The 144,179-nt window shown below is 31.4% G+C and overlaps 4 protein-coding genes and 1 long non-coding RNA gene across 6 annotated transcripts in view; 1 reads left to right on the top strand and 4 right to left on the bottom strand.

Annotated features, from left to right (window-relative positions):
- LOC133188529 (uncharacterized) overlaps positions 1-2,189 on the bottom strand; it is a 20,237-nt gene extending 18,048 nt beyond the window's left edge. Inside the window, exon 1 of one of the 2 annotated variants that reach the window (XR_009721301.1) lies at positions 2,071-2,189. This is a non-coding gene — a long non-coding RNA (uncharacterized LOC133188529). The remainder of the gene's footprint in view (positions 1-2,070) is intronic. The other variant, XR_009721300.1, reaches the window with a different exon arrangement.
- LOC133188200 (mycocerosic acid synthase-like) overlaps positions 1-11,607 on the bottom strand; it is a 53,929-nt gene extending 42,322 nt beyond the window's left edge. The window contains exon 1 of the mRNA XM_061323580.1: positions 11,399-11,607. Coding sequence (XP_061179564.1) covers positions 11,399-11,607 — 209 coding nt within the window. The remainder of the gene's footprint in view (positions 1-11,398) is intronic.
- A 45,497-nt stretch (positions 11,608-57,104) lies between these two features.
- Positions 57,105-116,091, top strand: LOC133188199 (patched domain-containing protein 3-like). The gene is made up of 3 exons (XM_061323579.1): positions 57,105-58,083; positions 114,224-114,430; positions 114,539-116,091. The coding sequence occupies exons 1-3, from the start codon at positions 57,183-57,185 to the stop codon at positions 116,089-116,091; spliced, it is 2,661 nt and encodes an 886-aa protein (XP_061179563.1). The 5' UTR covers positions 57,105-57,182.
- Positions 81,137-92,047, bottom strand: LOC133188688 (probable polyketide synthase 1). The gene is made up of 5 exons (XM_061324191.1): positions 91,877-92,047; positions 90,332-90,506; positions 81,639-88,199; positions 81,390-81,542; positions 81,137-81,282 (listed from the first exon to the last, which is right to left on the bottom strand). Exons 1-5 carry the CDS (start codon positions 92,045-92,047, stop codon positions 81,137-81,139), a joined length of 7,206 nt encoding a protein of 2,401 aa, XP_061180175.1.
- Positions 92,401-99,154, bottom strand: LOC133188687 (putative inactive phenolphthiocerol synthesis polyketide synthase type I Pks15). Its single transcript, XM_061324190.1, has 3 exons — positions 98,946-99,154; positions 93,507-93,667; positions 92,401-92,639 (listed from the first exon to the last, which is right to left on the bottom strand). The coding sequence occupies exons 1-3, from the start codon at positions 99,152-99,154 to the stop codon at positions 92,401-92,403; spliced, it is 609 nt and encodes a 202-aa protein (XP_061180174.1).
- Positions 116,092-144,179: the final 28,088 nt, after the last annotated feature.

Below are 144,179 nucleotides of genomic sequence, written 5' to 3'. Positions count from 1 at the left end.
GGTAAAGTCAATATTTTTCTCAAAAATTCGAATTCTAAGTCATATTTGGCCTAACACTCTTTTGGAAAATTCATTTAGCCACCCTTGAGTTTAGATTCATAAACTGATTTATACCAAACTAATACATGTATGTACTTAGTACTAACAAAAGGCGTTTAAGGGTAGATCAAAAATGCAAATTCAACGAATAAAGACGAAGCAAGGAAAACAGAGACGAAAGCTAAGAACAGTGCGTAACTGAAAGGCAACACACAGAAAACTAAGAGTAAATTACTGTGAATTCAGCAATTATTGCGATGCTTTTATATTGCGAATAATGCCACGTAAGAATCGCAATAATTAAATCTGGCATTTTATTTTGGTTACAATAGAGATTTGTAATTCAGAGGTTTTTTAAAACTTATACCATATTTTCGAACAGGTGACGATCATACACATTTCAGTAATTATGAGAAATGTCAAAAACATTCAAAACAATACACTCATTTTTAAAGTTACATATTCTAAAATGACACAAATGATAGCCAAAAATCAGAATTGTGTGCCTGCCACTTCAAATATTTTGATTTATTGAAGATTTCTGTTGTTTCTTTACATTTTTCCTAACCTATGACAACCTTTGTTTCCGATAACAAAAACCGAATTTTCTGATAACAAAGTGAACCATTCAACCGTATTTCCGATAACAACCTGAAAGTGAAAAAACGGAAATTTTTACCCTTTAATTACATCTTTGCGAGATTCCGACGATGCCATATTGTGGACAATAATTAATGTAAGGTAAATATACGAATTTTGAAGAAAGAGGCTATATGCAGCAATGACAATCAAACAAAAACTTGCAAAATATAACAAATTTGACTTTTAAAGTCTTCCCAAGACTCACAGATACTATAATAAGATATATTGGGGCTTTACTTCGTATCTGTATTCATTCCTGTTCAAAAAAAGCACAAACAACATTCTCTGTTTCTATTGTTACAGTGTTTATTTGCCACAATTTACTAATCTGTCAAAAGTTGTTATCCACCGAATGCCCGATAACAACCGAATAGCTGATAACGCGTTGAGCAGTGTGAATACTGGTAAATGTAAGAATTTTGAGTAGGACATGTACAAATTTGAATGGCCTTGGAAAAAATGATAGGTCTACATGCCCAAAGGGCATGTGCTGAAAAAGAATTGTTGTGAAGACTGTAACTAAAGCGACAGTGCCGGGTGATCATATAAAGTCCCCTTTATTACATAATAATTTGGCAAATTATCAACACATCAAGCTCAAATTTCCAACATATCTTAACGGTGAGAATTTTTATTTTTTAAGTTGAAACCTCGTGACCTGTGAAAAAAAATGAAATTTGTATCCAATCTAAAGTCTTAAAATGTATCAAGGTAATTTTTCAATACAAATTTGTGGTTGGGGTTATAAATGAAGGATAAAACCAGAGACCTAGGAATGGAATACTCGGAAGTCTCTGGTATTATTCTACCCCCAACTGGAAGTTGTATCCCATCTCGAGGAATAAATGAGTGGTTTACAATAAAGAGGCTCGACCAGAGATGTCTGAAACGATTTATTTGACAAGAAAAAAGTCTCTCGAAGCGAACGATGTCATTTAAAAGTAGGTTAATGATTGATAAGATACATGAACAAAATACGAGCTTGAAGCGGGGGTGCCTGAAATTGAGTTAGATATCTTGTGGTAAAAATAAGTAGGGATGCACCGTATATGAAACAAGTGCCTGTGATTGATAGTCTGAAATTTCTCTTCACCTAAATATTAAAAGCTTGCAGTGATCGCTATAAATCTATACAACAGTCAAGTTACATACGGTAAACTAACATAAAAACAAGATTACAACAGTCATGATTACAGAAGGTATATTTTGAAGACTTTAGGTCAGTAGGTGAATGTAAACAGGTAAACACACGTGGGACAGTCACCGCAAATAAATGAACCACAAAACGACTTAATTAACATTAAAATGTAAATATTCATCTACACACAGATTTTTGCATAATAATAATAATTTTTAAAAAGTGTAAATTAAAATATAAAATAAACAAACCTCAAACCTTGTAACATTGAGGCTTGTTTCCCTGCAATCTTATTCTGGTTCTCTGTCACTGAAAATGCAGGGAACCAGGCTGCGTTATTAACTCGTACACAGATTTGTTGATACGAACAAACCAAAACGAAATAAAATATTATCATAAAAAATGAAGAATTTCAAATTGCTTGAAAAATTATCTTTATGTAATTTATAATAAATGGTTGTAATTGTATATTAATTTCTATCCATCCATTAAAATTTGATACGTATATCAGCTTATGTATCCATCTGAACAATTATTGATATTACACTCCATGTCACATCTTCATAGTTAAGCCTGTAAGCATGGTAAGTAGGAATCAATTTCAGTTGAAGGGGACCAAAACCAAACATTTTTCAGTTTCATTTGGTGGGGAAGGGGGGGGGGTATAAACCTCAAATGATCATTTTATCTCTGTCACTGAACTGCTGAAAATAATGAAGGGAACTAGGCTGCGACAATGATTTGTTGACTGAATTAAAATACGAAATAAATTATCATACATACGAAATAAAGTAATTTCATGGAAAATTGAAGAATTTCCAATTGCTTGGGGAAAAAAAGAAGCTTTTCATGTATGTGCTTTACAATAAATGGTTGTACTTGTATATTTTCTATATATCCATTAAAATTTCATAGTATCAGTAGTTCACTATTTGTAAACATTAACAATAATATTAAATAAATGTTACACTCACCGTGGCTTTGACTGAGTTACTGCCACATCTTCATAATTAAACGAGAATATTCCCTTCCGTAAATATTGCTATATATATCTGAACTGTTACCAATTAATCTTTCTTTGGTGAAAGAAAACCTCAGGGATGGAGAATAGGCCCGTACGTAATTTAGTTGGAGGGGGTGGGGGGGGGGGGTGAGCACAACCAAACAACACTTCTCAGTTTCAGGTTGGGGGTGGCTACAAACCAAAAATTTTTAATAAGCAAAAGAAAAATACATTATCAGAGGTCAAAATTTTGATTGGGCCCAAAAGCAAAAGAAAAATAGATCATCAGAGGTTATTATTGAGGGGGCCCAAGCATAAAAGAGCAATGTTTTCTATAGTATACCTAAATTTCAGCAAAATTACAGGGGGCCTGCTCCCCCCCCCCCCCCCCCGTTCCTTCAGCCATGTATTGTATCAAATCTGCTTCACCCTGATTCAGATTTTTTTTTACAGCATATATATTCTATTAGCAGAGGATCACATTATATTAATAAACAATTATTAAATTACAGCTATTTTTTTTTCTTACAGGGTCTGTTTCATTTATACTATATCATGATGATCATGTCCTGCATGTTGTTTACAGAAAGTTTAATTTAAATTCTTAAGCTCGAAATAGCTGCGTCAACTTGCGAGACCATTTTTTTCTACGTTCGGCCTAATCTTTAAATATTTAATTTGTTTGTGGACTTGCATAAAAGAATTAAAAAATATAGGGGCCTATCATTTAACTTTATTTCGAATTTCCTTCAGGATTTTATATACCGAACTATAGTCTAACGATTATTTAAAATCATACTTTTTCTCTTGAAAGCTAAATTACTAGATCTAGGCCAAAAAAAAAAAAAAAAAACATAAAAAAAAACAACGAATGTTTGTCTTGTGTATTCTTAATTACAACTTATTACTGTATCATTTTAGTTACTTACCCAAATTTCTCAACATCCATGTGTTCAGAGGTCATTTTCTGAAAACTGAAGGGGCATTCCGATGGCATTCGGAACAAGTGACGGAAAGCACTTGCTAAGAATTCAAAACATGGTTCATAAATTTACAATATTTTTCCTTTTTAGGTTTTTAACATAAAACCTGAAAAACTAAGTTAAAGAAACACTCATTTGAAAAAATCAAAAGCGGAAAAAATATATATGCTAGATTTTTTGTTTAATTGCATGTTTTTCATGGTCTCCAAAATGCAGAAAAATTATCCTTTGAAATTATACGTAGGTTATAATTTCTTTTCTTTTTTAGGGAAGATGATAGAAATTAGACAACTTTTGAATGTTAAATAACAGAGTTAAAGATTAATAATATTTAATGGCAGACTGTTTATTTATCTAAAAAAAGACATTTGCAATACTGATGAGGTCAAAATAATAGGGAGACCGAAAAAGGTCGCCTTAATCCAGTGGTCTCCCCAAGCCAGAAAATATATCCTCCATGGTCTCCTAAAGCCATATGTCATATATATATATATATATATATATATATATATATATATTGTATTGTGTAAAATGTAAACATAGACTCTTAAAAATGTTCCCAGAAGCTTTCCAGTAACAAACTGAATACCGGTAATATTTCTAAAACGTTTCAAGAACATATTGATCTGTACAGTTACATTCTTCCGATTTTTACCAAATATAGTGGCTTGGACAAGCCTGAAGTTGTTTAACCAAGCAGATATCAAGACACCACTTCTTTAGTGAGAGAGACACCTATTTAAGCAAAGATAGTCGAATTTGGGAATAAAAAATATTGTGTTTTTTTATCCTAAAAACCAGAGAGGCCTACTTTAAAAGAACAAAAAACACTGAAACACAATTTGATTTCTTTTATGGAAGTTATTCAATTAGTTCGGGAACGTTTTGATCACCCTTCATATATACGAAAAAGAAACGTCCAACCACTACTATATGTAAGTCAGAAACGTACTGACATTTCCATTTTTTACTGACAAACTTAGACAATTACTGACAATATGCTGTCTTTACTGCAAAACTTAGACAATTACTGACCGTTTTACTGCCGGTGCTGATAAACTTAGAAAAGTGCTGACAATCTTAGTCGGTGCTGATAAACTTAAACAATTACTGACCCCTTTTCTGAGAATAAGCTTTTGGTGTTTTGGTGTAGTTTTCTTATGTAATTTTTAACGTGGATGCTGCCCCCCCCCCCCCCCCCATTTGTGTGCTGTACAGTCAAACATACCCAAATTCCAGAATTTGAAAGAAAATAAAAAATATACTAAAAAGTAGGTTCCGCCTCCCAAAATAGGATTTTTAGTTTTTCAAGTTTGGACAGTTAACTTTTTTTGCCATGGGTCTGTATTGATATTCTTTGATCATTGATATTCATTGATTTAGTTACTGCCCATTTTATTCTTTTGAATAAAATGCATCTTTTAATTGATTTCCATATCTGGAACTTGAGAATGTTATTTATTTAGTGTTAATTTACTGTAATGATTTGTAATGCACAGCAACTCATTTGGTATTAAGTGATGAAAAATTAAATAAATAAGCTATTTTAAACATACATGCCAACTTTTGAAAATTCCCATGGGGGATTTTGCGCGTGACGACAATTTTCAAAGCTTTAATTTCGCGGCATTTTGTCGTGAAAATAAATGTTTATCCCATTTTTTTTTTTAAATTTATAATATCAATATCACTTGTTAATACAATTTAAGAATAAATAATACAAACAATTTTTCTCCTTCCAAAATTCAATATCTTTTGCTTAAATAGAAACCTCTCTCACTAAAGAAGAGATATCTGTTTAGTTTAACAACACTATGTTTGAACAAGACACATAATTTGGTGAAAAATGTGAAAATGTACAACTTTCAGTTCAATAAATTTTTTTGCAAAGTTTTAGAAATATATGAAGTTTTGTTACTGTACAATTTCTTGGGAAACATTTGTTAAATTCTATATTTACATTTTACACAATTAGAATTTCCTAATTAGACATTAGATTGAAAGAAATATTGAAAAATTGCAATGCACTGTGTGTCTGAGAGAGAGAGAGAGAGAGAGAGAGAGAGAGAGAGAGATAAGAAAATTTGTTTGTGGTATGTACTTTAAACAGAAGTGTCAATTTATTCCCTTTTAATAAGTAGACATCATGATGATTAATTTAATCACACACACAAAACAATTTGAAGAAATAAATTTACTCTTGAGATCATCAATTATTTAAAACAAAAATTAAAATTGTTATAAACATGATGAACTTTAATTTGCATAATATTGGCAGTGTCGTGTGGGTATTCCGTTGTCATATTACATTGGGGGGGGGGGGATTCAGTGTACTTGAGGTATAAGACTTTGTTGTTTCATCTAAATTATTTTCATGAATCTTCTTTTAACCGGTAAACTTTATAATATTTTAAAATCAGCAGCTATGCTTTGTTGTTTTGTACTTTCGTTTTTAAAAAACGATCAATATGGATTAATTCCGATTTTGTTGTTAGTTTATCATATTACTGTATTCAATTTTTGTTTTTAATAAAATGATATTTAATTATACCCTAAATCTATGTGTTTCACTATATGCATACCCCTTCTGACTGAAAAGTTTAATCCTCTAACTGCTCCAGGCTATGTTACCTGTACCTGGACAGTTGTGTGCGTTCAAGCGAGAAGTGATTTCCTGTGGCTAATTAACACCTCTACATGCGTTAAATAAACAAAGAGACTAATCTGTGTGCATTGAATAAACAAGTCTGATATTCTAATCCCGATTGACAAAATATTGCGGTAGGGAAACTCAGAAAATCGGAAATTTTAGGTTGAATTTTTTCAAATCGGGATTTTTGGGCAATTTTGCTTTCCCGATCGGGAGAGCGGGATCAAAGGGTAAAATCGGGAGGATCCCGCCTAAATCGGGAAAGTTGGCATGTATGTTTAAAAAAAAAAAATCAGCGGTTTGACACGAAATATAGTTCACATGTATATTTTTAACTTAATTTGGATTGAAAATGATACATATATATTGGCTGACTTAAAGCAATTCATGCTTTTCAAGTAGAGTAAAATACTCTTTGAATTGCTAGTTTTACATTTTCAAACGTTTAGTTGTTGATGCGACATCTTGAAATAGAATGTTGATAGAATTCATAGCCATTTTCTTATCAAATAGAATGTTGGTAGAAAGTCATATCCATTTTCTTATCAAATTTAAAGAGGTCGAAGGGGGGGGTTGGTACGACACGCGTTCGATCTTAGATAAAGATGTATTATCAATAATTGTTTTCCTAAGATAGAGCACACATGCTTGTTAAAACAATGAGGTCTTGTTTAATTAGTACTTATGTTTTATCTGTTTATGTCTCAATAATATCCTATTGGTGGTAGAATTTGCTGTTTCTAACACAGAAAGCGAGAAACAATTGACATAAACCTTGTAATGTTTAATTCATGAAATATATGGACGAGGGAGTATTCTGATTATATCTTTTGCAAGGTGTTTTGGGTGAGAATTTTCGAGATCCGTGAAAATTTTAAGCCAGGAACAATCATATCGATTTTTTTATTTTGTGTGAGCGATTGATTTATCAATAAAATCGATAGCATAATTTGGATAGTTTCTCGCTTGATTGAATGGTAAGGCTTTGATGTCGTGCTGAGGTGTGCACATTTTGTTAGTTTACACAAAGATGGTGCATTAGATTATGCATGCAGACATACAAATATTTATGTCTCTAATTTGATAGTGATTAAATGTTTAAAACAAATCGTATTTACGTGTGAAACAGATGATCTTCATACCCTATATCTGTATGTTTTTTTTTTAAACTCTTCGCATAAAAAAATCAAACTTTTATTTACTGTGGTTATTTAAACTGTTAAACTTTAATTGTCCGTAGATTTATTTTAAGAATTACCAGCAAAGATTTAAACAACCTCAATGCCAATTCCTAAAACAAAAAAAAAAAAAAAAAAAAAAAAATTAATCGACGTTTCATAGCGTGGTCGGGAACTTTGTTCAGTTAATAAACTAGTTGATTTTACAGTAATACTCTGCTTATTATTTGTCCAAAATGATTCAAGTCTATTAGCTGATAACCAACATTGAACACACAATCGGAAACTCTGTGAAGCACCTGAGTGTAGAAGAAATCCCTTGAGGCGATCCGAGTGTGTACGGTAGCGAGAAAATAAGACAATAGGTGTCACTGCTGCAATACACTGAAGGGCGCTCGCAGGATATCACAGGAAGTTAGTTACGCAACATTACGGCGACTGATAGACCTCTCTGTACTTCAACACAATTTTGAGCAATTCAACACATACAATTTAATAATCATGCAAACTACAATCTGTCTCCCTCTTTTTAAATAAATAAGTTATTCTAAAAAAAAATATATACTAGATTTATTTTAGATAAATTAAATGAATGATTAATTAAAATTGAAATGTGAAAATCCAATTCGGGAAAGAACAAACTTTTAAGATTTAGCTGCAATTTCTAACATACAAAAATAAATAAATGAAAAAGGAGAAACAAAGGTGTATCCAGCGCCGGGAATCCCCCCCCCCCCCAAGCACACACACACATTTTGATTTTTTTTTTTAGAACTTATATGTCCATTATCCTAAAATCAAGGGAACAACACCTCTTATTTGTAAGACTTCGTCAGCTTACGGGGGCTTTGCCCCCGGACCCCCACCAGGGCTTTGTCCTGGACCCAATTGGGGCTTCAATGCAGCCCCAAGACCTCCTGCCTTCTACCCCCCCTTATGAAATTCCTGGATCCGCCACTGGGAAATCACTACTAAAGTGTTGCAAAAATACGTTTTTAGGGTTTCTTCCTAAATTTTTTTTCTGTTAAGTCGGATTAGTGTGCGATGTACATTTCAAGGGACGGTAAAGTGAGAGAACAATAATGAATGTGTTGTCGCTTGCATGCATGTGAAGTTTGTTTATCAATTTAAAAAAAAAACATGAAAATAATTCCAGGTATATTTTCGAAACTTTTTATAAATAATTTAAGAATAATTATTTGAAAACAATTTACATGCAACCAGATCGTAACAATTAAACTTTATTTTCAGTCGGATGTTATACTATATCTTAAACTATCTACATTCACTTCGCCTGGGTCAATATTTATTTTTTTTTGGAGAGAGAGAGAGAGAGAGAGAGAGAGAGAGAGAGAGAGAGAGATGAACGGCAACTCGGCACGGGATATGGTGGGGACTTATTGTAAATAATCTTAATACTATAAAAAAGAAAGTGAAAAATATTAATCAAAACTGACGCAAATGAACAAATAAATAAAGGAGATGGGTGAACATGACGAGCAATAATCCTATAGTGTGACAAACATGAAGATGAAAATTAAATTTCAATTATATCAAAATTTTCCTTGATATTTCGTCTAACATAAAAATATACTTTATGTAAAATCTCTACAATTTGCAAAAATCCCGCAAAGATTGAAATTATTTGCCTGTGAAATACCAGACACACACAAAAGCGGGCTAAAAGAGTCATTTTCTCATACTATAATACTATTTTTCGATATGAGTGGGTCTTTGCTCCACCTTTTTGAAAGTTAATCCTCAAAGTTTGCATAAAAATATACATTTTTTGGTTACCAAAAATATGGAGCAATGACCCACTATACATTAAAAATATACTTTTATGACATAACATTCGCAGCTTTTCGAGAAATACTTGGAGTCCATTAAGTCAAGGGTCATATCACAAACATGATTTAAATGCCACACTTCATCAGGACTTGTGTAGTCTAGTGGTTAGCGTGCTAGTCTCGAAAGAAAATGATACTCAGGATTTTTATTGCTAGGGTTCGAACCACACGAATACCACATTAATTTTTTTAATAAAAGAATAAATTTTACCGAGAAAATTTTCCTCAGAAAAGTTTTGTTTATCATAATATCATAAATTTCAATAATGAGAACTTTACTCTAAATACTAAATTCACAAACTGAACATGATTTTTATATATCTGAAGCTATAGGCTTTCTGCACGCTATGTTCGCCCATCTCCTTAATACTGATAATGATTACGATTGTACATTGTACCACGTGGTCACAGAAATTTGCACCTTTAAAATCCTTTGCATGTATACTAGATATTGGGGTTTTCGTGTAACTTGGAGAATATACATGTGTGCTAATATTTTATGCGAGAAACCGTTTTCTTAGATATAATATTTTAGTGACAAAATTAACAAGGCACAGTTTATAATTTGAAGCTCTAGAAATTTACCACACTTCTCTCGTTCACAAGGGAACTCAGTTATGATCGATTGAAACCGGATATCCCAAACAGCGGTATATATGACTTGTACAGATGTCCAAGAAATGAAATTACCGATCAATAACTATTCAAGTCCTAGGTCTTAGTATATTTAGATTTTTCCGTCCTGTTGATAAAAAAATTACAAACATGTATTTCCGATCAATGAAAAAAGGAAACAATTCAAACTACTAGCATACATTTAAAGGCGGGTATATTTAGCATCCGTCTGCAAAGGAATAAATTGATGAAAACTAATTTGTTGATATTTTATTTCTTTAGATTGAACAGTGATAGGGATAAAGTACAATTATTCAACACATTTATTTAAACTTGATTCAAACGGTCAGTAATTGTCTAAGTTTTGCAGTAAAGGCAGCACATTGTCAGTAATTGTCTAAGTTTGTCAGTAAAAGATGGGAATGTAAGTACGTTTCTGACTTAGTAAGGAACATTTCACCAATCGGTCCAGCATCAAATGACTGCCGACCTCTCATTTAAAAATGATCGACTGTTAGATTTTTGAAGTATTTTTTAAAAATAGGAAATACATATAAATTAAAAAAACACCAATTCAAAGAAAATAAGCTTCATTTAGATATCACTTAGGTATTCAAAAGTTTCTCATAAAGCGTGCGTTTCTTTCTTTTATGTATTCTTATAATCTGTTTTTATTTCTTATCTCTCTTTCTTTTTTTTTTTTAATTGCATTTCGTTTGACTTTATGTTTTCATATTTTCAATCAGGTTTTGATTCTATCACACTTGTCATTTTTTTTAAACCGTTAAATATAATTTTTAAGTTATAATTATACAGAACCTTTGATTTGGATAACCGAAAAGTGTTAAAATAATGTTACAAGGGAAATAATTCAATTGATTTTCTTAGTAAACGTTATAAACACAAAATCTGACGAACGATCAAATTTGTAATTATAAAAAGTATACAACAGAGAAATACTTTATGTGCATTTTTGTTTTGCGTCGTTTACTTGAATAAATGACATTTTTTCACTTTCAATACTGCTGTTTTTTTCTCTTAATCCATCAAAAAACTAGCTCAGTTGACTTGGCTTCGGACTTGTAGGAATAACAAAGGAACATAAAATACTTTTGTAAAAAAAACACAAACATGGCAACTATTATCAGACTATTATCCCCGTACGTTTTGTTCCCTGTGCGTAAATCATACTTGATTTTTTTTTTTCAAGTACAGTTTCAAGCTTTAGAGGTAGCAGCACGGTCGAAATAAAATGAGAGAGATAGAGAGAAAGAATTTTTGATAGATTTATCTTTCCTACCCTGAAACGATTCCGGCTTTCCTTATATATGTTGTACCAGGTGCATCAGGATCAATGTCAAAAAAGGCGTCAACATTAAACCTTTCTTTTGGTATATCCTGGACATGATCTTCGCCATTTTTAAGAACTCGCCAAAATTCCTCCAAACCATCAGCTCCAGGAAACTTGCAACCGACCCCCACTATTGCAATGGCTTCCTGTCCGTTCATTTTTTCAAATTAAAAAAAAAAAACATTTTTGATAACATTTTCAGATTATCAATTTGCTTTCAGTAGGAAGGGTGAAGATTATGAAGTATATTCGATATTTTTTTTTATTTTATCTTTTACTTATTACGTCAGGTCCGATAGAAATTATTATTGGATGAAGTTTTGATTGACACTGGGTCGCCTTAACCAAACCGGATGGTTAAAATTTACACTCCGTAGAACTAATTAACATAAAACTCATTTAGCATAAATTTACCACGTGTACTATTTAGAAAATTATTATGACATTGATGAATAAGAACAATTAGTCTTCTCAATCCTAAGAAATTCATCGAAGTAAAACAATTGTCCGCCTCTTCGGCAATCTACGCCAATCAAATAGTTCTATTACTCGTATGTATATCAGTTTTAAAACACGGCACAGTAAGACAAAATGTAATATAAGACTAGGTTTGAAAGTCATATTCTCAGAAACATGGATTGTTATACAAAATTAATTTTTTTTTTTCTGAGCAAACGTTATTTCCAACTTGAAATAAAATTTCTATCACCGTGCATATTGTTCCTAACATTTTTAAAGCCTAGTGTTAGTCGAAAATTTATTTTAAAGAATCAGAAAGAAAAAAAAAAGTTAATTCAGGAAGGATAGACATTTTCTTTTGCTATAAAGAAAAAAGTAATTGTTCTTCATGTAGTAGCTACATGTGTAACATATTATCCGTTATACTAAAAAATAAATAATCCTTACAAACAAATTGTTTCATACATTTAATTATATATGACCTGACGAAAGAAGATTAAAATTAGATGAAATTTAATGTATGATGCGTAAATGATTTTATTTATACATATATGATTGCGCCCATGACAAAAGGGCCTTATGGCAATTTTGCTAAAACAGAGAAATAACGTCATAAAGATATGACGTTGGAGACGGTGAGCGTCGACGCAGATTTTTTTATCCACGTGTTTTACGTTTTGACACGTCTAGCTCACTTTCGTCGTTGTTCTCAACATTGAAATAATTATTTATGTTCATTCATATCTTTAATTCAGTTTTTTTATCTTCTAGTCCACTGATATTAATTAAAATATTTAGAATTTTATTCGAAACCCGTTTCTTTACTACATATTATTACATAGCTTTATAATACGTCTCTGATCTGTGCTATGCATTTCCTATCAGGGGCGTAGCTTGACTTTAAATTCTAGTGAGGCAAAACCATACATGTAGCAGCGAGAGGTCTGGGGCCACCTTGAACCCCCAGCAGTTTCCGGATGGTGTCATTGGGGGGGGGGGCACTCCAACAGAAAATGGAGTTTTGGGTTTTAAAATGCAATGTAATTTCATTTGCTGTAATAGTTTCTTTATTTAAGACTTCAGCATGATACTGCATACTATAAAAGAATGTAAAAGAGTTAATAAATATGTTTACTAAAACTTTTGAAACATTTAAAGGTGAAAGCGCATCTTATTAAACTTTTCTTCTTTCTTTAAAACTTCAATTCAACATTATAGAACTGCTTAAAATGTTAAAAGAAATGCCATTACTTTTTACGAATTATCTGCAATGTATTGTTGATAATGGGAAGGGGTGGTGGTGGTGAAAAATCTAGTGAGGCAGTTGCCTCATTGCCACAATGGAAGCTACGCCCCTGCCTATACATGCATAGAAGCTTCAGACAAGGTGATTTTCTGGATATTTGAATATGGATGAACGAATGCGATTTTGATATATAGACAAATTGAAGTTATTTGTTAGACACGGATATATTATCAAAATATTGCAGAGGAAATCGTTTTTCTTACAGTATAAAATCCGCCTCCATCATTCTCAACACATCGATCATGTAAACATTGAAGCATTGGTACATCGCGCATAAATTTTTGTTGTAAAATGCTTTAATTGCCAAAAATTTGAAACTGATCACACTTCTTCCAACAGAAAAGAAAAGTATTCTTGTAAGTTTTCACAAATCTAGCAAAAGTACGAACGAATGACAGACGTGATATTATTTTTAAGAACTATAAATAAAAACAAGAGAGGTAACTCTGACAAGCGAGATACTAGAGAGGTACCATGGAGGGACTTTCTCTTCTTCTTTTTTTTAAACCATTATCAACATACTCATACAAATTTGTTCCCGTAGTATAAAAAATATTTTTAAAAATCTTACTTATCATCAGTAAAAAAAACGTTTTAATTGTAAGTATTATATTTATATTTTCTTTAAAAGTATTTTTGAAAGCTTATGGAACTAGCAGCTGTCAAAGTGAAAGAGAAAAAAAAAATATAGAATAAGAAATATATACTACATTGAACCAGACTTTCATTTATTATTTTTTAAATCTGTTACATGTGCATGTATTTATTTTAACATGAAATTATTTTTTTAAAATAACTTGAATTTTAATTTTTTTTCAGTAATAATGATCATAAATTTAAATAAAATCAAATGAAATTAAAAAAAAAATTGTTTCGTCTTATTTTTGTTGTTGCCACTTCCGATGTAAGTACTTGAAAACAAACAAAAACTACCGAATGAAATAAAATTGTTCTAATTGTTCTAGCTTAAAAAAAGTTTACATGTATGTATACCTGATGTGTGTGTGTGTGTGTGTGTCTTAGAGAGAGAGAGAGAGATGTTACATTAAATCGAGTTTATTAATACAATGTGAAATGTGAAACTTTAATGAAAAGGCGAATTTTCAAAAACACAACAATATCGTATTATGAAAAGAAATCTCTATCTCTTTTTTTTTCTTTTGCTGTTTATTTATTTTCAGTAACTCGAAAATATAACATTTTGGTACTCGTGTTGTGCATAAAAAAGTTCAAAGATTTTAGCTTTATCTGCAGTTTTTAGTCACTTAGAAGTCAAATATATGTAATCCTTGTCATTCATAGAATCTCAGCATTGCATGTCATTACATTTCTATTATCAATCTAAAACTCGTTTTTTTATTGAAATAATAATCTCAGTTATCGATTTAGTATGATATTGCTTAACTTGCCGTTGAATTATGTAAACGGGCTGATTTTGTTACTTGGATTTATTGAAATAAATCTTGTTAAGATCAAATTGTATTTAAACATGCATTGTACAAATTAAATTAAATGCTAAAAATATACTGCACACAAGACTAAGAATATGTTTGCAAGTTTTAATTTTTGTGGCAGTGCAGGAGACCGGGGAAGAGGGCCAGGGTCATTTTATATTACTGGGACCTAACTACTTTACAGTGTATCTGTAAAGCTTTACAAGAATAAGCATATCCAAGTCTCTGGCATGGGGCAAGAATGGATTTTTTATATTGTAAAACTTCATATACAATAACATTTGAAAACAATAACATTCATACGATAAAGAAGCCGCGAGAAATGGGGGGGGGGGATTCTACACACACCATAACATAACAATATTTACATGTATCTAAATGTGTGCCACATCGTAAAAATTTGTCATTTAAAAACTCAGCCAGTCAAGGAATATTATGAACCAGTCGCATTTAACTTACTGGATATATAAAACTTTCAATTAATTTTTACCCCCCCCCCCAGCAGAAAAAAAATTCTATTAATTAATCTGCATGTCATTGATTCATAACGACAACATATATATAATTATTTATGATTTATTTCTTAGAAAAATCTATTTGATATTAATTTAAAAAAATGACATATTGATTTCATTCAAAGTTCGGATAAAATTTGTTGAAATGACAATAAAATACCAGATATCTATTAATTCCCATGTTCTTCTAAAACCATTTAATTTTACAAAGTCAAACAAAATCGTTATTCTAGGACGCAATTTTTCTCATGATTAACTAGATTTGATAGCAATTAAGTTTCCAGTTCCAGGCATGTGGAGCTCATGATCGCTGTTTGTTTTGAAAATGACCCTGCTCATATACATGTACGTAAGGAGAGAGTTCAAGGTGCAAAAATAAATTGAGGAATTATGTCAATATTATTTCAAACCTAACCAAATGACGTATCTGGAGGTTATGGGGTTGGTGGTGGGAAGGCATCCCCCCTGCACACCTTAAATGTAGGAAGATTTTAAAAATACAACAACCCTCGTATGCTATTAAACTCATGTTAACTACATGTACAAGTATTGCATGTTTCTGTCATTTTACTTTTAACCCCACCACCCCACACACACACACACAATCCCACCACTGGTCATCCTGGATCTGTTCCTTTCATTTTAAATGCATGTGAATTATAATTCATCCATTTGTTTATAATTTATCAACCTGCTTACTTAAAATTAATTATTCAAAAATGTTCCTTGCTGTGACTGAAAAAATGTGCATGTATCATTTCAATTAAAAAGAGAAGAAGTTTTGTTACCACATGCGGGCAGAAGTCCTTCTAATTTTTTGTTTGGACATTTTTTTTATCGAATATTGCTTAACATGCAGTGTATCAACTTAATGTCCTTAAATTGTTGTACAGCGTATACGGTAACTTACTACATTTCACAAATTTTCTGTCTAATTATATTTAGAAAAAAAAAAAAAAAAAAAAATTTTTCTCTACCCAGCAGCATCCATTTTATTGTTGTTCCCGAGAATTTTTTTGAAATATTTTTTAACTTCACATTTTGAAAGAGATATCGTTTATACCGGATTCAACCCCCCCCCCCCCCCCCCCGTCCTATCGAGAGCCATGCTTAAAATGAGATGATTTTCGAATGAATTCTACAGGTTTCTCAAACGATTATTACACGAGATAAATACTTTGGTTTTGAGAGAATAAATTGATATTGAACAGAAGCCGCTTGCTTCTCGGATTTTCCTGACATTCCAGCACAGTGAAATGTAAAACAATCAAACTAACAAACACCCATAATTCTATACACAACTGCATGATGGATAATAGTTAATACAACTATTTATTATCATATTATACAATTATTAAAAGAGACAATGACTCAAAAATGTCTCTGGAAATGCTCAATAACATACATTTATTACCGTAGTAACATTACAATGCAAATTAAAGTCATGTTCACTCTGAAAACTTTTGACGTTGGTGCGAAAGTAACATGACGTCACTGTTTACCTGTCAAAGTATCATTGATATAAATGAAGAAAAAACCTACTTAGAGTTGACGTAGGGTCATAAAAATTCAGATTTGGCAACTTCTTACCTTGCTCTATTAATATCCATGAAAAACTTAAAATGTGTAAAAATTGCCATAAGGGCCCTTTTCCCATGGGTGCAATCATATGTAATAGAAAATTTAGTAATAGATCTCTATGAGAAAGAAGCAAAAATTTAACACGCATTCTCTGTAAGCACCAAAAAATCTATAAACGACATGTCTCGGATTTTGATGAAATTTACACCACAGGTGTGTCTTGGTATAAAACTAGCAAATATGGTGTCGGAAGTTCCATACGTGCACTCGGTTGCCATGGAGACGGATCCATTGAATTTGGCCATTTTTGGCCCTTTTTGACCAAGCGAAAACATGAAAATTGAGGAAATGTAAACGAATATTTTTCGGTATCTAATACATTCTAACAAAAATCATTGGATCATATGATAACATGAAGTTTTAAGGTACACAGGGCATATAATCATTTAATCTAAAAATATTCCCACTCTAAGAAAAAGGTCATGCAAACTGACATGGTTTCTGAAAATTTAAAAAATGAGGAATTTAGTATTTTTTGGGGATCTTTAAGTCTAAATAAGAAAAATTGTGCGTGGAAAATTTCCAAAACTTATGTGTGTTTTTATACTTGACAATTAGTAGTGTCATCTTATGAAAAAATATGGGTGGGCTTTTAATCCTATTTTTAGTAACATGTATCTATAAATAGATAGATTTTAGAAAAATGTAAAAAATCAAATTTTGGCAAAGTTTTAGATGTCATTGCTGGATAAATAGGACGTATATTGTAAAATTTAAGATATTATTGACAGCAGCTGGATACCCCTAGCTGGAGTGGACAATGGTTGAGGGGTATTCCCATTTCTATTTATAGTATCAAGCACCTAAATATAGATATGTCTCTGAATATTAGGAAAAATGACAGTTTTATGCTAACTGGAAGCTTCATAGAAAAAGTATTAACAAATATAAAGCTCTCTACAATATGCCTTCATAAAGAACAAGTGTTTGTACAATAATTGATACAATATTGAGGGTCGACTCTTATTTCCTATTATAGCAACAATGGTCTAAAAATAGATTCCTCGAATAATCGAGAAAATGTAGATTCTTGCACTTTCTCAGGTAATGTCGGATGGAAAAAATGCAGACTAATTGTTATTAACATAGTGTGACTGACAAGTACTGGAAACCATTTACTGAAATACACACTATCTGAAGGGGGTTCCCTTTTCTATTTATAGCACCAAACACCCAGAAATAGAAACATCTCAGCATATGAGGAAAAATGACAATTTTCCACCAATTGTAAGCTTCATTGAAAAAGATATTTACAAAATATACTGCTGTCTACAAGATTTCATGAACAAGAACATTTGAGCAATTAATAATTGACACAATATAGAAGATGGACTATCTTTTCTTTTTATAGCAACAGTTGTCTAAAAATAGATGCAGTGAGTTATTAAGAATATATACATTCTTGCACTATTTTAGATATTATGGATTGAAAATTTGAATACTCTCTATCATAAACATAATGTGACTAACAAGTACTAGAAACCAATGACTGAAATGCAAAATGTTTCAAGGGGATTCCCATTTCTATTTATAGCACAAAAAATAAAAACTATGATATGTCTTAGTATATGAGGTAAAATAAAAAATGTCCACATACATACATGTATTATTGAAGGTAGGCTCACAATTCTTTTTTTTTTTTTTTTTTTTTAGCAAGAATTGTCTAAAAATAGATGTTGTAAATCTGCACTATTTGAGATATCATGGATGGAAAATTTGCAGACTAACTGAATGTTGAAAACATAATGTGACTGACAAGTACATGTACTAGTTACCATTTACTGACAAGCACAAAAACAATGAGGATTTCCAGTTCTATTTTTAATTGAAATACACAAAATCAATGAGGATTTCCATTTCTATTTAAGCAACAAAATTATACAAGAGACCAGAGGTCTTTAACAGTCATCTGAGAATAATCCTGTAACGGATCAATGAAACGGCAATTTAACAAGAGACCCAAAGGCAGAATCGCTCTCCTGATAAATTTTACAACCATATCACTTCTATTCTAAGCTTCTTAGTACATTGTATCATATATATTTAGGTAAAGCCTTGAAATCCCAAAAGTAGCTCTGTGACCTACTTTTGGATAACAACTCTGTGAAGTTAATGATTGTAAGCCTTTTATAATTTGAAATATTTAGATATTGCCTTAAAAGTCTAAAGCTGGGTCACTGTGACCCATTTTTTGTTCACACATTTTGAGGACCCAAGATCCTTTAACTGACAAAGTTTGATGACTCTAAGCCTCTTATTATCAGAAATATTTAGATTTAGCTGTGAAATTCCAAAATTGTGTGACTTACTTTTGGGTTAACATCGTCCGTGATCCCAAAATGCATAAAATGAGAAAATTGATGATTATTAGCCTTTTACTATTTCAAATATTTAGATATTGCCTTAAAACTAAGAGTGACCTCCTTTTGTTTTACTCATCCTGAGGACTAAAGATGCATAACCTGACAAAGTTTGAAGAATCTAAGCCAATTGGTCTTTGAAATATTTAAATATCGTCAAGAAATTCTAAAAGTAGGTCAAGGTGATCTACCTTTCAGCTGATACTTTCCGAGGACTCAGGATGCATCAACTGACAATGTTTGATGATTTAAGTTTCATGGTGTCCAAAATATGCCTCTAAAATGGTTTGAAAATAAATACCAGCAAAATTCAAATGCATCAACTTACAAGGTTTAATGAGTCTAAACCTCTCAGTATCTAAAATGATGACAGTAATTTTTTTTTTTTTGAAAATGACTAGCCATAAAAGTCAGAAAGTAGGTCATGGTGACTTAATTTTCTACTCTTTCGTTGACACATCTTAAAGCCACCTGGTGCATCGACTGGTAGGTTTTGATGATTAGAGGCTTCAAAGTGCCCGAGATAAGCATCATGACCTACTTTTGAGTCAACTTGTCTGTCGTCCGTCCGTTTGTCCATCCGTCTGTTTATCTGTTTGTCCGTCCCTCTGAAACCTTTTCACATTTTCAACTTCTACACTGTATATGTAGTTCTACCGGTATATACTTATAACAAAGGAAGAGGCAAGAAGCACCTTGACATGAAAACTTGGAACAGCATTCTGTAGAATAATGATCCTTGGTTTAGTCTCTTTTTGTGGCAAGAATTATTGCAATCAGACTACAAACCTTTAGGAGGAGTAGCCTTTAGAAAAATATACAGAATTTTTTTATGTTTAGTAAACATAGCAACATCAAAGTCAAAAAAAAAGGATAAAGACAATTTGTATTTATGTGTAGTCTGCTTGCATGTTATATGATTGATTGATTGTATGTTGTTTTACGTCCCATTCGAGAATATTTCACTCATATAGAGACGTCACCATATACCAGTGAAGGGCTTCAAATTTTGACCTTTACTCGGCACTCAGGGCCATTGATCAGGGAGGGATCTTTATCGTGCAAACGCCTGCCGTGACACGGGGCCTCGGTTTTTTAGGTCTCATCCGAAGGACCCGCAACTTTCACTTCGAAGTGCCGAGCGCTTGGCGAGGGAACAGTTGCTACCCATTTTTTATCGACTTAGGTCAGTCGCGGCCGAGATTCGAACTCACGACCTCCCGATCACGAAGCGAGCGCTCTACCGACTGAGCTACCGTGAACGGTGCATGTTATATGAAAATCAGACCAAAACTGTAGGAGGGGAAGCATTTTGAAAGTATTTAACAGAAATTTTTATTTTTATTAAACATGGCAGCACTGTTCATCAAAATCAAAAACCAATTAATAGAATTGTATATATCTTTGTGTAATTTACCTGTGTGCTAGGTTATAATGACATCAAACCAAAACAGTAGGAGGAGCAGCGTTTTGAAAGTGTTTTAAAGAAAATTTCTAATTTTAGTAACCATGGCAACACCGTTCATCGAATTCAAAAACTGATAAATAGAATTATGTATCTAAAAGTAGTCTACTTGTGTGTCAAGTTATACAAGATAGAACATGTTGGTACCCAAAGAAAGGTCTTGTCTCGAGGAATATACCTGTGAAATTTGAAAGCCGTAGCTGTAACTGTTCAAAAGTTATGGCAAAGGTTAACGTTTTTTAAAAGTAAGTAAAACGTCAAGGTCAAAGTTGTTATTATCCAAATGAAGGTCTTGTCGCAAGGATGTGAAGTATGAAAGCCCTAGCCCAACCATTCAAAAGTTATAACCAAGGTTAAAGTTTTTCGAAAGTAGCTCAAACTCCTATGTCCCTATGTCAAGGTCAAAGGGTCAAAGGGTTTGGTATCCAAAGGAAGGTCACAAGGAATACACATGTGAAGTTTGAAATCCCAAGCACCAACTGTTCAAAAGTTATGGCCAAGGTTAAAGTTTTTCAAAAGTAGGTCAAACTCCTATGTCAAGGTCAAAGTGTTAAAGTGGTTGGTATCCGAAGGAAGGTGTTGTCACAAGGATTACATATGTGAAGTATGAAAGCCTTAGCTCCAACTGTTCAAAAGTTATGGCCAAGGTTAAAGTTTTTCAAAAGTAGGTCAAACTCCTAGGTAAAGGTCAAAGGGTCAAAGAGGATGATATCCAGAGGAAGGTCTTGTCACAAGGAATACACATGTGAAGGTTGAAATCCCAAGCACCAACTGTTCAAAAGTTATGGCCAAGGTTAAAGTTTTTCGAAAGTAGGTCAAATTCCAAGGTCAAGGTCAAAAGGTCAAAGTTGTTGGTATCCAAAGAAAGGTCTTGTCACAAGGAATACACATGTGAACTTTGAAACCCCAAGCTCCAACTGTTCAGAAGTTATGGCCAAGGTTAAAGTCTCATAAAATTTTGCAAAAATGGGACAAACTCCAAGGTCAAGGTCAAAAGGTCAAATATGATGAAACCCAAAGAAAGGTCTTGTCACAAGGAATACACATGTGAAATATGAAAGTCATAGCTCCAACCAATCAAAAGTTATGGGCAAGGTTAAAGTTGACAACATACAGACAGACAAACAGACAGACAGGACAAAAACAATATACCCCCGGGATCTTTTGATCCGGGGGCATAAAAATTGTTCACTGATAGATTGACAGACATATGGACAGACAACGGACACCTTACTATCGCATAAGCTTTTTCTGGTCTCTGACCAGTTGACCTAAAAACTGTATGTCATTGATCTTTCTGCATGAGAATTTAAAAAATATGGCTAAATTTGTATTTAAACTGTACCTTCTTGTTTGCCCTTAACAATATCTTATATATAGTGCAAGAATCTATATTTCTTCTGTAATTTACAGCATCTCTTTTCAGACAAATATAGCTATAAAAAGAATTGAGAACCTACCTTCAATAATATACAAAGTGTTGTCTAACCACATGCTCTTGATGTTAACAGATTGTAGAGATCAGTTTATTTGTAAATACGTTTTCTATGAAGTTTCTGATTGGTGGAAAATTATCTTTAATGTCTGAAATAGTGCAAGAATCTACATCTTCTTGATAATTCAGGGTTTCTAATTTTAGAAAATTGTTGCCATAAAAACAAACGAAAGTAAATGTTTTTGTTCATGACAGATTGTATACAGTTGTATTATTTTGTAAATACCTTTTAAGATGAAGATTATTATTGGTGGAACTTTGTCATTTTTTCTCATATGCTAAGACAGATTTTTTTTTTTAGGTGTTTGGTGCTATAAATAGAAAAAGATACCTCATTCAAATAGTGTACATTTCAGTAAATTGTCACTAGTGCTTGTCAATCACATAATGGTTATACTAGTAACTGTTAGGATGCAAAGTTTTCATCTGTTATGTGTGAAATAATCCAATAATTTACATATTCTGAATAACTTACAACATTTTGATATTTTTTGACAATTTTTGCTATTATAAAAAAGATAGTTCACCCCTAAAATAGTGTCAAAATAAATAGTTTTAAAATATTAATTGACTATCTGCTAATGACATATTGTAGAGAGCAGTTTATTTTGTTAATATTTTTTCTGTGAAGGTTCGTACTGGGAACTTGTTATCTATTCTCATATATTGAGATATGTAAATTTTAAGGTGTTTGATTCTATAAATAGAAATAGGAACCCCCTTCAAATACAGGGCATTACAGTGAATGGTCACTAGTACTTGTCAGCTCCTGTTGTTAAAATATTGTAGATAGCAATGTTTGTAAATACTTTTTATGAATCTTCCAGTATGTGGACATTTTTTATTTTACCTCATATACTAAGACGTATCATAGTTTTTATTTTTTTGTGCTATAAATAGAAATGGGAATCCCCTTGAAACATTTTGCATTTCAGTCATTGGTTTCTAGTACTTGTTAGTCACATTGTGTTTATGATAGAGAGTATTCAAATTTTCAATCCATAATATCTAAAATAGTGCAAGAATGTATATTTTCTTAATAACTCACTGCATCTATTTTTAGACAACTGTTGCTATAAAAAGAAAAGATAGTCCATCTTCTATATTGTGTCAATTATTAATTGCTCAAATGTTCTTGTTCATGAAATCTTGAAGACAGCAGTATATTTTGTAAATACCTTTTTCAATGAAGCTTACAACTGGTGGAAAATTGTCATTTTTCCTCATATGCTGAGATGTTTCTATTTCTGGGTGTTTGGTGCTATAAATAGAAAAGGGAACCCCCTTCAGATAGTGTGTATTTCAGTAAATGGTTTCCAGTACTTGTCAGTCACACTATGTTAATAACAATTAGTCTGCATTTTTTCCATCCGACATTACCTGAGGAAGTGCAAGAATCTACATTTTCTCGATTATTCGAGGAATCTATTTTTAGACCATTGTTGCTATAATAGGAAATAAGAGTCGACCCTCAATATTGTATCAATTATTGTACAAACACTTGTTCTTTATGAAGGCATATTGTGGAGAGCTTTATATTTGTTAATACTTTTTCTATGAAGCTTCCAGTTAGCATAAAACTGTCATTTTTCCTAATATTCAGAGACATATCTATATTTAGGTGCTTGATACTATAAATAGAAATGGGAATACCCCTCAACCATTGTCCACTCCAGCTAGGGGTATCCAGCTGCTGTCATTAATATCTTAAATTTTACAATATACGTCCTATTTATCCAGCAATGACATCTAAAACTTTGCCAAAATTTGATTTTTTACATTTTTCTAAAATCTATCTATTTATAGATACATGTTACTAAAAATAGGATTAAAAGCCCACCCATATTTTTTCATGAGATGACACTACTAATTGTCAAGTATAAAAACACACATAAGTTTTGGAAATTTTCCACGCACAATTTTTCTTATTTAGACTTAAAGATCCCCAAAAATACTAAATTTCTCATTTTTCAAATTTTCAGAAACCATGTCAGTTTGCATGACCTTTTTCTTAGAGTGGGAATATTTTTAGATTAAATGATTATATGCCCTGTGTACCTTAAAACTTCATGTTATCATATGATCCAATGATTTTTGTTAGAGTGTATTAGATACCGAAAAATATTCGTTTACATTTCCTCAATTTTCATGTTTTCGCTTGGTCAAAAAGGGTAAAAAATGGCCAAATTCAATGGATCCGTCTCCATGGCAACCGAGTGCACGTATGGAACTTCCGACAACATATTTGCTAGTTTTGTACCAAGACACACCTGTGGTGCAAATTTCATCAAAATCCGAGACATGTCAATTCCAAGCCCTATAGTAAATTTGTTGGTGCTTACAGAGAATGCATGTTAAAACTCTTGATTCATAAAATCGATGGAAATTACTGAAGCTCAAAGAGTTTCTTTTATATATATATATATATATATATATATATATATATATATATATATATATATATATATATATATATATATATATATATATATATATATATATATATATATATATATATATATATATATTCTTATATATAATCATGTAGTATAACTGCACTACTTGAGACGAACCTTTCTGTCGGTTACAATATTATTACTGACGTTCATTCACTATTCGTGTAGAATCGTACCAGATCGTTCATGCAACGTGCTGAATCGTGCATGCATCAAGATAAAATGTTTGGGCTTTTAATGGTGCATAATAGTCCAATATGCGAATTTCAATTATCAGTTTATTTTATCGGAAAGTTAATTGCAATACACATTAATATATTTAAAAGTAAATGTACTTTTGATAACTTGTTCGTTAACAGAGTTCTAAAAAAATCAAACCATCAACTGAATTATAAAACGGAAGTACTCTGTAGCAATAATCTCATGTTACGTATTTATTTTATAAAATTTAATTATTTATGTAAGTAAATTTGTATATAAAAGAAGTCAGTCATATACTTTAACCGACGACTCATTGTTCATTGTTCAAAACAGATCTGGGCCCAAGACCATAAACTTACCGGTAGAACAGATTTAAGTCAAAATTTCAAACTAATATAACTTTTGAAATAATTTTGATAATGAAACGAAATGTACCTCATATGTTTGAATTTAAAATATTATGCAAAATTTTTTAACCAAATACATTAAATAAAATTCAAGATATTCAAAATCAATTTTTTAATTTAAGTCTTGGGGCCTGAAATAATTTTAATACTTTTCATCAAAATATCTAAAATATTTTTTCGTCCCCCCTTCCTTCTATCACGGTTCTATGTTTAAACTTTTTGAAAACCGTATTAAATCATTAAAAATCATTCGCTACAGTGAAGAAAACCCGGACGAAAGCTGAGAGGACGATCGGGAGTTTTGATTGGATGGAGGCACACAGTTTTGCTATTGTTGTAAAGAGGTTACTTTATCTGATTTTTTTTTTTGTAACCGATTATAAGGTTTTTTTTTAAAGTAGGTCAAAAACGCTAACATCAAGCATGATCTTTATTTCAGATATCGTATTTAACAAAGGGACAGTGTACTAAAAATTTAAATACCCGATTTCAAAATGTCCTGACTTATTAACACAAATACTGCACTTTGACACCGCTGACAATACCTTTATGGGTGTATATTGTGCATTGGTACAGGTGGAACCACAAAAGCATAAAAGACAAGTACCTCATGACAAAAAATTACACCATGTACCTGAAACACGAATACCTGGAAAAAGCTCTCAGAATAGTTTCTTGGGATTTCTATAATCAATGTTTCTTAAAATTAAGAATTTCGATGTATGATGGTTTCTTTTCACTCTAGTAGGAAGGAATTTTCCCGAGGGAAGCAAAATTACTGAGGAGACAAAAAACGTAAATAAAAATTAGTTTGCAATTGTAAAGTGTATGATGGTGAAATTTTTGGGAATAACCCCCCCCCCCCTTTTACTAAGGCCCGACTTAACGTTGTTAATCTTCTGAAGCTGAAATAAACGTTAATATTGTAATTTTCCCCTAAGGAAACTATATAGAAAGTCTTAAATTTTTCCGTTTGGGGAATTTTCTGATTCTGTGTGCTTTACAAAAATTATGGAAATGTATGATTTTTATTTGTGTGTATTTTTTTTTTTTTTTAGCATTTTCATATCTTATCAAAACGAAAACTTTAGCCACAGATCTTTGGTATTTGGTTGGGTTAAATATGACACTGTAAACTTTTCAAATTGTCATGAGGTAGTTCCATTTAGGAATGACTATTTCATCCTCATGATTCATAAGCACCATATGCTACTGAATTGACGGTATTTTTTTTTTCACCTTACCATATTTTAAAAGTTAGTTCAATGATGACAGTAACTACAAAATTTACCACATGACAACTAGAATTTTGCACAGCTGCCAACAAGCAAATGCAAATTTTACAAATAAACTTATGGATTTTACAACGCATTCTGAAATTTATACTTATTTTGTCAAAATGAGTCATTAAGTCTACATGTACACTGTAATATGTATGATTAAAAGCTCCATGCCTTTTAGAAGTATCCAAATCTTCTCTTTCATTGATGCATAACAATTTACCGAACTGTTATATTACGTCCCCACTAAATATTAGGGCAATAATTTTAACTTCATTTAAAGTAAATTTAAACTAAACTTAAAGTTAAGTAATTTAGTATTGAAGTTTTTTTTTTTTTATTAGAATTCATAGTGAAAGGTGTAACAATTTTTATGCCCCAGTAATCGAAGATTCGGGGGTATATAGTTTTTGCCCTGTCCATCTGTCTGTCTGTCTGTTTGTCCGCAAAAACTTTAACCTTGCCCATAACTTTTGATTGGTGGGAGCTATGGCTTTCATATTTCACATGTGTATACCTTGTGACAAGACCTTTCTTTGGGTACCATCATATTTGACCTTTTGACCTTGACCTTGGAGTTTGGCCCACTTTTGCAAAATTTTATGAGACTTTAACCTTGGCCATAACTTTTGAACACTTAGAGCTTAAACTTTTAAACTTCACAAGTGTATTTCTTGTGAAAAGGCCTTTCTTTGGATACCAACGTTTGTGACCCTTTGACCTTGACCTTGGAATTTGACCTACTGTTGAAAAAACTTTAACCTTGGCTATAACTTTTGAACAGTATGAACTAGGTCTTTCATTCTTCGCATGTGTACTCCTTGTGACAAGACCCTTCTTGCATACAAACAGCTTTGACCTTTTGATCTTGACCTTGGAGTTTGACCTACTTCAATTTTGAAAAAAAATTAATCTTGGCCATAACTTTTGAAAATTTAGTGCTAGGGTTTTCATACTTCAAATATGCATTAGTTGTGAGAAGACCTTCCTTTAGATACCAACAACTTTGAGCCTTTGAACTTGACTTCACGTATGCATTCCTTGTGACAAAACCTTCCTTGAATTATCAACAACTCTGACCCTTTGACCTTGAGTTTGAGGTTTGACCTACTTTTGAAAAACATTAACCTTGGCCATGACTTTTGAACAGTTGGTGTTAGGGCTTTCATACTTCACATGTATATTCCTTGTGACAAGACCTTCTTATAAATACCAATAATTTTGGCATTCACCTTGACCTTGGAGTTCGACCTACTTTAAAAAGAATTTTAACATTGTCCATAACATTTGAACTTTTGGTTCTAGGGCTTTCACGTTTCACGATCATGTGTTTCACTTGTGACAAGAACTTCCCTTGGGCACCATTTGACCTTGACCTTGCCGTTTTACTTACTTTAAAAAAGCTTTAACCTTCGACATAACTTTTCAACTGTTTGTACCAGGGCTTTCCTATTCCACAGGTATATTCCTCGAGACAAGAGGTTTCTCTGGGTACCAACATTTTTGATTTCTTGACCTGGAGTTGCATTTAAGAAACTCAAACCAATGTCTTTCTCTAGTTAAACATTCAAGTATGAACTAATGTGTCAGATACTTTGGGGTGTTTTATTTCGTGTTCAGTGGGAAGTAGGTGGGGGAGGTGGCACATCTACATTAAAATTTAAATGCTGTCAAATTGATCCTAGATAACTCCGTAAAGTGTTCCCGGAAAATTATTTTTAAAACCATTACCAATATAGACGATATTAACTGTTAAATTGATTTATTGTATTATCCAGAGACTGAACATATACAGTGTTCTGTATTCATTCATGAAGAATCTAAATTTGCCAAAATACAATTAATTTTGCAAAGTAATTGTGATTTAGTTAATTACATTCCAGAAAGTCCCATAATTTATTTGAAGAAAAAGACGTAGAAATTTTAATTTAATCATTTTTAAATGCAATAGACCCTAACCCTTATTGTCTAAGAGGCAATCAAGCATATTTTTAATCTGCCTTTGAGAACTTTCATGTAGAATCAGAATGGTATGGAGTAGATTATAGATGACGGGAAAAGGTTTCTATTCTGTAATAACCAATATTTGCCTCCAAAATCAAACTTTGACTGAGAAATCTATAATTATGTTCTAAGCTAGGGGGGTATCTGAAGACTTCAATGCATTAAATATTTTCACCAGCCATGACGTCATATGTTAGTTATGACGTCAGGAAAATAACCTAAATTAAAAATTTCCATGATTTATATATAGAGAAAAAGGTATACATTACATCGACATTTTGAGTAAATGTCACCGAGCGCAGGTCTGCTCCAACTCAATGTTTTGATGTAATGTGTAGAATGAAAATATCAATGAAACATGTGAATATTGTTATGGAGCAGGTTTGCGCTTTATAAATTATATAGTAAAAATTGAAAAAATCTTGTCCATTTTATCCGCTTTCTGAAAAATAACACAAAATCCAAATAGTTGGTGAGGTCAAAAACATAGAAACAATACTTGCAAATAAACTACTTCGAAACTATATTATTTTTTGTTAATTCAGATTTTTCATACAATTTATAAAATTCAGCACATTTCAAGAAATTTTCAAAATCTGACATATATGGGGGCGAAAATATGCATATACCGCATACTACTCTTTGCGAGTTCCGTTTTTATTGAAGCAGCAATTGTATGCATATATCCCATAAAGCCTGTAAACTCAGGGCAACTACTTTCCCACAAAACATAATACCCCACATTTTTAATACATTTATTTCACATATAATTTTGACTGAAAAAGATAAATCTTTTCATACACTTCCTTCTTTGGAAAAGAGAAAAATGTTCATGTAAATGATTTTCCTGTAGCACCTTTAAAAGATAATAAATATAATTGCCATCTCCCTCTTTTACGGCAAATAAAATAGTACTTAAGAAAAGCATTTAAGGGTTATTCAAATCTTTTTTGTTCAAATTTGCATATTTGTGATCATTTTATCTTTTTCGTAAGAGAGATCACATTTTTTTAATTTCTGAGCACGTTTTCTGTAATTAAAATCAATGATGCCAGCCGCCCATCATAATATCCGAGTAATTTTCTACCAGTGCATTTCAAGCTTGATCCATAGCAAAGAACTCATTATATATTGAAACATTTCAATGTATGCTTAAGTTTGTTGACCAGGTAAAATACACATCAGATAAGAATCCTCATAAATTCTTTCCATGACAAAATTAAAGCAACTTATTGAAAGCATAATTACCCATAAAGGTTTAAAAAATATTAAAATGTAATTTTTATAATAAAAGTAAAAACACCTTAATTAGAAAGTTTAACTTTCAGCATTAGGATTGAAAATGAAGGTTTAATCTTATGATCTTATGAACCATATATAGATGATTATTTTAAGTTATAAATAAACAAAAATTTGTTCATAGTAATGGCTTGTGATTAAACAATTATCTAATTATTTACAGACATAATCGTATTTCTGAGTACCTTGACATTTTCAAAAATTTTGTTCCTTTTTGTGAATATACTAAAAAAAAAAAAAACCAAGTCATCGACTTTTGCGAGTGGATAATATAATTATCTGGCTTTTCCAATGTTAATGTCATGTCATTTTCATGGTTTAACTGACCCAAAGAGACCTTGAACGATTTTAATTGTATTCCTTTAATTGTGTCTGTTGAGTGGAGATGTTCGAGTTTAAAGACCCTTGGTTATCAAATCGCAAGGTATATGCTGAATGAAAATGTTAAAGCTTGATTGATTCCAAAACGTGAAAAAAGTTAACAGGGATGAAAACAAAATAAAAAAAATCTATATATATTGACAAGTTGTACTACTGTAAAATTTACAGCATATATTTTAAATAGTTTTATCAACAATTCCAATCACAAGTAGAGATAAATTATAAATACATGTACTACAATATTCCAAAATCTGACAATTGTATGCAAATAAGAATAATAATTTTTGTTTTGTTAACAGGAGTTTTTAAAAAAAAAAAAAAAAAAAAAAAAAAAAATCTTTATTTTACATATTTTGAAATCGTTGATAGGATACAGAACAATGGTATACTTTCCTCTTGTAAATTTATTTTCAATAGATATATGTCTCATATTCTTATTATCATGATTATTAAAATGCAAGCCAAACAAGACACTATCTTTGAGTTGCTTTCACATAACATCCAAAATGTAAGCATTTTCAACATCAATACAAAAAAATTATTTTTCTTAAAAAAGTGGTGAAGAATGTAACTGTAATTTTATTTTGAATATTGTGTTGGCCATTTGTAAAGCAAATTTGATGCATGTGAAAAATATGCTAGCATACGATTAATTACAGTATGTTATTATAAATCTTGATATCATTAAATATACTAGATGTGTTTTTCTCATAAATTTTAGGAAAATATTTCCAAATGATCACTCATGATAATTAAAAATAATCAGTTGAAAAGTATTGGGAAAATTTAATACTAGAAGTTATTGTCGACTTATATATGCAACATTTAATTTGATTCTATAAAAAATAATATTGAACCCCCCCCCCCCCCCCAAAAAAAAGTAAAAATGGAAAATGGTTGCAAACGCTCTGATGCTATTCCTATGTCCATATAAGTTTATTTCGAATTGCAAATGACTAAGTAAATGCAGTGTAGCTTGGAGTTCTTTTCCACGAGTCTCTTTCAGTAAGTAAATTCTACATACTGTGAAATCACTAATTTTCGTGGGGGTTTAATTTTTGTTGATTTCGTGGTATGAAAAGATCAATGCATTTATGCACCCAACGAAATATTAAAATTCTATGCATCAGTATAAAGTCTACATCAATCCACGAAATTAAATCCCCTTGAACCATTTTTTCCCTCAAACCACTAAAATTTGACCCCATGAAAATAAGTGATTTTACAGTATTGTACACATTGCTAGAAAGCTGAATGAGATCTTAGAATCGTATATTCTAAATAAGTATTTCTGTTTTATCCTAATACAATTCAAAGATAATTAAGGAGAACAAATTCTATTTCCCTTATGAGATGTACACGGTATAGTTTTTTCCACAGAAGAATGTTTTACTTTATGTACTTTAGGGACGAGTCATCCTCAAAAGATTGCTATAGGTTTTTTTGTATCTGATTTTTAACGCACGCAATCAAGTTAAACAATATAAAACAAGAAAAGCAATTTTTAGCCAGGCCTATGAAATCATTTTGATTTAAACTAATTCAAATTTACATCTGCTTTAAATAAGTATTCCAAGGTGTTGAATTTCATGTATAAAGACCATAAGAAAGATCCATAAATTTTCCAAAATTGCTTTTTGACTTTCACAATTAAACTGACAGTACGGAATCATACGGTATTTTTTATACATCGACTAAAACGTAAAAAAAGTGCAGCAATTGGGATAGCTATCTCATTTTCGCTCAATAGCTTTAATAACTTATTTGAAATTTAGAAGGTTACTTGGAAAATAAATATTTTTAACTCCTCAGAAGTTGAAAGAAAACTAAATTTAAATGCACAATATGCTTATGTACATTTTATTTTGATCATTTTGTGCAAATTCTTTCACTTTCAATTTAAGATAAAATGTCCATTATAAACTTTTTTGTCTTCAGTTTTATATTTGTTTCCAAATCTTGTGTTTTTGAAATTTAGGAATATTAAAACAAAGGGATTGACAACATTTGTTTCAAGATTTTGATTTAAATTCCCTATAGACATTGTGGCTTCTGTTGACGAATTGAATATGACACTAACAAAGTGACAAAAGCTATATAGCAACAAGGCCAATGTCCTTTCTGGGTGGAAAGAATTTCTGGCGCAGTTGTTTTGTTCAGTAGATTCATTTTGATGTTTAGGATAATCTACTTATACTTACGTATTGGTTGATTTTCATAGTCCTAGTTTGTGTTCTTTAAACATGATCAAAGTCTCGTGTTTCATGAAAAGCAGGTCATTTCTTGACAAAGTCATATAAAAGTTTAGAAAGGACGTTTTTATAAAAACGTATATAACTTTAGCATTTTTACGAATTTCAGCGAAACAAATATGTACTTGAAACGCAATGAAAGAGACAAATGCATGCAGAAATCAATAATTATAATTTGCATTTGAATTTAAAATTGATTCAATGGATATCTTTTTGAAAAATTCGAAAGACTGATAAAACCTTTTTATTTGTCAAATGAATATGTACTTGAAAATCAAAATACAGATGTCAATGTACAAAAAAGTCTATTGATTCAATGCTTGCAAAGCTCATAATAAACTTAAGTACTAGTAGTCAAATGTAAATCTCTCTTGGTGATTCTTTATGATCAGAAAGGACGAATTTTCCACCCTACAAACTGTCATTAAACATTAACATACGGATATAGTCTTTAAATAAGGACAACAGATAAATTGAGATTGCAAGTTTTCAACAAAATTACAATTTGAATTTTTATTATAACAGTTGGCAATAAAAAAAAAATTTTGATAGAATGGGCCGAATCCAACTTTTTATATGTCCATGAGGGACGAAACTTTGATTTCTGATTTATTTTGCTTGTGTTGTCAATGTCCAATTTCAGGAGTGCACAAATTAGTTTAAAGAGGAAATATTTCATAACTTTACGACCTCATACTACTAAAAGTTAATGCTTTTTAAATATAAGACTGAGTGTCAAACCGACAAAACTTCAGCGAATATTTACTAGTTCATTAATTTTATAGAGGTAAATTATTGAAGATATTAAATTATGTCTATCATAGCATTTAGAAAGAAAGTATTTTGACTGACACAAGCATTTTTTATCGTTTACTTGTGATTAAAAAGATATTTAATCGTCATTTATATTACAAACATTCTCACATAAACAAAACATGTTGCAATCTGCTAATCAGAGAGTAAATAAATAATTCTATGGAGCATTAATGTATTTTGAATACACAAGCATTACGAGGAATTTTGCAGGAAAGAAAACGTGTTTCATGGAAATTTGAAGTGTTTCGTTTAATTTTGCAGGAAAGAAAATGATGTGTTTCATGGAATTTTGCAGTGTTTCGTTTAATTTTGCAGGAAAGAAAATGATGTGTAGATATAAATAGCTATACCTGAGTTAGTATTTCCAATTGAATATTAGCTGTTCTGTAAATTGAGCGTCTTTATTTATAGCATTTTGCCTTTTATATAGTTTAAAAGTGCTTAAATGTATGAGTGAGTTTACTTATTAAAGTAATTTAAAAAAAAGAAAGAAAGACCGAAGAAATTAACATTTGACAAACTAATATTGACAAACCATTAGAAAAAGATTGGGATGTTATGAATTCGTTCAGATTGCACATAATTATTGATATAAGGTTAGAGTGCATGTGGTTGTTCCAACAAGTATCAAATAAATCAATTTTTTAAAAACATATTTTACATGGTTAGTTTCTAGTTAAATATAATCAAATATCTGCAATCTCGGTATATATCAAAATATATAACCCCATTTACAGATTAGATGAATAAGAATAAAAATCATTCTTTAAAAGTGAAACAAGACATATTAAAACATTGTTAAATAACATGATGTTAGTATACAATCAAATTACAAATTCTAAATGGAACTCAATATATAAATCTTGCACGTCTTTGATAAATTTAGGTCTATCTTGAAACAGGGAGGTATAGTATTTCAAATTCAGTGGAGGAAGAAGGAAGTTTAAATAACAAAAGCCTCCTTAAAAGAGTCGGTTTTCGTTAAAAAAAGTATAAGCTGAATAGTGTAGACTTTTATAAAATGACTTATACTGTTTTATACAGTAACTTAGGTCTAAGACTTCAAATTTTATAATTTTACAATTAAGTCAACTGAAAAAAAAAACTGAATAAAAATACTTATGCTATATATTATTCCCATTTAAATGTCAATCAGAGTAAAGAAAGAAATATAATGCAGAAGTAAATTTTGATCCTAGTCGTAAATTCTTTTGTAAACCTCAATTCTTGAACATTCAATTTTCTGAAAAAAGTGGCATGGATATTTCCCTTGTATACACTATCTTGACGGTCTTCTCCTTAACATATTAATGCTTTTTCTTTACTTTTGGAGACAATCTACAAGCACAAGTGTCTAATTTGTTTTATTTTGGTAGGACATTTTAAATTATATCCTTACCATTTTCCTTACAAATGTAATTCGTGTTAAGCTTATACTTATCTTGTTTTGAAATATTGCCCTGTATCTTTATCGACCTGTCTATTGTTATACCAGAGACCCCAATGACAATGATAATCACTCATCTATTATTTGTGTCTTTTAAATCCAAAGACAGCCTTTTTGTGTTCACCGATCTGATCAACCCTCGCCCCTGCCATGACCAGAGACCTATACAAGAGTTAAAATACTCCATTCTGTATGATGCAATGAATATCAACTATTATTTATTTAGCGAGAGAAAATTGAAGCTAGCATCAAAAAATAATGCGATTACTGTAAAAAGTACTTTTTCCCACGGGGTCATAAATCCGCGGAATCACAATTTCTGTTCCACTGGTAGAAAAAAAATAGGCGGATTTCTTAGATAGTCACTTTATGCCTCTAACGTACCTCAGGTACGCTGGGACAAAATTTCGCGGAAATTTTTTTTACCGCGTATATAGCGTAAATTTATACATGTACCACTTGGAAAAAAATACTTTTACAGTATTCATAAGTAAGGACAGCTCTTGAGATGAAACAGCTGATGATAAGGAACACGGATCGATCTTAAAACCTAACAAGCACAATTTTACCTTCCTATAAAGATAGAAGTTGTGCATATAAGAGTTTTTGATTTTGGAATAAAATAATAAAGTTGGAATGTCTTTGAAGTAATCTGATTGCACAATAGGAAAACAATGCGGATACATGTAGAATATTTTTGATACTACCCGAGCCCCGCCCTCTCCATATTTTACCCCCCCCCCCCACCCCAAGTTAGAATTTTGAAACTTACTCATGAATATAGAAACTTATATATTTATTCACAGTAATTAACAAGGTTATTTGAATTTTCAAAGCAAAGGCAATGTGTAGAGTTTGAATAGTAATGGATCTAATTTACATTTACTACTAAAATAATACAGAAACCTTGGTCTAAATTATAGAGAAAAATGCAAACGTATCCTTATGTTTCAGTAGCATGTATATATATATATATATATATATATATATATATATATATATATATATATATATATATATATATATATATATATATATATATATATATATATGTAGTACAAAAGTGAAACTAAAATTCCGATTTATAAAAGAAAAGTTGTTTGAATGTTTTAGAACAATCTCGAACAAAGATCCATACACTAGGTATTAGTCATTTTATCCTGATCTTTGTTGATTGTTTTGTAATTGTTTTGTATTGGTGTGTTTAATTATGATACGTGTATTGTACGTATTACTATCTGTTTAACAAATGGCTTTCTTTACAAAAAAATTCTTCTGCACATTAAATGTCTATTAACCATTTAAACGGATATACAAGAAATGACCCGTAAGGTACTATTCTTAGGTTGAGATGTGACCATACTCATACCTTTCAAACTGTGTTGTCTATCCTCTTAAAAGTAAAAAAAAGAAATATTTTTATGATATTGATAACTTGATCTTACTAGAATTTCATTTTGAAGACAGGTCATCACAAATGTTCTCTCAGCTTTAATAAAGAGTAATGAAAGAACTATGACTACAATGTTATAGATCACAAATTTGAGTAGGATACTGATATGAATTTCTACGTGTTTATTTTCTTCTTCACCCTACAACTATAGGCTTGTGGACACGTCATTACTGTTATAAACGAGGAAATCACTTATTTTAAAAGCGCAAAATTTTCGGAAATCCCAATCTTTCACCTGGCATCAAAATTTCATAAATATTGGGAAATCTGTTGAAGATTATGCAAGAAGTTGGGCCAAAAATGAAAAAACGAAAATCATAACACTTTGTCAGAAGTATTAAAAAATATTGGATAGATGTTGATATCTCGCTTAAAACAGTGAAGGGTCAATATGAAAAACCATCTATCTTCTGTCTTCAATAATTCAGAAGTGAAAAAAGAATTAGATTACACGATCAATATGCACTGGTCCCTGCTGACAAAGCTTGTAACAACATCTTCTTTGTTTGTAAGGCTCATTATTTTAATTGTGTTTTAGAGGAACTTCGTTTTAATTTTGTAGGAAACCAAACTTATACACATAATTCTCCTTGAAGGAGAAAATTTTTCAAACTCATAACCTGCACTGGATTCTTTAACTACAAAAATCTTTACAAACAAAGATACAAAGCGGGCTCCACTAAATTTTATACCAAGCCTCTTTCTTTACTCCTCACCAAAATATTAACAGCGGTGAAGGAGAAACTTCAAGAGAACTGAACAACATATCCGAGAAGTTTTGTTAATCAGATGTGGATACTTAAAACCAAAGGAACATTAATAACATTTTAAATCACAAAAAAAAATTACCAAAATCAATTGCATCAAAACGTTTGACTTTTTAAAACATTACACAACCATCGTCCACGATAAATTAATGTCCAGGCTTTTTGACATCATAGACACCTGCTTTTTCAATAAAAATGTTATTCGTAAAATTACATATCTTGTCATTGGTCATCAACAAAATTCTGGTTGTGACCAGTCGACAGGGGATGCTTACTCCTCTATGTCACCTGATCCAAACTCTGATGTTTTTAGAGGATTGCTCTGTTCCCAATTTGTAATGTTCCATTGGGTTTTGAGCTTGATTACTGTACGCTATCTTCATATTTCATTGACGAGTTAAATATTTTTTTCATAATTTTTATTAAAATGGTTCAAATGCAAAACATCTACTTTCAAGTCATACAGAACACTTAAAATTAGATGCTATAACATTTCAATGCTGTTAAAAAACTTTCAACTTCAATAATACAAAATGTTGCAGTGATTTCTTAAATGAAAATTATAATGCATATTATTATATTTAAAAAAAATATATATATAGGGTGGCCATTTGTAAAGCAAGTTTTATATTAAGAAATGCATTCATACAGTATTGTACATCGTATAATTATAAACCGGTATAACAGAAAATGATAGGGTATGATTTTTCCAAAAATTTCAAGAAATATTACTAAATAATCACTCATGGTAAATAAAATAACATTTGAAAAATATTAGAAAATATAATAATAGATTTTATTCTTGACTCTTTTTTTTTAATCAAATCTCATTTAATTCTATTTTTTTTTTTTTTTCATTTTTACAACTATTGTAAAAAGATTGAAAAAATATCATTTCAAATAGTGACTTCAACTCTCTCATTTTATTTCTATTTCTGCATCGGTTTATCATTCTGATTTGCAAATATATAATTATGGGACTTCGGGGTTATTTCCACTGAAGTTTCTTTCAGTACGTAAACTTTACACATTCTACATATTGTTAGAGAGTTAAACGCAAATCTGAAAATAAACATTCTTTTATATTTTCTTCTCTTTTGTAATTGTTTTTTTTTTCATTAACTTTAGGATGTTTTTTTTAATATCAGTACAGTCAAGGTAAGTGTAATGAAACCTCATCCCCTTGGTAGATCAAGTTCTCTATACAAAACCCGATTCGGTATTTTTCACAGAAAAATGTCCTACTTTTTTCTTATTACTTCTGGAAATGGGACACCAACAAAAGATTGCTTTACTTTTTTATATCTTCTGTGTCATTGCACGAAATCAAATTAAATAGAGAAATCAAAAGGAAGTTTCCCCAAAAAAACTATTTAAAATATATTAACCAAATGAATTAAATTTACTAGCTGCTGCAAATAAAGATCTCTGAGGTGTTGAAATCTGGCATTAATGACATGACCATAAATAGATTCATTACATTTTCTAGGTTTTTTTTTTTTTTTGTTGTTGACTTTTCAAATAAATTGACAGGATTTTTCCTTTTACATTAACTAGGGCAGTTATTTAGGAATAATGAAGCAAAGATAATTTTTTTTAAGATAATGATTTAAATTCCATATTCACCAATTGACTCCCATTGAAAATATTGACATCCATAAAATATCGATGGCCTGTAGTGCCAAAATTTTGAAGCAGCAAGGACAATGATCTTTTTCGGAAGGAAAGAAGTTTTGGCTCAATTGTTTTGTTCATTCATCTTTCTGTATAGAATAGCCTACATCTTGGCTGGTTAGCTCTACTGGTCATAGACCAGAAGAGCTAATGCGATAGTATGGTGTCCGTCGTCCGTTCGTCTGTCTGTCTGTCTGTCCATCTGTCTGTAAACAATTTTTTTAAAACGCTACTCCACCTACAGTTTTGGTCCGATTTCAATATAACTTGGCACATAAGTAGACTACACTAAGAAACATAATTTAGATCATCAGTTTTTGTTTTCGATGGACGGTGTTGCTATGGTTACTAAAAATAGAAATTTCTGTTAAATTCCTTTAAAACGCTACTCCTCCTACAGTTTTAGTATGATTTCAATATAACTTGGCATACAAGTAGACTACACTAAGATACATAATTTACTTCATCGGTTTTTGATTTCGATGAACGGTGTTGCCATGGTTACTAAAAATAGACGTTTCTGTTAAATTACTTTAAAACGCTACTCCTGCTGCAGTTTTAGTCTGCTTATAATATAATTTGGCATACAAGAAGACTATACTAAGATACATTATTTAATGCATCAGATTTGAATTCGATGAACAGTGTTGCAATGGTTACTAAAAATAGAAATTTTCGTGAAATTCCCATAAAACGTTACTCCTCCTACAGTTTTGGTCTGATTTTAATCTAATTTGGCACACAAATAGAATACACTACGATACATAATATTTATTTCGATGAATGGTGTTGTCATGATTACTAAAAATAGGAATTTCTGTGAAATAATTTCAAAATGCTACTTCTCCTACAGTTTTCGTTTGATTTCAATATAACTTGGCACAGAAATAGACTACATTAAGATACATAATTCTATTTATTGTTGCATGTTGCAAAGTTTCACATCCAAGTGCTACTTTTCCTTTGTTATACGTACAGACCAGTAGAGCTACAGTCTCATAAGAGACTTCTGGTTTTTTGTTTGTCCTAGTCTCTGGACATTTTTCATGTCCTAACTTCTCGTGTATTATGAAAAGCAGGTCATTTCTTAACATTACAAAAGGTTGAAAGAGGACAATAAAAAATGTATATCATTTTAGAATTTGTATGAATATAGCCAAATAGACACGTACTTAAAACTTAATAAATGAGACAATTAGTAATAATCATACCGCCTTTAAAATTCATGATCGCATAAAAAAAATTAATGCGGCCTTTTATTAGCCCACCTGAACCTAAGGCTCAAGTGAGCTTTTCTGACCAAAAAGTGTCCGGCGTCCGTTTGTCCTCTGTAAACTTTTCATATTTTCGACTTCTTCTCAAGAACCACTGAGCCAAGTTCAACCAAACGTGCCACAAAGCAACCTTGAGTAAAGGGAATTTAAATTTGTTCACAGGATGTGCCATGCCCTCTTTCGATGGGAGATAATTACGAATTCGTAAAAATTTGGTGGCATCTTTTAAAAATCTTTTTCTCAAGAACCACCTGGTAAGAAAAGATGAAACTTCTGTGAAAGCTTTATAACAAACTCTGCATATCAAAACCCCCAATTGTAGAGCGGAACCACAAGAGGGGTCGAAGTTTTATAAAGTAAATGTCTTTAAAAATCTTCTTTTCAAGAACAAGTAAACCATGATAAGTCATATTATTACAGATATATCATCAGGTAGTGTAGATTCAAGTTTGTTTGAATAACCCGGGGGGGGGGGGGGAGAGAGGGCGGGGCCGCAACAGGGGCTCAAAGTTTACCATAGGAATATATAGGAAATGTCTTAAATATTTTCTTCTCATAACAGCTAACCCATTATTAGTCATATTGATACAGAAGTATCCTCAGGTAGTGTAGATTCAAGTTTGTTCAAATCATGACCCCCCCCCCCCCCCCCCCCCGGGGTTCAAAGTTTACCATAGGAATATATAAGTAATGTATTTTAATATTCTTCTCAAGAACAGCTAAGCCATGATTATTCATAATCATTGATGCAGAAGTATCCTCAGGTAGTGTAGATTCAAGTTTGTTCAAATCATGATCCCCGATGGGAGGACGAAAAGTTTTACACAGGAATATATAGTGTAATTGTTAAGGGGCATTTTCGTAACACGCATCGAAGACTTCAAATAGTGGAATGACCTGACAGCCCTTAATTGGAATGGATTATCCAAATGGTATATAAGGCAAAGCTTTGGGAAAGTCAGGCATTCAGAAGATAGCTGAAGAAGTAGAATCAGCAAAAAAGAAATTAAGGGTAAGAGCAAAATAAAAGTATCAAAGTTAGAAGCACCAGTGGCATGTATCATATGGAATTGATGTTAAGTTCTGGGTAAAAATCTGAAGAAGATTGAGACACCCGTTTCTTATCTATCAGCAGGAACCTAGGGGAGAAACACGGTGCAAGTAGTACTTTACCCAGTCCCTGTCTCTAGATAAGAGAAAAAATAGTACCGTGTGATTTACCATCAGACAGAGCGGTCTTAATAACTATTCCAGTCCTTAACTCAGGCAGAGTAAAAGGAAAACCTATATATCCCTTGTAAGAACCTGATCATACATGTTACGTAGGGAATATATTTTAAAATCTTCTTCTCTAGAACAACTAAGCAACTATTAATCATATTTATACAAAAGCAACCTTAGGTATTGTAGAATCAAGTTTGTTCAATAATGACCCCAGGGGTTGGGGGAGCACAGCAGAGGGTACATGTTTTACATAAGAATCATCTTGAAAAATGCTTCTGCTCAAGAACAGTAAAACATTCTCAGGTGATGTAGATTCAAATTTGTTCAAATTTAGGGTGGGTAGGATGGGGCCACAATGAGCGATCAGAGTTTTAAATAGGAATACATAGGGAAAGAATTCTTCTGCAATGATTAGTGTTAAAACTCTTCTGCTCAAGAATAGAAAAAGCCATGATTAGTAATATTGATATGAAAGCATCCTGCGGTAGTGTAAAATTAAGTTGGTCCTTAGATTTTCAGATCATTGCCCTCAAGGCTAGAATGGGTTGCATTAAGAGAGGGATATAGTTTTGTATGGAATATAGTGACTAAGAAATCATTAAAAATATAATGCACATGTGTTACGCTAATTCATGATTACGCCAACAACTCCATACCCAGCGCTAAATTTTGGGAACTGGACAGAAGAATCTGGCGTCTTAATTGCAATTGATACCGTCAGTAAATTAAAATACTGATAGTTCGTATTCATCATTGACTAGCCATTACTTTCAAAATTAATTCGGTATAAAGGTATTAAAGTTAATTTGATATTGTGTAATGTGAAATTTTTTATTTCAATTTTTATATCTCATCAGCAAATTGCAGAGTGACATGTCTCACTAAAATGGCAATTTTACAGTCCAAGAATAAAAATGATGATTTTTGTCTTGATGTTTATTAGGCTGTAGCATTGTTCATTATTCATAAAAAATACAATGAACAAACTGCAGATGGGCATTGCAAAACAACCAGTTGAGAAATATCTGATGTATTATTTACTACACCATAGGAGAGGCACAGCAATTATTTGGAATGAAAAAAAATCATTGAAATCTTTGTACGAAGGTTGACATGATTTACTTCCTTGCACTCTAATCTGTTAATGACATTTGAACAATATTTGACTGGCGTATCTTGTGCTGTGGTGGTGCATTTAATTGTACCAAAGCAACGCGTTTCTCGGAATAGCAAAGTATGATAAAGTGATAAAGTCAGGCTTTTAAGTGTACTTGGTGTAAAGAGCAAAAGAATTGAAACAGGAAGTTGACAGACTTAAATTTTAAAGGACTTTTGGTGCAAGAACAAACATGTAAGATGTTCTGGCACCAAATTTATACCAGAGGGTGTCTGTCTGTTATTTATGTCTGTAGCTTAGTACCATAAATTTTTTTGAGCTTACAGCTAGGGTGTCTTTTTGTATCCGTCAAAAAGTACAAATTCACCTTGTTTTATACGTATATGAATGTGATGCATTGCTACAGAGTGCTGTTTTATCAGTGTGCATTATTTTGCAAGAGTCATTTTATCAATGTACAACATTTTTTCATGTTATCTTGTGTTATTTCAAGCCATAATAAAAATATTTTTGTTTGATATACTCCGATCCACATTTTTTAAGATGGGTAGGTAGGTAAGTATTTTTATGCAGTATCTAACAAACTGATAATTGTCATAAAAACAGAGTTAGAAATTTATTGACGTTTTAAAAATATACTAGACAGCTAGACAGCTTTAATATTAATTACTGTAAAAACTTCTTAGGAAATTATAAATCTCAATCTTAGTTAAATCTTAACTTTTCTTAAAAACAAAACAATCCGTATTTCCCTGGAACCCCCCCCCCCCCAAAAAAAAAAAAAAAAAAAAAAAAATTAAGTACTAAAAAAATGATTGGTTAGGGGCAATTTTGATGGGTCGGTCTGAGTACATCAAACAAATCATTTTTTGTTGTTGGCCTTTTAACTAGAAATCATTTATTCATATGCATGCGTGCCTGTGATCCATGTAACATATGCAATTGCGGAATCTTTATCTTAGGTTTTTAGCTCAAGTGATCACGTCTGTTCAGTTGTCTGTCTGTCTACATGTAGCTGTCCGTCTGTAAAATTTTCACATTTTTGACTTCTTCTCTAGTACAACTGGGCCAATTTCAAACAAACTTGCCAAAAGCATCCTCTGAAGGAGATTCAAGTTTGTTCGAATGAAGAGCCACACACTCTTTCAAGGAGAGATAATTAAAGATTAGTGAATATTTGATGGCAATTTTTAAAAATCTTCTACTTAAGAACAACTGAGCCAAAAAAGTTTAAACTTATGTGAAACCGTCATTACATAGTGTAGATTCAAATCATGACCCCAGGGGCTTTGTTAGGGCTGTAATGAAGGATCAAATTTTTACATAGGAGTATATAGGGAAAAAGTCTACAAAAAAATTCTCAGAAACAGCAATGCCATGATTAGTCATATTGATTTAGAAACATCCTCAGGTATTGTATTTGTTCAAATCATGACTCCTGGGAGCAGAGCGGGGCTACAATGGGGGATCAAGTTTTACATAGGAATATATATAGGAAAAATCTTCTTAAGGACAGCAAAGCCATGATTAGTTATGTTGATATGTAAGCATCTTCAAGTTGTGTAGATGCAAGATTGTTCAAGTCATGACCCCCTGGGGTAGGGTGGGACACAATGGGGGATCAAACATTTACAAAGGAATATATTGTTTAAAAATCTTCTTCTCAAGAACAGAAAAGCCTTAATTAGTCATATTGATATGTAAGCATATTCAAGTAATGTAGATGCAAGTTTGTTCAAAGCATGACCCCCTGGATTATGCTGGGCCACATTGGGGGATGAAAGTTTTACATAGGAATATAAAGAAAAAAAATCTTTAAAAATCTTCTCAAGAATAGCAAAGTCATGATTAATCATATTGATATGGAAGTAACCTCGGGTAGAGTAGATTCAAGTTTGTGAAATTCAGACCCCTAAGAATAGGATGGGCCCACAATTGGGGATCACAGTGTTACACAGGAATATATAGTTTTAAGGACATACGCAACGTAGTTTGTACTTTATTGTCTTTTCCCCTGGAGTTGAAGAGTTCCAATACTTAAAGGAACTGCGTGCTACATTTTAATGTCTATATATGCTGTTGTACACTTCTTCTAAAACAAGTTTGGATAAACAAAACATCTAGAATATATGTTTAGTAATTTTTGTATATTTTTCTTTGAATTATACAAGAATTTTTATCAATTGATATCTTTTGAAAACCCCTGGTAATGCATGCTGATTTTTTTTCTACGAACATCTGATGGCATTATTATCTTAAATTAAAAATATCTTGAAAAATTATCAGTAGGTAAGGTACCTTGCGTATGTCCTTAAAATCTTCTCAAAAACAGCAAAGCAATAATTATTAATCATATTGATATGGAAGCTTCCTTAGGAAGTGTAGAGTCAAGTTTGTTCGAATCTTGACCCCCAGGGTTAGGGTGGGGTCACAATGGGGATCAACGTTTTACATAGAAATGTATGGGGAAAAAATCTTTTAAAATATTCTCAAGAGCAGCACGGCCATTATTAGATATATTGATATTAAAGCATCCGCAGGTAGTGTACATTCAAGTTTGTTCAACTCTTGACCCCTGGGGGAAGATTGGGGCCACAATGGAGGATCAGTTTTTTTCATAGGAATATATAGTTTATATATTGACTTAAGTGAGCACTACTGCCCATGGACCTCTTGTACGGTATAAAAACGTGAAATTAAAATTTAGGTGTCATAGTCAGGGTTAATTATTATTACACATAATCAATTTATTTTTGGAAAATTATCATATCTCGAATATATTTTCAAGAAACGCGAATTAAAGCACCAACTACGCATTTTGTAATTAAAATTTGGTCAACAAATATATTTTTGGATTAAAAAAAACTATAGATATTCAATCATTGAAAGAAAATTGCATGCTTTTATAGAATATTGTAGTTTTAATATACAGTGTGAAAAGCTCCTGGTATCATAACAAGATATCACAGATCACTTCTAATTTCGTATTATGCTAATAGGCTTGGTGCATGTATCTCAGGCTACATCAAAGGAAAAGTAATCTTTTTAAAAATTATATTTTTCAAATACTTCTATGAGGATTAAAATGTCAAATTTTTTTCAGGAACATTTCCAGGATTTTAAAGAACTTGGTTCACATTGAGATGCATAAAATGAAAATTGTTGCACTAAAAGATGTCAATTTCAAGCTTTCATTTGAGACCTTTTCAATTAAATAATAAAGTTAATTGTTACCGTTCCTTGCTGAGGAGCGAATATCATTAGGTAGACAAATATCATTTTTACTGAAATACAAAAAAGTCTTAGTATATATAATGTTTAAAGAATTAAAAAAATATATAGGTATATATAAGTGTAAAGAGCAAAAGCCACTTAGGGCCTTTTTTGGCCCTGTGAATTTCTGAAAAATCGGAACTGCTCAGTTTTGGTTGACAATGCAGTATTTATCACTTGGACCCTTGGTGACCGTGTATCTATTGAAAATGACGTAATTTTCTATCTAGTTAATGCATTATGACGTCATGAAATGCGTCATATTTACCATATCCTGTAAATTCCATTAAAAATAGCCAAAAGTTGAAGTATTTTTTCAGTATTTCACGTAGAGCACAACCTCTGATCCAAAATGTGCAATTACATAATGAAAGATCTGTTTCTGGAGATCATAAAACATGTTTTAATTTTTGGATCGAGGGTTGTGCTCATATTTTAATTCTTTGCTGAAGGTAGTCAAATACCCATGTTTTCTACGAAATTCAAAAACATTGCATTTTCAGAAGGCCTGTTTTCCAATACCTGAATTCTCAAAAAGAAATTTTTTATAGCAAATAAGAGCACTAAGACTCTACTTTATTTTGATATATGAAATTGGATAGAGGGTGATAGTGTATTAATTGAAATATGGACAGGGCCATTTTATGCATAAAGTGAACCTAGCTCTTTGATATTACGTCATAATGGTCCTGGAACCAAAAGGCTGTCTTGAATCAATTGGCAGATCTTCATCTTTTTTTTAATATCTATGGAGACAAATCTACAAGCAAAAGTTTTATTCTTTATATTTCTTGCTATATATTTTAGCTTGTCTACCTAATGCTCCTCTCTCTCATTCTTAGACCCACAACCTGCACCAAACTTGAGCACGGAAACCTTATTTTAATTATATAATTAATTGAATCACTCTATAAAGGAAGTCCCTTATTAAAATCAGTAAAAATAGCACAAACTTTTAAATATTTTCGGTAATTTTCTGCACAGATTGCATCAAATTGTTTTCTTTCCCTTCAGAAAAATATCTGGCCTAATGTTATTAAATTTCATGAAATCTTTACACCTTCCAATATATGTGTATTATAGATTTATTCTGGATGTTATTGACTGCTTTCACTCATTATCTTTTTTAGTGGCTGCTTCACAAATGTATTTTACCTGCCTTCCAAAATTTTCTTCTACTTATAGCTTTGGTGCATTTTTTCACTGGTTAATTAAAAGGAGACACTATAAATGATAAAGTTAGATTGCAATCGAAGGTCGAGATGTACCCATACTCAGACGTCTCAATTTATAATGTCTCTCCATTAGAAAAGTAGAGATCATTTTAAATTTTTGATAACTCGATGTTAAAGGATCTTGCATACAGATTATTACTGGTGTAAACTCAATTTACGACAGCAGTAAAGAAAGCACATTGTCTACAACTAATCAAATCGAACAAATCGTGTAGAGCAATGATACATATTCCTATTTGGAATCTATTTACAATAGCTGCATGACCATCACGATAGCTCAGTCGTTAGAGCGCTCGCTTTGTGATCGGCCTAAGTCGATAAAAAAATAGGTAGCAACTGTTCCTTCACCAAGCGCTCGGCACTTTGAAGTGAAAGTTGCGGGTCATTCGGATGAGACCTTAAAAACCGAGGCCCGTATCACGACAGGCGTTGGCACTATAAAGAACCCTCACTGCACAATGGCCCTGAGTGCCGAGTAAAGGTCTAAATTTGAAGCCCTTCACCGGTATATGGTGACGTCTCTATATGACGCAGTACAGTTAAGGTGCCAAATGGAAATATCGGCGAATTTTTTACATAGAAAATACATTCTTTACAAGGATGGGCGATTCTTTTTAGGACTTTACTTTTATCGGACAAATGCAATGTGGTTGAAAACTACATGTTGAGTGACGATTAGATTTCTTAATTAGACTGTCACGTGATGATGCAGTCACGTGATTTTAGCAAATATACCTGAAGTATTGAGGTCATCTATAAATTCCAATATTGCAAGGGCATAACCAAGTTAAAAATCTAAGTTTAATATATAATTATTTTCAACACTCTCTGTAGTTTGTGAAAAGTGCTGCGAACCTATATAGATTCTCCTATTAATTGCTAAAATTACATTTGTTCGACCGTATGTTGAATATTTTGCTGGTCAAGCACATTAAATATAGATATATTTAATTCATTTGCAAGATTTCAACAGGTTCGCAGCACTTTTCAAATATCTTCATACTTCTTGAGTTTATGTGTAAAAGCTTGTCATAATTCATTGAGGGTATGCCCTTGCAATGTATCGATTTATTACGACCCTTCTATTGCCCTTTATTGAATCTGCATACAAATATACGGCAGTATCGCTTGTCTAGGGAATGTACGGGAAATATATGAATAAAATCATAAAATAGACATCGCATCCAAGTTAATGGCCTGTTATATATCTGCAAATAGTATTTAATTTAATTACAAATACATTTTTCATTGCATAAAATATAACTTGATCCGCCTCTCACTGCATACAAACTGCGTCAAATTTTACGATATGACGTCACATTGACAAAAGCATTGCGATCAGTGAATGGTTTATATATTGCTGTGTGGAATTTAACCAACGACAAAAATTTATGCACTAGTTAGTATTGATGTAGTTTAAAGCTATCCAACAGTTTAAAATAGCAAACCATTTCATTTTGTGGTAATTTGAAGAACTTACATTTTTGTGTGATGTCATAGTAAGCATATCCCGTATAAATTAGGCCCCGCCTACTTATTGCAGCCTTAACTGTGCTGCGGAGTGAAAAACTCTCGAATGTGACGTAGAACAACATACAATCGATCAATCAAAACAGATTCATATTTTTACCAAAATTGATTTTTGAATGCCGATGTTCAAGACTATCTGGATATTCATCTAACTTTCCATTTACTCAAATAATACATGTAATTACATGACATATATGAAGTTTATTCTGAAAGTAATTATCTCCAATTTTAGGAAACTGGGAGAAAACAAAACCAGAATGCACAATAAACCAAATTCATAATTATATTCATTTAATTTTAACGAATTTGAATAAATTAGTTCATTTCATGTATTCAGTGTGTAGTTTAATCGATTAGAATTGTATATTGTAAGCATTATTAATAGAAATTTACGGAGGGATATTTCTGATGTAACACTGTGTATACAGTTACATATATTTAATATAAGCCCATAATATAATGATTTGAAATAAAAGAGGAAAATTCCTCAAATACAATTTTTGTGAATAGAACAAAAGAGCTCGGGACATCAAGGGAGATTATAGAAGAGGAATACTGATCTTATATCGGAACTAATCTCAAGAAGCTACCTCTGATAGGCACAATTATTGACATTTAGACCATTTAGGATTTCAGGTTTGAAAAAGGTTAAAAAAGAATTTTGATTTTCCCTTTTTGATTTGGATTGTGTTAAATATTCATTTTCATTTAACGAATTCGAACAAAAAAATCATTTAATTAACCGTAAGATAAAGTGATCATTAACAACTTTTTTTGTCTTCGACCTCGTATTTTTGTTTCTAAATGTTTTAGAATTTAGGATAAAATGAAACAAAGAGATTGGTGAATTGTGTTAAAGATTTTGATTTAAATCGCTAAATGACGTACTGGCTCCGACTGAAAAATTTGACACCCCCAAAATATCGATGGCCTGTACACGTGACAATAGTTATGTAGCACAAATGACAATGACCTTTCCACGTGGAATGATTTTTGACCCAGTTTCTTTTTGTTCCCGTCCAATCATTTTGATACATAGGTTAACCTATGTTCATTTACTCTTTGTTGAGTTTCATTGTCCTAGTTTTTAAACATTCATCATGTCCAAATTCCCATGGTATTTGTATTATCATGAAAAAGGAGATAATTTCTTGACATAAATAGTATTCAGTATAAAGGGCAGTTGGAAAAAAATAATAATTCAATGAATATCCATTTCAAAATATAAACATTGATTTCTTCAAATAGAAAATGTTTCAAATGAACACATAAAAATTTTAAGGCCTTATACCTCTAAACAGAATAATATTGAAAAGAAAGATCTTAGCAGAGGTTTATTGATTAAGATTTATTACATGTATGCACTTTCAAGTTAATAGTTTTCCTAACGAGATACGAAATAAATTTTGGCTAAAAATTTACAAAATCTTGCAACTTGAAATTTGCTTGTGATATCAGTGTTTTGAAATGATCAAATTTGGTTGGCGGAAAGAGCCCAATCCAACCTTTTTATTTGTCCAAAACGGGCATGTCATTTTTCTTTTATTTGCCAATGTGGCTGCAATTTGAGCCCTCAGGGGTGTAAAGATTCGATTTGAACGGGTAGAAATATTCTCTAACAATATAATACTACTAGAATGTAATAGAATGTAATACTTTTGGATATTTTGTTACTATTAAGAATCAAACAGAAAAAAAAATGAATTGCATTAATATTCTGCATGTGAGTTTTCAGTGTATTGGCATAAAAAGGAAAAAAAAAAGTATGATACTTTTGCTGCTACATTCATTTTTTGACTGTTGACATAGTCGCCCGCGTGGCGCAATGGTAAAGTCGTTGAGTAAGAAGCTGATCCTTACGACGCGGGTTCGAATCCCACTGTGAGACATGGAAACTTCTCCTTCGGATAAGACCCTAAAACTGAAATATATAGGAAAACGAACAGTATTCAAGCTCAAAATTCATTCAAACAATACAAATCAGGAGCAGAGCAAACACGGACCTCTAAAACATCAGAGGTGGGATCAGGTGCCATGGAGGAGTGAGCATCCCCTGCCGACCGATCACAACCGCCGTGTGCTCCTTATCATGATCGGGAAATAACTGAAAAATCCGTAGACAACCGATGTCCGTGTTGCAGTAGTTGCTGGTACGAAAAATATCCCTCACTGCTCAAACACCGTAAGTGCCGAGTACAGCCCCCCCCCCCCCCCCCCCTCGCGACATGTAATTGCGTCTCAATATGAGTAAAAAATATCGAAGGGACATTAAGCAAACAAACAAACCGTTGACCTTAATAATTTTCTTCATTTGTTTAATTGTCTTTTATATTAAACATTACGTAATTAGAAAAAAAAAATGCAATATATATGTGTTTTGCACAGATTAAAAAAGCAGAAAGTAAATAAAATTCTCAAAGCTTAGATACAATTATTCAGTTTTATGTAAAATGAGTATATCTCGAATGCCGAACGTCTTGAAAATAAGCTCCCAATGTTTTTATAATACAACAAATAAATTAACTGCAGAACGTTCCGTTTTTAATTCAAAATCTCTCAATAATATCTTATAAATTTATAGATTTCTAAGAGAGATGGCAAATAGGAAGGAATTTGAATATCATAGAAAGTCTAGAAGATCTACAACTTCTTAATAGTTTAGAAATTTTATATATGCTTCATTCACAGCCAAAATAAGTCCAATTCATACATACTTTATTGTTGTTTGTAGCCTGTTGATTTTTACATTAACGATAATTAATGTATAGATAAAAAACTGTTTTAATGCTTCCATTTCTAAATCAAAATTTATTTGCAAAATAAACAAATGTGTCCTTCCTTATGTAATTATATTTTTTTCCATGTTAATTAGAAATGCTATTGAAATTATTATAGTGATAAATCAAATAAATTAAAAATCGATATAAAAATAGGGAAAAAAAGAACATTTGACAAAAGATATTGACAAGTCATTATAAAATGACTGGAATTCTATAATTTCGGTCACTTGTGCATGTTATCATTGGATAAAAGTTGCTTGTAAGAATAATGTCGTAATTCTTGAAATAATATAATTCATTTTTTTTTGTTTTACCGATATTTTTTCTAGTTGAAATATAGCATACATCAACAATCTCGCCATATCTTTCATTAAAATATGCATACCCTTTCCATATCAAACCTATAAAAAATACAATTTTGATTTCATTTCACGAAAGTGTACCTCTTATAAAATAGCTTAGAATCTTCCGTTCACCGAAAAAAATCATCTTGTGTACTTTATTGGGACAACCTCTTTCTTAAGAAAATTGACATTTATCCTTTACTTCAGGAGACAAAAAAATCAACAATTAAAAGGCCTTTTTCCAAACATCCATTTCGTGTTAAGGTTTGTATTTTGCGTGTCGTAAATTTCACCAGAGACACTACTGGCATTGATAATCATCCATCATTCTTGCCCCTTGATCAAAAGCCGTAAAAATGTAAGACGATAGTATCCCCCGAAGCTAGTGTTCAATCTGGAAAACTCAAAACTCTACCCCTGCCATATAGTGAAGCCAACACTTCATTTCGCATGATGCCATGAAATTAGCAATTTCTTGTCAAAAGAGAATCTGGAAATAGCATCGAGCAATAATGCAAATATAAATATGCATCTGTAAAAGTGACATTTCATCAAAAGAATAAAAGCACAATGACAACTTCTACGCAAACGTGTACGTATATATACTTTGATGTACACGTTTTTTTTATAATTTGTCTGTTGATATTTTAATGACGAGTAACAAGGACGTGTACACGGCAATCTGTGTCTCTGTTTCAACTATTTAGAAGTCTTGTAAAATAAGTTTCTCATCAGTTAGAAAATAAAATATGGTAAAAATGTGTGCTCATGAAACTAATCTTCTTAAATAATGTACAACAGTTACGTTTTCACACATAAATTGACTATTTTGTTATTATAAATGCTACAAGTTTACACTTACGTGTAGATGCCACTCTACAAGTTGTAGGAACGTGTAGAAAACTTTTCATCATTAAAACTGGTGACGTAATACGCGAGGAATTTAGGGAATTCCCCTACTGGACCTAATCGTACACGTATGAAATCTCAACTTCTCTATTAAATAATAATAATAATTATAAAGACACCTTAATATGAATTATGAAAGAAAACTCCCTTACCTCCCAAACGTGCTGAAAAAGAAAACAAAAAGAAAACCCCTTAAATATTCAATGATAATGCTTTTTTCCTTGAAAAAAAAAAAACAGAAGGAATCCAATAAATAAAAAAAAAATCAGACCCCCCCCCCCCAAATCATGCCATCCTGTAAATATTTCTTTCGGATATTAAAATATTTGGAAACTCTTTAAAATAAAGACCCCAGAAATGATTGTCTAAGTTAGTATTAATTTTATGATCAAAAATATAACACTTTACTTAAATTCTTAATCTGCGAAATCAGTCCTGTAAAAAGTAAGTAAAATTGAATAATATGATAATTATTGTATCTGATTTTGCAGACAGTCATTACAGGTGAAACTCAGCTCTTAAAAACAGCAATGGAGATACAATACAGCTGTGACCTTATTGATGACAAACTGATTTATTTGTGTAACGGTCTTAATTGATTCTTTGTGAAATGTGTCCCGCCGAAATATGGCTGAAATATAATTGCCGACCCGGCGTTTAAACAATAACAATCAATCAACCATTTGTAAAATGTGGGTGATCGTGTTAGTATACAAGCTTTAACGTTTTGGCAATTTTTAATCTTACTAAATTCGTTTCATTTTCTTATTTTATTTTTGGTATGATTACTCTATTGCAAAATTATATATGAAAATAGAACTATCGATAACTTGCTTTTTTTTTTTTTTTCTTTATATATATATATATATATATATATATATATATATATATATATATATATATATATATATATATATATATATATATATATATATATATATATATATATATATATATATATATATATATTTATTTATTTAAAAAGTCACGTTGCTGAAACCACTATTAAAATAAAAGCAATATATATATACACACACACACAAATATATGTACATACAAAGGTACAGAAAACTTATTAACACAATTTAGTTTATTATAGTGATATGGTCAGTCAAGCAGTTTATTGTAATGATCTGAGTCCGCCTGCTTTATTTTGTTCTGCTGGATTAACACACGTACATACACATATCTGAGCTTAAAGCTATAAAATTTGTGAAAGCCAAGACTTTACCGCTCATCATAGACACTGAATGTACTAAAGACAAAAGAATACGTCACAAAATTTAAACAAAATTAAAGTTTATATTGTATTCTTTTTGTATTGTATGAACGGGTTGAAATGTTAAGTAAAACCAACGAAATGTGGTAAATAAGAATCTTCAAAGCAAATTTTACTGCTATTCAGAACCTTTTCGTGAATAAAGGAAATGTAATATTTACCTTAATAAGAATGTGCAGGAATTGTCAAAAAACTAACCAAATTTAAACAGGTTTCTGATAATGTTAAATACTTAACATTAAAATACTTTGAACAAGTAATGGCTTTCCTAATAGCTTGTCTGACTCAAGCAATATATAGTACGCTTAAATGCGAACGTTTCGCTCCAGTGCAAGGTCTGTGTTCTATTGAATGAATAGGGTAAGGATGGTATCAGATTCCTTAATCGTCTTAGCTTGAAACGTGTTTTGATGCAAAACTGTCTTTGGGTGCGAAATGATTGGTTACCGTACATTTTTAAAAATTGAAGGAAAATGTTGGTAAACTTTGCTTGAATAGGTTGTGCATGAATGTGTTTAAAAACACCCAAAATTAAAGACGCCAAAAGAAATTTAAAAAATGATACATGTAACTACTTAACAGCACAAACTCTAATATTTTAAAGAAATGAAGATCTTATGAACAGGTAATCATCAAGTTGTGTATTAGGTGCTTGGCAAAAGTATCATAACAGAAAAGCCAAACACATCTTGACAAAAGAATTAAAAAAAGATTCAAACAACTTTTCTTATTGAACTGCATGTCTCTATGTTGGATTAAAATCTTGCTTGTAAATATACTTTGTAGGACAACATTTTCAATTAATATCTTTGAATCTACATACTTTACAAAAAGTATGTATGAAAGTTAGGCCTTAAAAAAGAAATACTACGTTACGGTTGTCAGTACGCATAAGCTCAAGAAGTAAGCTGCCTGACGATCGTGGCGTAGGACCATTAAAGGACTCCCTTCCTTTCGAAAGAATAAGAAGTTCAAAATTTATTTGGTTTTATATATTTTTTTACGATTACAACCCAGCGTTTGTGTAAATAAAAAAAGTTATTAGCTTCATAAAGAGGAGTAGTCTTATATTACTTGTTTATTCATTAGCGATTAATGAAACACCGACGTCATCTCTTGATTTTCGTTTTGTTTACTGGATTAATGAGACTGATCACTGTTCATCATCTTTGCCTTTTCCATTGGTATAAAAGTATAAAACCTCGTTGCATCATAATTAAGATGATTTTTTTAACAACAAGATCCATGTACATATCATCTGTTTGCTAGAAAAAATATTTAAAAGCATTTATGTTTACTGATTTATATATATATATATATATACATATACATACAAACGCATTAAGTCGTTATATAAAATACATGTATAGACATACATTTGCCTTTGCATTCCTGTTCATACGGAAAAGTTTTACAAATTCGTTTAGTTGAAACACTTAACAACAGTAGGGGGACAAATGCTAAGGAAGTTATGCTAATATAATAAATTATAAAAATTTAATATATAATAGGCAAACATACCGTTACTCTTACTAATTATCTAATTTTTTTTTGAAATATGACACCTCGATGGAGTAAATGTAAGAAAAGTATTATTATATTTTTTTTTACAGCAGCTTACAGACAATATATGAAATCAATTGATAAATACCATATTTTTTTTTTACTTTGAACTAATATATTGATTAACAATAATATATTGTGCTTTCTGCTTGTAAAAAACAGTAGTTTACATGAACAATACCCAACATTATCCATACCTTGAAACTAGGTTACCTAAATCATTGAAGCGTGGAAGCACTAGGAAGGAATTGGTTTAAACTGGACACGTATCCGCCTCGATAAACGTCATGCGATTCTGAGAAATCGATATTTTTATATCAGTTTAGCAGTCAGGAGTTTTCCTTGGAAACCGGGATCTTTCAGAGCTTCAAGCTACTAACAAACCACGTTGAAACAGACAAAGAAAGTTTCTGTTTTCCTCATGTGAGATTCGGAGTAAAATGTAGAAGTAAAGATTTTAAATCCACGCTCGGTGTTACTTGGTTAATATCTCAATAAAGGTAAGGTAATTCCTTCATTTTGTGGGACTCAGCTACTTACAAGCATTATAGAATACCTGAAAAGGTAATATATGAGCACGTAATATATAAATATCTACAAAGGAATTGAAAATACCAGTGCTTCGCTTTCATTTCAACTTAAAATATTCACTTGTTCTTTGAAGAGCTCTACATTGAGTTAAACATGAAGTCCAAATCTTTTTCTAAACGACCGTACCGAAATTAATTTTTCCGAAACCCTTCAGAGTTTAACAATAAATGCAAATTATAGATTCTCTAACAGCTGCAAATTTGAAATGTTTAATGAAACCATAGATCTCACAAAGATTATATAGGAAATATATATTTTTTTCTAATTGGTGATATGATAAAATGCCATATCATTCTATACAATTAAAATTCCAACAGTTCCAATATTTTCTTGCATATTTTCTGCAATCAGAAATAAATAAATAAAATCAATGTTAATAAAGAAATACGTATAGAATTTAAATGTTAAAAGTATATGTACTTAAAATTTCATTTCTATCAGATGTTATTTTGATCTTTAACTACTTTGCTATTCATGATCAAAATTAATTAATGAAAAATCCTTTAATGCCAGACAATCCGTTTGTAACAATATGTCTCTTGACAAAGATATAAAATAAATAAATAAATAAATAAATAAATAAATAAATAAATAAATAAATAAATAAATATAACAGGGAAAATAGTTAAACAAACAAAAATATAATTATAATGATGATGATGACGATGAGGATGATGATGATAATAATAATTATTAATTAATAAAGAAAGAAAGAAAATAAAGGAAAAGGGAAAAAAAAACCAATAAAGAACAAAAAATGTAAAAATAAATAAATGAAATAAAAAAAATTTAAAAAAACAAACAAGCAAAACCAAACGTAACATTTTATTAATTGTAGTATGAGGTATTTGGTAATACAATACAGACATTTCATTGCTAAAAATTCACAAGTAATATAAAATCAGCAGAGTAATTCTAGAGAAAAACAAGCTACATATGAATCCAAAGATATTTATTGTTTTCTTTACATGAATGATAGAGTAATACCTCTTTGAGGGTTGTGTATCTTACGAACTTACGAAAAATCTAATGAGGTATTTTTCTTAAGGACAGATGTAATATTCTTGAGAATTACATTAAAGATTTAAAACGCTTAAGTGAAGAAAGTTGAGAGAAAAAAAGGTGACCCTGAAATTACCTTTGCTAAAAATTCATTTGACCATCATTTGATACCATATCCTTTTTTAAAACTTTTATTTGTGGCAAAGCATCACATACTTTATGAAGATGAGGATCTTGGTAATACAAGGAATAAAATGTACACGTGACAAGACTGCACTTGAAGTGAAATTTCTGAACAAACTACAGAAACTCGAAAAAGACTGCTTATTATTTATGTATGTGCTATTTTCATATTTTCAGGCTAAAATGTCATGTAGCTGTAGCTTGTGTTGCAAGAAATGCCACACACGATGGGAGGAAATACTGCACAAATCCTTTGCCAGACTTGGTGCCTTCATTTCGAACTATCCTGTTCGAATAATGATTTGCTGCATTGTTTTCAACTTGCTTTGGACTATTGGATTGATTAGAATTGAAGTAGAAAATGATGCCGAAATACTTTATACCCCTATGAATAGCCAAGCAATACAAGACCGATCAGAAATACGAAACCTATATGGAGACCCAACAGACAGCCATTTTCGTTCATATCAACTCACCGACTTTGGATTATATGGCAGTGTGATGATCATTTCAAAACAAAAGACAGATATTAAGACACAAGCTTATGTGGACGAAATAAACAGCATTCACAATGTCATAAATACCTCTATTACTGTATCGGATTCTTCCGGAACTGTGTACACCTATAGTGACTTATCTGCAGGATCGGATCCTCTCCAGGCGATTTCCGGATCTACCATTTTATCACAAGCATTTCAAGAAAATTTAGTGATTAATAACGTTACGTATCCTTTCTTTGGACAAAACACACTTACTCCTTTTCTTGCCAAAGCTGTTTCGAAAAACGGAATGTTGACTTCCACTATTGGCGTTAAATTACAGTACTATCTGAAACAAACCAATGCATCAATGAAAGAACTTTCAAAATCATGGGAAAAGGCTTTTGTGTCCAGACTTGAAAACCTACAGACAAATCTGACAGACATTGCTTATACATTCTCAGATTCTCTTGAAACCGAGCTAAACAAAAACACAAATAGCGACATAAAATTATTCTCAGTTACATTCACTCTAATGATGGTATATGCCTCAATTGCCTCATTGACCATTAACTGTAACAACGTGGCTAATCGTATGAATTTAGGGTTTGCAGGGATCCTTGCACCAGTTTTGGCCATTGCTTCAGCATTTGGATTTGTCAGTGCTATTGGAGTGGAATTCACAAATATTGTTGGTGTTATGCCCTTTTTGGTTGTTGGTGAGTAGTTGAAATTTTGGAGATATAATATACATGCCTGAAATTAACAATATATACATATATGCATATATGAACATTTGAAATTTAATTTCATTTGAAATTTTATCACTATTTCTATGCATGGTAGAGTATTTTTTTAACATACTTGTAACCGAGTTGCAGTCTTAGTAGATTTTTATGAAATGAATGTATCTTTAGCCTAGAATTTTTGAGAGGTACATATTTAAATATGTATTTTTTAGGGATTTAAATATGTATTTTTTAGGCATTGGGATTGACGATATGTTCATCCTTATGTCTGGAATGGCGGACGCCCCTCCACTTTCTAAAGCTTCAATAAAAGAAAGAATGATGTTTATGATGAAAAAGAGTGGAGTAGCTATTACCATTACGTCCATTACAGACTTATTGGCTTTTGTTATTGGTGCAACCTCTGTTTTTAAAAGTATAAGGAATTTCTGCATTTATACAGGTATATAAATACAACAGTTCATTTTTATACCATAGTTACAAATTACTATATAGTTACCGAAAGAGATAATGATCTTTAATTTTCACATTTTTTAATTCATTTCAGGGGTGTCTGTATTCTTCTGCTATTTAAATCAACTATTCTTTTTGAGTCCGGCTATAAGAATAAATGAACAGAGAACCCTCGAGAAAAGACATTTCTGCTCCTGTAAAGTGGTGAAAAGAAAACAAGATTATAAGGAAAAATCAAAATGTTTTCTTCTTTGTGTTCCTGGATCAATTCCAGAAACAAGACTTGATGTTGAAAGTCCTATGGAAAAATACCCTAAAAAGTTTATTCTTTTTGTTTTAAATCATACAATAGGGAAAGTAGTTGTCGTTTTAGTATTCCTTGCATATCTTGGAGCTTCAATTTATGGCTGTATCAACCTTCAGCAAGGTCTACAGCTTTTCAACTTAGCCTCAAAGGATTCATATTTTTACAAATACAGTCTTTGGGACGAAACTTATTTCACGACCGAACCTATGATTACCCTGTGCGTTACAAAAGTTCAAGATTATCACAGGACAGAAACAGAAAATCTGTTAAACTCGGTCATATCAGAGATGAAATTGGACAATTACATTGACGGAAGCGTTGAAATCAATTGGCTTGATAGCTACAAAAAATCTGCGGTTTATGACTCTTCGTCAGAAACAAACTTTGTTAATGGTCTTGTCAGTTTTTTGGGATCTCAAGTTGGTCAGTCATTTACAAACGATTTAGTTTTAGATAAATCTAACTTGAAAATATTGTCATCAAGAATTCATATCAAGGCCAAAAACATGAAAACATCGAATGAACAAGGCAATTTTATGAAACGCATGCGTGAAATAACAGAAAGTACCGAACTTCCTTGCATAATTTATACCCCAGCTTTTGTATTTTTTGAACAATACGTGCAAATCCTATCCAGTACCCTACAAACTGTAGGCATTGCTATTGCCGTTATGCTTGTGGTGACTTTTATATTTATGCCAGATTTCAGAGTTGTACTAATTGTATGTATAACCCTTATAAGTATTCTTGCTGGAATATTTGGATTTATGTACTACTGGGACCTCACTTTGAGTTCTATTACCATGATCCATCTTGTAATGAGTGTTGGTTTTTCTGTGGATTTTAGCGTCCATATCTGTCATGCATTTATTACAGTTGACGGGGAGAGTAGAAAAATAATTTTAGAAAATGCTATGGATCGGTCTGGTGGTCCTATCGTAAATGCTGCATTTTCAACACTGTTGGGAATATGTATGCTAGCATTTTCAAGAAGCTATATATTTAATTCTTTTGGTATTCTAATGTTCCTCGTCATAGGATTTGGCCTTATACACGCTTCCTTCTTTCTTCCTTTATTTTTATATGCAATTAGTCCTTGCATCCATGATTCAGAAATGACAAAAGTAGAACATTCTTCTGAGGAAACCATAGTTCCTAGACCACTATCGGCTCCTAAACCACAGCCACTTCCAAGACCACAACCACTTCGAATTCCAAGACGACTACCACCTATCAATATATCAGGAAAAGCAATCATACAGCCAGGTCATTCACCACAGATGACAAATACTCAAGCAACTGAAGAAATGTATTCTATTAGTGGGAAGTTTTCGGATATTGGGAATGGGTACAAAATGTATCAGCCCTATAAAAAACATGAAGATTAAATATAATTATGTTTTGCTAAATCAAGGAAAGGAGTGTAAAGCCTTTTATACAAATCGTCTTTAATAGAAGGAAATACTATATTTTTCTGTTTGAATCGTGACGATATAAACAGTGAATATACGTGTACTTTGTAATAAAGCCTAAATATAGATTAACAGATTCTGAAAAGTGCTACTAACGTTCACGCACGCTGCACGGTTTGCATGAAATGCTGCACGGTTACACAAAACGGTGTACGGTTTACACGAAACACAAAACGCTTTGCAGGAAAGGTGGCACGGTTTACACGAAATTCTGCACAAAGCGCTTTTTACATATTTCTCACAAGCTTTAACAAGATTCTCGCACTCTTTGGCCACAATCTGGATTTTCTATTCGGAATCTCTAAGATATTATTTAAATTATTACAGATTAATGATAGAATAATTAAGAACTGCAATCTTTCACATTAACAAAAAAAATTTGACATATTTAGATTTAAAATCGTTACACAAGTACTGTATAAACCGAAAAGAAATATTCAATGTTCAGTTGTTATTAATTAATTATTGTCAAATCGTTTGTAACCCGAACGGTGAAATGTATACCATCGTCTGTGTACAAACCATTTTTTACTAGTCTACATAACGCACTAAAAAAAAAAAATAATTATACATTTGTAAATGTAAAAAAAAGAATACCTTTAGTAAAACAGTAACATAAAAATTGAATAATTTAATATCTTTTGGGGAAAACGCATAATCAGGAATAAGACCAACGTAACTCGGATACCTTTAAAGCAGGGTTTTTAAAGTAATATTAATGTGAACATAACAACAAATTTATATTTTGTATGGCTATCAATTTATATTATATATTAATATTTAATATATAAGAAGATGAAATGTAATATATCTTGTCAGTGTTTGCTAGATTTAATTGAAAAAATGTAACATTCTTTGAAAGACCTCTTTATTTATTTCTTTATTATTATTATCATTATTATGTTCTTTTATATTTATTGTAATATATATATATATATATATATATATATATATATATATATATATATATATATATATATATATATATATATATATATATATATATATATATATATATTTATGTTTATACGGTCTCATCTGAAGGAACCTCCCCACGTCCCGCAAAGGGATTCAAACCAGCGACGTATGGATCAACGCCTTACTCTAGAGCAAACACTCTAACCATTGTGCCACGCGAGCGACTTAAAATAACTGCAAATATAAATAACGAAGGGAGAAAATAAACGTATTTTTGAAACAAATAATTAAATGTTAATTTTTTTTTAACATGTAATTTATTATTCTTTTTTATTTTTGGATTAGAGAAAAATCACTTTAATGTTATTTTTGTTATTTTTTTATATTCTTGATGTTTGCGAAAAATAAACTAACAAATATGTACCTCGGTAATTCAGTTATCTTTTTTTTTTTACTTCTATATGAAGTTTACTTCAGATGTGGAATTTGAGATTAAGGCACAAACAGTTTTATCAGTAAAATACCGATATATATATATATATATATATATATATATATATCTATATCTATATCTATCTATCTATATATATATATATATATATATATATATATATATATATATATATATATATATATATATATATATATATATATATATATATATATATATATATATATAATTTTGATTGGTATGGAAGTTATTGAAATGTTGTACTTGTAATACATATGGAGTCTGCATATTTTCTTCATGAACAAATGAGTGTGGTATGTCAGCACAGGGTTTCCACTTTGATGAAAAAGAAATATTCCCGAGATTTTTTGCGTTTTTAAAAATTTTGTTTCGTGGTTGCACTTTTAATCCAAAGTATTTGATTTACAGTACAATAATTTCATTGACCAGATTTAGAATGTCTGATCTCTAGTAAGATAGTGTGTATTAAATGATCCACTTTTTGTTTTACAAAAAACATCGGGTTTAGAATGATTTACATTTATGTCTATAGCTGAAGTATTCATTTTCATATGAATAATAAATGTATCAACTTGAAATGTCATTTTGAAATATTTAAATTTTAGCAAATATAGTTCAAAGGGCATTGATCCAGAAAACGTGCAAAGAATGCTTTAGCAAAGTTAACAGAACTAAGTTTAACATAGACGAAGACAACTCTGTCAAAGTACTAAATTGATTTTCCAGAAGAGGTTGTTGATATGATTCCTCTTAAATATTTGCTACCGTTTTGAAATATTTCCTGTTTTTTAAAATTCTGACTGTTCACATGCCAGAAAAATTGAAAATGCGCAACAAGAAAGTACAAATATATTCATACATGTATGTGTGTGCAGTCCCCTATGGGTTAGAGAAATTTTTAGTTTTTTTAATTTTTGTTAACATATGCTTTGCTAGATTACTCTCCTCTTGAATTTATTACATTTTTAATGATCGGCAAGAGTTAAAAGACGACAAAGAGTGTTTTATCAATTACAAATAAAATCAGCCAAGCCATACGAAGTTCAAAACGTTAATAGACACACATGGATCAAGTTACAGGAGTCAATAGGTTTACCTAAAGAGAGGGGTCATTGACCTTGTTGGGACACAAAGTTTGTAACTAGAAGACATTGATTTTTATTTCGTTAGTAGCAAAGTGGTGAATGTATGCCAGTGTAGTCAAATTGGGCGAAGTCTTGTAATGAAGACTTAAAAGTATTAATCTAATCTATTGATCTGATATAAATATTTTAAAATATTTTAAATATTTTATGAAACGCTATTTCTAGCGCTTTATTTTTAAATCATTTAATTTCTATAAAATAATTGATTCTGCATCAATAAAATCTGGAGTTCACTTGCACTTACCAGTCGGAACTACTTTGGCTGACTTTACATGTATATTTCCCGCTTCCAGATTACTTTGTGAAAGAAAAATGAAGTACTTTCAATTTATTTTCCTGAATATCAAAACTTGTCCGTTACGTTCCTGAGTTATTTCCTACTTTCATTTCTTTTCGAATTATCCCCCTTTGCTAAACAAATCAGATCGTCTGTAATGAAAAAAATGCAGTTGCGGAAAAGAAGGAAAGAAATCATCATACGTGTGTTAAATGTTTGTCTTTGTGATAATTGGTATGAACAAGAGAACATTGAAGAAATGTTTTTATGCTAGCAAGCAAAAAGAGGAAATGCCGTTAATCTGTTAATTCTTAGGAAACGAATGCATGAGGAAAACGACATTGAGCGAGGACGGAATTCTTTCAATGTTAAACAGTCGGCAACAGACTCTTCCAGATTGTACAGCATGTTGTGTTATGCATGGACAGGTTGTGATATGTATTGATATGTTCGGTTTGAAATTCAGATGAAGAGATGCGCAAATGAAATCAAAAATTTTTGTGACCTGGTAAAAAGGTGAAAGATATAGAGTGCAGAAACTAGAACAGTCAATATCAGCAAAGCCGAGGTAGGCACATTAAAATTAATGGCGATGTCAAAATGACCGAGTCCGGAATTTATCCATATACCGGGTAAATCATTGCCCTCCTTTACATGAGAGGGCATTGACTTCTGTTATTGGTGTCATTATGGAAAAATAAAAGTCAAAATGTCAGTTGGTTATTTCACTGACAAAGAAAATCAATACATGGATATTTCAGAACATGAATGAAATATTAGAAGAAATTCTTTTAAGATATTGATATTATTATGGTAGCAAGTGCTCTCCTGGATTTGAAAAGAAATCACTAATTATAACTTTTTACATATTGTATTAAGGAAAATATCAGTAGGCTATTTTACTGACAAAGAAAATCTAAATATTTCAGATTTTGTTGCTTAGTAATAAAAGCATGCATGAAATACTAGAAATTCTTTAAGATATTTAAAATATCGTTATTGTAGCAAGTGTTCTTCTGGATTTAAAAAAAAAAATCATCAATTTTTTACATATTGTATAAGAAAATGGCAGTCCTGCGTTTCCGTGATTTTATTTCAATCGTCTGTCTGCTTTTCCGCAACTATTTTACACTACTTTTCCGCGATTGGTTATTACTTAAAGTTCTGTGTTAACTCCTTATTCAGATACTTCCTTTACGCGATTCCTCAATGGCCACGGGTGATGCTTAGCATCAAACGGTTGCCGATATTTACTTCCTCATAGAATTTTAGTCGGTAGTAGTATGAACTCAAGGACCGATAAAAATTTAATATAATGAATTCCGCAGTTCACACGGGTCAGTGATACATGTAGGTTTCAGAAATCATAGAAATTGTTCATACTGAAATATATCGTGGTAACTAAATGAATAATATATGGTGGATACGTGTACAGAAAATTCAATATCAGTACAATTTATAGCGGAAAAGCAAGATTTTTTTCAAGGAAAAACAGCGTCAAATCGCGGAGAAGTGAAACTGCGAAGACAACTGAAAAAAAAATTCTTGTAATACAAAATCCAACACAAGAAAAGGGTCAATCATCCCAAATTAAACGTTAAATAAATAAATAAATAAATATATGTATAAATAAATAAATAAACCACGTTCAGTGAAAAAATATACAGACGACAAAGACTTTTTGATCATTTACAATTAAATTCTGTCAAGCCACAGGAATACCAGTTTAATCATTAAAACGAAAAGACTGATAAAGTTACAGAGTAAAACAAAATATACCTCTACTAAAGGGAGAGGTCATTGACCTTGTTTGTACACAAAGGTTACAACTACTGGACATGGATAGTTTGTTCCTATCAAAATGTACCCCATTGTGTTAGGTGGTAAAGAAGACAAAGTCTTGCTGAGCTATGAAGTCATGACAGTATGTTTCTATAATAAATACATTTTCTCTGATCAACAACTATGTTTCCATTTCTACTACATATTTGACAATTTAATGTTTTAATCTTAGTTCAATGTACGTGTGATATAAGTAATAAATAAATATTATTTTAGTTCATAATAATATTAAATTTTAGTATATAAGATAAATATGAAATTTTAAAATTTTGTTTGCAGATCCCATGCCATTTTTTTTAATGGAGTATTCATTATTGAAAATACAAAAATTCATTTGGCATACTTATTCTTTTTTTTTAAACTGAATTTTAATTGCGTAGTAGCACCTTCTTTTTTTCAAGTTCTTTAAGAGTTCTTATTTAATTTGTAAAAAAATAAACACTGTACTTTTTCACATTGGAAATACCTGGACTTTCTTTACAACCATAAAGCGGAAGGAATATTTTCGAAATTTGAAAAGAAGTAAAAATAAATATTATGCCTTTCAAAAAGGTATATCCTCATGATAAAAGGTGATAAAAGGTGGAGAAAGTGCAGAAAACAGAGAGTGTAAACAATGCCGTGAGAAGGTGAAAATTTAAAACATTAAAGTTACTGGAGTTGTCAAAATGACCAAAGCAGGGATTCTATCGAACGACCCGGTAAACTCATTGCCCTCTATAATCATGACGAGTCATCGATTTTTTCATCCGTGTCAACTGAATAATAAAGGCCAGTGGGGGATTTGCCTTACAAAGAAAATCAGTATGTTAAAGCTCTTGTTTCTTTATAATTAAAACATGAATGAAATATCAGAGAGTCATAAAAGATATTAAAAACCTAATTGCTGTGCTTACTTTTCTCGTTTTGAAAAGCATTTATAAAGTATAGAAGTCTGGTCCCCTGGCTCATTCACGCCAAGGCAGGAGAACTAGGTGGAGTTCAATCTAATGCTAATGACCCGGGGTACACGAAGGAAATCAGGGATAGGAAACCAGACAATTTACATGTAAAAGTTATCCATACTTTAAAAAAAAAATAAATAAAAAGATCTATTTTAATACACAATCCAGGTACAAGTATAAGTATAAGGTCACTTAATTGCATAAGAATAAGAATACAGAATAGTAAAAAAAATATATATATCTATAAATGATTACTTTTGATTTCAGTTTATCTTTTTGAACTTCCATACAAATTTTAAATGAAATAAGTCATTTGATGCTTTCTTTTTGAGACGTTGAAAAAAAATTTCTAGCTATGAGCATTTTCATGTTTGCCATTTTTTGTTAATTGCATGTTCAAAAAAAAATATTTCTTTCTGTTTAAAGAATATCTTAAATGATTATAAGATATTACAAGATTATAAGGACTTCGTTAAACAAGAAAGAGAGATTTGGATAATCTATTTTGGAGAGATATCAATATTTGTAATCATTCATTGAATATGAAATAGATTGAAAAAGAAACAGAAAACTTTTTTGATTGATTCATGGACACAATGCTTTGTTTTCTAATTAATCATTTATGAAATATTTGACGAGTATGAAAAACATTCCTAAAAGTGATCCATGAAACTCCTTAAAAAATAGTATCTGAATTCCAGTTACCAAAACGAAACTGTATAACAAACATTCTTTTTCAGCTCTCATATTCTAGAAAAACCATTTGGTCATATTTTTAAAAAAAACGTAATTGAGACACTGTATCGAGTTCTTTGAGATAGAAATATTTGATAAAAATTAGTATAGTACTAACTAGGCCAGTGAACAAAATGAATTGGCCTTTATCACACAATGAACGTCAGAATTGACACAACGTAGATACCATCAACAATATTCCTACATTTCTGTGATTACGCAGTACTGATATGTATGTCCATACATCTTAGGAATGTTCAATATCTCATCTAGAAAAAGATGAAGTAAACAAAATTTCCTCTGCACAATCAATGAAAATCAAGATATATGCAATCTGAAACAAGAATGGTGAAAAGTACAGTATTAGTGACAAAATAATCATGTAGAATAGTTCGTATAACATGCAGGATCGTTTGTGTATCACTCTTGATTGTATACCACGAACCTTGCAAATTTCGTTCATTGCATTTAGAATTTTTGAATGTTAATTGAAAAGAAATTAAATACGTTACAATATCACTATTTTTTTTATAGCGGATTTCGTATTGAGAAGTGTATTGTCAACGAAACATACTGATTAAAAGTAAAGTATTATGTAGGTACCATCTTTTTGTTGAATATACCTTTTTAGACAATAACAATTGTTTTATTCACGTGTGTTATATTATGACGTCATTATTATGTAATGATTTGAATTCGATTGCTCTTTTTTGTTTAATTTATACAATTAGAATGTTTTTTTCTTTTAAATTAACACAAACATCCGTCCGAACTTTAAACTAAAAAAAAAATATTACATGCCAAAAGCCTAGTAGCTAAATATAGCTATTGAAAGTGATAAGAAAGTTACATTCCTATACATTGTTTTCATTACTTTATTAAAAAAATTCAAAATAAAACTTTAAAATTATGGATTAGAGTGTGTATCATAGGTAGAATTATTTATTACACCAAAGGAAAATGGTAAACAAAACTACTAGATTTTTTTTCAAATCCTCTTAAGTGTTCTTGCTCTTCTTCTTCTTTATCAACTACAGTCCCGCTGTACATATCATTACTTGTAGTGTTAATATAGTTTAAAATGAAGACCTAAAGTCAATCATCGAAAAAGGTCCTAAGTTCAGGGAACCCCGTTCTTTCAATCGGCGACGGAACTTAATTTCTTTGATGAATTGCGGTGGAGATTATGCCAGAAGTTGAACTTCATATGAAAAGGAAGATCTGAACACTTTTTCAGAATGGATTAAATGTTTTGGAAATATATTAAAGAATCGTATAAGAACATTAAAAAAATACAAACCATCTATCCTTCCGTTTTTACTGAACTGGAGGTGATAAAATAGTTAGAGAAACTAAATGAACAATATGGCTTGGTTCCTGCAGGCAAGGCTGGTAACAATATCGTCTTTGTTTGTAAGTCTCATTATTAAAACTGTATTCTGGAAAAACGTGATTTTAATTCCACGTCTAGAAATCCTACATATACTTGCAGTTCACTTTCCAAGGATGAAATTCTTCAAAAACATACATGTATTTCAATTTTTTATACTTTTAATATTCCAGTCAACTAAGGTGAGTTCGATCTAACCTATCTATACTGGATTTCTAAACTTCACAAAAAATCCTTGCAAAGATACATTGCCAGGTCCAGCAAATGCTCTACAAAGCCCCTATATTTACTCCTTACCAAATTATAAACTTCTGTTAAGGAGAAACCTCAGACGTACTGTGCTACAGCATATTCTATTTATTTCCATTCATATGTCGACTCGATATATCCCAGTGAACTTGAAATAAAAGACATCACAGAGTCTGCCACATCTGTTTAATATTTGGATGTTTTATTGGCTATAGACGACAAAGGCCAACTAACAACTAAAGTGTATGACAAACGAGATGACTTCAGCTCTTCCATCGTCTCCTTTCCTTATTTATGTAGTGATATTCCACTATCACCTGCATATGGTGTATATGTCTCCCAACTTATTCGCTACTCAAGAACATGCTCAATTTTGAAACCGAGGCAGGATACTCACACATAAATTGATGTTGCAGGGATTTCCATAATGTCGTTTAAAATCAGCATTCCGTAAATTTTATGGTCGATATAATGCCCATATTAGCAAAGCTAACCTATCACAGGGTCGTATGTCGGCTGATCGGTTTCATACCATTAATTACGCTTTTGTTTTTGTACTTAATTTGACTACGGAATATTCCGTCTACTGATCAATAATAGGGCTCACGGAGGTTGTGATCTGTCAACAGGGGATGCTTATTCCTCCTAGGCACCTGATCCCACCTCTGGAATTTCCAGGTGTCCGTGTTTATGCCCTGTTCAAATCTCTGTATTATTTGTAGTTTTTGTGAGATCGATCACTGTTCGTTATCTTCACCTTTTTTCAAGCAAACGTACAGAGAATTCAGATAGTTAAATAGAGAGCAGTAGTCCATTAATTAAAAAAAAATAATCAAAAGAAATTTGTCGCAATTTTAAACCGAGTAGAGTACAACAAAATATTTTAGGTATTTTGACTCCCTCTTTTCAACTTTCTTTTATGAAATAAAAGAAAATATTGCAAATCTGCAATTCTTAATGGCAACAAGATGAAAGTTAATTCATTTGTTACTTTCATATTTTTTATTTTCGCATGTTAAGAACTTACTTCGAAAGTACTACTTAATATAGTAGTATATAATGTTTTTTTTTTTTTTAATTATCTTTTTTATTTAATATTTGAAGCAAGTTCTCAACAATATCTAGCAAACTACATGTAATCACATAGAAGAGACTTAGAAACGATAAATGTATATTAATATATTATTTAATATTTTGACAGAATATGGGTCAAATTTTCTGCACTGACAACTCAGCTAATGTGTACTTCTACATAATTTGATTAAAATAATTTCCCCCCCCCCCCCGTTTCTTTGATCGTAACAAGAAGCACACCGCGGGTGTGAACGGTTGACAGGGGATATTTACTCCTTCATGGCACCTGATCCCACCTCTGATGCTTTAATGGTCCTTTTTTGCTCTGTTCTTAGTTTGTATTGTTTCCAAGGACTTTTAAACTTGATTGTTGTTCCTTATCTTCATATTTCATGCTTGAAAATGCGTTTAAAAGAAATTAATTTTAAATTGCTGTTAGGGTTAGAATCATATGCATGCAAGATGGATATCAAGAAACATATACCTTCAACAAGCAAAATTACTGAAGTTTTGTTGAATAAATTGTATGAAGTTAAGTCAAATTAAAACAATTAGATTACTGAAAGTAAGGCGATTTTGAAATGTTTTGGAGTATACGAAATACCCTTTTCTCGTTTTTACCAGGGAACTTCATGAATAATGCTAATGTCAGCAGATACTTGATTTTTCTCTTTCAAAAGATAAAAAAAATGAATCATTTCGCCTTCTTCCTTATATTTGATTTCCATCTTTGCTTTCATTAATCAAAAAAAAAAAAAATAAATAAATAAATAAAAAAAAGAAAAAAAAAAAAGAAAAAAAAAAGAAGGATAACTCTTGCGTGCTTATTGTTGATCTTTTACACTATTTGTCATCTCCCTCGGGAGATGAAACATTAAGTTTGTAATCCGCAAATGAAGTCCTAGGGTAAGCTGCCATCGATAAGCTGGTAGTCTGGCAAATGACCTGATGGTGACACGATTTCTTAATATGGAGACTGATGTAAACAAAACTGATCAAAAAACTGTCTTATTGTTATTAAACAAAATGGTCCATCTTAAAGTAAAACTACACAGTGTTCATTAAGGGTAATAGAGGTAGGATCACTTGGGTGGTGGTGGGTCTTCAAAAACACATAAACATTGTATCTAGGCTATTGGGTAAAATGATGGTCAGCGCGCGGGGATAAAATACACAAAACATGGCATATTGAATGTATCAGCCAAGGCGTGGATCCAAGATTTACTGACGAAAGAAAACAGCGAAAACATTTAAATAACAATTCACATAAAATGCATATATACAATGGCAAAAACTTTACTTTTATGTGTACTTTATAGTCAATCGACGATTACTGCAGTATATATAAGTAAAATAAAACAGAACTTATTAAAAAAAAATGAATTTCGAAGAAAATAAATTTTACCCAAAAGCACAGTTTAGGCAGAAACATAAATGTATCTGATTTAAGTAACTCAGTGCTGCAGGTATTGGAATAAAGATCATAAAGAATCATTATGAGTATTTTCTCGGATGTCTGCACTATTCTTTTTTTATTTAAATTTACCCCTGCAGAAAAGTTCCAGGAAAAGACATAATTTTCTTTACCTGGCTCAGATTTTAAGGACTAATAAATAAAGCAACTGTTATCGTTTTCTTTATGAAATTCTACGTTGCGTTTTTTGTTAATGGCAAAAAATAAAAAAAAAATCACTCCTCATACTCTTGAAATAAAGCCAAAAGTATAAAATGTGTGTCTCATGGAACAGCCTATAAAATCGATGTTGGTAGATTGGGGTTTCAGTGTGCAAATACTTATTTTAAATGGTAACTTTTCAATTTTATCCACCTTTCTATGCATGCTTTTATTTTAGGAGCGTATACAGGTACACGTACTTATATTATACATAATATAGCGTTAGAACATGAATCTGCATGGGCAGCAGAAGGGCATGACGCAGGAGTGTCTAGTTTTTCCCTTGATATTCCCAGTGGCTCGATGGCCAAGTCACTTCAGAGGATACAATTAAGGAAAATCTTTGGAAATTAATTGAGGTTCGGATTAATTTAAGTTAGCTCTTTAAAATTTCTTTGCTGCCATACTACATGCACTAGGCGTCTAAGAACTAAAGTCAAAAGGAAAGCTAAGGTTTTATCCTCTTCTTACGGAATAATTGTTAACTAATTTTTATGAATATTTTTCAGTGGCTAGAATTTTTTACAGACATTACATACAAAAAATATTCAAAATGAGTAAATCATATTTACAACAGATAAAATAATACAGGCACGTAGCATCAGGAGGGGCGCCCCTTCCACTTTCCCTAAACATTAAAAATGTTCATTGAAAGACGAGCCCTTACCCCCTCTTCCATCTTTCGTCAAATCATCCCATGGGAATGTATTATAATATAATATGTTTGTGGGAAAAGTTGTAATCACCTCCCCTTCCAAGAAATGGAAATATTGAGTTTGGACAGTCCCTTTTCCCCTTGTCAAAGATTGTTCAGATTTTTCAGATAAGTAGTCGATTTTTTTTCTGTCCCCCCCCCCCCTTTTCAAAAGTGATACTATTAATACACGTACCTGTAATAGCTGAGAAAATAATGTAACATTCCGCTGTTTATTCTGTGACATTCATGAAGCTAAAGAGATGACATCTCAGGCTTTCTCGAAAGCCAAACTTGTATGTATTTATATTTGAATTGGAATTTTTCTTATATTTTTGATTGATTCTATCAAAGAAAGATAACTCTTAGATGCTTGTCCTTGTTACTCTGTTTCAATCATATTTGTATTTTCATTTGCAACAAAAGAGAACTGAGGTCTAAGTGAGATTAATTTACTTAAATTTCTGATAACGCTGGTAACTCCTTACTCTGCTAAATATTTATATTTTAACAAGACTGAGTGTTCTATTTTCATTTCAGCTTTGTTTTTTAATTCAAATACATTACTTAACTGCTGGTTCTTTTACGAAGACAATGCATCAATATAAATTTGAACCACATGCATGAGAGTTTCCCATGACCTGGATTTTTTTCTATCGCTTTAATTTGTATTGCACTATGGAATCATTTCAAATCGAGGGAGTAATTTTTCGTGGGGCATCCAAATTTCACTAGCTCATTGGGATTTAATTTATATTACAAGTAATTGATAACTCGTACATGCAGTAGATTCAATAAACACCTGTACATATGTATCATTTACTGTTCAAAAACCCCCAAATAGTGAAATATTATTTTTGGTGGTTGCTTAGGCATAGTGGTAAACATGACGACAGGAAAAAGTCACGAACGTAACTTCAGATATTTAAGACCCATATTTTTTCATTAATATTAAAATGTACGAATTACATTAACTTTCGACTTTGAGTGAATGACCTCAAGCATCTTTCATAGCTGGACAGCTTCTTAAATACATATTAACTATTCATATGAAGGATAGTTGAAATATAAATTAGTCTTTTATATAATTTACATATTCTATATGTACTCCTTTTTATGAACCTGCACTCACCCATTGCGTTCATTTGATTATGAACGCAACTCCCCACGCTTTGATTGCTGTTCGTTTCTCACACTCGCACAAAAGAGGCTTCTTCAACAGTAAAATTCATTAGGAAGTGTATATATATATATATATATATATATATATATATATATATATATATATATATATATATATATATATATATATATATATATATATATATATATATATATATATATATATATATATATATATATATATCTATCTACCTATGAAAGATTGTGCAAAAGGAATGAATTCTAGGTTTTAATGAAAACCTAAATATCAAAATAATTAAAATTGCTGATTGAGGTGTATTTTAATTTTTCAAAATGAATTCTAATCAAAATATTAGGTATAACCTTGCATAATAAAACTTTCGCCAAATTAAACAGAGCTTTTGTGTCTTTAAATTATTAATGCATTTTTACGAATAATGTTAGAAAACATTAACTCTTCACGCGAGCGGAAAAGCTAAATTTACATGTATTTTTTAAGATCGATTTCAACTATTAAAATGATTTTTTTTAAATGCTTAAGTTAAAATCAATATAAAAACATGCTCTTTTTCATAATAATGTTATTTTTCTCACAGAGGTTCAATATTTTGAACAATAACATCATCAAAGAATTGAAGAGAATTTGAAGACGGTGCCTTGTGTAGCCAGATAATGGGGGGTTGGGGGGTTGGGGGGAATCAATTACCATATATATCTTATGTGATTTATTGGAAATAAGGTAGATTAATAAGATCTGCTGATTTTATTGTCATCAGTTATTTTTTCCAACGAAGACAAACAGTCGTGCTTATCCAGGTCAGGATTTCCTCTGACGTTTTTGACAAGATCACGCACGGAATACAAATATAAGTAATAAACAGCGTTGTTTCAGTGAACTTGATGTTATGAACAACATTAGCTCTGCAGATAAATTTACATGTACCACGACGTCCTAACAGATGTGTCATGGTAAATCTGCAGAGCTAATGTTGTTCCTAACACCATGTTCACTGAAATATGTTGTTCATTTCTTGATTAAATTCACTGAATAAATTAATTATTATGTAATAGACAGTAAAGACTCACATAAAATGCAGATCTTGTCGTTGAGGGATTGTGATGGTACAATGTACATACATGTACTGTCGTTCTGCACATATTTTAGCAGTCGACAATATCTACCTACTCTACTGCACATTTTGTTGTCCATCGATATATACTGTCACAGGCAAAGATGATCGTTTCTGAATGTTAATTTATGTGTTTATGTGTTCAGTATTCATAATTATCTAGATTTTAGTTTGTATTGTGATTCTTAAATATGTACCAATATTATTAGGGTTAGGAGTCGATATTTTTTTTTTTAAAAATAAATCCTATTAAGGTAGAACCTATGTCGGAAAAGTCTTTGTCACAAGATTTTCAAACTTTTCAAAATGATATATTAGCACTCGCTTATCAATCAGTTAAAAATATATGGTATGTTTCTTCGTTATTAAATGTAGTGCAGTCTGTGCAACTTGAAAGGATAATTTTACACAGCGACTACATATTTTCAGTCATTTTTAGGGGTACTGGTCATAATGAGAATATAGAAAATCACTACAATACTTCTTCAAACATCGTCGTTTATAGACTTTATTAACTGAAACGTATTAAGCAATATTATTCAAGAATAAATTCTGTTTTATTCAATTGACATAAAAGATTAAGTCCAAATTTCAACAAATGTAGGCAAATGTGCCCAATATTTTTTGAGTCAATTTACCACCTAAATTTGTAAATACTTTTCAAAAGTCTTTGTCAGAATGTTTTCAATCTTTAATATGATGAAGATCAAACCCAAATAATTACAAAAAGTGATTAAAATATATACCTTTCGCCTCAAACGAATGAGAGATACTATTTATCAATACTTCTTTTGTTGACCTTTTTGCACTTACACAGGATTTAATTATTAAATGACCGTTTTGGGGTAATAACATAACGTTCAGATTTACAATGTGAATATTTATTTAAAAAAATGTAATTTTTTTTATTTAAAAAGATAATATTTTACATAGGTTTTAGGGAAACATTATTTTTATACACCAACCATTATGAATAATTAACAAATAATTATGAAAGGGAATGCACGTCATTTCATGATAGACATTATAAAATTTACACAAAATTTTTAACAGTTCTTTGACTCAGACACATTTCATCAAGATATTGTACTATTTAGATTTCTTGCGATTTCTGATTGCCTTCAAAATAGTTGCATGCCATTCATATTATCACAGTTGTGTAACTTCATTACATGAGACAGTCTTTGAGAAAGTATGGGAAAAAGTAACATTAAATTAATTATGACGTCATAATGGATCTAGCATCAAAAAAGACAGTCTAAACTCATTTACTTGATATGACGTCAAACGACGTAGGTTCTACGTTAAACCTGCTTTTTTATATAAGTTATAAATATTCCTAAGTGCTTCTTTAGACATATTGTGAAATTGGCTCAAGCAATTAATCCTGGATATCAGTGAGCCGAAAGTGATTCTTTTAAACAGAAAGCGGGTGTTTGATTGACTTTTCAGAGAGAGAGAGAGAGAGAGAGAGAGAGAGAGAGAGAGATTCCTGGTCTTTTTATCTATTAGATTACTGTTATTTTATTATTTATTATCTTTATTATATTTTTATGAATGAGATATATGGAAATAACGAACAGTAGTCAAGCCCAGAAAGTCTATTAAACAATACAAATTAGAAGTAGAGCAATCACGGACCTCTAAAACATCAGAGGTGGGCTCAGGTGCTATGGAGGAGTAATTTAATCATGTTATTTGCACTATTCTCCTCTTCACAGTATTACTTGTACTCATGTGTAAATCATACAGACATGTCTCGTAGGCTGTTTTATGCAACGCAATTGTGACGTTACATATTGACGTCAAGTACATAATGTAGCTGGCAACAGTGTGCACTTACCCTCACTGCACATATTGTCGTCGATCGATACATATTGTCATACTGTCGCATAGTATCCTCACTGTTCAATGAACATATTCTCTTTCCTCTGTTAGAGTTACCGTAAAATGGATGATGATGATATCGATGATGATGATGACAATGAAAATTAAATGTTCAATTCTCATGAGATCGCTTATTTGTCATTTTACCAATGCCAAAGAAGCAGCTGCAATGAACGCTATATTCAATATATTGCAATGTGTACATGTTATACTGTGAAGAGGAAGATACTGCAAATGAAATGATATATAAATTCATAAGTCACCCGTGTGGCGCAGTGGTTAGAGCGCTTGCTCTAAAGTCACGGAGTAGGGTTTTTATCCTTACGTGGGGGTTCGAATCCCACTGCGGGACGTGGATACCAGTCCTTCGGATAAAACCGTATAAACCAAGGTCCAGTATAGCAGTAGGTTCTTGCACGAAAAAAATCACTCACTTCTCAAAGGCAGTAAGTGACGAGTACAGGTCTAAATTTGCAGCCCTCAAGAGGCAAGTAGTGGCTTTTTAATCTAAGTGAAAACTTCTCGTAGGGACTTTAAACAAACAAACAAAAAATACATAAATCATAAAAAAGACCAGAAATCTCTCTCTCTCTCTCTCTAAAACCTCATACGCTTTCTGTTCAAAAAAGATTTTTCATCACTTTCGGTTCACTGATATTAAGGGCACTAAAAAATTAACCAATATTAGAATATGTCTGAAGAAGCATTTAAGAATATGATTATATATAATATCTATTGAAGGAGGATTAATGAGAAGATTTAAAAAAAAAATGTGGATCTTAACCCCTAAAATATTTCGGTGCACGTATAAGAATCACACACACACACACCCTCCCTCACACACCCTCACACACCCTCACACACACACACACACACACACCCTCCCTCACACACACACACACACACACACACACACTTTATGTTGCAGTAAGGTCAAGCAGTGGCAAATTCCAAGATTTAGACGGTTAATTATTTTTTCTTAATTAATTAATTTATTCGTTTAATTGTCACATCTTTTTTAGGACGTTGCCACCCCCATCCCCTTTTGAAACCGTTGCTACGGGCCTGTGCACTACATGTTATCGATAATGTATTACCCTTTTGCCTTTATAAGCTGTTTTAAACTTAAAGAGAGTCAAACAACAAGGGAAAAAAAATCAAAAAAAATAATCATGCCTGGGAAATTATCGAAAAATTTTCCAGATCAGATGTCACATAATTTCATTCTTCAGTGAAGAAGTACTGAATAGGAACTCATAAATCTAGCTGTCTCCTAAAAATGTAACGAACAAAAGCAAAGGGCTGTGTGGGTGTAAATGGGCGGAGGTGGGTTTTGAAAACTCATGTGGCGGACCTCTTCTTCCTCCCCTTTTTCATGTGGCCCTTCCTCTTTTACAGATTTATTGATCCGACTGTAAGTGAGTTGATTTGCCAGTGCACATTTGTAGCATTCAGAAGTAAACAGAAAACTTGTAAACGCAACGAGCTGGAAGATTTAGCAAATGGGACAGACTGCCACACCAGGATTTGAAGCCTATTAAACCATGAACCTACGTAATCTTTTTTGGTGATTGCTAAGGCGTGCATGCCCCCCCCCCCTAAAATATCTGTCATTTTGGTAATTATGAAACGAAGTCATACAAAACGAAGTTTCATCTCCAGCCTATATACAGCATTTTACAACTTTCACGAATTTGGATTCGTATCTAGATGTGATTCAAACATGAAAAGAACGGAGACCTACAAGGCGACGACTCCCCTCTCTAATCGAGACAAGATATTTCTTAATTTTAAAAGATCTCTAATCTAGACTCCCCTCTCTATTCGAGACAAGATATTTCTTAATTTTAAAAGACTGGTTTATAGAAAAGTTATATTTTTTTTTTTATATATTTTATTTAACCGGATTTTTTTCTTGATAAATAATTTATTATTGAGTTGTGTTTTCTTTTTTAAATATATTTTTTGATAATCATACAGGTACATGTGAAAAGAAAAATGATTCGAACTCTCTTCAATGCTCGCGGTAAGACGTAACATTTGTGAGACATATTCTCTCTTTTTATTCTAAACGCATTAACCACTACTCTATGCATTCTTGTCATTGGAGTATAGAACGGTCTATCGTGGTGAGGGTTTGTAACCAGACACAGTTAGATTATTATAACTAGTTGAAGCATACCCCCTCCCCGAAATGTTCGATTTTCATATAGAATGGGTTCAAACTTCATTTCTTTAAAACATAAAATAGGTTTTATATTCATTTTCCCGTCATATAGACCGATTCAAACCCTTAATTTACATTTGCAAATATTTTTCTTAGATGAACCTATTGAAGAGAAAAAATGTTCAATTCTGTATGAACTTATTAGAGGCTCAGAGGTTATAGAGTGACCGAATCACACGACGAGATGATTTTGCCGACCTCGCAGTGAAACTGGTTTCGGAACTTCTAACTTGATAGCAATTAAAAAGAAAAAAATAATAATAGAAACCTATGGATTTTTTTCAATCAACCAGATGTCCATTAGCTCTTCCTTTGGTGTGAAGAATGTTTTGAATAAAGGTATTAGCCTAAAATCGAGCTTACCCTTTAACCCGAAATTCCTTGGAAGGGTCACAGGCACTTGATTCGGTAAATTTTTTTTCACCCATAGTATATAATAACAACACACAAGCACTTAATTAGGTAATAATTTTTTTAACGCATAGTATAAAAATAACACAATGTATCCAGCTCCAAATTACATTGAGTACCGCCTTCACAGAATCGCACTAATTTTACACTCTGAAATGCACTGGCAAACTGTTTATTACCATTATCTTCTACGATAATTTATCTGCACAACCATATATGGCATGGTTGTCTTTATTTTCTTTTATCTCCGTAAAATAAAATTAAGAGGCTGTGCTAATTTTGAATTTGATATTTAAACGTTGATCTTCAGAGGATGCTTACTTCTTCTAGGCACCTGATCCCACCTCTAGATCTGATGTATCCATCCAGGGGTTCATTTGTTTTACACTGTTCTTGATTTGTACTCCTTAATGGATTTATGAGAATGATCACCAATCCGTATTTGTCACTTCATAAGAAAATCGTTTTACAAATCTTTTTGGCTTACAAAAATTCAGCCTTTTATTACATGTAAGATCAAACCTTGGTGAGCGTTTCTGGCACAGTACCAGAATATTGAATTCTGGTGCCATGGTACGTCATAGAATGTACAGCATGGAATTGATGGCAAAATTACTCTGATTGTTTTTATAATTTTTTGGTAATGGATTTGATTAAGGTACGATGGATTCATTCTATCTCATGGGAGACATCGATTGCTTAAAATCTATTTCTTCATAGATAACATATTTACAAACTAGTTATGACATAAATAAAGTTTCAATGTGATGTTAATACAACATACGGTTTCATTTTTACGGATTAAGTGAGAAACCATCATACCCCCAAAATTACGAATATTTATTCGTAATGGTTACTCACTTACATGTAAGCCACAAAAATGAAACCGCATGCTGTATTGACGTCAACAGCATGTACTGGTATGTGAATCAGAGACACAAAATGAATGTCTTAAGATAAATAGAACCGTAAAAATTGTTTAATATTTATTTACTAAGTTCTTTAAAAATGTTTTAGTTGAATAAAACTGACATTGACTACTTTAGTAATTTTTGGCTCAGGCTAGCTAAAAAGTATTTCGTAAAAAAAAAAATCAAAATATATTTGTCTTTATTTCAACTCTCCTGCCATTGCAAAATGATTTATTAAAACAAACTTATGATAATAATGTTCTCAAATAGCTTGACAGGGCTTTTATTTTAAAATTAAAATGAATTTGAATATTTTCTATGGCACATTAGGGCTCTTCCTATCTAAACATGCTCATGTTTGCATTTTTTCCCCACCAATCACAAGTCTAGTGATACTGCGGTCCCTTGGAGGAAAAACATATACTAGTATACATATAGTTATATCTGCGTGATTATCTGAGTATTCTTTCTGTTATAACACTAAGAAAAAAATTAAAGTAATGCATAAAACTTTATTCAATTAAAAGAGCTATAAGAGCGAAAATCATTGCATATCAAATCATCACGGAATTTCTGAGAAAAGTTTTGAATGAATTTTGATTTAAAAAAGAAACAACATAAAATAGACGCAATATCGTAGTAAATTAAATGTGAAAATACAATGGAGAGAAATACAACTGTGACTCCAAATGACCAACTGTGAGAAAATGACCTTTACAAATAATATGGCAGTATCTGAATAAAGAAATAGAGAAACTTAAAAATGTTAAACTTTGATAGGAACAAAAACATAAGCACTAAGTCTACATGTTCATTGGAAAAAAAAAACCTTTTACTGATGAAATATTTTTATTTTACGTGATATCTCTAATATTTCTGAATTTTTTTTTTCAGAAGAGATCAGTACAAATATTACTATTACACATATCGAAAACATATCAGGGGAGATAGAAAGATAATGTAATATGCATACTTTTTCCCCATTCGAACAAAAGTAAATGGTGATGTACTAAAACTTTGTGTTTTTAACATTATATAAATTCGCCGAAACTGTCTGTATGGTTGGTGCCACATTGACCTCGATCAGTGCTGAAATTCTTACGTCTAAATTAAAAAAAAAAAAAAAAAAAAAAAAAAAAAACAGATGAATTGTCATATGAAAAAATAAACTTTTGAGCTTGATATAAGCTTAAGATTTTTTTATCTGGTTAGAACCTTTGCAATGCTAGTCCATATGTTTAAACGATTTCCGTAGTTTACATGTAATTACCCGAATGTATGTTTGATTGAAGTTGAAATTTATGATATCTAATTTTTCTTCTGCAAATAGCCGTAAAATAAACAAAACAAAACAACAACAACAACAACAACAAAAAACAAAAAAAAAAAAAAACAAAACAAAACAAAAAAAAAACCCGAAGACTTTCTTTTTTGATTACGTCAATAATGGTACATGTATATTGAATATTGTTAGATTTTACAATAGTTCAATAGTGCTAAACCATATTCCATGTACTAGTATATTCGAAACAAGTTTAAATATTTTGAGAAACTCAAGTCATGGGTACATGTAAATCACATATACTAGTATATATATAATTTTTATATGAACACAATACGTAAGTTTTTCATGTTTGTTCTTAAGACAACTTTGCAATAATATTTTTTCACAGTTTAGTGCACTCGAACGGTTCTTCACAATATTCGGATTTTTTCCTTTTGAGAACAGCAATCCACGCGTCACGAGTTCTTCGATCTTTAACTGCCAAGCGGAGGCCTGAATCCACGGTCTTAAGAAATATTCCATAGAAATCTACAAAATGAACAGTTAACTGGATCGATGGTTTGAATTCATGTATTGTATGTAATGCAGAAATCTATCAAAGCATATTAGTTTCAAAAAATTAAATACTATAGTACCTTCAGTGTTGAAGCCCCTGATAAACTTTATCTCTGAAATGGAGACTTTTCTTCTTCGGCGTTTACCCCACTCCAATGTGAAAGAAGGATGTTGTCTTATCTCTATTTTCTTTTTCGTTGCTTTCCCCTTTCTGTCGTACAGGAAGAAATGTTCTGAAAATAAACGTCCATCATGACTCTTAATATTAAAGAAATTTTAATAAGTGGATAATCATAGAAATGTCACCATAAATTCGTGGAGAAACGTACCATATGTTGAACTTTCGATTTTCTGTTCCATTTTGCAAAAGGAACGCCAATTGTTGATGCAAAAGTTAAAATCTGACACAATATATTCTAGGATCATCTCAATATTTTCAAGAATGTTTTCTGCATAATATCTCCCAACTGTTTCCACGGAGTACCTCATTCTAAGTTCCAGAGACCTGTCTGGCTGAATGATAACACTCAGGTTCGTTTCATATGACGAATCTTGCTCCACATTGAAATTTGACAACTTAATATGCGAAATGTTGAAAGCTTTCCAAATTGTAAAGTCTTCCATTATTATTGAGTGGACTGTATGTAATTCTTCTTTAAAATTGGGCAATTCCTTCAAGAGTTTGAAAGGAAAAAGACTTTTGGACACTCCTTCAGCAATAACAGTTTTATTTTCGTTCAGAATATCATGCAACGTAGACTTTGGGTTTGACAGATCTGGTGAAACGATGGGAATGTAATTAACGCACAGAGTTGGTCGTTCAAGAAATTCTGGGAAATGTAATCTGGTATCTACCGCGGTGATTACACATGGTCTTTGACAGTTCAATTGCTTTCGAAGTGATAGTTGAAAAGCAGTACAAAATAGCGAAAAAAGAGTAATTTGATGTCTTGTTGCCACCTCTTCAAATTTTTGTAATTGATTGACTTCAAAGTGCTTCCTGATCACTTCACTTATATTAGAACCTCTTTCATCTTCTACTTTTTCAATCAGTCGAAAACTTTGTGGTTCTCTGCATTTTGAAAGCTCCTGGTCCCAATAAGCCCTTAGTTCGTCTATTCGTTCATTCAAGTGCTTTTCCATCAACAAAGCTGAGTCTATTGGCTGACGCACAATTTCTTCTGAAAAACGTCGATGTAATAGGTATTGTGTTGTAATATATTCCAGATCTTTTGCGATAACCATAATGCATCCGTTATCGAAGTTGCTGTGGTTCAACAAAATTCTGAGAACACCGAATCCTGGAGACTTCCAAAATATAGCTTTTATGGGAATATCTTCGTATGGATCAAACTTCGATATGTCGCTCGACACCTTTTCCAATTCGGACTTTGAAGAAACTGTGATAAAATTGAAGCAAACATCTTCAATATCTATGATGCACTTTCTTTTGTTACCACGCTTCATACCAGGCCCAGTCTCTTGAAGTATTGTTCTGCATTCTGGATTGAATGCAATCAGATTAAGGAGAGAAACCTTCCATATTTCTACACAGTTCAATTCCCAAAACACAGTGAAGTCTAATGTAATTAATAAATGCGGATTATCTGGATCGTTTTCTTGTAATTCTAGATAATGTTGCTCCAGATATGACAAACTTTCGTATATGAAATCATCATCTTTTGTTCCGTCCTCTTTTGACATTCTGGAAAGGAAATATTCAGCTATTTCAACTATTGTATTTTTTCCTGACATTAAATAAACGACAGGTAGCCGAATATGACTAGATTCAAATAAATAATTGATGAGCTCTATTGCTTTCTGTGAATCCAAACCAAAATCTAGAAGAACTGACGAATCCTTTATTTCTGAATGGTCAACGGACAAAACCGAAGAAGCAGACAATTTGACAAAATCAATCCAAGACTGAAGCAACTCTTCTTTACTTCGGGATGATTCTTTATTAACAAGGTTTAAATCTTGAATCATTGTCTGCTTGTTATTTTGTTTAATTTCTTTTCCCTCTTTCTCCAAACCCTCAGACGATAAAGATATATTGATGTCGGCAAAAGCAAATTGTACCCTGTTTGAGACCAATGCGTGATGCAATGCAAAAATTATTTTATGTTTTGGTAAATCATAAAGCCCATTCATAGCATTCACTGACTGAATATTTTGATCTGCTCCCATTCCGACTGCAAGTAATCCCCAGTTTATCACCTGTGCTGCCTTTCCAGTCGAACGTCTGTAATAAGCAAATGCATCCATAAACGCATTTCCTGCAGCATAGTTGGCTTGGCTTTTATTGCCAAAAAGAGACACAATACTTGAATGCATGACAAAGTAATCCAGATCCATTTCTTTTGTCACGAGATGCAAATTCCACGTACCTAATATTTTCGGTATCAAAGGAATATCAAATGTTTCACTTGTCATCTTGCTAATGGGTTGATCCCGCAGAACCCCCGCGCCGTGAAAAACTCCACGAATTTTGGTATCTTCAAGCTGACGTGCAAGTCTGGAAAAGACGTGCTCTAAGTCTTTTCTTTGAGTTATATCTACTTTGTCATGCAGGATGACTGTATTTCGGATATTCTTGGTGTTTTCTATGCGCCGATTCTCTACATCAGATGGAGTGCGTCTTGATAAACTTACGACCACTTTTGCACCTCGAGCGGCCAAAAATTTCGTTACTTCCCATCCTAGACCTGACAGTCCACCTATAACAATATATGCGGAATCTTTCCTTACTAACATTTCATTTGGAACTTCTATTTTCGTAGATCCTTTCATTGACGATAGGTTCAAAATGCAATCTGAACTTTGTGGTGACATTCGCGAAACAATATCTCTATTTTCAAGCAAGATACGTTTTGCTTGTATAAAGTGTTTTTGCATATTTGTTGGCTCAAATATTTCATAAACATCGATCAAGCATGATTTTCTGCTTGGGTATTTTATTGGATTGATTGATGTTGTAGACAATGGCAAGAAACCCTTTATACTGAGTAATTGCTGAAGTTTTGGAAACCACCTCAAAATAACGTCGAAGGAACACACCACCTGTTTTGAGAGCACGATTAGTTTTGATGCTGTTGGGTCTTGACTGTCCTTTGAAGCGTCAAATACTTCTGTTAATACTATACAATGTTTCTTTTGTAGCAATGCTTTCAGAATGTCTGTGATATCCTTGTATTGCTTGTCATATAGTATGAAGACATGATTCTTTTTGTCGATTTTACCAGCCAAACTCATTGCAACGGCAGTGTTTAAAAACATTCCTGTCCTGTAAAATGGTACCTCTGATAGTTCGCATATGCACAGCCTGTTTACAGTAATAGTGCTGGCTACATTGACAAGACAACATCCGACAACTTGTATCCCATTTTTTGTTATATGTCCTATAAACTCACATGCCACTACAGCATTACCGATATCAAAACTTTTACCCCAATACTCTGTGATCGGGATTGTTTTTTGTTGCAGAAATAACTTGTTTTTGAAACACAACAATGCTTCCTGGATCGAAACATTGCAATTTTCCTTGTCAGTGTTTGAAGATTCTATGCTTGAAACCAAGAATAAAGTGTTATTGTCTAACTCTGACCTCTTCCGCACAGAAAACGCGTTTTCTGTTGAGGGTTCAATTGTTTTGACTGCATTGTCAAAATAATTCGATGGTATATTTTGAATTTTTTTCGAAAGCACTCCCGTTGATGATATGACGTATTCTCGAGGTAATACATTTTGCTTGTCATTTTTCACAGCATTGATTACTGTCAGAAATGAATTTTGGAGGTCGTTCAAGTTTCCATGGAGATCTATCATTATGAGCTTAAAGTCAGGATGTTCCTTTTGAAATGATCGACTGATTCCCCAGAGTTCTGATCCAAAAATTCCATAGATTTCCCTCTCTTCACCACCCTGTGTCCATTCTGTAATAACACATAAACTCGTGGTTTTCATATCTATTTCTTGAAGTACCTTTAAAAGAATGTGGGATGACTTTTTCACAGCTTCTAATACATGATTCCCATTAGCATCGTTTTCAGCTTTTGAAAAACCCGGAATAAAGTATAAATCAACATCTCTCTTTTCTTTCAATGACGACAAGAAATTTTCGCTTTCTGCGTCGCATGTAAGACTGACAATATCTAAATTTGAGCAAGTTCTGCAAAGAGTCTGCCTAGTTTCAACAATCGCTTTCTTATTCCACGAAAACACCAAACTTGGTTTACTGTATGCAGGGTTATTTGTAGGGAGAATGATTTCATGCCATTTTTCTTCAAAGAAGAGCTTATGAATATCATCTTCGTCAGAAATTATCTTCATTTCAAACCCTTCCATCTCTGCTACACTCAGTCCATTCTCTCGCACAAGTATTGCGTTTGACACTAGTTTTGAATTTTCATTCATTACCAATCTTGAAAAACAAGACATCTTCGATGTTGGTGCTTGCTTTACTCTAAATTTCTTAACCTCAGTGGGAAGAATACGGGATTTGTGATAAAAACCTGATTGCGAATTTGGATTTATACAAGACTGAAACATTCCATCAATGAGGACAGGATGAAAACAGGCTCTTGGCATATCCATTTGGACATTTTTTGTTAAAACAATTTCTGCAAGACATTCATTTTTGGATGTCTGAAACTCAGATATTATTCGAAAAGTTGGACCATGTTTGAAACCCAATGTATTAAGAAACTTGTAAATATCATTACTGGATTTTTTTGCAAGTCTTGTTCCGATACCAGCCACATCAAGTGTTACAGAATCTTCTTGTTCCACATGCATCACCCTTCCCTCAGCTAATATCCAGGAACTTTGTGATTCCCGGACCTTAAAGTCAACTGTCTGTGGTGAAACTAAATCGGTATCGATGTGAAGAGACTTTTGCTCGTTCATGGCAATTTCCAAAGGCTTCTTTATTTTCCATGAAATTTCAAGATTTTCAACATTTCCAGTCAACAGAGTTCTCCCAATTTCAAGTGCAGTCTCGCCATATAATGCCCCTGGTACAATTATTCTGTTTTCTACCACATGCTCATACACAAATGGTGTGTTTGATCTTGAAATGTAGATATTAAATTTCCCGTTAGTTCCTGGTATAAATCTAATCATTCGACCAGAGTGACCTTCTAAACTGTTTTCCTGTGTCAGTCGATTGACCATGTCCGAGTTCAGACTGAAATCAAGCCTGTTGAATATATATCGTGGAAATGCGGAGAGACACCCACCCATTTCAGTTATATTTTCCCACAGTGGTGTAACACCTTTTCCAAACAATGCATTCAGTGAATTCAAAAATGTTTTGGTATCGTTATATTTCTGAACAGAAGGAAGGACAGTAACATCGTTATCAGAGAAAACATTTGAAACGTGTGCCTGGAATACAGGCCGTGGTCCTATCTCTAAAATGATAAGGTCTTTCAATTCATCCTTTACTGACTTCATAGCTTGCATAAAGAGCACGGATTGTAAAACATTGGATGCCCAATACTTTGCTGAAGCAAAGTCGGTCTGAATTTCCTTTCCTTCTACCGTTGAAAAAATTCGAACTCGCGGTGTGTTTGGTCGAAGACTTTGCAGCATTTCAAAGAGGTGTTCACTGGCCTGTTTTGTGTGATGGCTGTGGTATGCACATGGTGCATTCAGAGGAATGAATAAAGCATCACTTGGCAAACGTGTCTTTAATCTTTCAAGCGCTTCGTTATCTCCAGATACTGTGCTCGACTGTTGGCTGTTGTAAACGGCAATATTGACTTTATTTCTACTATTTCTGGAAATTTCTGTACATGCTTGGTTTACCTCCTCAGTTGCGCAATTTCGAATGACCATCATAGCACCATTTTGACAAGCTGTTAATGCGAGAGACCTGTGATAAATAACTGTAACAGCATCTTCAAGTGAAAGTGAACCACATTCGTAGGCTGCAGCAACTTCACCTACGGATTGCCCGACAACTGCAGAAGGACTTATTCCTATGTGTCTCCAAGATGCAGCGAGAGCAATTTGTATAGTAAAAATTGCTATGTGTGTTTTCATTGGATTGTTATAAATTTCTTTTTTGTTTTGAATAGTTTTATACATTGACATGTTTGCATTTAGCTTTTCCAAGTACGTGTCGATTTCAATGACAGATTTTCTGAACACGGGATTTTTTGCAATCATTTCTGCACACATTCCTGTCCATGTTGTTCCCACACCACAGAAGACAAATACTATATTTTGTGACTTAGAAAACGTTCCAGAAACAGTTTGGTCATCATTTTTTGCAACGTATTTTAATTGGTCATTTAGATTACTTATTGAATTTGCAACTATCAATTCACGGTATTTGAAATGCTCCCTACGAAGAACAGATGTATACGATATATCCTCTAGCTTTTCATTCAGATTTTGCCTTAGGTCTTGGATTATTTCTTTCAATGATTTTCTTGTAACTGCAGAAACCACAACTACTCTATGATTGGGAAATAACACATCTTTAGTAGAGTCTTTGTTTGTTTTACGAAGTAAACTAAGATTTTCTCTGTTGTATACTATTGCATGTGAATTGGTGCCACCGAAACCAAAACAATTGATTGATGCTAATCTACAGCCTTGGAGATCTTTTTTCCATTCTGCATTGTCTTTGCCAACTACAAATTTGTAACTTTCAAACGGAATGTTTTCGTTCAATTCTTCTGCATTCAAAGATGGCACAAATTGACAATGTTTCATCATCAAAAGAACTTTGATGAGTCCCGCAACACCTGCAGCCGATTCAAGATGTCCTATATTAGTTTTCACTGATCCAATTCTGATGTTATGACCATTAAAATGGGAGCTAAAAAAATCTCCCAAAGCATTGACCTCTATTGGATCACCGACAGGAGTACCAGTGCCTGCAATCAAACACCATTGCTAATTAAAGGACTATTCCCACAGTTATGGAGTTATAGAATAAGACTTGGTTAAAGCGAATAAAGACGTCACTTTTAAGACGGCTGTGTGGTCAAAAATATTTTTAAAATGTTTAAACCTACTAGAAAACAGACCACTGTAAAAAAATATAGGACATTACATTAATCATTTTAGCTCGAATATTAGTATGTATTTTTCTTTACGAAATAAAATTTCCTTCCTAAAAAGAATCATATTTGATATTTTTAGATGAATCTGTTGGGTTATTTGAGGGTAATAAATCGAGCAGCCATACAGCCTTCTTGACTTAATTTGTAAAATTCATAAGGTCATCAGATTTTTAAAACTGTAGGAAATGAAAATTATTCACTGTAAGTATGTTTGTTTTAACTTGCATTGATGAATCGTGTTTTACTGTACTTTTCACTATTTAACTGCAGAATGCATATAGGGCATAAGTTGTAAAATAAATGTAATACTAAAACAATGTATAAAACACACTTGATTTAATTTGAAAACTGAATTCCTTGTATATGATATGCTGTATTTAAAAGATATGATAAAAGACATTTAACAGTAAAACTCGGATTTAAAGAACTCGCGTATAAGGAAATTTAGATTACAAGAACTTTTTCCCGAATCCGTTGAAGACTTTTCTCTGTGTTTCTTATATACCTATATAAAGAATCTCGGTTATAAGCAAGAATAGAGGTCCCAGTGACTTCATTATAACCGTTTTTTTTTTTTTTTGTATCTATAGTATATATTCATATAATTTATTATATTATTTAAAATATATTTTCCTGTATTATCATTTTTAGCAATTGCAATCGAATACAAAATTGCAAATCAGTTAACTGCATCACATTAACGTTCCGACCGATTTATTCTTTACTTCGCGACTACGCAATCGCTCTAACCACTGCGCCACGCGGGCGACTTAAAGGCAATGAAGCAAGCAGTGTGAATTATGCCAAAAAGGGTATCAGCTGCACCATTGTTTTCGTCTATGTCAGCTTCCTGTGACAAATTGTTTATTTCGTAGTATCGTAGAACTTGTACAACATTTGATTTAGCCCTTTCAGGATAACTACATTATTTTTCTCTTAATTTCAATACAGTTTGGCAAAGTTTTAGTTCCCAGATAAGTAAATGACTTTTTTAAGTAAGTAAATTGCTGTCACGTATTTCACCGAAATTTAATTTGTCCTGCAAAAAAGCAGTACCGCAGTTATCGTGAAAAAGTTTATTGGAGCATGCAAACGTAAATAATATGTTCTGTTTATCTTTTTCAGAAATTCTGTTGAAATTCTCGGTCTACAGACATTTCATCTTTTGGATCATGAAGTTCTTTTAAACTGTACTCTTGCCCTTTTGTGAAGTTACAGTTTTTTCAAAATTTTTCATTAATTTTACTTCTGCCCAAAAGATAAAATTTCTTTTTGACGAATGTTTTTCAACAGATGTAATAAAAAAATAAAGTGTAGTAATGAATTGAAAAGAATAGAGATTACTTTATATCTATATGTAATCAATTATTTGTTCTTTAAAAAAGGAGCAAAGGGCAATAACTCTTATTTTATGTTTCCTCACTCAAGCATTTTGTTTAATAATTCTTATATTGTAAACTGGTTTCCCTGAATATCTACAATCATGCACATTTATAAATTTACTATAAAATGGGTCAATTATTAAACCAGATATTCGCGGTTTTGATAATACTCTTTGCAAAAAACAGAATATCTTTAATGCCGACATATACTTATGTCTATGTCTAGCATCTTAAAAAAATGGTGACTTATCCATTTATTTTGATGATCAATTATATCAAATCAAGGAAAGAAAATAAATGGAGTTTTACGTTTTTGAACCCTAATAATTTGAAGGTTTAGCGACCGAAATGAACAGAAGGATCACAAATAGTAAAACCTCAATACAAGGATCTGTTTACAAACCCATGTTACCCACAGAACCTTGAAGTAGAAATAAGAGAACTGTAATTTATATGAGCGAAGTGCATGATAGTTGGACTATGTATTTTGTTTATAACTTTATTTATTGTTATGATATTTGACGAAGTAAGAGAATTAAGCACTATGAGATTGTGAAATACCGTGAGCTTCTATGTATTGAATACTGCTGGGATGTATTGCTGTTTTCTTGAAAATCCTCTCTAATAGTTTGACCTGTTGAACACCCGCGGGTGCCGTAATTGGGGAATTTTCCTGTCCGTCTTGGTTACAGGCGGTGGCTACGATCCCCCAAATCTTGTTGTTGTCACGAATAGCCTGTCATTTAAAATAAGGAATATAAAAAGCAAAAACAATACATAGGTATCCATGTGTTGTATATTTTATTTGACAAGTAAAAATTTTGATGACATTTTACCTTCAACTTTATTTTTGATGTTACCATGAAAACAGTACCCCAGTAAGAGGAGCAAGGATCTGTATATCAATTCTTATTTTTCCCCCAAACATCCCCGTTAAATAGGACTTGAGCAGTCTTTAAAAGGAAAAAAAAGTTATGGATTCTCAGGTATGTACTATAGGGAAAGAAGGAACCTCCTTAAAATATCTACTCAAACGTTGGACTATTGTTCAGAATATTTTTATCCCATTGCAACGATGTTGGAGGGGATTAAGTAACATGCTTGTGGGTGAGTGGGTAAGTGAGTGAGTGCGTGCGTATCGGAAGTTACGCAAGTACTAATTTATCTCGGGATTGATATGTTCTTTTGCAAGGAGATGCTACGCTTTGTAATGCCCTTGTTTCTCTGTTTTTTTTTTTAAACTTTAGATGTGATCTTTCTTACAAATAGGGCCTCAAATTTATCAACAGTCACAAAAACTCCAAAGATTTTTTTTGATATAGATGTTTAGAATTCATTTAAACCCATATATTTTCATTCAATGATCATCTACTCATTAAGGGTTCAAAGTAGAACATGTCTAACTATCTAGTATTGTCTTTGATTTGATGATACTGTCATTAATTTTGAATAAGCATCAGATCATACACCTTCATTAATACGTTATACTTATTAAACTTATTAATGACATGTTCTACATTGTAGCTTTAAATGAAATATGAAGATAACGAACAGTATTCAATCTGGAAAATCCAATGAAACGAAACAAATTTGGAGCACGCAAACACGGACCTCCAAAAACATCAGAGGTGGGATCAGGTGCCATGGAGGAGTGAGAATCCCCTGCCGACCGGTCACACCCGCCGTGTGCTCCTTGTCATGATCGAAAAAAAAAACCCGGAGAAATCCGTAGATAGTTCAGAGTATAAATAATGGCCTAACAATTAGTATGAAAAAGTCAGTCAGCATTTGACTCAATGATAGGTTGTATGTGCTGACAAGGTCATTGTATCGACTGTTAAACTTGCGAAAAGATTACCTAAAAATTGCAGTATCTTTTTATTGAATATTTTACCTGAATGAAACCTATTTTGGAAGATACGATCCCTACCTTTACTTTCGAAAAGTCAAATTCGGTTTTTGTCGTTGAATTATGGGGATAATATCCAACTTGGAGTCCGTGATAATACTTGCATAACCATATTGGAAGATTACATATTCTAAATATTCTCCGATTTCCTGTCACTCAATACACACCAAAATGGACTGTTTTAAGGAACAACTTACAACAGCAAGTCGTTTCAGAATAACGATTCCACATCCCTCTCCTCTGGTGTATCCATCAGCATTCTTAGAAAAAGTGTGGCATTTTCCAGTCTCAGATGCCATTCTTGCTTTTGCCAGCACGATTGGCATTGTAGGGCTAAGGAGGACGTTGATTCCTCCACAAATCGCCATTTCCACCTCTCCTTGAATATTGAAGCAAACAGAGATATAAGTTTATAAATGAAACTATTCTATCGAAAGCTTTATTTAACAAAGTTTGTTTTACAAAATATGCCTATCAAGGATATATTTAACAACTTTGTTTATCAAAGCTATATATTTGATGAAATGTCTATGGGAGCCATATTTAACAAAAATGTTAATCTATGTTTGAGAGAACAAAATGAATGTCTCTCGAAGCTTTTTTCCAATAATTTTTTTGAGAAAGCTATATTTCATAACATATGTGTATGAAAGCTATATTTAGTCAAATATGTCCATCAAAGCTGTGTTTTAATAAAATGTGCTATCAGAGCTTACATCTATCACAGATATGTAAATGCTGAAAATGACTTTTTACCAGATTTGATAGCCTGTTCAGCTGTATGAATCGCAACAAGGGAAGAAGAACAAGCCGTATCCAGAGTAATCGCCGGACCGTGAAGGTTTAAAAAGTAGGCCACTCTGGCCGATATGATGCTTCGACTAAGTCCAGTCACCGAGTAATTGGTCAATTGCTTCAGATCGTGTCCGGCTACAGCTTCATATTCGCCATTCATTACGCCTACAGGAAAAAAAAATATCTAAACAAAAGATATTCTCAGACTGAAATCTATCTACAAATTCACTACAAAATTGTAGGAAAAATTTTATTTTATGAGAGATTTGTCAATGAGGTTAAAGAATTCTCCCTTCAGGGACTAAAATTATATAAAAAATTTTCCATGTCATGTAAAAATCTTAAAGAGCAGGAAAGGCTGATTAATTTTCAATGCAAACATTTTCAAAATTAAATATTATTCGATTTCCTTCAGCAGAAAGAGATCCTATGCAATTTTTTACACACGAGTATTTGTATTCATATTGATAGTTTTGCTTTTAAATATTTTCCAGAAAAACATATCAAACGATTTTTGGGACATAATATAAATAAAAGATGGTTTCCCTTAGAGGTGATGAAGAAAATACTAAACATAATAATAGGCCAAAATTACGCGCTAAACAGTTATTCAAATACATCCCCAATGATGTGCAGAGAGTTATATCTTTCAATGAAATATATGGAAATAACGAACAGTATTCAAGCTCAAAAGTCCATTGAACATTACAAAATAGGTAGAGAGCAAACAAGGAGCTCCAAAACATCAGAGGTGGGATCAGGTGCCATGGAGGAGTGAGCATCCCCTGCCGACCGGTCACACCCGTCGTGTGCTCCTTGTCATGATCGGGAAGTAACGGGAAAATCCGTCGACAATTTAGTGTGTAAATAATGGCCTAACAATTAGTATGAAAAACGTCAGTCAGCATTTGACTCAATGATAAATTGTATTTGCTAACAAGGTCATGATCTAAATTAGAATGACTTTCCATGGTTTACATTTTCATACATTTGTAAATAGTGAAAACATTATAGAGAAAGACTCAAACTTACCTAAGTACACTCCCGTATCTGATTGATTGAAGTCTGACTTTGTAAATCCGCCATCTTCCATAGCTCTGTAGACACACTCCAGAACTATCTGTTGTTGGGGGTCCATTGTCTTTGCTTCATTCTCCCCAATTCCAAAAAATCTATTATCCCATTGGCTGATTCTGAAAGCATGAAGTAATAACATAAATGATTCAAGTAAATAAATGAGGAAAAAAAATTTGGAGCAAATGAGTGTTATATGTATAAATATTCATGGATCATAAGAAATGTGACCACTATAAATATTATAAATATTCATGGATCATAAAAAAATGTGACCATTATAAAGAAGATCTATCCAAAACTCCTATTGGAAACATAGAGGTGGGATGAGATGCCTAGGAGGAAAAGCATCCCCTGTCGACCGGTCACAGCTGCCCTGATCCCTCTGTATTGAACAGAGTAACCCATACTCAAAAGTAGTATAAGAACAATGGCATATCAATTTATATGAAATGTCAATCAAAATATGACTTAACGATAGGTTGTATTTGCAAACGAGACCATTATAACGACCAGGGAATTTGCAAAATGCGACTTTAAACGAGATTGTTGAAAGTAAAGTAACATTTGTCAGTAGCTTGTCTCTGTTCAGAAATTGATCGTACTCAGAGCATGCCCTTGTGTACCAATGCATTTGGGAGACATAAACACTATATGCAGCAGATAGTGGGATGATACGGCATAAATAAGGGAAGTTGACGATTGAAAAGCTGAAGTCACCTCGTTTGTCATATAGACAATCTAAAAGATTTTAAATATTATGACCAATAAATTATGCCAGTTTAAGGCAATTTCGGGAAGCATTGAACAATTTTTTACAACACTATACATGTGACTGGAAATATAAAGTTTGTGGAAAATAAAGAAAAATGACCTTATTAATTACGTATTCAATTGTTTGATTTTATACCAAAATGGTCAAACGGTAGGCGTATTATATATTCAGATATTCCCGGTATTAATTAAAGATCATGTACAATACCTACAATGTATATGTTTTGATATTTAATAATACACAGTATTCATGTTTTCCAGATAATACATTTTATGCTAAGATTTTGAAGTGTTTTCACAGGATGAAGCTGCACCATTTAGTCATCTGAAAGTTTACAGAAAGGTCCGGAAAGGTGACTGAATGTCAGAGCACCGTCGTTAATCACCTTTCAGTAATCGTTCTGTAAACGTTCAGTAAACTGAATAGCATAGCTTCATCCTGTGTTAAATTTTCGAAAATATTCATTGTGATTTCAAAGAAAACGTTCTTTTAAATCAGAATTTACAATCATTTTTAAAACTCCATATAGGATTTTTCTCCCTTTGAATCTTATTTAGAATGTTTAATTCATTAAACCGAACCAGTAAAATACATATTTATGATTAAAATGATTTATCCTCCATTTTAAAAAAAATGACTTTTTTCGGATCTTGATTTACAAATTTCCTTATCTTTTGTTCCGTATATGCTATGAAATACATTTTCCCAGCCTGCCTGTTTCTTTAAAAGCTAAATCTTAATTTAATCATTTTCAAATATTTATTTTTTTATATAATAACGTGCCCATTTGTACTGATAAGTATGCTTTACAGTTTCGTTTAATGTTTTCAGTAGGAGGTTTATGAATAGTTATTTGATGTGCAATTTCTGTTTTCCAAATTCTTGATACTAGTTTTCAAAATTTGTGTATTTATTAATGCACGTATCTTCTTTTTCTCTTTATTTAGATAATGAGTATTCACTTTTCTGATATCTATATATTCTTTCATTTATTAGGAATTAAAACTACTGAATTTATCCATTACCATTTCTGAATCTTTTATCTCGAATTTGTTGAATATAAAATTTGCAACTGAATTTCTCTCGGAGTCCCACATTCCTATAACATTGTATACATCCCTTGTAGTAAAATATTGCAAGAAAAATACTTCATTTTTTTAATATAACAGTTTATCTGACGTGCAGCCAACTTAATTCTAAACAGGTTGCTAAGAGCATTATTGTATTCTTTAAGCAAATTGTTGTTACAACCGTTATGCTGTTCAATTTCATTCGTTAGACTTACACGCGTAACAACTTAAAATTAACCTAGTTTATACTAGTATGACCATTAAGTTCATTCTATCTACCTTTAAGTGAAAAAAAATACACGATTTCTCCTTAAGATAGTGAAAACGTGCAAAATTTATTGTAAAGCCAATGTACCTTTATGCTTTAAATTTTAAATCAAGTAACTACATGTATACATGTACTTTATTTTTATAGCTGCCCACATACTCTTTGGTAGTTCTAGATTTACTTTAATTTGCGACATTTAATTTTCATTTATTTTTCCAGTAATTTAAAATTTTTCTTATCAAGGTCCCCATGGCATTGAATCTTTGAGTTTAACACTTAAATTTGCCTCATTAAGAACAGATGATACCAAAAAAATGAATAAAGAAAATAAATAGATAAAAATAAATAAAAAAAATGGTTTGATATACATGTTTTTTTACCCTATTTCGGTTGTAAATGATGCAAATGCTAAATTTCTAAAATATCAAGAAACTGTAAACTTTCTACGATGTTTAAAATTCTTCTTTTAGGACACCCTTATAAATCTATACAACTTTTTAATCACTTTTTGGAACATTACTGTGAAACTTGGAATAAAAAATTAAAATCTATGCGGTTAAACGTATTCATTTTATTACTATACTATCATGACAAAAGTCGTTATTTTCATGATTTTTTTGAAAAAAGCCTTTTTGTATCAAATGTCCTTATCTTGATCCGCAGGTACAGGAATTGCATAAAATGTGGCACCGAGAGGCTTTGCATGAAGTTTACAAAATGGAAAAAGTTGAATAAAGCAAACTGTGATCAGTCTTATACATGTTGTAAAAAACACGAAACATGGCAAGAAATGGACCTCAGAGGCACCAGAGATTTGTTCATGTGTCTTGGAGAAGTTAGCAGTCCCAGTTGACCTGTCACACCCACCGTTAGGCCCTCAAACATGCTTAAAGGATATACAGATCGCAAGACCGTACACGAGAATAGGCATAGCCTAGGTCATTATTTTAGATTAAATTTTTGAAAAAAGAATATGTTTTTCAAATCTAAAAGTATCTTAACGTGCTTTAGTTTAATTATCCATCCTTTTTAACACCGTGATGTTTGTTATTTTAAAATTAAGATAGTCATAATTCATTAAGTGATGTCTATTCTAACGACTAAGACCAAAAACTTAAGTTGATTGTAAAATTTTGCAAAATCAATGATTCTGTTTAAAATTTCTAGCGTAAAATATCTTACTACACTCCTTTTAAAAAGATTAAAACCATTTTTAATATAATGTAAATTAAAACATTATTAGCAGAATTAAACTTTTGTCTTTAGTCTTAGAAAACACTTGCTGTGGCCTTCAACTCGACATTTAGATATATCGACGACGTATTGTCAATTAACAATGGCTATTTCCATTCTTATGTCGATACGATATATCCTTGTGAACTTGAGATAAAAGATACCACAGAGTCTGACACATCTGTTTCATATTTGGATATTTTACTTGAAAAAGACGTTAATGGTAATCTAACAACCAAGCTTTATGATAAACGTGATGACTTTAACTTTTCAATCGTCAACTTCCCTTACTTATGCATCAATATACCTTCATCACCTGCATACGGGGTATATATCTCTCAGTTGATTCGATACGCAAGAGCATGCTCTACGTATGTACAATTTCTAAAACGAGGTAAATTATTGACAGATAGGTTGATGAAACAGGAATATCAGCTGTCTCGTTAAAAGTCATCATTTCGTAAGTTCTATGGTCGATACAATGACCTTGTCAGCAAATACAATTTATCATTGAGTCAAATGCTGACTGATGTCTTTCATACTAATTGTTAGGCCATTATTTACACACTGAATTGTCGACGGATTTTTCCGTTATTTCCCGATCATGACAAGGAGCACACGGCGGGTGTGACCGGTCGGCAGGGGATACTCACTCCTCCATGGCACCTGATCCCACCTCTGATGTTTGGAGGTCCGTGTTTGCTCTGCTCCTATTTTGTATTGATTAATGGACTTTTGAGCTTGAATACTGTTTGTTATCTCCATATATTTCATCGTAAGTTCTCATGTAAAACAGGCCCCTGGTCTTGATATCTTGAAATGTTTTGAACACAAAATTGCTTGTTATAATGCATGTTTATCTCCCATCCTCCCCCAACGCATTTTTAAAATTCATTTCTAACCAATCCAATTCTATTCTATCGAAGCGTGAAATTTTATTATATTTCATTAACTTATTATATATTGTTGTTATTTTTTATCAGGATAATGGGTACTAATACCTCTTATGTTCACTCTTTACCCACATATTCCTATATAAATCTACCTTTAACAAGTCAAACATTTCCAATGCTTTTACTAAGAGGTCCAGAAAATTCGATGTTCAACCGTAGGCGGTTGGGTGAAGGACAATGTTTATGTACACTTTCTTATGCATCCTCGAGAAAATTCGAGCTATATTAAGACACTTAGTCAAGATGTAAGGTGTTTCTTTGTAGTATTCTGTACATCTTTCTGCTTTATAGCGCTAGACTGATTCAGATTTTAAAATTTGAAATATCCCAACTGTATACGAAGAAGAAACTTTATACTCTCAGCTCCTACATTTCACTAATCGGTCCAGCATCGAATAGCTGGACCTCTCATTTAAAAAAAAAATGAAATTTAGATTTTAGTGAAGTTTTATAAAGGAAATACACATGAATTTCTTAACATTAGATCAAAGAAAATAAACTTCCTTTTAACAACACTCTAGGTTTTGAACAGAATATCATAAAGGGTGTTTTTCTTTCTCTTTTGTATTTTTTTTATACCGGTAGTCTGTTTTCAGTTATCGTACATGTATTTCTTTTCTTTTACCAATAAAAATTGCCTTTCTTTTTGACTTTAAAAATACGTATTCATATCTTTCATCAGATGTTGATTTGATAATGTTTTATCTTTTCTTTTTAACATAATTCTTAACTTACAATACAGATCCTGTAATTAGGATAATGGAAAAGTGTTAAGCAGATAAACAATTAAGGGATGTAAAATTGCTTTTCCCAGTAAATGATAAACAAAAACCTGATGAACCATCTAATTGGTGAAGAGTACACAGAAGAAGAAAAAATAAAACTTAAGCAAACTAAATAAAACAAGAATTGATAAAATCATTGCACATACTTTTTTCCGAACCTACGACTTTCCATATGTCCGCGTACGTTTTGCTGCATGTAGGTAAATACTTGCTTTTCAAGCTTTAGGGGTAGCAGCACGAGAACAAAAAAAAAAAAAAAAAAAAAAAGATAAAGAGAGAAAAAGAGAAATGTTGATAGATTTATCTTTCCTACCCTGAAACTATTCCGGCTTTCCTTACATATGTTCTTCCAGGTGCATCAGGATTACTGTCAAAAAAGGCGTCAACATTAAACCTTTCCTTTGGAATATCCTGTATATGATCTTCGCCATTTTTTAGGACCCGCCAAAATTCTTCCAGGCCATCAGCTCCGGGAAACTTGCAACCAACCCCTACTATTGCTATGGCGTCCTGTCCGTTCATTTTTTCAAATTCAAAATCACATTCATCTTTGATAACATATTCAAATCATCAATCTCTTTTGAGTTGAATGAAAAGTTTAAAATGTGTTTGACTTTATTTTTCTTTACATTTTCTTTTTTAATAATGATGTCAGGTACGGTATAAATTATCATTGGATAAAATTTTGATTGACACTAAGTCGCCGAAATGGAGTGGGATGGTAAAATTTACACTCCGCAGAACAAATCAACAATCAAAAATAGTTAACAACATTGAAAGATAAATTTGTGCTTTTTAGAAATATCGTTATGACATTTTGAAAATAAGAACTCCCGATTTTTAAGAAATTCATCGAAGTAAAACACATATCCGCCTCTTCGATAATCTACACCAATCAAACAGCACTACTACTTGTACGTATATCATTTAAAAAGACAGCACTATTGAACTGGATACATATCATATAATGTTGATAGTAGGTGTGTGAGTAATATCAAGAAGCGAGGACTGGAACGAAAAAAATATTTCAAAAATTATTCTTTCAATCATACATTATTCAAAACTTGAAATGAGATTTCTGTCTTTGTAAAAATCAGAACGAAAAAAAATTATGTATTATTTATTAAGAATAGACACTTAACCAAAATGAAAAGATAAATTAATGGGTTTTTTTTTTTATTTTGTAGCTACAAATAAACACTTCTTGCAAATATAATTCTTTCATAGCTAAACTAAGCATAACCTGATGAAAGAAAAGGAATTAAATTAATCAATTTGGATAAAATACAATATACTAAGTAATAATGATTTATACATCTCTGACTTGTAAAATTACTATGTATGATATAGATATTTTGTTATGACGGCTTAAAAATTGGAATACATGTAATTTTGATATACATGATTATATATTAAGTATATATCGTCATTTTCAGATTATCTAACAGATATCCAAAAGCAATTCTCATTATTCCTTTATATTCCGTTTTTATGCTAGAAAACTTAGTAATAGATCTTTATAAGAAAGAAGCAAAAATTTTGATATCTTGATTTATTAAATCGATGGAAATTACTGAAGATAAAAGAGTCGACTATATGTCAATTATCATGTTGTATAATTGCACTATTCGAGATGTACCTTTAACTTTTTCTGGGCACAACAGGATTCACTTGCATTCACTATTTGTAGAATCGTGACGGATCGTTCATGTAACGTGCTTAATCGTGCATGCATCAAATTAAATCGTTTCGGTTTTTAATCGTGCTTGTAGTGCAACATACACGTTTCCTTTTAACAGTTTTTCTTATCAGAAAATTAAAGGCAATGATCTTTAAAAAAAAAAAAAACTTGCTTATTGACGGAGTTTTGCATTGAAAAAAAAAAATCAGATCATCGTCTGCAATATAAGATTAAATGTACTAAGTAGCAATACGTATAATTTTAGGTACTTTCATTATAAATATATATATATATATATATATATATATATATATATATATATATATATATATATATATATATATATATATATATATATATATATATATATATATATATATATATATATATATATATATATATATATATATATATATATATATATATATATATATATATATATATATAAACTATTTATGTGATTAAAATTGTTGTATTTGTTATAGGCCAGTCATGCAGATTATCTGACCATTCGATGTTGAAAATAGATTTGATATAATTTAACACCTTTCTCAAAATACCTTACATATTTTTTCATCCCTCCCCTCTTTCAATCAGGATTCTCATGTTCAAACCTTAATTACATTCGAGGAGATATTGTATTATTCGAAAGGACAATGTACAAAAAATTTAAATACCGGATTCAATATGTCCTAACCTACTAACACAAATAGAGCATTTCGACATCTTTTACAAAAAGCTGTTCGGGGGTGTATAATGTTCTTAATGGTAAGGGTCATTACTTCAACCACAAAAGCATAAAAGAAAAGTACCTAGAAACACGAATAACCAGAAAAGGCTCTCATATTTGTTTCTGGGAATCTATTCTACAAGTCATATTTTTGAAAGTTTTTAGGTATTAAGAACTGAGTTATATGATTTTTTTCTTTTCACTCAAAGCATACAAAAAGAATACTTGGGGAGGAGGACCAAATGAATATTCTTTGACAAGCAGAGTTGCTGAGGGGTCTTAAACGTAAATAAAATTAGTTTATTATTGCAAAGTTTACACATGCAAAATTATTGGGGGCACCCTCTACTCCTTGCGCCATGGTTAGTACTTAACGTTGATAATCTTGCATATATGAAATCAACGTTATTATAGTAAAAAAAATGGGTTACAGAAACTAGATAGAAAGTCTTTAATCTTTCCGTTTGGAGAAATTTCTGAATATGTGTGTTTTACAGTACGGAAAAGTATTAGTTTTTTTAGCATTTTAAAATCTTATCAAAACGAAAACTTTAGCCCCAAACTTGATGGTATTCCATTTGGGTAAAAAATGTATGACCTTGTAAACTTTTCAAATTGTTATGAAGTAGCCCAAATCAGGAATGACTATTTCATAACTTTAAAGCACTATATGCAAATGAATTTTAATCATATTTTAAAATTTGAATTTGAATTCAAAGATGACAGTAACCACAAAATTTACAACATGACAGTTAGATGTCATATTACAAATTCGCATAGTTGCCACCAAGCAAATACAAAATTTACAAATGTTCATGTATATGATTTTAAGACGTGTGCAATATAATTTTTTGAACGGTTATGTTTAAAGGAGAACTATCGTTTGATGAATTTCGAAGTAACTAATCTTCATTAAAGAGAGTAATCAAATATAATGGTTCTTAGAACACTTTCTGAATTTTATCCTTATCTTTGTAGAATGAGTCACTGCATCTACATTGTAGTATGTATTAAAAAGTTGCCATTCATTTTAGTAACATCCAGATATTCCCCTTTACTGCTGAATGATAATGTACAGAACTGTTGTAATACTAAGTTACCATATATTTGGTCATTTTTGATAACATTATAAAGTTTTTTATGGTTGAGTTTAGAGCTTAATTGTGAGAATTCATATTGAAAGGTGAAATGAAACGAAATATAGAGATAACGAACAGTATTCAAGCTCAAAGTCCATTTAGACAGTACAAATTTGGAGCAGAGCAAACACGGACCTCCAAAAACATCAGAGGTGGGATCAGGTGCCATGGAGGAGTGAGCATCACCTGCCGACCGGTCAAACCCGCCGTGTGCTGCTTGTCATGATCGGGAACACGGAAAAAATCCGTAGACAATTCAGTGTGTAAATAATGGCTTAACAAATAGTATGAAAAACGTCAGCCAGAATTTGACTTAATGAAAGGTTGTATTTGCTGACAAGGTCATTGTATCGACCATAAAACTTGCGAAATGATGACTTTAAACGAAACTGTTGATATCCTTGTTTCATCAACTTGTTTGTCAATAGCTTGCCTCGTTTTAGAAATTGTTCATACGTAGAGCATGCTCTTGCATATCGAATCAACTGGGAGACAAAAAACCCGTATGCAGGTGATAAGGGTATATTGCTACATAAGTAAGGGAAGTTGACGATTGTAAAGATTGAAGTCAGCAAGTTTATCATAAAGTTTTATTGTTAGGTTACCATTAAAGTCTTTTTCTAGTAAAATATCCAAATATGAAACAGATGTGTTAGACTCTGTGGTATCTTTTATTTCAAGCTCACTGGGATATATCGAGTAGACATATGAATGGAAGCAACTATTGTTATTTGATAATACGTCGTCGTTATATATAAATGTCGAGTTGAAGGCCACAGCAAGTGTTTTCGTCTTCTCATGTAGACATTTTTGAATAAATTCTGCTTCATATGATTACAAAAATAGGTCTGCTACATATGTAACAAGGAGACGCAATTGGTACCCATGGGAATTTCAACAGATTGTTGAAAGACCTGATCTCCAAAAACTACATAGATATTGTCAATCAGAAACTCAAGTATCTTTTTAATACCAACTTCAGAGTACTTGTGTGTACAATCAGAATGCTTTTTAACAAAATAATTTTGCAAATATGTCAAGGTAAGAATATTTACGAGTTCCATTTTTATTAAAAAAAGCATCTGTCTATGATGCCAAAAAGCCTGGACTTTAATTTATCCTTAGGAATGGTTGTATAAAGTGTTGAAAAGTCGTACGTTTTGATACTATTGATTTTGTTAAAATTTTGTGATTTCAAATTTTCTAAAAGGTATGACAGGGATTCAATGGGCCGACTTGGGTTTCCATTGTGCAATACTTCCCGCAGCATAGTGAAGTAAACCGTATTTACACTTTTTATTTACTTGTATTTGTAATTTAAATAAAATACTATGTAATTTTAATTACTTTTCAATTACATTAATCTTAATAACTATAAATATTTCATATTCATGATCTAATTGGCAAATATCTCCACAACAGCAACATTGTACTGTCCTTTTTACCTGCAAAAAAAAAAAAAATATTTTTTTGTGGACTGATTATTACAAAACTTAATAAGTATGACGCGTTTCAAAATCATACCAGAAAATTGGTACGGTAGTGTTTGTGGATTTTCTCTTAGGGCGTATTTAATCAGAGCACTCTGTACTAAATTTACAACAGTTTCCTTTTTGCCTTTATTTAACAGATAGATTAGCCACACATAAAGCGGAAACACTGATCCACAATATTAAGGATAAATATCGAATCGTGGAATGTATGAAATTTATCCATTAGAAATTGTATCCTAAACAGCTTGTGAATTGGGGCAAATACTTTCTCACAAATTTTTATACTCTTGTTTACATTAATTTCACAAATAGTTTTGATCGAGAAATATAAATCATGTCATGCATTTCCTTCTTTTGAAAAGAGAAAAATTAATGTAAATGATTTTCTTGTAGCACTTTAAAGAAATAATAAACATATAAATGTCACCTCTTATTATTAAATTCTTTTTTAAATTTGCATTTTATTTGTGACCATTTTATTTTTTCCGTTTCAGAGATCGCATTTTCAATTTCTTCGAGTTTTCTGAAATTAAGATCAATGATGTCTAGCGTTCATCAGAATATATCTGAGAAATTTTCTACTAGCGAAATTGATCCACTTCAAAGTATTCAGTATATATTGAAACATTCGAATGTATTTTCTTGACTTCAGGAGAAATACACACCATGCAGATAAGAATTCTCCTTATTTCTTTCGATGAAAAAAAAAAACAAAAAACAACTGATTGAGGCATAAATTACACATACATCTTTAAAAAACCGATTTATATTATTATACATTTTACAATATTTTAAAGAGAAAAGAGTAAGTATACCTAAATTAGAAAGTTTAATTTGTAGCACTAGAAATTAAAATCCAGATTTAATCTTATAATCTTTCGAACCAGAATACATGTATATATGATAATTATCATGATGAAAAAGGTGAAGATTAAAGAGTAATCGATCTCAAAAATCTTTTAAACAATATAAATTTGTGAACAAGACATAAAACTGGGACCATTGGAAATGTATATTACAAATTAGCTAAAACCTGCTCATAGTCATGCCCTATGATTAACTCATCTTAATTTCCTTTTACAGGGTGTTTAAATATATGTTTCCATTACAAACTGGTATAGATATAAATCATATAAATTTATTTAAATAACAGCTTGCGGGGCAAAATTAAACAATAAAGACATTTCAACGTGACAAATCTATAAAGGAATAAAAGGCATTTATGTCATTAAGAGTTATGTCTCTTATCAGAGTATCAATGAACCTTAAGTATTTTTGTTTGATATTTGTAAAGGAAAATTGATATGAAAAAAATATGCAAGATTACAGTATTGTACAGTATGTAACTATAAATATGGATAACAGTAAGTATACTTGGAATGTTCTTTCTTTAAATGTAAGGAAAATATTCCAAATAATCACTCACCTTAAATGAATAGGCTGTTAAAAGTGTATGGGAAAATGTAATTGTAGTAAAGAAAAATTTATTACGACTAATTTTGCTACAACTTATTTGCTTCTATAAAAAGTAATATTTTATACAAACACACACAAATGAAATAATATTGTTGCAGAAATGATTGCAACGCTCTTATGTTATTCTTACTCCCATGTCAGTTTATTTTCAGTTTATCATCCAAATTGCAAGTGACTAATGCAGCGTAGCTAGGAGTTCTTTTCCAAGTTTCCTTCAATAAGTAAATTTTACATATTGTATATTGTTAATATTGTTTAAAATTTAAATGTGCTTGTTCGTTTATTCTTTAACGTCCCTCTCGAGAATTTTTCACTCGTATGGAGACGCCACCACTTGCCGATGGAGAGCTGCAAATTTTGACCTATACTCGGCACTTAGGGCTATTGAGCAGTGAGGGATCTTTTTCGTGCCAGCACCTACTGCGACACGGGACCTCGGCTTATACGGTCTCATCCGAAGGACCGGTCTCCACGTCCCACGGTTGGATTTAAACCCGCGACGTAAGGATTACGTACTCCGCGACTCTAAAGCGAACGCTTTAACCACTATGCCACACATTCGACAAAAAGTTAAAATAAGTAAGATATTAGAAACATATTTAAAATAAATATTTAAATTATTTTCTTTCACGAGAACTAGATGAATAAGGAGAATTAGTTCTATATCCCCTTATAAAATATACAAATTAGTAATTCCCCCTACATAATAATGATAATGATAATGAAGATTTTTTTTCTCGTTTGGAATGAAGAAAAACCGTTTTGTAACAGAACACCTGATCTCCTGGTAGATATCAAGTTATTTGTTTCTTCCAAAGACGAATACTCTACTTTAATAGTTGTACTTCAGGACAGGTCCATCCACAAATAATTGCTCTACTTTTTCATATCTGATTGCTAACGCACGAAATTAAGACAAATGGAATGCAAGAAGAAAAAAGTATGTAATTTTAAGCCAAATATTAAAAGATTATATTTAAACTGAATTAAATTTACATCTGCTAGAAAAAGTTTTCTTAGTTGTTGAATTTTGGCTTTAAAGACTCAAGAAAGATCTTTAAATTTTCCAAAATTGCATTCTAACTTTTCAGTTACTAGACTGACACGTTATAATATGTTATATGAAGTTTGCTCAGAAAAAAAAAAAATATTTCCAACTCTTCAAAAGCTGAAGGAAAACTAATCTTGAATGTATGATACATAATATATATATTTACTTTATTTTAACCATTTCGTGTAATTTTGATGTGAAATCGTCAATGTTAATGTCTTTTGTCTCTGATTTTACATTTGTTTCGAATTGTTTTTGAATAATAAATCAGATATTTGTTTAACGATTTTGATTTAAATTGCTTATTGACACACTGGCGTCCATTGAAAAAAAAAGAAAGATTTTGACAACGACAAACTTTAGATGGGCTGCAGTGACAAACGCTATCTGGCATCAAGGACAATGACCTTTCTGGGTGAAAAAGAAATTTCTGACCCAGTTGTTTTGTTCAGTCGATTAATTTTGATGTTAAGGATATTCTACTTGTACTTTTACGCCTTGGTTGATTTTCAGAGTCCAAGTTATTGGACCTTGATAATGACCAACGTCTCGGTTGTTACGAAGTAAGGCCACTTCTTGTATGAACTTTTCTGTAAGAACTTGTATAATTTTATAATTTTTACAAATTTCAGCTAAAAGGAAATGTACTTAAAACGTATTGAATGGCACAAATCCACACAGGTATCAATAATCATAATTTGCATTTAGAATTGATTCATTTAATATCTTTTTCAAAATTTAAATAAGATTACAAAAAACTTTTATATTTGTCAAAAGTATATAAAATTGAAAATCAAAATTTTGTTTTCAAAAAATGACTACTGATACCTGCACTGCTCAGAGCAAGCTTAAGTAGACAAACATTTAGGGCTGCGCAATAATATCGATATTCCGGTATATTGCGATTCGTTAACAAAAAATATCGTATTGCAATACGTTTCTTCAATACCGATATACCATCAAAATGCTGGGGCTATAGATTTATAAAGTAAAATATGAAATTCAAGGTTTCAGAAACGTTTTCAATCCTGCCAAATAGTTCCAAACGGTAAAGATTTCTGATGTATCCTTGCATTTCGTTGCTAAACTGTAGTGACATCAACTAGAACTTTTTTGTTACAACGTATTTATAAAAGTTTTGTATACACTCTGCTTATAAATGAAGGTTAATAAAATAAGAAAAAGCATTTTTTCTGTTATTAAAAATATTGCAATACATATCACAATACAGTTACAAATATCGCAATATATCGCAATTCCAAATTCCCGACCGATACCCAGCCCTAGACATTTAATGATGCTTAGAATGTACACATTTTCCACCTACAAACTGTCATTATCCATTTACACACGGATGTGTTTTCGTATAAAGATAACAGATAATTTAGGGTATGAATTTACAACAAACTATAAGGTTTTTATATCAACATTTGGAAATAACTAAATGTCGCCGGCAAAATGAGCCCAACCCAGCTTTTAATTTGTCTAAAAGGGAAGACACCTTAATGTCTGAATCGATTTTATAACGTCCAATATCAGGATTAAAGAAATCTTGTTTGAACAGGTAGGAAATATTTCATAATGTTTTATAACCTCACACACTAAAAAAAATACATACTTTTTGAGGAGTAAGGGTTCAAACCAACAAAACTTTGATAAAAATTCATTAAATGTCAGAAATGAAAATGAAAAAGATAATTTTTTTGCTGACAAATGCATTCTTCAATTCTCATTTTTGCTACAAACATTCTATAAACTAACAGCTAAAATTGTTGCAATTACATAAAAATGGAAGAAATATACTGCTCAATTATATATGCAATTTTCAGGCATCGTGATTATATTTTAAATACACAAATATTTTAGTAGATTTTTTAAGTAAAGGAAACATTGTTTAGATAAAAGATAAATAGGTCCGAATTTTAATCAAAGTTGCTTTTTAAAATAAACATTGGTGTCTTTGATTATTTCATTTTCTTTTTTATTCACATTGACTAAAGGTGATCAAATATATGAATGATTTTATTTAATATAAATAGTAAGGAAAAAGTACTGATAAGAAAGGCAAGGTGAATAATTATTGTTATACCTTTAAACATTAGTTCCTATATAAATCTATACTTAAAAAAGTCTAACATTTCTAATGTTTTTCTGAGCGGTCATAAAAAATCTATGTTTGACCGCAGAGTGAGATATTGGACCTGTGGACGAGATTTTGGACTGCTTACGTCACACTGTGGGCGGGATGAGCTAAATCTTATTTGCATTCGTTGGTATGGAAGCCAGCAAAAGATACATGTATGACAAAAATAAAATAAAATAAAATAAAATAAATAAATGAAAGGTATAACAAAATATTTATTGACTGGGTTCTCGGGCAAAATGCGTTTTGTCGACCCCTCGAAAAAACTGTTTGCCTTCGGCCTAACGGCCTCAGGAAAACAGTTTGGTTCTTGAGTCCGACAAAACTCATGTTGCCCGAGAACCCAGTCAATAAATGTATGATATTTGACTTGAAAATACAGACAAACTTTTAGTAGAAATGTTCACAATTTTATAAAGTCGTTTATGGTTGGTTGGAGTCTCTGTATGTGAATTTTATATTGTAATTCCCAACTGTATAAGAGTCAATATTTTATATATTACCTGATTAGTTTCTAGGTAAAGTTAACGTTAATAAGATAATTATCCAGAATCGGGGTATATCAAAATAAGAAACATCATCCCATCTTACAGATAAAAAGAAAGAGAAAATAAATCATATTTCATGTGCAACAAGAGAAAAAAATTATAAAGCTTTCTTTTAAAACATGATGCTATTAATATGCAATTAAACTACAAATCACTAGAATTAAATAAAAGCACAGTAACTGATTTACGCATTTTTTCTTAAATTGATGAATACATATCTTATTGTGGTGATTATTTATTGACTGAAAAACTTTGCTTTTGGATTTAGCTTGCACAGCTCTATGAACAATCTAAATACAACTTCAAACAGAGATGCACCATATTGCAGATCCATAAGAGGAAGTCTAAATTCTCACCCCTAACTAAAATGAACATTCTTTTTTTGGAATTTATTATCATTAGCTATATGTGTTTTCTTTTTTTTATTATCAATACTAAAATACAAAAAGACTAAGCACAAGCCAAGCATGACACTAACATTAGGTAGCATCAGCGTTCAGGTCTAAAGCATTTTTAATTTCAGTCCTCGACTTAAAATGTTGCAGTGATTTTTTTTAATTTGAGTTAGCCATTTCTTATGAAAATTTGGTATGAAAATATGGATGCATACAGTATTAATTCATTATGCAATTAAATTCACTTACGATAACATGAAAAAACAAGGTTTAATTTTACTTTTTCTTAAATTTCAAGAAATATTTCTTCGATGTCGTGTCTGTTCCTATATGCTTTAGAAATCAAGGAATAATGAAACAACGAGATCTGTGAATAGTGTTCAAAGATTTTGATTTAAATTGCCTTTTGACGTATCGGCTCTCATTGAAAAAATTGACACCCACAAAATATCGATGGTCTGTCCTCGTGGCAACTGTCATGTAGTATCAAGGACAATGACCTTTGGGCGGAAAAAATGTTTCAATCTGTTTAACCCGTCCAATCATTTTGATGTGTAGGTTAAGCTATGTGAATTTATGTCTTGGTTGATTTTCATGATCCTAGTTTTTGAAAATCTATAATGAAAATCTATAATGTCTAAATGCCCGTGTATCATGAAAAAGGTGATCGTTTCTTGACATAGAATAGTAGAAAAACAGTACGATATGAACTTGAAAAATTAAAAAAAAAAAAAAAAGCAAATACAATTTATCATTAAGTCAAATGCTGACTGACTTTTTTCATATTAACTGTTAGGCCATTACTTACACACTGAATTGTCGACGGATTTTTCCGTTATTTCCCGATCATGACAAGGAACACACGGCGGGTGTGACCGGTCGGCAGGGAATGCTCACTCCCACCTTTGATGTCTTAGAGGTCCGTGTTTGCTCTGCTCCTATTTTGTAATGTTTAATGGACTTTTGAGCTCGAATACCGTTCGTTATCTCCATCTCAACATATTTCATTTCAGCAAAATGATCATGCATTTGAAAGGTAATGCATGAGACAATGGCATGCGGATATCAATAATCATAATTTGTATATAATATTATTTCAATGAATATCCTTGTCAAAATATAAACAGTCATATATGTATTTCTTAAAATTGTAAACGATTTAAATAAATTTATCAAAAAATTTAAGGTCTCGTATATCAAGGCAGAATAATATTGAAAAGAATAATATTGCATTAATATTTTAAAGTGCGTTTTTCAATGTATTGGCTTAAAAATGAAAAGGAAAGTACAGGATATTTGTGCTGGTACATTCATTTTCTGACAGTTGAAATAAGTTATAATGTTCATTTATATGATTATCTTTTTATCTTACAAATAGAATTTAAAAATGAGTGTTTTTTTTTTGCACAGATGCCAAACAGCAGAGAGTAAATATATTTCTCAAAGATATAATTACAATTTTGTGCATAATGGGATTATCTCGAATGCCAAAATCACAAAAATAATTACTCAGTGATTATATAATTCAATGAATAATTTTGACTGTAGAACATTTCATTTTTCATTTAAAGTTTCTCAATAATATCTTATAAAGCTAAAACAAATTGTATAGATTTATAAGGGTTATGGCTAATAGGAAGACATTTGAATATCATAGAAAGACTACAATTTCTTAAGAGTTTATAGAGATTTTTATGTATACATCATTTACAAACAAAAGAAGTCATAAAATATATCCCAGTTCATGCATAGCTGTATTTTTGTTGTTTGTAGTATGTTTGTTTTTGCAGTAACGATAATGTATGTGTAGACAAAAGTAAATCTGCCCTGCTTTAGCTTTAATTTCTTATCAAAGTTTCTCTTCAAAATACACATGTGTGTCCTTGATAATGGTATTGTACTTTTTCATGTTGATTAGAGGTGATAAAATTAATGACTGAATGATTAGATTAAAAAAAAATGAAAAATGAAATAAAGGTACAAATATTGAAAAGCCATCAGAAAATAAAAATTGCAATTCTATAATTTCGGTCAAGTTTGCACACTGTTGTGTTAATATAATAAAGTACTAACATTTAATACATAGTTAGCAAACAAATCACTGATCTTACATTTTATTGAAATAGGACACCTAGATTGAGTAAATGTAAGAGAAGTATTTTTTTTTTAATTATTTCAGCTCACCAATAGTATATGAAATATATTCATAAATACGATAAGATTCTTAATTGAACTCGTCTGATATATTGATTAACAAAAATAAATTGTGATTTCTAGGCTTGTAAAATGCAGTATACATGAACAAAACCTACACATTATTCATACCTAAAAAATATGTGACCTAAATCACTGAATCGTGGATTCTCTGGGAAGCGTTTGTTTTAAATTGGTCACATCAGCCACGAAACACATCATGCTATATCAAGAAATCGATATTTTTATATCGGTTTAGCAGACAGTTATTTTTCCTTGCAAATTGGGATCTCTCAGAGCATAAAGCTAAAAATAATCTCCATTATATCAGACAAAGAAAGTTTCTGTCAACCGAATGTGAGAGTAACATTATTAAATCCATACTCGGTGTTGCTGGGTTAATATCTTATCAAAGGTAAGATAATTTTTCATTTTCTTGGGACTCACGATTTGCGAGCATTAAAGAATATCTTAAAAGTGTATACATATAATCACGTAATACATAAATTATCTAGCTGAAAATACCGCTACTTGGATTTCATTTTAACTAAAAATATTCCCTTGTTCTTTGTAAAAATCTACACAGAGTTTAACATGAAGTCTAAATCTTTTTCGGAACGAACAAAATTAAGTTATTTTTCCAAATCCCTTCAATGAAATAGAATTTAGATATAAAGGTATATGTATTTAAAATTTCATTTCGTTCAGATATTCTTTTGTGTGCCATTGAAGATGACCCCTGATTTACTACATTGTAATTCATGATCAGTGTTACTTAATTAATGATGAATTTCCTTAATGCCAGATTACCCGTACTCTACTGTATGAACGATCTGTCTCTAGAAAAAAACCCATAACATTTGATTAATTCTGATGTTTTTAGAGATCCGTGTTTGCCTTGTTCCCGATTTGTTGTGTTTCAATAGACTTTTGAGCTTGACTACTGTTCTTTATCCCCATATTTCATCTAGTCTGAGGTATTTAGTAGAACAAGTAGTATAGAAATTTTAATGTTAAAAATATGCTAGCAATATGAAATCAGCACAGAAAACTCTAGAAAAGTGTAATCTATATAATAATTAGATTTTATAGATTATTAACTGCTTTCTTTACATTAATGACCAACAAATACCTCTTGGCGAATTGTGTCTTTTACGAAAAACGAGATTTGTTAAGAACAGATACAATCTGTTCTTGAAGATTACTTCAAAAATTTAAAACTCTTAACTTAAGAAAGCTGAAAAAACAACGAGACCTTTAAATGGCCTTTGCAAAAATTCAGATGATGTCATATACTTTTTACTTAATATTTCTCAAAGCAATGCATATTTTATATTTTTTGAAGTGAAGGATCTTGGTAATACCACGTATGTGTATGTGTGACTGGAGGCACTTTAATTATAATTACTGAACAAGCCTAAGAAACTCGAAAAAGATTATTATTGTTTATGTATGAATTACTTTAATATTTTCAGATAAAATGGCATGTACATGTACTTTGTGCTGCAAGAAATGCCATACAAAATGGGAGGAAATACTGCACAATTTCTTTGCCAGACTTGGTGCCTTCATTTCAAACTATCCTGTACGAATAATGATTTGCTGCATTGTTGTCAACTTGCTTTTGACCATTGGATTGATTAGAATTGAAGTTGAAAATGATGTCGAAACACTTTATACCCCCATAAATAGCCAAGCAATACAAGACCGATCAGAATTACGAAGCCTATATGGAGACCCAACAGACAGCCATTTTCGTTCATATCAACTCACCGACTTTGGATTATACGGCAGTGTGATGATCATTTCAAAACAAAAGACAGATATTAAGACACAAGCTTATGTGGACGAAATAAATAGCATACACAGTGTTATAAATACCTCTATTACTGTAACGGATTCTTCCGGAACTTTGTACACCTATAATGACTTATCTGCGGGATCTGATCCTCTCCAGGCGATTTCTGGATCTATCATTTTATCACAAGCATTTCAAGAAAATTTAGTGATTAATAACGTTACGTATCCTTTCTTCGGCCAAAACACACTTACTCCTTTTCTTGCCAAAGCTGTTTCGAAAAACGGAATGTTGACGTCCACTATTGGCGTTAAATTACAGTACTATCTTAAACAAACCAATGCATCTATGAAAGAATTTTCAAAATCATGGGAAAGAGCTTTTGTATCCAGGCTTGAAAACCTACAGACAAATCTGACAGACATTGCTTATACGTATTCAGATTCCCTTGAAACAGAACTAAACAAAAACACAGATGGCGATATTAAATTCTTTTCGGTTACATTCACCCTAATGATGATATATGCCTCAATTGCCTCATTAACTATTAACTGTAACAACGTGGCTAATCGTATGAATTTAGGATTTGCAGGGATCCTTGCACCAGTTTTGGCCATTGCTTCAGGTTTTGGATTTGTAAGTGCTATTGGAGTAGAATTCACAAATATTGTTGGTGTTATGCCCTTTTTGGTTGTTGGTGAGTAGTTGAAATTTTGGAGATATAATATGCATGCCTTAAACTAATAATCCATGATTTTCCATCTACATATGTATGCACATATGAACATTTTTAAATTCAATTTCATTTGAAATTTAATCACTTTTCCTCTAGTAGAGTATTTTGTAACATGCTTGTAGCTGAGTAGCTGAGTAGATTTCCTCCCAATGAAATGTTTGTTTAGTCTAGTATTCTTTAGTCGTGCATTGCTACATTGTTGATTTAGGTATCGGAATTGACGATATGTTTATCCTCATGTCTGGAATGGCGGACGCCCCTCCACTTACTAAAGTTTCAATAAAGGAAAGGATGAAGTTTATGATGAAGAAGAGTGGAGTAGCTATTACCATTACGTCCATAACAGACTTACTGGCTTTTGTTATTGGTGCAACCTCTGTTTTTAAAAGTATAAGGAATTTCTGCATTTATACAGGTATACAAATACAACAGTTGATTTTTTTTTTCAAATGATAAAACATTATTATATAATTACTGTAAAAGATCATGGTCTTAATTTTTTCACATTTTTCATTCATTTCAGGAGTGTCTGTGTTCTTTTGCTATTTAAATCAGCTTTTCTTCTTGAGTCCGGCTATTAGAATTAATGAACAAAGAACTATGGAGAAAAGACATTTCTGCTGTTCCTGCAAAGTAGTGAAAAGAAAACAAGATTATGAAGGAAAATCAAAATGTTTTCTTCTTTGTGTTCCCGGATCAATCCCAGAAACAAGACTTGACGTCGAAAGTCCTATGGAAAAATACCCTAAAAAATTTATTCTTTTTGTTTTAAATCATACAGTGGGGAAAGGAGTTGTCATTTTAGTATTCCTTGCATATCTTGGAGCATCCATTTATGGCTGTATGAATCTTCAGCAAGGTCTACAGCTTTTCAACTTAGCTTCAAAGGATTCATATTTTTACAAATACAGTCTTTGGGACGAAAATTATTTCACCACCGAACCCATGATTACCCTGTGCGTGACAAAAGTTCAAGATTATCACAGGACAGAAACACAAAACCTGTTAAACTCGGTCATATCAAAGACGAAATTGGACAATTATATCGACGGAAGCGTTGAAATTAATTGGCTTGATAGCTACAAAAAATCCGCGGTTTATGACTCTTCATCAGAAACAAACTTTGTTAATGTTCTTATCAACTTTCTCGGATCTCAAGATGGACAGTCATTTACAAACGATATAGTTTTAGATAAATCTAACTTTAAAATTTTATCATCAAGAATTCATCTAAAGGCCCAAAACATGAAAACGTCGAATGAACAAGGCGATTTTATGAAACGCATGCGTGAAATAACAGATGGTACCGAACTTCCTTGCATTATTTATACCCCAGCTTTTGTATTTTTCGAACAATACGTGCAAATTTTATCCAGTACCCTTCAAACTGTAGGCATTGCTATTGCCGCCATGCTTGTGGTGACTTTTATATTTATGCCGGATTTCAGAGTTGTACTCATTGTATGTATAACCCTTATAAGTATCCTTGCAGGAATATTTGGATTTATGTACTACTGGGACCTCACGTTAAGTTCCATTACTATGATCCATCTTGTAATGAGTGTTGGTTTTTCTGTAGATTTTAGCGTCCATATTTGCCATGCTTTTATGTCAGTTGAAGGGGAGAGTCGAAAAATAATTTTAGAAAATGCCATGGACCGATCTGGAGGTCCTATCGTGAATGCAGCAATTTCAACACTGTTGGGGATAGGTATGCTAGCATTTTCAAGAAGCTATATATTTAATTCATTTGGTATTCTCATGTTCCTAGTGATAGGGTTTGGTCTTATACATGCTTCATTCTTTCTGCCTTTATTTTTATATGCGATCATTCCTTGCATTCATAATTCAGAAATGACAAAAGTAGAACATTCCTCTGAGGATGACTCAGTTCCCAAAGAAAAACCAGTTCCTAGTTTATCAGGAAAGGTCTTCTCACAACAAAGCCATTTATCGCAGGGAATGAATAATTATACTCAAGCAAATGAAGACATGTATTCTAAACATAGAGGGAAATTTACAGACATTGGGGATGGGTACAAAATGTACCAACCCCACAAAAAATATGAAGATTAGATATATTTTCCCCCACAGAATAAGAGAAAGAATGTAAAGCCTTTTCTTCCAGTGCTGCTTTCTATAAAAAGAAAAACAAATTTATCAGTTTTAATGATGGTGGAACAACATGATTATTGAGTTTATATCTTGGAATGCAGCAGAATTTCAAAATAACTTTGACTGTAAGCTAATCAGGTAAACTATATATACATGAATTCCTTAAGAGTCCTAGGCCTCTATACACTGCACAATAAAGAGTTATAATTTTGTCGTATACATGTAATCATGCAGGTAGAGTAATCTGCCCTTTAATCAAAAATGAAATTAATTGAAATGTACGGTTTATTACTTAATTTGTGATCAAATCATGCATTAAAAGCATGTTAATAGATTAAAATGAATAGATTGAACACTTCATTTGCAGGTATTGTGCCCACTTAAGTGAACAATAGTGATTTTTGTTCATCAGTACTTCATTGTCTTGGGGCATTTTTCTGGGGGCAGGGGAGGGGTTTCCTATGAGAAAATGTAATAAAAAGATCAATATTTATACCTTTACACACTGAAATTTTCTCAATGTCCAAAATTTTTTCTCTAGAATATAGAGGGTCCTAAATACATTCTCCGGGGCCCTGGGGGTGGGGCAAACTCAGGAAAAGGGACCACGACCTGGTACATATCAGGAACTTTCATAGGCGGTAATTGATTATTTGATGCAAAATACTGTATTTGAATATATAAAGAATTTGTATTCTGTATGATTATTTTTTATTAATTATTCACCATTTTAAGGGATAAAATATATATGTCTTATCAGTTTATGCTAGAATGAAATAGAGTAATATTCTTTTAAATATCTATTTATTTTTGTACTATATAGGTACATGTAAATGTATATATTACTTAACGAATTGGAATATCCTCGCTTGCATCTTTATCGCATTTTTTAATTGCTGTAAATTCAAAAAGCCATATATTTTGCAATAAAATAAAATAAAATTTAAAAAAAAATCCAAAGGGAAAAATAAACAATGAGTATTTTCATGTTTTCTTTCTTTTATTATTTTTAGATTCAGAAAAATTACCTAAAGTAATTGTAACGCCATCACACCACGTATGCTCAAAATGCAACACGTGATAGAAGCTGAGTGTAGCGCAGACGGTGTTAGAAGTACATATCAAACTTCTGCTCAGACTGTATATTCATATCGAGAAATATGGACAGACAAAGTACATAATCCTTTCATATACCTCAATAATATGATGCTTGAAATGATAGAGAGTATGTAAAGTTACAATTTATTAAATTAAATCAAATAACAACATATGAACAACACTCTCACACAACATTCAGTCTGTATAATTTCAATTCATAACTAACTTATTGTATTAAAAAAAATAATAAATAATAATAACCCACATAATTGTCAAGTGTTCCCTCCCTTAAGAAATTTACTTTAAGAATAAAAACAAAGGGGAATAACTCTGATTAAATAATCCTATGATAAAATTTTATTAGATGAAAACAGGATTTGATATACCAATTTGTAAAATGAGTTAAATTACTCACTTGTTCACTATGGTCAACCTAAACCATATAATAATGTTTACTAACGTATGAACGCACAGTTCAGTTACTGCATTGTTCACAATAGTTAACCTACTTAGCATATAAACTAAAGACTAACTCACAGATGCATACAACAATTAACGCACTGAATTAATTTACGAATGGTTCGTTCTTAAATTAACTATCGATAAATTCAAAATGCAAAATATCACTAAAAATATAATTAGATAAATTACCAATGATAATCAAACTAACTCTTTACCTATTCAAAAATATTTCTCAAACAAATATATCTCAAAATTCAATCAATTTATAAATCTAAGAATTTACGAAAAAAATCTACTAACTCAATAAAAATCACGGAAATTACAACTCACAGTTAAATCACTGCATCAGTTGTTATTCCATTAAATATGAATAAATAAAAATCTAATCCTAAAGTAAAATAAATAAAATTAAAAGAAAAAAAAAAAGAAAATATACCTAACAACACTACCAACCTATCCCTAAACTAACAGTTCCCCAGAATAACAAGCAGACGAAAATGCACCCTTTATATAGACTCAACCAAACGATCTATCTAGTCGTAGGAATCTTAACTAATCAATTCTTATTGGTTAATCTTGCCATATGAAACATTTGATTGGCTAAGCTAAAAAAATCGCTTTTTGCCGAGATGCCATCTAGTGTACAAATACGTTACCATAATGCAACATACCGACAATTTACAATATTGCAAAAACAATGTTAAATCCATTTTCAATAACAATATTCATGACCAAAATACAATAAAACATCTGTTGAACAATTTCTAATCAATCAATACTTACAGTTCAAAATATATTAGTAATTTGACACATTCTAAAATTATCATTTACAATAACTTTATCGGTTAGTCATAACCGGAAGTAAACATTTGATGACAATACTAAACCCGAACTCTTCAAGCATGATTTAAAAATAAACAGGTAATCAACTTTAATGCAGAAGAAAATCATTCAGACAAACAATGCTTCAATTTATCCATCAAAGCACTGACTTTAATTTATCATGACAAACTTCAAAAAGTTACGTTTACACAACCAAGTACCGTCCGCATTTCCTCGATATCAACATACAGTATCCGAGACATCTATTAATGCTAATACTTTGAGTAAAAACAATCTCTCGATCTCTTAAATCTTAATAATAAACTCTGAATGTATGTAAACTGCATCAACCAGCTCCAGATCACCATAATGTACAATAAATATTACAGTCATTGACTTTATTGAATAGAAAAATCAACCCGCTCCAAGTACGTACAAAAATAGCAAAATATTACAGTCATTGATGCAGCATGGTTTAGTAACCACTGTCATGGATGAAACAATGAGTTACACTGTGTCATATAACATTACTGTCTTTACACAAAAATAAAGGGGGGGGTTCAATCGTTACAGTAATATTAAAGTAATCTATTCTTATGTCTAAAGATATATATGCTTATTCAGACAAGTATAGTAGTAGTAGTTTCTTTATTGGCGTATACATTGCATATATTGCCACAAAAGTATAACGTTAGTTTTATAATATAAACATTTGTCAACAAGTGTTACACAGGTGCTTTAATAACATAACTTTATATACACATATATGAAAAAAGAACTATACAGGAGTATTTCGTATTATTAATCTTGCTTTTGAGTACAGTTACTTGGTATCAATGATAACATCCTTTAAAGGGAATATTGACGACTACCCTCGCTCATCTCGAAAATCTTAAGCAGAATTTAATTCTAATGAATCAATTTCGACTTCTTTATCAAAATTTTCCCGAACTTTTTCGTAGACCTCTGACTTTTCCCTTAGTTCTTTAACACTCGGAACTCGAGAGTTACACGCTAGGTGTCGTTTTTGCATCACTTCCGTAATTTCTACTCTGACATTTCCAAATCTTGTAGCATTTTTCACGTTTGACGATGAATACTCGGATTATTATGGGATGCCTGGGCAATTAAATAGCACGATTAAAGACAAAAATATCTACCGAAACAAGATATCATGACACATTTCGGTGACATGTATTAGGTAAATGATATTTCGGGCCTGATATCCAAGAGGGGTCCAGTGTAAACAAATGGAAGTGACTTACCTTCTCTATTTTATAATACCGCGGGTATGATTTTTTAGTAAAACATTAATTCTGCGTTATATTTTGGATTTTACTTATGGAATACATTGTAAATGTGTACTAGAAGAATAATTTATGAAAAAAATACATAAAAATATTTTTTGATCTGTGGGGCATATTGGAGGGGGGGGGGGGTCCTGTCCACAAGTACCTGTGACTTTTATATACAATTTACGTATTTCCTGTTTGGATAACATTCCTTTGTGAATGTGGGGGGGGGGGGAGAATACCAGCACACTTAATGAAATTAAACTTGTCTGGGGGTTACCGTTTATTGGAAATAAATATTAACAAGGTTTTTCTTTTTTCCATTTTTTTAAAAGTGTTATCATAAGTACTTTATAACATCAATTCTCTGTAAGGACCAAAAATGCTTGGCTACGCACTATCATGGAATTTTATTTTATCACTATAATATTAGAGAGTGCCCTATATAAAGACTATTGGTGGGTAAATTTTGGACAGTACCTCCTTGGTTTCCCTAGCAACGGCTTTGAAATATTTTGTTATGGCAAAACTGACCTGATTGTCATCACCATGTAAAATAATTCCGTGCTTCCTTAATGTAGGAAAGTTAAGAACATAACATGGGTTTCATTTTATAGCTAAGTAATCAAAGTTTCTGTGCATCTAAATTTTATTCAATTTAACTCAAGGTGTTTAATATGATACAGATCAATTTACATGAACTTGTCATATAAATGAATACGAAGACGCCTATTTCTTGATATGCATATTAATTTTTGAAGGCAATTGAAACTTAGAAAAAAGATCTTTTTAGTAAGATCGAGCTTAGATCTAAAAGATGCAAAAAGATTTGAGGTGGGGAAATCAGATAAAAGTCATATTCCAATCCCCTCAAAATACAACTTTTCCTAAATATTAACCTAGAGTTATTTCCCTTTGCTGAATCTTTTGCAGACAAAAGACAAAAAATTAAACTGGTGTTATTTCCCTTTGTTGACTCTCCTGTATTGAAGTCTAAAGAAGTTTATAACAACATGCGCAAGAAAAATAAACATGAAACAATAACAGAAAAATGATGTGTTTTTCAACTTTTTAAAATGGAATTCATGTGTGAATGACAAAGTAAGTCATCAAATGAAGGAGACACTGCTTTCTCAGCATTCAACTTAATAACGATGTACAGGTCTTTTTAATAATAGATTTTTAATGTCAAATTCACTTTGCGAAATATTGAAACAAATTTTATGAAGTCTGACTTGCATTCCCATCATGTGGGATTCCATGTACTCTAAAACCCATGAGAAAAATGCAAGATGCAATTGGAGGAAAACAACAAGCAGAAGATACGGCAGTCAGTGGGAATGGTTAGAACAACCCTAGGCACAGGTATAAATTTTAATGTTTTCAAATATTCATTTGTATAAAAACTACATGTAAGAAGATTTTTCAAATAAATTTTTAAGTTAAATAATTTTTTTTTTAGAAAATAGACTTAATTGGTCTATATTCAAAGATCACCATGTTAGCAAGTCATTCCAGATTTACCTTATTAATATATTTGCATTATAGGAATTTCTGCTTGCTTCAGAAAGCAACATACTTTGGCAAACCAGAACTATGAAGTTTATCAAAAGAAGGAGAATGTTATAGAAGATATAAGTTTGTATGTAATGAAAAATATACACAAGGCAATATAAAAAATATATATATATTTGGTAATGTTGTACACAGTGGCGGATCCAGGAATCTTGAAAAGGGGGGAACCAATTTGGTGTCGGGGTAAGGGCTCAAGGCCACGCCAAAAAATTGATTTATTAAATCTGATGTATATTTTGGACACAAAAAAGGGGGGGGGGGCTGGGCCCCCCTTTAAATCCGCCATTGGTACAGTTTAAAATCTGATTTGGCCAAAGAAGTAGTAGGTGGTGGGTAAAAATTAGAGATAGTCGACTTAACGGAAACACATAAAATATTTTTTAGCCTAAAAAGAAGTCATATAATTCAGATTCACTGTAAAAGAACAAAGCATATTTAGCTGCGGCTATAAACACACACTACTCTACTAATAACATATAAATATAATATACCAATGTAAATGTATGCATTCATGATTGACAATGAATTTCTTTAATTTGAAAAAAAAATATTTTAAACATATTTTAGATGTACTGGTGCTTTGAAAAGAAAAAGAAGAAGATGAAAAGATACAGAGAGAAATAATTTTCAGTAAAATGCAGGTGATTTTTTTTTTAATATTACAATTGTCTGGATATGGAATTTTCATTTTTTAATGCCAACTACCACTATGAATTTATCAAATCTTTTATAAAAGTCATGATTTTGACAGATTCTGGGGGTGTAGTTATTATGAAAAGAAATACAAATTGGTTGTTGATTATACTTCTATGTATTGTTAACATTTTAGGACTGTGGCACAGGACCATCACTAATGAAAGGTTGCACTCAAATAGTACATCGATGAAGGATATATGAGCAACTGTAAGTACACTATAATTTAATGAATTCAATTTTCTTTTTTCACTTGATATATATTTTATTAAACTTTCACAAGCAAATTTATGGTTGGTATAATATATTCAATCAAAACTTGTTCAGGAAAGTTTCCCTTGCGAGTGCAAGTTCATACATTGAATATGTATAAAATTTATTTAATATGCAATTTTATATATATATATATATATATATATATATATATATATATATATATATATATATATATATATATATATATATATATATATATGTTGATGACTTGTATGATTATCCCTAATGCATATGATTTATACAAGAAAATTGTATAGGCCTACATGTATAAATTAATTTCAAATAGAAATATCCAGTATACATTAATGATCGATATAGTTGCAAATGCTTGGGAAGTGACTGATTAAAGAGAACCTTTATTCTTGTGTTTTTATCATCTTTATCCAACACAAAGGCTTTATACAAGAAGCAGGAGGCAGTTACAAAATTAACTAATGGAGACAGAAACCTCGCAATTGACCGTGAGAATTGAACATCGGACAGTATCTTCTTTTGGAGAAGATTCTGTTAGAGCATGGGGACAGCTTTTGGAGTAGGTGATGGTAAATTGTTTCAGTTACTTTTATCTTGCAATTGGCTACACTGAAAATACTGTATGTGTACATAAATTGGCGTTTACAAAATTTAGCGCAATCACTTGGTATGGAGTGGTTGGCGTAATCATGAATAAGCACTACATACACTGTACGTCTGCGCCATGTATTGTATTTATTAATGGTTTATTTACGATATTCAGTAATTACCGCATTGTTGTCTGCGCTAAAGGCGATAAAATAAGAAGAACAGGTGCTTGGGGATGGGACCCCCTCCCCTGCGTTCCATACTCCAAGGGTTCTCCCCGACTTTTTTTTAAATAAAATATATTTCTATGACACATTCACAAAGTATTACAATTGAAAAATCTAAAATATAATCTAAAACTAACCTTTTATAAAAATTCATACTCTCTGATACTAAAAGTTCTCTTTTAGTATCCGAGAGTATGAATTTTTATAAAAGGTTAGTTTTGAGGTTATATTTTGGATTGGGGTATGGAAAGCAGGGGAGGGGGGGGGGGCGTCCCCAAGCACCTGTGATATGAAGCCTGCTTTTTTAAGTACATATGCAGGAATTTTGAGGCAATTTATTTCAAGGTTTAAATACTAACTACTAGCTTAGTATTATAAACATTTTGATAAAAAAAAGATATGCTTATATACTTGTATTTGTTATCACATGAAAAATGTAGTAGATATTAAATAATTGATTTTTAATTAAAGTATATATGTATCTTTTTTTTCCAGGGGAAAAGATGAAGATGATAATTTCAAGTATCACTTTTCGAACCCATTTAAAATTCTTCTTGACTGGTCAGAAACAACACCATATATGGTCAACCTCTGATATAAAGAGAAATCATGGAAACATCAAGCCTAGCTGTTTCTATTGTCTACAAAATTGCTATAGAGCAGCTATTTTCTACATTTTATTTATCTCTAAATACACATTTTGGATAATGTTTAGATGTAGATTCTTGCTTGATTAATAATTTGAAAAAAAACACTGTTTTTAAAAGTAACGATAAAATTATACATATACACATGAATATGTGTATGTTTTTTGATTGTAAGACTATACATTAATGGTTTTATTTTTAATGGGGTGTTAATTTAAGGTCAATCTAAATAATTCTAAATTTCTTTAACCACATAAAATTGATATCTAATATCTAAAGATTTGCATCTGGGAACAAGCAAAATTTAAATGGAGGAAATTAACATTTAATAGCTTATCAAATTTTAAACCTGCTAGATTAATATCTACCTACCTATGCATGAAAAAGTAATAATTTATTATTTAATTATTATTTTTTGGATGAAAAGTATCATTAGAGTTTTTATCCATTATATTTTTCCATTTTTTATTTAGTATTTGAAAATGTTGTTTACTGAAATAAGTTCCTGTGAAAAGTTGAATAGCTAATTTTCTTTGGATTTTGCGTTATCTGCCCTTTGTAAAGGATCATAGAGAAACAATAATAATTCATTTAATTTTGTTTTATGCTATTTATTATCTTTAATAATATTTACTAATCATCTTTATCTTATTTATTAGTGAGAAAAATGTTTGGAAAAGAAATTATATAAAACAACCAGTGTCTAGTAACATTTTGAGCAAAATATTATTTGGCAAAATGCCAATTTTTGAAGTTAAAAATACTGAAGACGAAAAAAATCCCAAACTCTACTTTTCATAAAAGTTAACTAATATTATTATGGTGTTTCTAAAATTTCAGGTGATTTTTTCTTGAATTGCCTGCATTTCTTGAAAGACTTCTTGAAATATAGGGTAAAAACGACCATTTTCAAAAATGTAAGAATTTGGTCATCTTTGAGCCATCAATTGAAGAATTTGCAGCGACTTGTAGAATTGTTTTTTATTGTGTTATATAGTGCTTCATTTGTTCCGTTCATATAATGTATGAATTATCTCAAAATAATAAAGATGATTAAACCACATGAAATCAAGTATATAGCATTTTTATGCTTGAATTGAGAGTAAATGGAGCAAAAATCTATATTAGCCCGTTACCATTGCAACCAAGGTAGTAACCTTAATTTTGAATGTTGATTATGTCATAATGTATGGGCATTAATCACCTGAAAAAGTTTCATGAAAATCGCTCATGGTGTGTGCCACATCCCTACAATAAAATTTTGGTCCTTACAGAGAATTTATGATAAGTGTTAATTATAATTTCAATGAACAGATTTATCGTCGTTAAGGAAGGCCTTATTTCTCATTTGTGATGCCGATCCATAGGCAGATCATAAAAAAACATTAACACGAAAAGACGGATCAATTTAAAGAGGTCAAATTTCTACTTAAAAGGAAGGCCATTGACCTTATTGGTGCGCAAAGCTTGTAGCTAGAAGACAAGATTTTTTGCTCGTATCAAAGTGGTGAATGTATGCCAGTGTGTTATGAGGCAAATTAAGCGCTGTCTTTTAATGAAGTCTTGAAAGTATTCCATTATAGACAATATAATTTTTGTAATCATCGAGTAACTGTATTTACCACAATTTCTGTAATGTAAGGTGTATTGCTTTATTTTTAATTCAATGTACAATTAACAAAAAAGTATTGTTTTTTGTCATTATCATTTTATATATTGGCATGATAAACATTAAAAGCTTCTGATTTTGCTTGTAGATCAGAAAGTAAAATTGTACGGTACATGCGACCCTTAGAATATTAATGTTCTTTTCTAAAAAAATGTCTTTATGAAATTGACAACGAAAATGACAGAGTGCAGAAACTAGGACAGTGAAAATTAGCTAAGCCGGAAGTAGATATAAATCATTTAAAACATTAAAATTAATGGCGATGTTAAAATGTCCGAATCCGAAATTTATTTTACTAACCGGTAAAGCCAATACCCTCCTTCACCCGACAGAGCATCGATTTCTTTTATTGTGTCACCATGACAATATCAGAGTATGTGTAAACCATTTAAAACATTATATACTAGAGAAGTCAAATTAACCAAGTCAGGAATTCTATCCAACCGCTTAAGTCATTGCCCTTTTTGATCATGACAGGTCAGCGATTTTTTAACGGTGTCAAAAGAATAATAAAGCCAGAAAATCAGGTGACGATTTGATGTACAAAGAAAATCTGAATATTAAAGGTTTTGTAACTTAGCAATTAAAACAAATTAAAACATGAATACAACATCAAATATTCTTCACAGATATCAAAAACCTTATTGTTGCAAGTGCCATGCTTGATCTGAAAAGAATTTACAAACTCTTTTCGCACTATATAAATATTTAAATATTTAAAAAGTTTGCGTTTTTCTGGGACAACCCTTGATTTTTTTTTCTAAACAACACAAGTCATGAAATTATTTCAGTGTTATTTACCCATGGTGTAATAATTGATGAACTATTCACCGGCAGAATTCGATTTCCCTCACGTTTCATCTTGGAAATTTTCTAATTTTATCTGGCTGTGAGGACAACAGCAAGTTCATTGTCCAAAAGACAGATATAAGGGAAATAGTCGCTGTCTTTGGAGTAGGGGAGGGGGAAAATAAACTTGCTATTATCCTCATAGCCAGTAAATAGGTTCATAATAATATATCCGTACATTTGGCATATTCAATGACTTTTTCCAATGTTATCTTAATAACTTATAATCACGCTTCCTATAAGTTTGTCTACGTCTATATGATCAATACCAAACTATTTTTGCATCGTGTACAAAGAATTTACAAAGCGTAAGCATACTTTTCCGAAATTGAGAGAAATTCGACAGCACCGACGTCAGCGATAGAACTCATGACCCCAAGAAAGTCAGTCCAACGAACTACCGATTACGCCACAGAAACCTTCACATTGTGTTCTGTATTTTTAAAGTATATAAAAATAGTTTCATATATTTGACACCTTTAGAGGAGAAATAAACAAAGATGTTTTCCAAAATAGTGTCCTAGAACCTTATTTTTCCTTAACTATAATTCTTTTGAACTATTTGTATATTATAACTAAAAGCACTTAACGCTCAAAAAATCAAAACATTACGTAGCACAATGTGTCATAATAAAAATTGTACTCCATGTATGAGAACCAAAAAAAAAAAAAAAAAAAAAATAAAAATAAAAAAAAAAACCACTGTCAGGGGTGTTTAAACAGTGGTAATATGAAAAATCAATCAAATTTCATACCTAATTGTTATTACAGTTTATTCGCCATTACACAAACTGGTTCCAGAGAATAATGAAACACTTTTTCATATAACGTTTAGTTAAAGAATGTACAGAAATGTTATCAATGAGATTTGACGTATGCACACGAAAATTTATTTAAATTGTCGCTTTCATACAACAGTCATCATATAATGATAACAGTAGTGTTGTACTTTGCATGCACGATGCCTAAATAGTAGATAGGGTTTGATACAAAGTGAACTTGTCTCTGTCTCGTGCACCATCAAATCCTGACTACTTTTTAGACATAACACATGCCATACACAACACTATTATATAAACATTATCTAACGATCGCTCAAGTTCTGCAAGAATTTTTATTTATTTACATTGGGAACACCTTGAATTATTGTACAGCGTATAAACCTGACACAATATTCTTGAAAGATAAGAAGTAAACATAAATGTTCCTTTGTAACAAAATGATGCTTTACAAAAAATACATTCTAATGATAACGAAAAAGTGGAGATGATTTAGAGTACAGATTATAAAAATCATCGAAAACATTAAAATTCCTAGAGATGTCAAAATGACCATGTCAGGAATTCTATCCAGCCACCCGTTTAAGTCATTGCCCTTTGAAATCATGACAGGTCATCGATTTTCTTTTATCTGTGTTAAATGAATAATAAAAGCCAGAATGCCAGTAGACGATTTGACTTGTTACTTAATAATTAAAACATGAACGAAATATAAAAAAATTCATAGAAGATTCATAAAAGATATTAGAAACTTCACTGCTTTTGTTACTATTCTCGTAGCCTGCTTCATTCAGGCCAAGGCAGAAGAGCCAGATGGAGTTCAAACCAGATGGACTGCCGCGGAGTACACGAGGGAAAACAGGGATAGGGAACCATGCTATATTAGAAGTTATACTTATTGTAGAAAAAAAAGAAAAGAAAACATCACAGTTAATACAGAACACAGACACAAGAAAATGGTAACTCAGTTACACTTAAAAAGATTAAAAGATATGAAAAATACAAAAAAATAGAAATTAGAATGATTTCCTTGTGTATTCAGTTGTAGGTATCTTTTTGATCTTTGAATTCGTAGATATTTTAATTTTTTTTTTTTTTTTTTTTTTTTTTTTGCTTTACGTGAACTAATTTATAGCTGTTATCACTTTTATATTGACTATTTTTTTGTCATAGCATGTTAAATAATATCATTACTTCTTTTGAGTATATTTGAGATGATAATAATATAGAAAATTATAATGTTTTTATAACAAAAGAGTATGGGTGGTTTGTTATGGAGATATTTTATACTTTTTTCCAATTGCTCATTGATCATGAAATAGATTGAAAAATTAAATTACATATTTGATTTGATCCATAGTCGCAAAGCTAATTTTCTAATTAATTCACTTATAAAGATGTGGTTATTAGGAAGCATATTTCTAAAAGTGATGCATGGAAATACTTTACAAACAGTATATCATTTCCAAAGTTATCAGAAAATATACTTCTATAAGAAACAAGTTATTCTTTTTCAATTCTCATTAAAAAAAAAAAAAGAATTCGGTCATAGTTGAAAATTTCTCTAATTTAGACGTTGGATAGAGTTCTTTGAAATTAAAATATTTGATAAGAAATAGTCAAATACTACCTGTAACTAGGTCAGTGTTAAAAATGAATGGATCTTTATCACGCAAGGAAAGCCAGATTTGACACCATGTAGATATCTTCAGCGATTTTTCTACGTTTTTTCTTTTACTTAGTACTAATAAAAATATTTGAAAGTGATAAGGAAATTACATTTCATATACATTTTATACATAATTGTATAAAACAAAATCAAAATGTAACTTAAACATTGTTGCAGATTGTATCATATGTTGAAATGTTTAATACATCAAAGGGATTTGATAAACGAGACTGCTAGAGATTTATAAAGGTTAAACAGAATTCAGTTAGAAAAGCAGGGAGCAATATCATATTAACAGGAATATCCAAGAATTAATCCAGATGAAGTTTTAGCAATTTTATGCTAAATACAGAAAAAGCTTCAGGTATTTTGACTCCCCCTTTTCAACTTTCTTTTATTAAACAGTGAAAATCTGCAATTTTTAAAAGTAACAAGATTAAAATAAATGAATTAATTAATTTTCATAGCTTTCGTTTTCACATTTAAAAAAATGATGTAAGATTTCTATTCAATAAAGTGGCGAATATTTCTTAAATTCTTTTTTAATAATTGAAGCAACTTATCAACAATATCTAGCAAGAGAAGAGACCTAGGAACATAAAGTGTATACCATTTTTTAAATATTTCAGCAAAACATAGGTTGAATTTTCTCAGAGCTGTATTGACACATTAATTAAAATGTATATATACATAATTCGACTAGCATTTAAAAATATTACGCTATAAATTGCTCTTGAAAGAAAATGAATTTAAGTTGCAATAAGACTTAGAATCGCATAGCGCTAGATCAATAATGCTTATATCATGCAGATAGATTTTTTTCTACAAAGGAATATAGAAAATAAATCATATCACATTCTATCGTGTTTTTTTTTTTTTTTTTTTTTCCAATTTCCTTTTTTTAATTACTCTATCAAAGAAGGATAACCCTAGCACGTTTGTTGTTTGTCTTTTACAAAAATATTTGTGTTTTTATTTGAGGCTATCAAAGAAGATTACTCTTAGATGCTTGTCCTTGTTGATCTGTTTTCAATAATATTTATATTTGTATTTGCAACAAAAGAAACTGAGGTCTGAGATAAATTTTCTTTAATTTGTCTTAACGAGGGTAACCCCTGTTCTGCTTAATATTTAAACTTTTACAAGTTTGAGTGTTCGATTTAATATTCAACTATATTTCTTTATTAAAATACTTTGATGTTGTTATTTAAAGGCTTGTTCTTTTAAGAACGACAATGTATTGATATAGATTTGAAGCACATGATAGATCACTGTGGCATGAAAAAAAAAAAGCGTTACAATATTCAACCATTTCAATTTGTATTCTATATTTTTTATTTGTAATGCACTGTGAAATCATTTCAATTCATGGAACTTATTTTTCATAGATATCCCAAATTTAACCAGTTCTTGGGTCTTAATTTGATGGGTAACTCGTATAATTATACAGAAGATTGAATGAACTTGATAATGCTAACATGTTTGAAGATAAAGAATACAAATTAAAAAAAATAAACATACAAATAAAAACATTACAATACAAATACGCTATAAATTGTGGAAAACCCCACCACAAATGAACAATAATAATATATAAATGGAAAAGATCAAATATTACAACGATTTATCCATGCAAATAATTGTACACTTATTCACTACCATGTCCGACAATTACTTTGTATTCTTTCTGACCATTTCTGACCATACCATACTGATCTTTGTGGTCTTTTGCCCAGTAATGAGAAATATAACATTAAGATACGAAACATTCTGCATCTGATATCTTAGAAATATTACATGTATCTAATGTTTCGACAGACAGAATAAAGGATGGATTTTCTCAAAGCTGTTAAGACGCCTTTGATTAAAGTGTACATATATAAAATTTTGTTAAAATAAAGACAAATGTTATACTTTAAAATTCGCTTGAAAGAAATTAATTTAAGTCGTTTGACATCGAATCATGCACTATGATAAAAAAGGTGAAACATACCCAAATATAATGAAAAAAATGAATAAAAAGAATGTTAGTTAAATTATTAGACCAAGTGAAGTTATATTTACAAGGTTTAATATTTGTCTGAAATCTTTTTACCAAAAAAAAAAAAAAAAAAAAAAAAAAAAAAAAAAAAAAAAAAAAACTTTTAGAGTACTGAAATAAAGTGCTTTTCAAATACTGTCTAGTATATGATATTTCCTTTTTTCTTGTTGACGAGACAGCTACATCAACAATGTTATATCAGCAGAAAATTTTTTTGTACATAGGATTAAAAAATATATTTTCTAGCCTTTTATTTTTTTTTCTTTTTGTTTGAATTGATGTATGAAAGAAAAAAAACTTTGACATGTTTGTTGTTGATCCTCAACAATAATATATGTGCTTTTATTAAGTTTGAGGTTTTCTTGTATGTTTGATTAATATATTCAGATAATTGTCCTTGATCTGTTACAATAATATTTGCATTTTCATTTTCAATGCAATAAAACTGAAATCTAACTGAGATTAATTTACTTAAATTTCTGTTAAAGAAGAACCTCTCTGTTCTGCTCGATGTTTACAATTTCAAAAAGATTATCTTGTCTTTTACTTAAAGGCTGGTTCTTTCAAGGAAGACAAGGAATCAATATAAATTTAAACCATATGAGAGATTACCTTGACATGAAAAAGCATTATAATATTCTATCATTTCAATTTGACAATGTGACAAGAAAATTATTTTGAAGCTAGATGTTTGATGATTAATACACCACTGTAATTCATAATAATAAAAAAAGGTTGAATGTTTACCAAAGGCTGGGGAGATGAACCCTTTTCTACAGGAAAATGAAGGAATAAATTACTGTTCAAAAATTTACAAGAACATGAACACGGGTCGTTTCAGTTTGAACTTATTTGTACACGCATTACCTCCTTTGAAAATAATATCAATATTATCATCATCGTCATTAAAACCATTATCAGTTGATATTCCTTAGCTATAGAAACGATTGGTTTTCTTTCTCTATGCAGGCAACTTTGCCACATATAATCTTCATATGAAAGGCAATGCATATGTGGATCATATGTGGCGTAAATGCCTACTGTGTGAATCTTTGTACATATTGTAAAGTTATTCAGATTTTAAGTGTAGGGAGTGACCTACCTATTTTTTGGAACTTGTGTCCAATCTTCAAAAAATGTGTTCAAAACAAAACGAGAAAATCACTTATTAGATTATAACTTGAGATTTACTGACACTGTCATTGAGGCCAAAATATCCAACTATTTATTTCACTGAAGAGCTCAGCATTAAACATTACCAAGAAAATAAATACTGTATTAATTCTATTATCACTCGGCGCAATTGTTTACGTCTGATAATTCTTAGTTTTCATAATACTTGAAATTGGGACCTTTTCCTAAATTTCATAATAAACAAAATATCTTTATTTGTTTACAAAAAAAAATCTAACTTAAAATTTTCACATGCACATTAAGAATACAAAACAAAGAAATGAACGAAAACTGTCCAAAAATGAAAAGCATTTTTTGTGTCAGGGATGGTGCTGGGCACATTTCTCATAGACAAGCCGGTGGTCTTTTTTATTTTTACTACAGGTACATGTATATGAATTAAATAACTCTATTTTTGGGGGGTCTGGATCCGAAATCCCACTCTTTCCACAAGGATCCTCTACAGACAAGTATTATTTTTCATGTTTCGCAACCGAAATGTGGGTAAAAAAGGAGGGAAAACGATAAAAGCACGAAGAAAAGTAAATTTAAACTGTTTTAAATAATAATAATAATAATAATAAAAAAAACATCAAAAGCATTCCATCTTGAACAAATCTTATATTAGTTGATTGGAATGGTCATCTTTGCTCCTCAATGCGTTTTTCTCCATCAAGTTTGAATATATCTTCCTCATGTATTATTTATGTAATTCATACCAATGGAAATAATCTTTAAAATTCATACCAAACGTTATTTCCCTACTTGATGACATGTTTAAAAAATGCAAGAAATTTGACAAGAAGGGAAATTTAATATTTTCGGATGTTTATTGAGTGGTATTTGTTTTATTGCATCAGTTTTGCTGTTTAAATACCGTCGTGTACTATACAGAATTACATTATTTTTTTTTTTTTTTTTTTTGAAGTTTAATCTTAGAGTTATATATATATATATATATATATATATATATATATATATATATATATATATATATATATATATATATATATATAAAGCACATTTTACAACAACTCTTAAACTAACATAACTGCCCTAAGTGAAGAAATATTAATATAGAAAGCACAAAGAAATTCACTTCTATAAGGATACCCACTCCCGGAAGTGGGTATCCTTATAGAAGTGAATTTCTTTGTGCTTTCTATATATATATATATATATATATATATATATATATATATATATATATATATATATATATATATATATATATATATAAGCTATATTTATGAATAATATTTTTTGAAAAACAGTTTTGTACATACAAATTTTATTATTTCAGTCCATTCAACACTATACAATGAAGATTTTTCGAAGAATTTTGCTAGAATTGTACAAATATAGCCAAATATGCTAAACAGTGAAACAAAAGCACAAGATACAGTTTAGAACAGACAGACATTTGCCTGTGTATTCTTTTAAGAGGGCTGGGTGGTTGTGGCCATTTTCAGACTATATTGATCTCCTTTAGAAGAAGAGCTCCATATAAAGGTATGCAAAAATGATCAAATTTTAAAACTAAAATGTGTGAAATTTTTGTTTGCCAAATGATAGTTGACAGCTTTAGATATCATATCTAAAAAATTAAGTTATATCTGATGGTTAATTTGTTGACCCCCAGCCTCCTTAAGCGCCTTTAGCGGAGAGCAACGTCCGATAATTCAAGTACAAAGCTAAATGTCTAGCACATATACACATAAATAAGAACATCAGGAAATACGCTAAATCAAATCCACGCTAATTTGCTCAAAAATCAATATCCGCCAAATATCATACACGCTAAAATAATACATTTACAGTATTTTTATGGACCAAAAAGCTTGTAAACCAATACCGTGAAACTATACAAATCAAGGTACATGTATATGGACAACATTAAAAAATTTACACAGCAATCATAAGCTTCTCTCTCTCTCTCTCTCTCTGAAGTAAATAAAAACTATGATTTTTCAAATGACAAACCTTATTACAAGGAAAACTCAGGAATTTACTCATAATAGAGTCATTATCTCAAACGTTCACGAAAGAGAGAGTTGAAGATGAATATAAAATTATGTAAAATTCTTTTAGGTTAATAAAGTAATAAAGAAAATCATTTAATGAAAGTCAATTTATGATAATTCAATTATAATTGATTCTCATCTGATCAAAGCTTTAGATGTCACGTGGTTTAAAATTTCAGAGGTTTAAAAGTTTTCCAAATTAATTTGCCTGGTCAGAATTTCCCTTAGTAAAACATTTGAACAATGCCATTTCATAGTTGTAGCTATTTATTTTTTTTTTACTTTTTTACTGATTCATACAAAGCGTATGGTCTATCGATGGAAAATTTATCCACTTACCTCTCCTAGGCACCCGATCTCAATTTGATGTTTCCGGTGTTCAATGTTTCACCCTATTTTCAAATTGTATTATTCTTCAGAAATTACAGATTCATCACCGTTTGTGATCTTAACATTCTAATATTCCCCAAACAAAGTTTGGAAACAAATTGTTATTAATCTGTTTTCTTTCTAATGTTACGTTTTAATTGTTTTGTTCCACGAAAGAAATTTGGGGAAAAAAATGTCATTTTCTATCAGTATCTCTTTAAAGTTTTCTTTGTTTAACGAAAAACCATATTGTTTTTGTTCTATTTCTATTTTTCTGATCATTTTTAACGATTTGGCGCCTGATATTTCTTCAAATTAAACTGCTTATTCGATTTTTATGATATTTTTAGATGTTAAAGATAATTGAATTCTACATATCCGAACATTTTGTTTTGATGACGCCTCTTTATTTTTTTCACTGAAATTCATTGAAATTTAATACATATGTTTGTATTGAGCACTGAAAGAAGACATATTTCAGACACCTGAAGACATTTGCGCCTTAATCTTTTATCCGCCATTATTTTCCAGAAAACAGAGAATTTCTTTGTACAATAAATTATAGATTTACAATACAAAAGAATTCCTTATTTAAAAAAGGCTTGTAGAAAATTGACCATCGTTTTGGGAGCCGTTTTGGAATCATCTGTTTCGATGCTCGTTATATTTAATACTAGTTCATATTGAATTTATTGATTGATTGTATGTTGTTTTCGTCCCATTCGAGAATTTTTCACTCATACTGGGATGTCACCATAAACCGATGAAGGGCTTCAAAAAATCAAGGACTAATGACTCTCTGCTCTAAATTGCACAACTTCTTTTTTTAACTTCCCAACATTGATTATCATCAAGAGATATATCATTAGATTGAAAAAAAGTAGTGTGGGTATGAAGCGCTGCTTATTTTTTTCCAAAACAGATACAACATGACATTGTAAATGATAATTTGACGTACGTGCGCCGTTTTACAATGCCATGCCACATATAACACATGAAGACTAAAAGACCACGTTTCTCTTAATTTAGCATATATCTATTTCAAATTTGCTAGGCAGTAGTAATAATTTATAACTCAGGGTTATTTATTTTTTCTCAAGACAGTGACTTGTCTACGATTTTACAGACCTACCCTCGTACATTTAATCTTTAAGTTTTACATTAAAAGATCTTTTTGAACTCATTTCTCAACGGTGAAACATGAGACCAATATATTATCGGATTAAACAAAGAGTTGAGATTAGCTCCTACAAAACCAACAAGAGAAACCGCATAATGGTTATTTTCAAACATGAGAGAAAAGGTAAATGGTCCAGAACACAAAAACAGAACAAAAAGGATCTTGCTTACTAATTTTATCGACTTTATGATTCTCTTTTGCTTTATCTTTTCCATATTTCCAGTATCAGAACCACTCGACATATTCATGTATCGTTTCTTTACCTGATAGATTGCAAGGGCATAGAAAATCAGGGTCAGTGCCATAAGGGTTGGGTTTAAAGAACATAATATCCATCGTACAATGTATTTATTTCGACCAAAGACTTTTGAATAAGTCTTGAATTTTCCTAAATCTGGGGAAATCAACGATGAAAAAAGAGAAAATGCCACTGCCCAGCTTACAATATAGATGTAGTGTTTCCTGTTCTCATCAAAGAGGCGTTGTGCCCAGACATTTTCTGACAGAACAAGGAAGCGATGTAGACAAATACAGAAAGTCTGAAAAAGAGACATGACTAAACTCGTAATGCCAGATATATTCTCCAAGATGCACAAAACTAACTCTCCAGAAAATGTTGGAAAAAGTAATCGACATCCAATAATAAAGGAAGTGAATCCCATTAGGAAATCACTCAGGGATAATCCCATAACAAGGTTATGGTTTGTGTTGTGTCGGAGGTCGTAGTTCCTGACATACGCCACCATAACAAGAACATTTACTACCATGACGACAGTTCCTACACCAAGCATTACTACAGGAACACTAATGGACAAAGAATTTGTGATGGGGAACGAAGTGTTTGTCCATTTGTCTGTAAAGTTACCAGTCTTATTATCAGCCCAGCTTGAAGAGGTTGACGTTTCACATTCTGTCGATTGATACATTGTGTTACTTGTGCAGTTTTGTTCGTAAGTTTCAGTCTCAGTAATTTCAGTCCATTTTTTGGTTGTGAAGGTATCCTGATAAAATCTGTTGGTTATGTTACGTGATGCCTTAACTGTACACGTCAGAGGTGTGGTCCATTTGTATGTTGAGGAAGTCGTCTGGTTACCTTTTACTGTCATAGAATCAGCAATTGCAAATGCTAGGACGATCACCAGTAATGTCGCTGTAGCCATCTGAAACAGAAAGCCCCACATAATCATCTTGCGCGTATTCTTGCGTTTACTGTTTGTTTCACTTGTTGCTTAAATTCTACGAAATAAGGATACCGGTAATTCTTGACACACACACACCCTCACCCCCCCCCCCCCCCCCCACACACACAAATGTATATATAGAAAGAACCCAATCGCAAGTAGTAATCATGTTTATTCAGAAATTATATGTAAAAATATTAAGTGTACTTCTTTTCTGTAATTATTTTCACTGCAGTTATTAGATTAATCGTAATAAAAAAAAATGATCAGAAAGAGCAAATACACCCTTACCTTAGTGTAAGACATATAAATGTCGTAATTTGGGTTTCTACCATTAATGGGCATTACCTGTTATAGTTTAAAACTGACAAATTGTCGGCCAATGTGCACTATCGTTTTTAAAATCTTAATTACATAATATAAGAAATATATGACATATTTTTATTTTTTCGGGACTACATCTGTTCCCTAATATAGAATTTCTGTAATTATGATAATTTATAAAGAAGATTGCTATAGAAATTCTGTTGAAACTTATTAAGTTAATCATTGAATTTTAAATACGTTTATGGTTTAACAATTTTTTTTTTAAATTCGTGATTTTCGACTTGAATTCATATAAATACGGCTTGCTTGAATAAATAATGACTATAAAACTGCGGATTGTATTGATCATGAATAGCGAAATTGGCCAATGTAAGTGTGAATTTTGGTTTTATATCCCCGTAATCGAAGATTCGGGGGAATGTAGTTATTGTCCCGTCCGTCTTTTATGCCTGTTTGTCAGCAAAAAACTGTAACCTTGTCCATAACTTTTGATTGGTTGGAGCTATGGCTTTCATATTTCATAGATGTATTCCTTGTGATAAGACCTTTCTTTGTGTACCAACAAAACTGAGACCTTTTGAACTTGCGGTTGAGCCCACTTTTGCAAAAAATTTACCAAACATTAACCTTGGCTATAACCTTTGAAGGGTTATTGCTAGGACTTTCATGTTTCACATGTATATATATTGTGATAAGACCTTTCCTTGGATACAAATATTTTAAACATTTGACGTTGACCTTGGAGTTTGACCTACTTAAATTACTTTAACCTTGGCCACATTTTGAACAGTTGGCGCTAGGGCCTTTATATTTCAAATATGTATGTCTTGTTACAAGACATTCCATTGGGCACCATTAATTTTGTCCCTTTAACCTTGACGTTGGAAGTTGACCTACGTATAATCTTGGCTATAACTTTTGAACAATTGGTGCTAGGGCGTTCTTATTTCGCGTTTTTTTTTTTCTTGTGTTAATACCTTTCCTTGGGTACCATCATTTTTGAACTATTGACCTTAACCTTGGAGTTAGACTTGCATTTGAGAAACTTAAACTTCGCCATGAGCTGCCATACAGTAGCATCAGTGTGTCACAAACTCATCTTGTTTACTTACGACGATTCAACAATTTTGTCGGTCATTATAAATCTTTTAAAAACCTTTTGACCTCCTTGTTTTTTTTTTTCTACAGAAGCTTTTATAGCACTTTATAAAAAAAAAATAAATACGCATGGAATGTACCAGGGTCGTTAAAGGCAGAGATTTTATATACCTCCTTCAAAAATACCTGGTCCGTGTACCCCTGTCAATCAAGTGCATTAAGGTACATCATTGGGTGCTGGAACTTGATTGACATTTACTTACAAGTCCCTGTTTATACCTTGTACTCCTTTTGTGGCAGTCGTGGCGAACTTCAAATTAACTTTTGATCCTTTGATATTTACCTCACATGGTATAGAGAAGCTGTATTGCTATGAAATGTTTAGCTTGATAACACATATATACATACATGTACCTTAAGTATTTGAAATAATTACAATATTCTTCATGATAATATATCAAAATTTGGTATAATAACTTATTTCAAAGCTCAACAAATTTTCGAATAATAATATTTTTAATGAATGGGGACGCTTTGACACACATTCAAATACAAACTGATATAAATTATTGAGAAGAAATTTTATTTACAACTATTTACATGTACTTCTAATTTAAAATTGTCTTAAAATCCCAACACAAGAAAAGTTTGACTTCTTGGGTATTTTACTGTATATTTAACCACTTCCTGTGTATACGGAGTAGGGGACAAACTACCACAGGTAGACTGCTTACCCTCAAGGGATTCCCATTTGTACAAAATAAGCCCCTCCCTCACCTGGAATTTACCATCCGGTAAAAAAATCTCTGCCTTTAATAAAGTACCGGTAATGCAACATACTGTTTATCATACTAAATGTAGGAGAATTCGATTTTATTGGTTCAGAGTATAATAGATTTATTTTAAAACTCTAAGATCATCGAAAGCAGCATGCCTTTTCCTATATTTTATATCTAAAAATGCCAGACTGAACTGATTGATTGACTGCATGTTGTTTTACTTCCCTTTCGAGAATTTTTCACTCATATAGAGACGTCACCATATACCGGTGCAGGGCTTCAAATTTTGACCTTTAGTCGGCACTCAGGGCCATGAAGCAATGAGGTATCTTCATCGTGCCAGCGCCTGCCGTGACACGGAGTCTCGGTTTTTAAGGTCTCATCCGAAGGACCTGCAACTTTCACTTCAAAGTGCCGAGCGCAAGGCGAAGGAACAGTTGCTACCTATTTTTTTTTTTTTATCGACTTTGGTCATGCGCGGCCAAGATTCGAACTTACGACCTTCCGATCACGGAGCGAGCGCTCTACCGACCTGACTGAATTACTTTAAGAGTACAATGAATAAAAAGAATTGCATAAAATCATGATCTTTGATGATATTTACTGAATATTTTTAAGTGTGCAAATTTGCTTATAAGCAATATTGTATATGAAAATAATAGAATATATACATGTGTAGCTTTATTTTTTTTCTGTATCTCAAGAAACGTAAATAATTAAGCCCATTAACCAGGCAGAGATCGAATCGTCTAATACGAGCTATATTCAATGGTCAAATTACTTTAGCAGCCTAGCAACTCGCTTTGTGTGACTTGATATATAAACTGAAACAAATTACTACAGAGTCATTTTAAATTTTGACTTTTTTGTTTCAGTCAACATGTATGCTACGCAACATATTGTTTTCCCAGTAAATCTTTAAATATATAATTGATTTTTATCAAATGTACCGAAGTAACGTGTATTCCAATAAGCACATATTTGATTTACAAAAGATAATGTTAATAAATTAGCAATAAAGCACATGTGTACTTAATTTGGATTAGCTTGGGTAATATAGTGTTAAACAAACAATGTTTGCCCAGTCAAAGTGTTAATTCTAGTATAAACACCTAACAATTGGCGGTTTAATTGAAAGATTCATCACTCATATCAATATGGTCAGTTACTTATATAACAGATCTGTATTAAATCCTTATATCTCTAACTATAATTATGTCCAATTTGATTGATAAAATAGTTTTTTCCCTTAACAGTAACATGGATACTTGTATTTACTTGTTCATAAGACCAAAAAAAATATGAACAGAAAAACCACCATGATCAACTACATATGGGCATGTAACAAAACTTTGTCGAAACACTGCCTTTAAAATGTAAATGATGATTTAATGCAATTAAAACGTGAACTGATTTTAGAATATAATGCCCCGTAAAGAAATGCCACTTTCCCGAACATTAAACAAACTTTTCAAAAATCAATGTAACCTAAAGTAATCATAAGTAATCATGATTACATGATGGAAAAATATTCAGATGTAATTGATTACTTTATAGAATAGCTGTAATCAGCTTGTAATCGACTTCTTTTAAAATCCAAAATAATTGTAATTCAATCGATTACTTTTGAAAGTAATTGACATCTTCCCTGGTCTGATATTTCATAAATTAATAATGTAAATCTGTTAAAGAGAGAAATTTTGAAAGATTTGTGCAAAAAAATGGAAATTGTTGAATTTGTTGTCAAAACAAAACAAAAAATATTATTATTTAAGTACATAGCTTTTTTGATTAGTTTAAAAACAAAATAGATGCCAAAATGACAACTTGTGCAATTTTTTTTTATCAATATTTGGGTAGGAGAACCCCTTTTCAAACCTTGCCTTGATCAACTTTGTCAAAATCAACCCCCACCCACGATTCACCTGTTTCCCTGTCATATTTGGAATAGATAACACAAACTTTTGTAAAAATAAAACATTCTATGTAATTATAATATAAACTTCACAAATGTACACCTTTTTGAAAATTTCTAGACGCGCGCATGATGCTGGAATTATCTTTTAAAACAAATAAACTGTAACTCTGTAGAAAACTTTCAGCATTCGATAGTCAGAAGCAAAGATGATAACCAATTTTAGATGGCGTATGAATCCATAAATGTACATTTTCTTGGGGGGGGGGGGGGGGGCACCTCCCAATATAGTTTGACGGTAATTTAAGAAAACAAGCATTCTGAGAGTATTGCATTAGTAATACTAGTACCCTACCGGCAAGTGCAATCTGGTTCCCGTTAAGAATTGAAAATGCCATAATACAGTCAAAAATGAATGACGCGGGACGACATGCGAACTTGATCTATAACTAATCAAGGTAAAGTCACATACCAAAACTCAGCTCAATATCTAAAAGCGTTTAGAAGAAAATTGCGGAAAACCTCTAAAAATTGAAAAGGCCGTAATTCCGTCAAAAATCAATGAAGCGGAAAGAAATACAAACTTGGCCTGTAACTCATCAAGATACACTCACATACCAAAAATCAGCTCAATATCTGCAAGCGTTTAGGAAAAAAGTGCGGAAAACCAAGTGGGACAGACTGACAGACAGACAGAGGGACAGCTAGACAGACAGACGGACGGACGGGCGGACAGACTCAGAGGAAACATATAGTCCCCTCCGGTTTCACCGGTAGGGGACTAATAATGACGGAAGATATAAAAAAATGTTTATACCATTAATAGCTGTTCTGACCAATAACAAACAATGTACGATTTCTTGTTAAATTTGAGTTTAAAACAAGTAAAGGCAAACTTAATTCACGAAAAACAAAATCTGAGAATATGAATTAATACAATGAATATGAATTGATACATTCCTTGACATCCATTTTGTCACAACACGGACGACTGTACATGATGAAATATTTTATTTCGTACGGAAATGTAAAAACTTACATGACACGCTTGTTTAAACAATTTCACCTCCCACTTACGTGCATTTGCATTTTTATCTGTACAACTGCTTTTTTTGTAACACAATGCATTTCAAAATCTTTTAAGTCAGTGCAAAAATATTCGAAAAATATCGGAAAATACATAAAAAATATTTCAATATCTAATACCCAATATATTCAATTGATTAATATTTAGTTTCTGTAATTTTAATTTATTTTTCGATTGATTTTTTTTTTAATTCAAAACTGAATCTTCAATAAATATTCAGAACTTTGTTGGTAAGTGTAAGAAATATCCTGTAGACATACCCCTAAAATTGACGTTCTCTTCATTCAACTAATATAGTCTTCTATCTCATCAGGGATCGGCAAAGATATGAATGTACAGAAATATCAGCACTATTTATAATCCATAACTAATTAGAGTTCTGATTTAATATTACTTATATCATTTCACAGCAGCATAATTTGCAATCAGTAAATGAAAAAAAAAAACATAACCTTGTACGACGAAAAGTTCTCCTTACCTGAAAGTTAGTCATTGATTTTGTTTCTAACTATATTTAAATCAAGGTAAGTATCTTGAAATATGGGACAAAAAATAAAGAACACTCTACAATTTCCGAAAAAAAGCTCAAATCTCAAATAATCATTATTTTTCTGCCTCATTTCATGGTTTTAATATGTTTCTTTATTTCATAATTATATAAATTGTACAAAATGATTGAAAACTTCCATCGGTTTACATTTCATCGTCAAAGTATGAACTGTACAATGTAAAAGGTGAAGTATGACCTGTACAATGTAAAAGGTGAAGTATGAACTGTACAATGTAAAAGGTGAAGTATGACCTGTACAATGTAAAAGGTGAAGTATGACCTGTACAATGTAAAAGGTGAAGTATGACCTGTACAATGTAAAAGGTGAAGTATGACCTGTACAATGTAAAAGGTGAAGTATGACCTGTACAATGTAAAAGGTGAAGTATGACCTGTACAATGTAAAAGGTGAAGTATGAACTGTACAATGTAAAAGGTGAAGTATGACCTGTACAATGTAAAAGGTGAAGTATGAACTGTACAATGTAAAAGGTGAAGTATGAACTGTACAATGTAAAAGGTGAAGTATGAACTGTACAATGTAAAAGGTGAAGTATGAACTGTACAATGTAAAAGGTGAAGTATGACCTGTACAATGTAAAAGGTGAAGTATGACCTGTACAATGTAAAAGGTGAAGTATGACCTGTACAATGTAAAAGGTGAAGTATGACCTGTACAATGTAAAAGGTGAAGTATGACCTGTACAATGTAAAAGGTGAAGTATGACCTGTACAATGTAAAAGGTGAAGTATGACCTGTACAATGTAAAAGGTGAAGTATGAACTGTACAATGTAAAAGGTGAAGTATGACCTGTACAATGTAAAAGGTGAAGTATGACCTGTACAATGTAAAAGGTGAAGTATGACCTGTACAATGTAAAAGGTGAAGATAACGAACACCGACCAGTCTCATAAATCAAGAAAACAAAACGAACCGTGAGCAGGGCAAAAAGATAGGCCCCTGGAAACACTAGAGTGGAATCAGGTGCCTAGGAGAAGTAAGCATCCACTACGGACCGGTAACACCTACTGTTAGCCTTATTACTTCGTGGCCAAATTTAGTATTATAAGCAATGAACTAAGAAATGGCAAAAACATGTCAGAAAAATAGGACCCAACGATAGATTGTATCTAAAACAAGGTCATATAACGACCATAGAATTTTAGAAAACAAAAATTGTCGAAGTCCTTGTACATGTAACATTAACTAGTTTGTCAGTATCCTACCTCCTTTTGAAAAAGCATATCGTACTCAGTATATGCTTTTGCTTATCGATTCAGCTCGGGGACGTAAGCACTATATGCAGGTGATGCTGGAATATTACTACATAAGTAAGGGAAGTTGACGATGGAAAAGCTGAAGTCATCCCGTTTGTCATACAGTTTTATTTTGAAATAGCCAATATCGTCTATAGTTAATGAAAGATCCAAATATGAAGCAGATGTACCAGACTCTGTGTTATCCTTTATTTCGAGTTTACTGGGATGTATCGAGTCGACATGTGAATTAAAGTAACCATTGCAAATTGATAAAATGTAGTCGTTATATATAAATGTTGAGTTGAAGGCTACAGCAACAGTACAGGACGGTTTACAAAGGAACACAATAACTACCCATCAAAAATCCAACAGATTTATAATCAATAAAATACACAAAACAAAAGGCATGGACAGGAAGTTCATATCCATTTTGTACAGCAAGAAA

The sequence above is a fragment of the Saccostrea echinata genome, unplaced genomic scaffold (genome assembly GCF_033153115.1).
Source record: "Saccostrea echinata isolate AGI-Se365-2 ecotype Australia unplaced genomic scaffold, CSIRO_AGI_Sech_v1 ptg000016l, whole genome shotgun sequence".
Taxonomy (NCBI): domain Eukaryota; kingdom Metazoa; phylum Mollusca; class Bivalvia; order Ostreida; family Ostreidae; genus Saccostrea; species Saccostrea echinata.
The sequence above is the reverse complement of the archived record's forward strand: the minus strand, read 5'-3'. Positions and strand labels throughout refer to the sequence as shown.

Bases quoted from the DNA above. Each gene is read 5' to 3' on its own strand.
- LOC133188199 (XM_061323579.1), top strand. From the start codon at position 57,183: ATGATTTGCTGCATTGTTTTCAACTTGCTTTGGACTATTGGATTGATT. The intron at 58,084-114,223 runs GTGAGTAGTTGA...TTGTTGATTTAG, and splicing joins TATGCCCTTTTTGGTTGTTG to GTATCGGAATTGACGATATG. The intron at 114,431-114,538 runs GTATACAAATAC...CATTCATTTCAG, and splicing joins GAATTTCTGCATTTATACAG to GAGTGTCTGTGTTCTTTTGC.
- LOC133188688 (XM_061324191.1), bottom strand. From the start codon at position 92,047: ATGGCGATTTGTGGAGGAATCAACGTCCTCCTTAGCCCTACAATGCCA. The intron at 90,507-91,876 runs GTAAGTTGTTCC...TTTAAATGACAG, and splicing joins TTCTGAAACGACTTGCTGTT to GCTATTCGTGACAACAACAA. The intron at 88,200-90,331 runs GTATTTCACAAT...GTTTGATTGCAG, and splicing joins TCAATACATAGAAGCTCACG to GCACTGGTACTCCTGTCGGT.
- LOC133188687 (XM_061324190.1), bottom strand. From the start codon at position 99,154: ATGAACGGACAGGACGCCATAGCAATAGTAGGGGTTGGTTGCAAGTTT. The intron at 93,668-98,945 runs GTAGGAAAGATA...TCATGCTTTCAG, and splicing joins AAAGCCGGAATAGTTTCAGG to AATCAGCCAATGGGATAATA. The intron at 92,640-93,506 runs GTAAGTTTGAGT...TTTTTCCTGTAG, and splicing joins AGATACGGGAGTGTACTTAG to GCGTAATGAATGGCGAATAT.